General features: G+C 38.0%; 4 protein-coding genes, 1 non-coding gene and 1 pseudogene across 5 annotated transcripts; 3 read left to right on the plus strand and 3 right to left on the minus strand.

Moving 5' to 3' along the window:
• Positions 1 to 3,771: 3,771 nt before the first annotated feature.
• LOC127130562 (uncharacterized protein C26H5.04-like) lies at positions 3,772 to 66,763 on the minus strand. Its single transcript, XM_051059548.1, has 2 exons — positions 65,677 to 66,763; positions 3,772 to 4,494 (listed from the first exon to the last, which is right to left on the minus strand). Exons 1-2 carry the CDS (start codon positions 66,016 to 66,018, stop codon positions 3,772 to 3,774), a joined length of 1,065 nt encoding a protein of 354 aa, XP_050915505.1. The 5' UTR covers positions 66,019 to 66,763.
• On the minus strand, positions 10,608 to 10,714 carry LOC127133651 (small nucleolar RNA R71). Its single transcript, XR_007807603.1, has one exon. It is a non-coding gene; the product is annotated as a small nucleolar RNA R71 (small nucleolar RNA).
• Positions 66,764 to 66,825: 62 nt separating the features above from the next.
• LOC127130563 (cation-chloride cotransporter 1-like) lies at positions 66,826 to 69,078 on the minus strand (annotated as a pseudogene).
• A 26,686-nt stretch (positions 69,079 to 95,764) lies between these two features.
• Positions 95,765 to 96,385, plus strand: LOC127130564 (uncharacterized). Its single transcript, XM_051059549.1, has one exon. It carries the CDS (start codon positions 95,765 to 95,767, stop codon positions 96,383 to 96,385), a length of 621 nt encoding a protein of 206 aa, XP_050915506.1.
• Positions 96,386 to 123,931: 27,546 nt separating this feature from the next.
• Positions 123,932 to 127,185, plus strand: LOC127126480 (protein NRT1/ PTR FAMILY 3.1). Its single transcript, XM_051055410.1, has 3 exons — positions 123,932 to 124,190; positions 125,271 to 126,048; positions 126,158 to 127,185. The coding sequence occupies exons 1-3, from the start codon at positions 124,079 to 124,081 to the stop codon at positions 127,098 to 127,100; spliced, it is 1,833 nt and encodes a 610-aa protein (XP_050911367.1). The 5' UTR covers positions 123,932 to 124,078; the 3' UTR covers positions 127,101 to 127,185.
• An 11,193-nt stretch (positions 127,186 to 138,378) lies between these two features.
• Positions 138,379 to 142,949, plus strand: LOC127129103 (protein NRT1/ PTR FAMILY 3.1). The gene is made up of 3 exons (XM_051058402.1): positions 138,379 to 138,472; positions 141,124 to 141,901; positions 142,040 to 142,949. Exons 1-3 carry the CDS (start codon positions 138,379 to 138,381, stop codon positions 142,947 to 142,949), a joined length of 1,782 nt encoding a protein of 593 aa, XP_050914359.1.
• The last annotated feature ends 1,230 nt before the right edge of the window (positions 142,950 to 144,179 follow it).

A 144,179-nucleotide genomic window follows, 5' to 3' on the forward strand; every position in this document is an offset into this window, starting at 1 on the left:
AACCGGTTAACACTGTTGCGTTTTGCCAGAAAGTGTGTTTTGTCCTGCGTTAACCGGTTAACCCAGGGCGTTAACCGGTTAACACTGTTGGAAATCAGAAAAATTGGTATTTTAATGTTGTGAACATAATTGGTGATTGGCCTATTATCGTTAATTTTGATGAATAATTTTGTTGGGTTATGTTATGAAGTGTTGATACAAATATGTTGATAAGTTGTGTTAAAGTTGTTGAAAATACTGAGTTGTAGGCTTGATGAGCCAAAGTTGATTATAAGTTGATTTTGTTGAAAATACTGAGTTGTAGGCTTGATGAGCCAAAGTTGATTATAAGTTGATTATGTTGAAAACCTTGTTGTGTTGCTATTATTATTATGTTGTCGGAATTGTAAAGTCGTGTATGCCATGTACATTCATATGCATTAAGTCGGGGCTTTGCTCACACCACGTTGGCCTGGATTGGCAAATTTTAAGTTGAAAGTTGAAGGCTTACGCCTTGATGGAGCTTTGCTCACACCACGTTGGCCTGGATTGGCAAATTTTAAGTTGAAAGTTGAAGGCTTATGCCTTGATGCCCAATAAAATGGCAATGATTTTAAGTTGGGAGTTTTACTCCGATTGGTACCACATGCATGACGAGTCGAGTCTCATTTGAGTTGCATTTTATGTTGTTATTGAGTTGCATTTTATGTTGCCATTGAGTTGCATTTTACGTTGTTATTGAGTATGATATTTGAGTTGATGTGCCGTTACCGAATGCATGATATGATTAGGGTGATTAACGTGTAAATTTACTTAGCATTACATGATGATTTATAATGCTTATTATATCGATTGAGGAACTCACCCTTACAACTATTTTTCAGGTAACGAGCAGTGAGTGAGTAGAAGCTAGTGCTTGGAGTCTAGTGTGGTCTCCTTAGTGGGTCATGCTCTGATAGATGTAACATCGGGACGGGATGTTTTAACTTGTTGAATAATTTTATGTGTAATGTATTACATATGTTGAATGATTTCTATCCGCTGCGTATTTTGCAAGAAGTGTTTATGTTGAATTAAATAATGAGCATGACTGATTTTTATGGTGAAATGTGTGAAGTGTTGTGTGACACCCTTGTTGCATAATTACTCTGATATATATTTGTTGTTGTTATTAAATATTTGGGGTATTTTAGAAGGGTGTTACAAGCGAGATATCCATCTCGAATCCTAGTCTCAGGAGTGCGTGGTATCCACCACGTTCCATTTCCATCTTATTTGCAAAATTATTTAATAAGGATTAAGTGTTTTTGAATTTGATTGAGAAAGGGTTTGAAGAAACCGCATTGACAATTTTAGACGATGGCGAGAGCTAAGATAGGCGAGGCATCCGCCTCGAATCTTAATCTCAGGAGTGCGTGGTATACACCATGTTCCATTTCCATCTTTATTGAAAGGTGTTTGGATAGGAATTAAGTATTTTGAGTTTTTGTTGTGAAAATAACTTGACACTAGATCAAGCATTGATGGACGTTTAAGAGAAATATTTGAATGAGTGTTTAAGAGAAAACAAAGTAGATAAATTTGGATGATGGCGAGAGCTAGGGTAGGCGAGACATCCATCTCGAACCCTAGTCTCAGGAGTGCGTGGTATACACCACGTTCCATTTCCATCTTTATTGAAAAGGTCTTGAATATGAATTAATATTTTTTGAGTTTTTATTATGAAAAATGGCTTGACGTTGGATCAAGCATTTGATGAAGGTTTGGGAGAAATGGATTTGATTTTTTTATTGAGAAAATACTCGACATTGGATCGAGTCTTATTTTTGATCTTTTGGAAATAGTTGATTTTATTCTTGTGTTAGTAGCTAACTAAACAGTCAAACCAATAAAGAAATGAAAAGCAGTAAAATTATTACACATCGGGGGACTGGGGGTACATTTTGTCAAATGGGGATTCAAAGTACGGGAATAATTAAATCGGGCCCAAACAACAAATAATGCAATGTATGAGTGTAAGTGCAAGAGAATTGGCTCATTGTAAGAAGGCCCAAGAGTAAGCCATGTGAAGAAAACAACAAATACAAAATTATATTTACAAGACACTCAAAAATTTAATTGAAGGAAACAACATCGGGACGTGCACGGATAAAAATCGGGATGCGAGGATGCGAATCAAAGTCGCATAACGCATTGACGTGCAAGGCAGATGGAGATTTAAAAAAAAACAAGAAATCTAGATAATGTGCTCAAAGCCGGTTTGCACATATTAACAACAATCGAAATGTCATATGTGATTAATCAAAACGCAGCGAAATACCATCAATGTATCGATAAAAATAATCATGGATGAACAACATGGGCATTGTTGAAACCATAAATTAAAATCGATGTTTAACAAATAAAAATAAAATAACAGCGAAAGAAATAAAAGCTAAAGTTGAAAAGTGAGAATAAAATAAAACAAAATGATTAATAATAAAATAGATCCGAAATCAATCAAAGATTAAAAATTGAATAAAGTGAAAAAAAAACTAAAACCAAAGTGAAGCACAAGGGTATTGAACTCAAGACCAAAGGCTTGCCAAAGCATCCCTTTACCAACTCCACCAGACAAGCATCCTTGTCGTATGATCTCAAGCACTAATAGATAAGATAAAAAAACGGACCAAACCTTTTAAATAAAATACAAAGTTGAAAAAACAGTAGCAGAACAAGTTCATCTTTAACGCACATAGATTCTGTTTCTTTCCATTTTGAACATCAAAGATTTAACGGCAAGATAACATCACAAACAAACAGGCAGCGGTATTGCTAAATCAAACATGGAGTTCAAATCGGAACAACAATCATGGTTCCCTCAGAAGGATGTAAAGCATAATCGAAACATAAAAATAAAGCTCGGAAAGGAAGCTAACTGGTTGCGGCGAGCTCGATCGATGGATGTGAGTAAGCGTTTCGCCTGAACCGGTTTTGATCTTCTTGTCCGCTTTTCACCACCAAGAAAAACTATGGCTTTATTTTCTCCTTGCCGTCGGATCCTCTTTCTCTTAGTGAACAGTAACGGTGCTTTATGTTTTTCAGAATTCTCCCTTCCTTTTGGGTGAACAGTGGCGGCTATCCAAAACTTAGGTTTTTTCGTGAATAGTGATTGCTTTTTATATATGACTTCTCTCCTCTCTGCTGTGTTGATGTGTTTCCTCAGAGTAGTGGGAAGTGTCTGTACTGGGAGAGGTTTTGAATTTTTTCCTTATTCCAGCTTGTGGTCCCTCTCCCAATTCCTCTTCATTTCGAAAACTTCACCATTGGTAAGAAAACTTTCACCACTGTAACTCACTTAGCTGAAAAGTTTGTTTTAGAATTAACTGATTTTGCGTATTTGTATTGCAACAGCTTCGGCGTGGATCATATAACAGTTTGATAGGATTCAACGAATGGACTAAAATGCAATGCAATGCTTGTTTTCCCTGTGGAATATTGACCGAGAAGCATGACCATTGGCTTAGCATCAAAATTATTGTTGGTCAATAAGGGAGATACAAAATCATTGAATCGATCAGTAGCCTCCAACGGTTTTAGCCGCTCCACATACAACTTCTTCAAGCCATCAATTATTGATGTCACTGCATTGAGGGGTAACTTCTTCGCAGGTTTTGAAGCAACCGGTGGAAAGGGCTGAAGTCGCAATATTGCAAATGCCAAAAGGAAAATAATTGCAGACGTCAGATTGATGGCTGCAGAATAACCAATATCGGCCACGGTCGCCATTTTTCTCTCCCTTTAAAGCACCCTTTAACGGTTTGTTTCTTGCAGGAGAAATTCACGGTGATGAACTAGAATGCTATGGACTACGCTCATGTCAATCAGCGCATTCTTTCCACATACAAGGTTCTTATCAGTTTCCTTGCTCGGGTCTTCTGGAAATCGTTTAACTGAATTTGAATCAATTGAACAAAATATCTGGATTTGCCATGGTTCAGGATCCTCGTCATTTAAAGCAGCAAATACTGCACTCAAGAAAGAGTGAGATCCACTTTCTTCTTCTGGAAAGAGAAACTGCATTATGGCTTCTTTATGAAACTCATTTCCACTTGCAATATTGCTGACTGCGTATATCCCATGTATAATGATTTCAACTCTTGAGGATTTTTTTAATTGCCTTCCAACAGCATCCAGTATGATACCATTTTCAGCAAAAGCAAATTCAACACAATCCATACATCCATCAACAAAATTGCGAACAAGGGCCAAAGCTTGGTGTTGAACAGAAGGCTCGGGATCACAGATAAGGCTAGCTACTGAAGAAGCAGTCAACTCCATAAAAATTGCTTCCTTGCACATCTTATCAGCGAGAAATATCACGTTCCGCAAGGACCACACAACATTCAACCTTAAAGACGAATCCATAGGCTTTGTCAAATGGACAAGCTCTTTAATGCCACCGCATTGTATGAATGTTGACTTATTTGGTGTAAAGTCCACTACTATGTTGCTAATAGCAACAAGGGCTGCAACCTGGACAGAAGTGCAAAGATCAGAGAGAAGTCGTGCTAATGGAATGACAATCCTTTCATTCATGAAATAACCTGCACTCAAATTCTTGATTGAGCGTGAGACAGTTTTTTTTAAGCAAATGCAAGCTGCAGTCCGCACATTGGCTTCATCATGGGTTAAGGCATTAATTAGTAGATTTAAGACCTGCAATGACATAAACCTCGCCCTGCAGCATTCCAGTTTTGAGCAAAGATCGGCCAGTGCTAGAAATATCCCTTCAAGACGTTTGGGATGTAGATCACAATTTTGCAAGTGATTGTAGAATTTGTCTATAGCATTTGCTTCAAATGCTAACTTCTGCATATCTTCCTTTCCAGCAACTAAACTCGAAAAAGCAAAGGAAGCCTCTTCTCCAACTTGACCAGAATCGTCAAGGAGCTCAAGCAAAATATATATCAATTTGGTTTTGATTGCTATGTATTGCAGAACGCACGATGAAGAATTCTTTATACAGATTAGGCACAAGCAGGCCAGCAACCTTGTCCGAGAGTGTCGATCCTTGGTTAATTCAATTACAGAACGCAACGCTCTTCCATTTTGAAGTTTCGAAAACTTAGCGACAACTCCTGGATTCTTTTTAAGAATTGTAGCTATGGACTCTAAGCTAGCATCTCGTGTTGATTGGGATAATTGTCTGCCGTTCATGGAGGTTGCATGACAACTTTCGAAGACTCCGAGAAGGAGAGCGAATACGATTACGTTCGTAAGGCATCTGGATCCGTCGTGGTTGCAGATGACATGAATGAGGCTGCTATGTATGAACTGATGTGTAGCGGTCGAGAAAATCTTAATAGTGAAATCATCCGTTTGGAAGGAGATTCTGCCGCTATCCAAGTTTATGAGGAAACTGTTAGGTTGATGATTAATGATCAGGTGGTACGTGCACCCAAGCCTCTGTCTGTGGAGTCGGGACCTGGAATATTGGGAAATATTTTGGGTGGAATTCAGGGGCCTTTGAAAACTATTGATGCATCAGGTGTTTGCATTATATTTTGACTATCTGTCCTTGTTTCCAGACTGTGATTGATGAAAGAATTGGAGGATGACAGTTTGGTTCTAAGGAAACACATGCCTTCCGGATTGCGTCTAACTCATAGAGTAAAACTTGATAAAAATGTCCTTCACTTACATCATCCTTGTAAAGTATGATTCGCAGGGGCTTTAGTTGTGTTTGATGCAAGGCTATGATAGTCGCATGATTCTTCTGTTGTCACTACGGTTATGTCGTTTTCGGGCGTGACAATGCATAGCTTCAAGTTCAAGGATGTTAAGTTCTGGAAAATTGGATACACAACAGTAAGGCCAAAAGGATCCACTTCCAAAATCCTGACAAACTCGTTATTGACCTGCACCTTCTCTCTCTGCTCTTGCCTTCATCTTGGTTAAATAATCAACAATTCTTTGATTAGCACTGGTAAATGCATCTAATGATTCATCTTACGGAGTTCCACTATCCACTTGTACATCCCATTTCATTGTAATGACAAAGACTTCTGCTTGCATCCGAAGATCGTAAAGGAATTTTTTAACATCAGCTTTCAGCCCCTCTGCATCTGCTTCCTCTTCTGCAATACAGAAAACCTGAATCTTACAACTCTCAAAGCTCTCCTTTGTAAGAAGCAATTGAGAGAGAAGTAGCATGAGACCACCATCTCTTACAATCCAATACAAGTCAATTGTACCATATTGCTTCTGGTACACATTTGGCCATTCATCGAGACCCTTTACTATAACTACTGCCTTGTTTGCAACAATGCAGTCATTAATTATACCAACAAAGGTGGCGGGGATATCTGTTAAGTTCTCCCTGCGCCAGATTTCTGGATAACGCATCACCACGATGTCCGGCTTGAGGTTTCCAAGGCCCATTGTCTGAACGATGCCTCAAAAACCTACAGACATGTTAGGAGCTACGACAATCTCGGCCACACCTTCACAATTCTTGTACTCTATGTAGGTACTAAGTTGTTTACAAGCTATCTTGGCATCTTCCGCACATTCATGGTAATCCCCGTCTAGTATGGAGACAAATATAGTCATTCCTCGACCTTTTTCTTCATACAGTTAGCGAAGTCAGCAAGTTTGGGATGACAGGGAACATTTTCGGGCAGTTTTCCCCAAGGCCAACAAAACACTAGTGGAATTGGATACCAATTCTTTGGGTGCACTTGATTTGCTCCTAGAGACCGAAGGCTACGAAGTGCAAGTTGGAAATAAGTGCTTTTGAAACCGTCTCCCCAGTCTCCAGCCTTTCCTTTGATGCTCACGTACCATGAAGACCCAGATTTTGATCCTGAAAAATGAAAATGCTATGATATGATATGCATGGGCGAAAGATTCTTTATTTCTGAATTTATCTTGTTATGGACATGGTGAATCCTTAACAGGAGATGCCACTGGACAGACCAATCTGTGGGGAATGCTGATGGTCCACAGGGAGACAGACAAATGGTAAAAACCAACTCGCTGGGGAAAACAATCCTGCTGGAGAATCAGACACACACTAAAGTGAAATTCGATGAACGACACTTAGAATACAAGAGATTTCGGTAGTAAGTTCATACATGACTTACTAAACCCGAACAAGAAAAATTTCTACAACAGGTTCATACATGACCTGATAACACTGAAACAATCATAGAGAAAGATTCTTCAGAACAGGTTCATACATGACCTGGTAATACTGGAATGAAAGCTCAACAGCAGGTTCATACATGACCTGACAATGCTTGGGAATATCAAGAAGTTCTGACAGCAGGTTCAGACATGACCTAACAAACTCAGAAAAATTCAAAAAGAGTACATCAACAGGTTCATACATGACCTGATGACAAACTTGAACATTTTGAGAAAATTTCCACAACAAGTTCATACATGACTTGACGACACTGGAATAATCAAAGGGAAAGCAACAGGTTCATACGTGACCTGATAATACTGGAATAATCAAAGAAAAAGATTCTTCCAAAACAGGTTCAGACATGACCTGGTAATACTGGAATAAAGGCTGAACAACAGGTTCATACATGACCTGACAAAATCGGAACATTCAAAGAATTTCCTGACAGCAGGTTTAGACATGACCTAACAAACTCAGAAAATTCCAAAAGAATATATCAACAGGTTCATACATGACCTGATGACAAACTTGAACATTTTGAGAAAATTTCCACAACAAGTTCATACATGACTTGACGACACTGGAATAATCAAAGGGAAAGCAACAGGTTCATACGTGACCTGATAATACTGGAATAATCAAAGAAAAAGATTCTTCCAAAACAGGTTCAGACATGACCTGGTAATATTGGAATAAAGGCTCAACAGCAACGGGTTCATACATGACCTGACAATGCTGGGGAATACCAAGAACGATTCTGACAGCAAGTTCAAACATGACTTGACAAACTCAGAAAAATTCAAAAAGAGTGTAGCAACAGGTTCATACATGACCTGATGACCAACTTGAACACTTTGAGAAAATTTCAACAACAAGTTCATACATGACTTGACGACACTGGAATACTCAAAGATAAAGATTCTTCAAAAACAGATTCAGACATGACCTGGTAATACTGGAATAAAGGCTCAACAGTAACGGGTTCATACATGACCTAACAATGCTGGAACATTCAAAGAATATTCAACAACAGGTCCATACATGACCTGATGATAACATGAAATAATATCACATTTTTGGACTCGATTTAATTAAATTATATTATTATTTGTTTCGATTTATTTTATATCAATCGATATTACTTGGTATTTTCCTTCTATTCATCTCAGGTAACGTTATTTGAAGCATACGTGAAAAAGAAAGAAAAGGAGGTGCAAAAAGATGATGAGAAGCAATACCACTAAAGCCCAGCCCACAATCTACAAGGGAGAAGCGCTGAGAGGCTGTGACGAGCGCCACACATGGTGTGACGAGCGTCACGCCCTGCTACTTTGTGTGACGAGCGCCACACATGGTGTGACGAGCGTCACACCCCACTCCTATATTTTTGGCTTTTGACGCGCAACAGAGGCACGTTGAGCCTATTCTTCCGCTTGACTCGTTGAAACGTGAAGGTTACTTACTGAAGGAAATTGTGGGAAACGGTTACAAAAGGGATTGATATAAATAGAACCAGAAATCCAACCCTGGGGATCCCCTGCTTTTTTTCTTTCTGTCGTGCAAGCATTTACATTGACAGTACTAATTTTCTACAACTTTCTATTTTATTAGCAACTTTTATTTCCTTTTCTTTTCCAGTCAAGCTTTCAAGCATTCAATTAATTTTTCACACAATAGTTTCTACACCGGAAACTATTGTGTAACTTTTACTGGATCTAACCTTACGTTAGGTCAGAGTATTTTATTCCTTCGTTTCTATTTTTTCTGCCCGATTGAAGATTGCAAGAACAAATCCAACCGGTCTGTGGTGGAGTGTTCAAGCATCGAAGCTAGGAATATTCAAGATTTCTATTAATTTTACAGGTTCTTTAATTTTATTGTTTTAATTTATATATGCTCCGCTCTGCTATTTATTTATACTGTCTGTCTGATATGGTTGTATGTAAGCATAATTATTGTTTAGGCTTGTTTAGCATGTCTGGCTAAATAAACTTAGATATCGGTATGTAAAGTAAGCGGAATAAAGGAATCAAAACTAAGTTGGTTTAATTTTGTTTAAAAATATAATCACTCTTTTTATGGTCTCAATTTACAGAATTAATATCAAAGTTTTTGTACGAGAGTAAAAGACATAAAGAAGCTAAAATCAATAGAACGACAGTTTGAGTTTTTAACTGGACAGTGTAAATTGGACATTAATTTTAAATCAGGGCGAAAGCAATTTTTAGAGTTAATTAAATTCTAATCATTTTCAAAAAGTATTTTTAAAGGTTAAATGTGAGAGAGTTAAGCATTTAAGTTTAATTATATAATCTAAATCAACAGAGCGAGAGTTTGAGACAAGGGTGTTTAAATGGTTAGTGTTTTCTTAAAAAGAGTTTCTACAGATTTTATTGTTTTCAAAAAGTGATTTTGGACTTAACTAATTAGTGACAGCGCACGTTAATATAAAGTCATAGTTTATTCAACAGAGCGAGAGTTTGAGAAAAGACTTTTAATCAATAGTGTCTACTGAAAAGATTTATTTTAAAACTAAGAAACTAACGAAGATTTGATTCCCTAATTACGACGAACTACATACCGATATCCGCTTATTTGATATTTAATCTAGATCTTATTTTAGTTATACTTTCCTCCCCCCTAATTATCAAAGTATCATCCGCCTTAGCTTTACGAAGTAACCTTAGAAAAACGGTATATCGATTCATAAGTCCCTGTGGGATCGATATCTTTTAAAACTACGCGATAAGACTGTGCACTTGCAGTTAGTACCCCAATAGACTCATAAAGTCGCGATCAAGTTTTTGGCGCCGTTGCCGGGGACTTTTATTTAGTCGATATCGTAACTCTTCTGTTACGCTGTAGAGACTAAGGCAATTTTTATTTTTCCTTTTGTCTTTCGTTGATTTGTATGCCACACACTCGCTCACAAGGCGAACCGTACTACTTATGAATCAACAACGTTGAACGATATCTCCGAGTCTTACGACGAATTCGAGAGTATCGTGCTGCAAACAATCTCCCTCCAATCGAAATTCCCGATCTCAAAAATCTTCTTCCTTCGCCGATACCCGAGATGGCAGAACCAGCTCGTGCTCTTCGAGATTACGCCGCTCCATCGCAAGATGAGCCGCATTCGAGTATTGCTCCACCCACAATCGAAGCAAACAATTTCGAACTTAAACCTTCGCTGTTACAAGCAGTACAACAAAATCAATTCTCTGGAAATCCTACCGAGGATCCAAACCTTCATTTATCCGTATTTGTCCAATACGCCGATACTGTTAAAGCCAATGGTGTCACTTCAGAGGCAATTCGACTTCGTCTTTTTCCGTTCTCGTTAAGAGATAAAGCTAGAAGATGGCTTCAGTCTCTTCCTTCCAACTCAGTCACCACATGGAACGAGTTGAAGAAAGTCTTTCTTGCCCGATATTTTCCTCCAAGCAAAACAGCTATGTTGAGAGCCTAAATAAATGGATTTAAACAGAAAGATAATGAGTCTCTTTTCGAAGCATGGGAAATATACAAAGACATGATGAGACTTTGTCCACACCATGGTCTTGAGGACTGGTTAGTAATTCATACCTTCTATAATGGTCTCTTGTACAACACAAGGTTAACAATCGACGCCGCCGCAGGTGGTGCGCTTATGGATAAACCTTATGCCGATGCTTATCAACTTATTGAAAGCATGGCCCAAAACCATTATCAGTGGGGAAGCGACCGAACAATGGTAGAAAAACCTCAAACGAAAAGTGGCATGTACGAGATAAGTAGCCTTGATCATGTTAATGCAAAAGTAGATGCTCTTGCCCAGAAAATTGAAAATCTAAATGTATCACCTCCAGCCACCGTGGTTGCCGTAACTCAAAATTGCGAAGTCTGTGGAATCCAAGGCCACACTCCTACAGATTGTCAACTCCTAACAGGAATCCAAGCAGAGCAAGTGAACTATGCTCAAGGAAATCCCTACTCGCATACCTATAACTCAAACTGGAAGAACCATCCTAATTTTTCGTATAAGAGTAATAATGCTTTATACGCACCAGGACAAGCTCCCAGTCAAGCCCCAGCTATACCTCCCGGATATCAAAAGCCGACCCCATCTACACCTAACAATAATGTTCCTAGGAAATCCAACTTGGAAATCATGATGGAGAACTTCATAGCTTCTCAACAGCAAACCAATAAAGATTTCTTAAACCAGAATGTACACACTAGCGAACAAATTAAACAACTAGCAAGTAAAGTAGATGCCCTGGCTACCCATAATAAAATGCTGGAAACGCAAATATCACAAGTAGCTCAACAACAAGCGCCTACTGCTGCCCCTACTGGTACATTTCCTGGACAGCCCCAACCTAACCCGAAAAGCCACGCTCATGCAATTATATTAAGAAGTGGAACAGAGGTAGAAGGACCATCTGATCCAAGGATTGAAAACTAAAACTCTAAAAAGTCAACTGAGGAAGAGAATAAACCTAAGGAAAAGGATGAGAGTAATAAGGAAACCGTAGAAAAGAAAGAACCTTATGTACCCCCACCGCCTTATAAACCACCTATCCCTTATCCTCAAAGGCTTATTAAGACCAAAGATGCGGGCCAATTTAAAAAATTCGTTGACCTACTGAAACAATTAAACGTCACCATTCCTTTTACAGAAGCTATTACACAGATGCCCTCATATGCTAAGTTCTTAAAAGAAATTCTTTCTAATAAAAGGAAACTTGAAGATAGCGAAATCGTTACACTCACTGCTGAGTGCAGCGCTATAATCCAGAATATGCCTCCTAAACTTAAAGATCCTGGTAGTTTCTCTATACCCTGTCACATAGGAAAATTCGTCATAGACAAAGCCCTATGCGATTTAGGAGCCGGTATCGGTGTTATGCCTTTATCCATATGCAAGAAACTGGAAATGGGAGAATTAAGACCAACTAAAATGTATGTGCAATTAGCAGATCGTTCCGTTAGATATCCTGTAGGAATTCTTGAAAACGTTCCCGTGCGCATAGGTCAATTCTACATTCCCACCGATTTTATAATTATGAACATAAGAGAAGATGAAGTTACCCCCATTATATTGGGAAGATCATTCTTAGCAACAGCCGGTGCTATCATAGACGTAAAGCGAGGACGACTCACTTTCGAAGTAGGAGAAGAGAAAATTGAGTTCATTCTTTCCCAATTTTTGAAAGCACCTGCAATAGATGACACATGTTACTTCATGGATATCATCGACGAATGCATAAAAGAAACAGAATTAGAAAATGACAAATTGCCTGACTATCGTGTAGAAGACAGACTGAACCATTGTTTAGCAATAACACCGGATCCTACGCAATGTCTTAAGAAACCAAACCTCGACCTGAAAACACTTCCCAAAAATCTGAGATATGAATTCCTAGACTCGGAACTTGAACGACCAGTGATAGTAAATGCAGACCTAGGAAAACTCGAAACCGAAAAACTCCTACATATCTTAAGAAAATATCCAACCGCACTAGGATACAAAATCACCGATCTTAAAGGGATAAGCCCTTCTATTTGTATGCATCGCATCATGCTAGAAGAAGACTGTAAAACTTCTAGGGAACATCAGAGGAGACTAAACCCGATCCTGAGCGAGGTAGTGAAGAAGGAAGTAACGAAGTTATTAGAGGCAGGTATCATATATCCTATATCCGATAGCAAATGGGTTAGCCCTGTACACGTAGTACCGAAGAAAGGAGGTATAACCGTTATCAAAAATGAAAAAGGAGAAACTATAACCAAACGAATCGAATCGGGATGGAGAATGTGCATTGATTATAGGAAACTAAACAAAGCAACCCGAAAAGATCATTTTCCTTTACCATTCATGGACCAGATGTTAGAACGATTAGCAAAACATTCTCATTTCTGCTATCTGGACGGCTACTCAGGCTTCTTTCAAATACCAATACATCCTGATGACCAAGAAAAGACAATGTTCACATGTCCTTTTGGTACCTTCGCTTACCGACGAATGCCGTTTGGCTTCTGTAATGCTCCTGCAACCTTTCAAAGGTGCATGATGGCAATATTCGCCGATTTTCTCGAAAACATCATGGAAGTCTTTATGGATGACTTTTCCGTATGCGGGCAAAGTTTCGAAGAATGTCTTGAAAACCTAGAAAGAGTTCTAGAACGATGTGTAAAAGTAAACCTAGTACTTAATTGGGAAAAATGTCACTTTATGGTACAAGAGGGAATTGTTTTAGGACACATCATATCAAATAGAGGAATTGAAGTAGACAAAGCCAAAATAGAAGTAATCGAAAACCTTCAACCTCCGAAAACTGTGAGAGAAGTACGAAGCTTCCTAGGACATGCCGGTTTTTACCGACGATTTATTAAAGATTTCTCTAAAATAACTAAACCTTTAACCGGACTATTAATGAAAGATGCTGAATTCATATTCGACAGTAAATGCTTAGAAGCGTTTCAAACACTTAAACATGCATTGATCTCCGCGCCCATAATGCAGACTCCGGATTGGAATGAACCATTCGAAATAATGTGTGACGCAAGTGACTACGCCGTAGGCGCTGTTTTAGGACAACGAAAGGATAAAAAACTTCACGTCATATATTATGCAAGTAGAACTCTAGACGAAGCACATATGAATTACGCCACGACCGAGAAAGAACTTTTAGCAGTAGCGTTTGCACTAGATAAATTTCGTTCTTACTTGGTCGGAGCTAAAATAATCATTTACACTGACCACACTGCCATTAAGTACCTCTTAACAAAAAAGGACGCTAAACCTAGACTCCTAAGGTGGATCTTGTTGTTACAAGAATTCGATTTGGAAATCAAAGATAAAAGAGGAACTGAAAACGTAGTAGCAGATCACCTTTCTAGACTTGAAAATTTGGAACCGGAAAGAACTTCGATAAATGATGACTTCTCGTACGATAAACTTATAGCTAATTTGGGAGAAAATAGAGCTGATGAACGGGTAGAGACCACCTTGGTTGTATGTGTTACACCATGGTACGCCGATTTTGTCAATTATTTAGCCGCCGGAATAGTTCCACTTAATTTATCCTACCAACAAAAGAAACGATTCTTCCATGACTTGAAACATTATTACTGGGACGACCCTTTACTTTTCAAAAGAGGCCCCGATGGTATTTTCCGTCGGTGTATACCTGAAGAAGAGATAGAAAATATAATCCGACATTGTCACTCCGCTCCTTATGGTGGACACGCAAGTACATCCAAGACCTGCTCTAAAATCCTACAAGCCGGTCTTTATTGGCCAAACATATGGAGGGATGTGCATGCTGCTGTCAAGAAATGTGATAGATGTCAACGCACAGGAAACATATCTAGACGTGATGAAATGCCACAAAAGGGCATTTTGGAAGTAGAGATTTTCGACGTGTGGGGAATAGATTTCATGGGACCTTTTCCACCTTCTTTCGGTAACAAGTACATACTCGTAGCGGTTGACTACGTATCAAAATGGATTGAAGCTATAGCTTCTCCAACAAACGACACACGAGTAGTAACTAAACTCTTTAAGAATATAATTTTCCCAAGATTTGGTGTCCCAAGAATAGTCGTCAGTGATGGTGGATCGCATTTCATATCTAAGATACTCGAAAAACTACTATTTAAGTATGGTGTAAGACATTGAGTAGCGACACCTTACCATCCTCAAACCAGTGGACAAGTGGAAGTGTCTAACAGAGAAATCAAACAGATATTAGAAAAAACAGTCGCCACCTCAAGGAAAGACTGGTCATCAAAATTACCCGAGGCTTTATGGGCATATCGAACCGCCTACAAAACTCCCATAGGAACAACCCCATTTAAGCTTATTTATGGTAAACCTTGCCACCTTCCAGTAGAGTTAGAACATAAGGCCTATTGGGCTATTAAAAATTTAAATTTAAACTATAAGGTCGCCGGTGAAAAGCGAATCCTTGATATAAATGAATTAGAGGAACTTAGACTAGACGCATACGAAAATGCCAGAATCTACAAGGAAAGAACGAAAAAATGGCATGATAAGCGCGTATCAAGGAAAACTTTCAAACAAGGCGACGTAGTCCTTTTGTTCAACTCTAGGCTTAAGTTATTCCCAGGAAAACTACGCTCTAGATGGTTAGGCCCTTTCCAAGTTACTAATGTTTTCCCTAGTGGAGCTGTGGAAATTAAAGGAAAATCTATGGAAGCATTTATCGTAAACGGGCAGCGTCTGAAACATTATCACTGTGATGAAAACAATGAAGACTCGCAAGCCCTGCACTTAGACGTATTGTCTCCTAAATCTATAGATTAACATTTACTAGTTTTATGTCGAGCTTGCGACATTAAACAAAGCGCTTCGTGGGAGACAACCCACAATTTTCTATTTTAGTTTCTATTGTTATACTATCTTTTCTTTGACTTTTCTTTTTGATTTTATTTAGTATTCATTCTTCATTTATTTTTTAAAACTTTTCTTCTTTTCTTCTTTCGGCATCTGGCCAAACCCTGACTAAATTCTTGTTTTTCTTTTCTTTAGTTAACACTAACCTGATGGGACAAATTGATCGTATGGGTACCAAATTCAGAGGGAAAGCTCAGAAACAAAAATTCGAAGAGCTAGCAGAGAGAGAGATGCACCCAAGTTTCTATGCTGATGATTGGGCAATGACTGCCCTTGGACTAAGAGAGAGTGTCATGTATATGCTGAGTCAAATAGGGTGGGAAACCACACCTATTCGAAGATAATTTGTTACTTACCGGAGGCTAACTCTAGAATTCCTTAGCTCCCTGATCTACTTACCCAGCCATGGAAAAGGAATAAGCAGAGGTTTCATCTAGTTCAGGATGTTCAATATGGAGTATCAATTTAACATTCAAGACTTTACTAACCTTTTAGGGTTCCCTACCTCCTTTGATACATTCACCATGAGCCAAGAAGACCTTTTTGAATATAGAGAGCTTGAACATTTTTGGGGAAGTTTGACGGGTAATGACGACCCTGAGGAACATGAGTTTCTTTCTGGAAACATTCATAACCCAACATTTCGTTATTTCCACAAGATCCTAGCACATACTCTTTTTGGGAAGAAATCAAACAATACCACGGTATCACGTGATGAACTCTTCATAATATTTTGTGCTTCCCAAAACCGTCCAGTGAATGGTGCCACCTATATGTTGGCGAGTTTTGACCGCCTTATTCAAGCTGACCGTGCACCGATCCTAATAGGAGGACTGATAACCATGATTTCTAATGCTATTGGATTGCGTCAACCCATGCTTGACTTGAGCCCTTTTTGTGGCATTGCGCCTATGAGTATACCTTTCCTCTTCAACACTATGTTTATAGGAAACCTTGGGCCTGAAGAGTTTGAGCTAATAATCAACAACCAAGTTCTTTGCCTATTCACCTTGCCTAGTCCGATGACTAGTGTTCATAACCAAAACAATTGGCTCTACAACTTGAATGGAATACCCTCCCCTGTTAGATCTATCGAATCCATCCAAGACTATGAGATTTGTGACGACCCAACAACAGCAAAGTCAATGCAAAGTAATTATTCTTCCTCCATTGCGTCTTCGAAATGGATACAAAGGTAAACGCTACCTCCTTCTTATTTCACCATATCCGCACCCTATGTGCTAGAGGCCACCAACCTTTTGTGATTGGTGGATTAATCACCACCATAGCACTTGGTTTGAATCTAGGGGACCGACTTCAAAATTTACAATCTCTACCACCCCTATTTATGGATATAAGCTATTGTCGCTCCAGTCGCTTAATCAAAAATAGGGTAGGCGGAAGGTATTACCTTATGGTGAATAACCAAGAAGTCCCAAGCGTTGTTCTGCCCAACATTGCCCTTACAGATGTCACCAATCCAAATCGCTTCATCTACGATCTGACTGCTCCCGAATCTACCGAGCCTACACAAGCAAACCCGCCCCAGGACGAGTTTGAGGAAATGGAACAAGGTGATCAAGGTCCCGAACAACAATCAACCCCGCTCAACCCTTCCGATAATGCAACTGGTCCATCCTCACGACGTCGTCGAAGAAGAAGGCCAGCAACCAATGATGACATCATGGATGCTATTGATGTTATGCAGGCGTAGAATCTCGAAGTGATGCAAATGATGCGCCAGATGCAACAACAACAGGAAGCGAGGAATGTAATAACCGACCAGCGGTTCACTGACTTGCTCAGCAGGTTTGATGACTTGGAAGTACGTCAAAGATCACCGGGTCCAAGAACAAGAGGCGGAAGGCAGCCTTGACTTTGGCTTCCCTTTTCTTTTTTCTAGTTCTTTTGTTTTCTTTGAAACATTGGGGACAATGTTTCATTTAAGTGTGTGGGGGGGGGGGGGGGGGAAACGTTGTTTCAGTTATGATTATTTCTCTTTCAACATTCATCTTTCAAGTATGTATCTCCCTTTCCATTGTTATTTCCCTTTCTTATATAAAAAAAAATTATATAATATATATTTATTATAAGTTGAGTCCCTAGTGTGAAATTTTTTTATTATCTATTCCCCTCAATTTTCTTGAGCCATAACAAAAATTTAACACAATCAATGAGTATATAGGTTGCTGATTTTATCAAACTTGAGTAAAATTAAGACGAAAATTATTATCGCCCCAACACTCTAAAAACCTCAACATGTTAGATCAGGCTAAGTACCTATTATACCAATCCCTTGAACTTTTAGTTTTATAGTAACCCCGAGTAGTTTATACGAGAAGTCGGCACCATCTTAATAGCAAGCTACGTGGGGAGCCGATGAATATAAGTGAATGAATCCCAAGATAATTTATTAGAAAAAAAAATCAGGTAATGCACTAATTAAGTTAGGTGATCCTTACCCGATCATTTAATCCAAAGGTTGCAGACCCCACAAAAACATTGTATGAACGATCCATTACGAGTTGGTTCAGTGGTGTCTGGTGCTGAACGTGGTAGGGCAGACTACGGTCCGATCCCCCGCAATTTGCAATGGACTAAATAACAAAGTTACCCAACTTATGTACCAGAACTTCAATCTAAAAAGGGAATCAGAATCGCTAACCGGTTACTCCACTATGTGCGTGAAAAGATAAAGGGCTTAATGTGATTTCGCTAGAATGAAAACGAGTGAAATAAGAGTAAAAGAACTAGGATAGCTATAATAGCGTGACTCGATCTGGTTTGCATAAGGTGGGGTTGTCTGAGGTTGTAACAGTAGTTGTTGATGTTGAGATTAAGCTCAGGTTATTTCTAAACGATATTTACTTGCAACCTATTACGACTTGATGTGCGTTTGGAAATTTCATCTGGCTAATATTTTAAACTGATTTCTACATTGTATCTTGCATGAGGACAAGCAAAGGTCTAAGTATGGGGGAGTTTGATAACTTGAAATAATATCACATTTTTGGACTCGATTTAATTAAATTATATTATTATTTGTTTCGATTTATTTTATATCAATCGATATTACTTGGTATTTTCCTTCTATTCATCTCAGGTAACGTTATTTGAAGCATACGTGAAAAAGAAAGAAAAGGAGGTGCAAAAAGATGATGAGAAGCAATACCACTAAAGCCCAGCCCACAATCTACAAGGGAGAAGCGCTGAGAGGCTGTGACGAGCGCCACACATGGTGTGACGAGCGTCACGCCCTGCTACTTTGTGTGACGAGCGCCACACATGGTGTGACGAGCGTCACACCCCACTCCTATATTTTTGGCTTTTGACGCACAACAGAGGCACGTTGAGCCTATTCTTCCGCTTGACTCGTTGAAACGTGAAGGTTACTTACTGAAGGAAATTGTGGGAAACGATTACAAAAGGGATTGATATAAATAGAACCAGAAATCCAACCCTGGGGATCCCCTGCTTTTTTTCTTTCTGTCGTGCAAGCATTTACATTGACAGTACTAATTTTCTACAACTTTCTATTTTATTAGCAACTTTTATTTCCTTTTCTTTTCCAGTCAAGCTTTCAAGCATTCAATTAATTTTTCACACAATAGTTTCTACACCGGAAACTATTGTGTAACTTTTACTGGATCTAACCTTACGTTAGGTCAGAGTATTTTATTCCTTCGTTTCTATTTTTTCTGCCCGATTGAAGATTGCAAGAACAAATCCAACCGGTCTGTGGTGGAGTGTTCAAGCATCGAAGCTAGGAATATTCAAGATTTCTATTAATTTTACAGGTTCTTTAATTTTATTGTTTTAATTTATATATGCTCCGCTCTGCTATTTATTTATACTGTCTGTCTGATATGGTTGTATGTAAGCATAATTATTGTTTAGGCTTGTTTAGCATGTCTGGCTAAATAAACTTAGATATCGGTATGTAAAGTAAGCGGAATAAAGGAATCAAAACTAAGTTGGTTTAATTTTGTTTAAAAATATAATCACTCTTTTTATGGTCTCAATTTACAGAATTAATATCAAAGTTTTTGTACGAGAGTAAAAGACATAAAGAAGCTAAAATCAATAGAACGACAGTTTGAGCTTTTAACTGGACAGTGTAAATTGGACATTAATTTTAAATCAGGGCGAAATCAATTTTTAGAGTTAATTAAATTCTAATCATTTTCAGAAAGTATTTTTAAAGGTTAAATGTGAGGACGAGAGTTAAGCATTTTTAATTATATAATCTAAATCAACAGAGCGAGAGTTTGAGACAAGGGTGTTTAAATGGTTAGTGTTTTCTTAAAAAGAGTTTCTACAGATTTTATTGTTTTCAAAAAGTGATTTTGGACTTAACTAATTAGTGACAACGCACGTTAATATAAAGTCATAGTTTATTCAACAGAGCGAGAGTTTGAGAAAAGACTTTTAATCAATAGTGTCTACTGAAAATATTTATTTTAAAACTAAGAAACTAACGAAGATTTGATTCCCTAATTACGACGAACTACATACCGATATCCGCTTATTTGATATTTAATATAGATCTTATTTTAGTTATACTTTCCTCCCCCCTAATTATCAAAGTATCATCCGCCTTAGCTTTACGAAGTAACCTTAGAAAAATGGTATATCGATTCATAAGTCCCTGTGGGATCGATATCTTTTAAAACTATGCGATAAGACTGTGCACTTGCAGTTAGTACCCCAATAGACTCATAAAGTCGCGATCACCTGACAACACTTGACTATTCAAAGAATTTTCAACAACAGGTTCATACATGACCTGACAAAACAGGAACATTCAAAGAATTTTCAACAACAGGTTCATACATGACCTGACAACACTTGGGAAAAATCAAAAGGAGTTTTATCAATAGGTTCATACATGACCTGAGAATATTGGAAAACATACAAAGCAAGTTTCATCAATAGGTTCATACATGACCTGACACTTTCAAATACATCTGATGGTTCTGGAGATTTCTCACAAGAAATTCATCCAATCACAGATTTTGGAGATTCCTAACAGGGAATTTATGCAAAACAAAGATAAGCGGGAGTCTTCTTATAAGTAGATCATCCACACAAAAAGGCTACGATGATTCTTTACAGAGTAATCAAACACAAAAAAACCTCCAAGCTTCTGGGAACTCCTCAAGATGGTGAGTCATACATGACTTTCACGGAACCATCAGGAAAGACAAGGTATTCAAACTCTCTGTACGTGCCAACAACAATTGGACTTTGACCGTAAGCAATGGATTACAACCAGATTCTAACGGATAGATGCCAACAACAACTAGACTTGACGAAAGTCAATAGTAAACAATTATCGGCTGGACTTGAAATGATGTTGGCGACAACCAAACTTCAGATATCAATCACAAATGTATTTACAAACAGACTGACAGTGATGCCAACGACAATTGGGTTTAAAATAAATGCTGGTTACAACCAGACCTTAAAGGATACCAGTTACAACTGGATTTGGTCAAAGACACTGGTGACAACCAGACTTAACAGACGATGCCAGTAACAAACTGGTCTTAGAGGTCAAGGGATACAATCAACAACGAGACCTGAGATTATGAAAATGAGCGCGAAGCAATTCGGGCTATGCATGATTTGGATTTTGCTTATATGCATGATGTATGAATGATCATGACATGCAAATGCTGACAATATACAGACTGGAAATTAGGGAAAGCTTTATGGAGGTACTGAATCTTCAACACCAATAACTCAACCGAAGGAGTGAGTAAATGCATAAAAGGAGGATCTATCAAGCTGAACAGTTACAACTGGCCCAATAATCCTTCTAGAGAATGATAAATTTGTGCTCTCTGGAGATAGACATTGATCATCCAAAGGGGAGTCTTACAACTTGAGACTTGCGGGGAAAGACGAAAGATTTCCTTTTAATATTTCCACATGTCAAAGCAAAATTGTGTTTCTCAATATGTTGAAAAATTCTTTTTGAGTTCAAAATTCATTATTAACAAATAAATGACATTTTGTATAACAAAGAAAATCAGAGAAAAATGATAGAATTTGATAGGCAAACTTGTATTTATTCAAGAAAGGTAGCACACAAATGGCGTAGCTCCATGGAATGTTACAAGTTTGAAAATGGCAATAGGGAAAAGTTTACATTGAATCGCAATGACTACTACTATCCCTAATAACAATGACTCCACAAAACCTTGATTCTGAAGGGAGTAACTAGATTGATCTTCCATTTTTAGCTCTTCTATGTTGATTAGTGACGAACCGATGCAGTCTATGCCTTTTGTCCCTAATTTTTGCCTGGATCGCCCTCTCGGGTTTTCAATCCACCGGAGCGCTCTTTTTTGGCTAAGTCGCCCTTTCAGGTTTTCAACTTAGCGAGCTACCATTTTTTTTATCCCTAACTTTTTCCTGGACCGCCCTTTCGGGTTTTCAGTCCACCGGGATTTGTTAGGCATAGTATCTTTTGACTGCATCAGAGTTCACAGGGTGAATGAGCTCTTCGCCATCCATAGTTGTGAGAAATAGAGCACCTCCAGAGTATGCTCTCTTTACAACGTATGGGCCTTCATAGTTGGGAGTCCACTTCCCACGTGAATCTTTGTGTACTGGCAAGATCTTCTTGAGCACGAGATCTCCTTCCTTGAACTCTCGAGGACGGACCTTTTTGTCAAACGCTTTCTTGATTCGTTGCTGGTACAATTGTCCATGGCACAGAGCGGTCATACGCTTCTCATCAATGAGGTTAAGTTGATCATAGTTGTTTTGGATCCATTCAGCTTCGTTCAGCTTGGCTTCCATCAATATTCTCGTTGAAGGTATCTCCACTTCGACTGGGAGAACTGTGTCCATCCCATACACTAAGGAGAATGGGGTTGCCCCTGTTGAAGTGCGGACTGAGGTCCGGTATCCATGCAAAGCAAAGGGTAGCATCTCGTGCCAATCCTTATAAGTTTTCACCATCTTTTGCAGGATCTTCTTGATATTTTTGTTGGCAGCTTCAACAGCATCATTCATCTTTGGACGATATGGAGAAGAATTATGGTGGTCAATCTTGAAACTTTCACATAATTCTGTCACTGTCTTATTGTTCAAGTTTGAACCATTGTCAGTGATGATCTTGCTTGGGATTCCATAGCGATAGATAATCTCCTTCTTGATAAAGCGACCAACCACATGTCTCGTCATATTGGTGTAGGAAGCAGCCTCTACCCATTTAGTAAAGTAATCGATGGCAACCAGGATGAAGCGGTGACCGTTGGAAGCTTTAGGCTCTATAGCACCAATCATGTCGATGCCCCACATTGAGAAAGGCCAAGGCGACGTCAAAACATTCAAAAGTGCTGGCGGTATATGCACCTTATCAGCATAAATTTGGAATTTATGACATTTTCTTGCATAGCTGAAACAATCGGACTCCATGGTCAACCAATAATAACCAGCTCTCAAAATCTTCTTGGCCATGGCATGTCCATTAGCGTGGGTTCCAAAAGATCCTTCATGAATCTCCTTGATCAACATGTCTGCTTCGTGTCTATCCACGCATCTGAGAAGAACCATGTCATGGTTTCTCTTGTAAAGCACATCATTGCTCAAAAAGAATTTGGATGATAACCTCCTCAGAGTTTTCTTATCCAACAATGTAGCATCTTTTGGATACTCTTGACTTAGAAGATATCGCTTGATGTCATGAAACCATGGTTTACCATCAGTTTCTTCTTCAATCAGCTGACAGTAGGCAGGCTCATCTCTTCGCTCGATTCGAATAAGTGGAGCTTCATTATGGAATCTGACTTGGTACATTGATGCTAATGTTGCCAAAGCGTCAGCCACTTGATTCTCTACTCTTGGGATGTGGTGGAAGGTGATATCGTCGAAGTATTCTATCATCTTCACAACATGAGCGCGATACGGGATCAGCTTCGCATCGCGAGTTTCCCATTCTCCTTTGACTTGATAGATCACTAAGGCTGAATCTCCATACACCTCAAGGATCTTGATTCGGAGATCAATTGCGGCTTCAAGACCAAGGATACAAGCTTCATATTCGGCGACATTATTCGTACAATCAAAGCATAACCTTGCTGTGAAAGGGGTAAAGCCACCATTTGGTTTCATCAAAACAGCTCCCAAATCATGACCACTGTGTCGCATCCGCGAAAAATAACAGGCGGGCTAAAACAAAACAAACAGAGCCGCCACCGTGCGTTATTTATCCCAAAGAGGGAAAGGAAACTCTCGAAGTAAACCTGGAAAAGACATGGTCTCGTGACCAAAGAGAGATGGGATCGGGAGTCGGTTATACGAAGGGAAGGTATTAGCACCCCTACGCATCCGTCGTACTCGACGGGATCCACGCTCAAAAGAATAGAAGAAAGGTTGCTAAAACTGCTCACCAACATCACATACACACACTGGAAACAACACAGGTGGGATAAGAGGGGAAAGGGCTCGCTAGGATATCGCATCCTATGCCTACGTATCTCATCTGGAATGAGAATCAGAGCTACCGTAGTTCGGCTCACGCACGCCAAACAAAACACACACAGGAAACCGACTGCCAATCGCTGGGCTTACGTCAGACTCCACACAAAACGGCAAACATGGAAACCGAATGCCAATCGCTGGACTTACATCAGACTCTGAACCAACAAACACACACAGGAAACCAAATGCCACTTGCTGGACTTATATCGGACTCCAAGCACACAACAATAGGATACGGAATGCCAATCGCTGGGCTTACATCCATCTCCTAACACACACAAGAAAGGATAACCAACAACAAGTTAATAGGGAGTCTGGAACTCGAGCCTAATAACTGTCAAGCAAACACACACAAAAGAAAAAGGGTGCCCGGAGAGATCTCGTACGACCTCCTGCCTACGTACCTCATCTGGTATGAGGATCAGGGCAACGTAGTTCCCCTTAACAGGGGAGAAACTTTCTCCTAACCAGAGACTGGGAAATGACAAACTAGAAGGGAGACTGACTCGAGCCTAATAGTTATCATGTAATCCACCATGGTCCTAGGTTGAGGTTTCTATCTAACTTGCACAGGCAGCAAGCTATCCTAAACAGGCAAAGCAAAGCAAACATACACATAATTAGCACACACTATACACAAACAAAGTGGGCTCACACAAGGTTAGGCTGTGAAACACAAGCCAACTGGAATCGGGTGTAGTTAGCTCTTAACCCTAACATTGAGAGTTAGAGTGAAGCAGACGAAATGGGAAGTGAGGGTAAGACCTCACAGCTCTTATCCCTGGCCTGGGAGAGCTTCAGACAAATGAAAGTGGGAGTTCAGAAAGTTGGAACTCTTCTCCACATATGACTGACACAAAAAAGATCTTGGGTTAATATCCACAATGCATCAACACAAGGTGTGTGAGCAAAGTGGATGACACACGGAATAGCAGGAGATGGATTGCACATCTCTTTTATCTGCCAATTGCCTTATAGAGGTCTTTCCCTGCTTGGCACAAATGTAAACAAACACAAGCATTGCCTCTTAAGGAGGGCTTCAGACAGGTGCCTGCCCAAGTAACAGGACAGGTCTTCCAGACTACATAAAGTCAGAAATATTATACCTATATGGTTAAGCAACCAAGCAAAAGCAAGTTTAAATTGAACTTAAGCAACTTATGTACCTGTTGAAAACATCAGACAAATCAGTTAAACTGTACAGACAAACAGACAACATGAATATCAACAGTCAAACCCAATGAGCAAAGGCATAAGCCGACAAGTCAAACTCAAATGAGTTAACAACCCTACAAAACACACAAGGTTAGTAGTCAAAAGTAAACACCAAAGACTCAAGTGATAGAGCATCAACAACTATGGAACTTGAGTGCTCAACCTGAAATCAAAGCTCAAACATGAGAAGCAAACCACTAGGTCAAAGCCTAGGGTCAAGGATGGAGAAAAAATTCAAAACAGAACATGAAAATTGACATGAATCCACTTCAATCAATTAAGAACACAATCCAAAAGGTCTCATCTCAATATCAATCACCAAATCCATTTCATGATCAATTGAAGTTCAAGGCAATTTTAAAGCTCAAAAGTGACCAACCAGAATGAAAAATCTCAATTAAATCCAGAAATGATTCCAAAAATTCCAAGAAAATTCATGCTCATTCTCAACATCCAGAACATGCATCACAGAAAAAATCAGGACATTTGGAGATCAATTGGCATGGCAAACACATCACATAAGCTGAACAATCAAAAGTGTGACACAAACTGTCACACCATGCAAACACAAGCATAAAACAGCAATGGAGCATGGAAAAAATGTCAAACCAAAGCCAAAATGTCCAGCAAAGTGTCTAGAATTAGCATGCAAAATTTCACATTCATTGGATAAGAAACAAGCATTTCACAAGGAGATAAGCAAGGCAAGGTCAAATAAGCATACATGATCACATAACCTAGCACCAAATAAAATCCAGCCACGCAAAAATTTGGAAATTATGATGATAAAAAACTAGATGGAACAAGGAACAAATAGCAAAAAACCAGGTATTTTTTGGATCAATTTTCAATTTAATATGAATTTTTGAAGTTCGGAAAACAACATTAAAATAAAATGGACAATGCATATGGAAATTGGAGGGAAAGATTAAATGGATTTAAGTTTGAAAATATGCTGCAGGTGATACGTGTATGGCGCACAGTGATACGCGTATGGCGCGCCTGGTGCACAGTGACACACGTATGGCGCACAGTGATACGCGTATGGCGCACAGTGATACGCGTATGGCCAGTGGTGGTTTCCACCATCTTCTTCGCGAAGACGGCGGAGCTACAGTGCATGCGTTCAGAAAATTTCCAGAATTTCGCCAAAAAATTATATCAACAGAAAGCTCTTCCAATGGAGATTACAGATCAATTAACATCTAATCCTAATTCATCAAGATCAAAGAGAAACGAGCAAAAACATTTTGACATGTCAAACTTTAATCAAGCATAACTCATTCATTTCTCATCCATTTCACACGAATTTTATATCAGATTAATCAGCGTGAAAAGCTCTACCTAAACATGGCAATGGATTGAAGAATTAAGAGATTCGAGTTTTTACCTCTTGAAGAGCAGAACAATAAAACCAGCGATTCAAGCTCCTAAAGTGTCCAAATGCACACCTATATTGATGACTTGAAGCTTTATGACGAAATTGGAGCTCGTAATGGCTTAGATCTTGATTAATTTTCCACTTCCATCTTCATGAATTTGCTTGGAGTGTGCTTGATTTTTGCTCGAATTCAATGATCCAATGCTTGATTCTTCATCCACTACACTCAATAAACCAGAATATGGAAGAAAAATGCTATGCTATGTGGAGAATTTTCAAGTTTTGATTGAGAGAAAATTTTGGAGGGAAAAAGTTTCAAGATCCAAAAATGGTGAAAGAGTGATTAACCTCTTGAAATTCTGTTATAATTTACTATTTATATGCCATGTTAATTACCATGCTAATCCTAATTTGTAATGGTTAATTAGGATTAGTGATAATTGGAATGAAATGCAAAAATGAAAAAAGATGTATCATGGCCATGCACCACGTGAATAGTAGCATGCAAATGCTCACATTCACTTAAAACCAACTCATAAACATAATGCAAGTAGACTTTCACTCATGCAATGCACCAAATTTGAATTTCTCCATTTCCCTCCAAAATGCACTTGAATTAGCACATGATCACATGATAAAATTTCATGCAATGCCATGAATGATTTGGAAAATATATGTCAAAATAAGAACAATGCAAAAGGAGCCATCCAATTTGGAGCTTTGGTGAAGAAGTTATGCCCCTTTGAAGTTCAATGTTCACTTGGCCAAGTTTTGATCATATCTCCTTAACCACACATGAGAAATTGATGATCTTGGACTTTTTGGAAATGGGAGAGAAATATCTATAACTTTCATGTTCAACAAAATTTCATTTGAAGCTTTCTTGATGATGTAATCTTGAGTTGAAAACCTTTCCATTTTTGGAAATTTTGAATTAGAGGTCACTTTCTATTTTTGGAAAGTTTTGTCATGACTTTATTTTCTTCAATGTTGATGTTTGAAATGTCAAATGAGACTTGTTTGAACATGAATGAAGTATTTCCACTCACTTCCCACCTCCAAATCCAACAGTTGACTTATGGTTGACTTCTGTTGACTTTCTAGGGTTTCAGATGCTTTGGTCATGCACAGATGAATTTGAGCCTCAACCTCTTGATGAAATGGCTCCAAAATGAAACCCTAGCTTATACAAGCTCAATAAACTCACATGATGATCCCCATCTCAATGAAGACCTCATCTCCTTGAAAAACCCTGATTGGCATAATACAACTGATTAGGGTTGACCAGAGGTCAAAACCCTAATCCCAAGGAAGCTTGTCAGGAACAATGAACCTCTTGGTGATGATAAGACCATGATGATGGTGATGTACCACTTCAACCAAGATGATGATCAATCTCCTTGAGGAACCAAGAAACCCCAATTGAAGCACAAACCCTCAGATGGCTAGTGATCAATTCATGAGACCCTCAGGCTTGAATCTTTTAACCTCTCTATCTTCTGATAAAGACCTAGGAGGATGACTTGCTCAATGTTTCCACATGATATGCAAATATGCAATGACTAATGACCTACAAGATGAAATGCAATATGCTAAGCTAGTCCCAAGAGAGGAGGGCAAATTTTGAGGTGTTACAACTGCCCCTATTCAATCCACTGTGAACCTGTCGATATGAATAGCCTCGGCTTTCAGATGATCAGGGTGAAGAGTGATTGAATACCAAGAACAGACGAACAATTTGCACTCTGATGGGAAATAATTAACCATGCCTGTCAGAATCGGCAAAGAAGCAATCTCAAAAGAAACATTCGTCTGGTACGGAGAAAGTCGGCCTGAATACTGAAACAGAAGGTCGACCTGGATACCAAAATAAATGGTAACACAAGAATAACCATGGCCCGAACACCACCTATCCGCTGGGGATTATTACTACTTTTTTTACTTTCTCTTGAACCCCGAAACTTTCTGATGATTTCCTCCTTTTCGTTTTCTTGAACCCCAAACAAATATTTTCTTTTGCGCGAATGATCCCGGATCACCGCAGTTGAACCCCGACACTTCATAGTAGTCTTGTTTGCCAAATAATGAACCCCACTCTCCATTTTGAACCCCAGTCGCCTGACGATAGCTCGCGATCGCCATTGTGAACCCCGTTCTCCAGAAAACACCCCGTGTCTCCCTTTCTCCATTTGGACCCCGTTTTCCAGAAAATGCCGCAACACTTCCTTTCTCCATTTGGACCCCTTTCTCCAGAAAATGCCTCAACACTTCCTTTTCTCCATTTGAACCCCGCTCTCCAGAAACTTGTGATAATTCCGCTGGCAACGTCGGAAATAACACCAAAACACCACTCTGATGGCGACATATCAGAGGACACTCGACCAGACATTGACTGATGACTGGGAAGAAACTCAACGTTTACTGACATCGAACAAGGATGTTTACTGACACCAAAGAAAACTCGACCAGACATTTACCAATGACTGGGAGGGAACGCGACGTTTACCGACATCGAACAATGATGTTTACTGACACCAAAGAAAACTCGACCAGACATTGACCAATGACTGGGAAGGAACGCGACGTTTACTGACATCGAACAATGATGTTTACTGACACCAAAGAAAACTCGACCAGACATTGACAAATGATTGGGAGGGAACGCGACGTTTACTGACATCGAACAATGATGTTTACTGACACCAAAGAAAACTCGACCAGACATTGACAAATGACTGGGAGGGAACGCGACGTTTACTGACATCGAACAATGATGTTTAATGACACCAAAGACAACTCGACCAGACATTGACAAATGACTGGGAGGGAACGCGACGTTTACTGACATCGACACGACACTTATCGGTATCGCAGGGATGACATCTACATATGTCAAAACTAGGCAGACGCTTGCCGGGAACTAACTGGGGAATGCTATTGATCCAAAATCACGATGTTGAACTCCTCAGAGTAACACATTCCAACTTCCATCTCGCCCGACAGAAATCTTCCTCCAATATCGCACTACCGGGGAATACCGTTGACCCAACGTCACAATGCCAAACTCCTCAGAGTAACACCTTCCAACTTCCATCTCGCACGACAGAAATCTTCCTCCAATATCGCACTACTGGGGGGACATGGTTGACCCAACGTCACGATGCTGAACTCCTTGGAGTATCATCTTCACTGACCGGCAAAACCCATTCTCGGATGGTAACCACGGCTTGGGGTTAACTTATGCTTGCAATGCTGAGGTTGATCTTCCAACCAGCGAAACCATTTCTCAAAAGGTAACCGCGGCTTGAGTAACATCTTCACCCACTGGCGAAACTAAATCTCAGACGGTAACCACGGCTTGAGACTAGCCTATGCTTGCAATGATGATGCATGACTTTTTCAGCGTAATGCTCCATAATCATGGAAATGCTACGCAATTTATTATGCAATATGCTATGATCTCTTAAATGATGCATGCATAAAAAGTATCCCCCTCAAGGGACTCTTCTGGGGAGCTCGAGGCACTCTGCTGAGGAACTCGACAACACTCCAATCTCCACCCTGCTGGGGAATAGCACTGCTGCTGGGAAAAGGACCACCTTTACCAAGGATGACCTCCACTGAAACCCGATCCACTTGGGGATTTCGCTGGGGAAGAAACCACCAACGCACTCTATGGGGATAACAACGGTCTCTAACTTGCTGGGGATACAACAATCCCGACTCTACTTGGAGAAACCAATACCAATAGATACCTCCACTGGGAAATAGCAACCTTCAGGCCTGGCTGCTGAGGAAACACCGATCTAAAACCTGCTGGGGAAATAACCATCCCGAACCTGCTAGGGAAGACACAGACCTCGAATCTGCTAAGGAGGTAACAATCCCAACTCTGCTTGGGGAATCCAGGAAGTTCTGGCACTGAACACCCGTCGACTCGTCGAACCATGGTATTCAACATCCAAATCCGGTGTCAGCTTTCCAATTTTGAGAACTCCCAGACTCGTCTGGACTTTTCTGATTCATCACCTTGTATTCCCGACCGCTCCGTATTCTACGAAGAGCAAACTCCTGGGATTCATACAGACTTTCCAATCTTAGACTTTGAAGAGTCTTCTTGATTAATATCCAGGATCGTCGTACGTTCTTTCCATCGTCTTTTCACCATTTCTCCATCCATTCGTCCCTGATTGGACTCCACGGGGATCCTTTGTCAAAAGGTTTCCACATCACAACCTGCAAGTGAGCGAAAATACCTAACAGTACCTGCAAACGAGATCGTTAGATAAAAACGTGCCCCAGGCGTGTCAAGATTCAACACTTGGGTCACTCAACCTTCCGAATAAGATTTCAAATTTTCAATCTTATAAACATGCATTGGAAGGGACCTGTATGTCTTAAAATGCAAAGATTCTTTATCAAAACAATGGGATGTTTTTGCAATCAAAGCGGTAATGAAAACAAAAACAAAATTATTTGACTGAATATGCATTATATTGATTGAAAAAGTGTGGCTTAAATTGAGCAATACAAAGGAAGCAACTCCTGAAAAGAGGTAATTGCGCCCAAAAGGAAAATCTATCATAATGGCAATGTGAAACCGCGATCTCATCGAGTTTCAACTCGGTTACACCCCATATGTCCCCAGACTCTCCATGCTTTCTGCCTTCTGAAAAAGACGCTTCCGACTGCTCCCTACCGGGCATTATCCATGTCATATCCAAATTACAAACAGTCATGCCAGACGCAGTTGTTCGTTTCAATCCCTCTTTTGCCTGGACCGCCCTTTCGGGTTTTCAGTCCACCGGGATACCCTTTTTTGCCCAAGCCGCCTTTTCAGGTTTTCGACTTGCCGGGTGTACATTTTTCTTTTCTATCCCTAATTTTTGCCCGAACCTTTTCATCATTTTTTTTCGGTTCGCCGGGATGCCCATTTTTGCCTGGACTATTTTATTCTTTTCGTCCAGCGGGTCTCTTATACGAAGTATTTTTTAACTGCGTCTGCATTCACAAGGGATGGAAAATCTTCGCCATCCATGGTCGTCAGCAACAAGGCTCCGCCAGAGAAAACCTTCTTGACCACGAATGAACCTTCATAATTGGGTGTCCACTTGCCCCTACGATCGTTTTGAGGAGGAAGGATCCTTTTCAGCACCATATCACCTACATGGTACGCACGAGGTCGCACTTTTCGGTCAAAAGCACGCTTCACCCGCTGCTGGTATAACTGCCCATGACAGATGGCCGCCAGCCTCTTTTCCTCAATCAGGCTCAACTCTTCATACCGAGTCCTTACCCATTCAGCCTCTTGCAACTTCACGTCCATCAGGACTCTCCAAGAAGGAATTTGAACCTCAACCGGTAGCACGGCTTCCATCCCATACACCAACGAGAAAGGCGTTGCCCCAGTAGACGTACGCACCGAAGATCAGTACCCAGGATACCAACTTCGTACTTAGCCACATTGTTGGTGCATTCAAATGTTAGCCGGGCAACAAAAGGAATGTTGGATCCTTTCGGCGTAACCAAAGCAACACCAACTCATCTACCATCCACATGGACGACCCCATCAGACATCAGAATCCGTTTGGATTCAGGGTCAGGCCCCTCCTCCGGGATCGGTTCCTCACAATCCTTCGATTTGAGAACCTCGATGTCCTCATCAGGGAACTCAAACTTCATCGGTTGATAATCCTCAATGGGTTGCTGGGCGAAGTTCTCAGACAGTACACTCCCTTTTATTGCTTTCTGAAAGGTGCACTAAATATCGAAATCAGTCAAAATCATCTACCCTCTCGCAACTCGTCCGGTCAATGCTGGCTTCTCAATATTGGCTTCCCAAATACATACCTGATCGGATCCATCTTGGAAATCCACAAAGTGGTATGAACCAGCATATACTGTCTCGGTCGGCGAGCAGCCTATGCCAAAGTACAACAAGTTTTCTCGAGCAGTGAATATTTTGTTTCACAGTCGGTAAACTTTTTGCTAAGGTAAATTGCATGCTCTTTTCGACCAGACTCGTCATGCTTCCCCAGTACACACCTCATAGACCCCCTCGAGGGCTGTCAAGTATAGGGTTTATGGTCTCTCTCCATAGGGAGGCAACAGAATCGGAGGCTCCTGCAAATATTCTTTTATTTTTTCAAATGCCGCTTGGCAATCATTATTCCACTTGACCGTTTGATCTTTTCTCAATAATTTGAATATAGGTTCGCACGTGGCTGTTAGATGAGATATGAACCGTGAAATGTAGTTCAATCTACCTAAGAAACCACGAACCTCCTTCTCCGTTCTCGGTTCAGGCATTTCTCTTATTGCTTTTACTTTAGCAGGATCAACCTCGATTCCTTTTTCACTTACAATGAACCCCAGCAATTTACCGGACCGCACTCCGAAAGTGCACTTATTCGGATTCAACCTCAGTCTGAACTGTCTCAGCCGGTCGAACAACTTGGCCAGATCTACCAAATGCCCCTCTTCTGTTTGGGACTTTGCTATCATGTCATCAACATAGCATTCGATTCCACGATGAATCATATCATGAAACAAAGTCACTCTGATACGAGGCACCGGCGTTCTGCTTCACTAGAGGGCAATCTTCTCTTAATGGCAGCTTATGTACCTCGATATCGGTATCCGACCCTGGCATATCCTGACATGACCAGGCGAAGGTATCCACATGCTCTTTCAACAGGGCTACCATTCTGCTCTCGATTCGCCTCTGAAGCGGCCCCAATTTTCATTTCCTTTCTGACCTCGACGGTGCCTGGAATAACAATCTTGAACCGCTCCTCGTGCGGCTGAATCACCTTCTCCTCTTATTTCAACAACCTGGATAATTCCAGCAGATCACAATCTTCTTCGCCTTCTTCTTCGGCATGATAGATCGGATTGTCGAAGTCATATGAGGGTGTAACCAAATTGTTATCAATGAGATCCGGAGAATTACTTTTCGAAGTCGGAACGAGACAAATCAAAAAGGGGAAAAAATGAAAACAAACATTTCCATTTTTATTTATTTTAAAACTGCAAAAATAAATGAAAAACAGGGAACACCGCTTTTAATGTGAAAAACATCCATTTATTAATGATGCAAAATGTTGCACAATGAAACATGAGGTGGCCCTTACAATGGACCATTACGTTTCGGGCAAAACGTATGGCTTTCATGCAAACAGAATTGAAAAACAAAAATATTACTCTTCAGGATGAGTGACAGTGATGATCTTTTTAGGCCTTCCAGTTCTGGACTTCCATCCCTGGTACGCACGGTTTTATCCAACCATCAAACTCGTAGTCACTGTCAGTCTCTTCACCTATCGCACAAGCGTGATCTGAATCTTCAGCAATTGCACCCACCAACGCCTGACCATGCGCCGACATGGGATTAGCATTAACATTCGGTGATGGTGCAAAATTGATGGCCTTGGAGTCTACCAGATCCTGGACAACATGCTTAAAAGCTCTACAACCCTCAATGTTATGCCCTGGTGTACCAGAATGGAATTCACACTCGGCGTTCTCATCATAGTTAGGAGGCCTCTGATCTGATCTTAACAGAACCATCGTCCTTGGCTGAACCAACCCAAGATCCATCAACGTCTTAAACATAACAACATATGTCACGGGTGGCTTATCGAACTGACGATCAATCCCTTTTCCCCTCACTTGGTACCCGGCTCTCTGTGCTCTCTGTTGAGGTGGCTGATGTTGTTGTCGTACTGACTGATTACCAGCAGGGGTGGTTACCGCAGCAGTGTGCTGGTAGTAACGATCCCTACCGTGTCCTCTCTGGGCATACACAGCACTCGATTCACCCTCATTCTTGCGCTGACCATTCCCAAATGGCTTCTTTACTCCAGACGACGGAACATTTCCCTGTATTTTCCCCATTCTCAGCCAACTTTCAATTCTCTCACCAGCCACTACAATGTCTGCAAAGCCAGTGACGGGACAACCCACCATCCTTTCAGCAAAAACCCCCTACAGGGTACCCATGAACAGATCAGACATCTCCCGATCCACCAGCGGAAGTTGAACTCTGGCAGCCAACTCCCTCCATCTCTGTGCGTATTCTTTAAACCCTTCACTAGGCTTCTGAGACATACCCTGCAGTTGAGTACGGCTAGGAGCCATGTCAGCATTGAACTGGTACTTTTTAAAGAATGCATCTCCGAGATCCTGCCAACTCTTGATATCCGAAGACTTCAACTTGGTATACCATTCAAGAGACCCCCCAGACAGACTGTCTTGGAAGAAGTACATCCAGAGCTTCTGATCTGTTGTATAGGTAGAAATTTTCCGGACAAAGGCCTGGAGATGAGTTTCCGGGCAAGAACTCCCATTATATTTATCAAACGCAGGCGCTTTGAACTTTTGTGGGATCACAATCCCCTCTACCAGCCCCATGTTCGACATATTGATAACCCCCGGAGTAGCATGGCTTTCCAGAGCCCTGATCTTTTCTGCCAGCACCTGAATTTCCTTGTTTGGCGGTTGGACACCGTATTGACCAAACAGCTCATTATGCATGGAGAATTGATCAGCTTCTCTGTCTTCCTCCCTATCATCCTCAGCCCCAAAGAACGGAGGAAACATACTGTCCTTCATATTATTACCTATCTGACCGGGTCCACCACCTGTGGCAGCGCCAAAACCGCCGGCATTATTATTCACTACACCCACAGTTGTTCTCTTTCCACCATCTCTAGAGCCACCAAGCCCCTGGTTAGAGACACCATCCAGGTTGACACCACTGTTGGCAGTTGAAGCCCACTCGAGCTTCTCTACTTTATCAGCCAGTGCCTTCTGCCCGACTGCAAACCCTTGCATGATGTTAATCAACTCATTCATCTTCTCTTTCAGCTCGAGAACATCTGTGTTAGGTAGATCCATCAGTCTGGGTGTATTGCGTCTGGTGAAGTATCTGTGTGGACGTGTTGAATGCAAAGGTACAACTCTACGAGCACGAGCAATGATTCCTAAGTAAACCCAAACATGTTAGAAACTGACACCTGCAAAACAGAAGACAGGTTATTATGACTCACGCATGAATGCAATGTTTATCCATATGAGGAACACTCTTTCCTTCGGTTCTGGCTTCATCGAAACAGATAAAAAATTTAACAATAGCATTCTGACATCAGGATGTCTCTCAACCAGAATCTCAATCGAGAATGTACCCTGAGTATGGATAGACATGAGTTAGATGCCGATGAATGCAAAATATGGATGATGCTGATGCGTGAATGCAATACACTGTGCCATCCTCCAAGTCATCTGAACATTTACTGCACTGAGTTACAACCTCTGAATTGATCACAACCATCTGAAGTACTGAGCAACCATAATTACAACTCTGGGTTCCGAAATAAACGGAACTGGAGAATACACCATCATCATCACCACCAGAGATTCTCTGAACAGATAACCATAAGACCCTCTGAACCAGCCCGGGGAATCCTGAAATAAACGGATCCCCACTGATAAATAACACGGACAGAACTCCGGCGTCTCTGAAATAAATGTCCATAAATCCGACTTATAAATAGGACTCTGATCAACGGCTGAACCAATAGTCACCATCAAAGTCACCATCAAAACATGCATCTGTACGAATCAACCCTCCCCTCACAGGTGAATTCTAATCAGGTTATCCTAAGGCGGATAATAGTCTCGACAATCGGGCAAAGATACTCAACGGGTTTGCCCTTTCGGGTGTGCCGTTGTAGCTCTCTTAAGATCATCTAAACCAAAGATCCGGGAAAGAACGGTCACCGAAGTCAATAGCTCAAAAGAGGTAACTAGACTAAAGTGGAATACTCCACAATGGAAAAGCTCTCTCAGATGAACCTCGTCCGGCTTGTGGTATGTCACGTCGCAATAACATGCCCAACCAGCATGTGAGGAACGTGAGACCACACTAATCCTAGGTGTATACTCGGGCCTGGGTTTTAGCCCCACTCAGAACACCCACCCCAAATCATAGGAACCACCTGTACAGAGGACAGCAACATGATAGTATGATGCATGCAAATATTTATGCAAATATATACACAGCAAAATAATCATAAATGCAATAAATAGCAGCACAAGCAACCTAAACTACCCTAGAGAACGCTAGGAGAGACTCGCTTAGGGAAGATGGACCAGCCAGAGGTAACTTCTCTAGTTCCCCAACAGAGTCGCCAGCTGTCGCATCCGCGAAAAACAACCGGCGGGCTAAAACAAAACAAACAGAGTCGCCACCATGCGTTATTTTTCCAATAGAGGGAAAGGAAACGCTCGAAGTAAACCTGGAAAAGACATGGTCTCGCGACCAAAGAGAGATGGGATCGGGAGTCGGTTATGCGAAGGGAAGGTATTAGCACCCCTACGCATCCGTCGTACTCGACGGGATCCACGCTCAAAAGAATAGAAGAAAGGTTGCTAAAACTGCTCACCAACATCACATACACACACTGGAAACAACACAGGTGGGATAAGAGGGGAAAGGGCTCGCTAGGATATCGCATCCTATGCCTACGTATCTCATCTGGAATGAGAATCAGAGCTACCGTAGTTCGGCTCACGCACGCCAAACAAAACACACACAGGAAACCGACTGCCAATCGCTGGGCTTACGTCAGACTCCACACAAAACGGCAAACATGGAAACCGAATGCCAATCGCTGGACTTACATCAGACTCCGAACCAACAAACACACACAGGAAACCAAATGCCACTTGCTGGACTTATATCGGACTCCAAGCACACAACAATAGGATACGGAATGCCAATCGCTGGGCTTACATCCATCTCCTAACACACACAAGAAAGGATAACCAACAACAAGTTAATAGGGAGTCTGGAACTCGAGCCTAATAACTGTCAAGCAAACACACACAAAAGAAAAAGGGTGCCCGGAGAGATCTCGTACGACCTCCTGCCTACGTACCTCATCTGGTATGAGGACCAGGGCAACGTAGTTCCCCTTAACAGGGGAGAAACTTTCTCCTAACCAGAGACTGGGAAATGACAAACTAGAAGGGAGACTGACTCGAGCCTAATAGTTATCATGTAATCCACCATGGTCCTAGGTTGAGGTTTCTATCTAACTTGCACAGGCAGCAAGCTATCCTAAACAGGCAAAGCAAAGCAAACATACACATAATTAGCACACACTATACACAAACAAAGTGGGCTCACACAAGGTTAGGCTGTGAAACACAAGCCAACTGGAATCGGGTGTAGTTAGCTCTTAACCCTAACATTGAGAGTTAGGGTGAAGCAGACGAAATGGGAAGTGAGGGTAAGACCTCACAGCTCTTATCCCTGGCCTGGGAGAGCTTCAGACAAATGAAAGTGGGAGTTCAGAAAGTTGGAACTCTTCTCCACATATGACTGACACAAAAAAGATCTTGGGTTAATATCCACAATGCATCAACACAAGGTGTGTGAGCAAAGTGGATGACACACGGAATAGCAGGAGATGGATTGCACATCTCTTTTATCTGCCAATTGCCTTATAGAGGTCTTTCCCTGCTTGGCACAAATGTAAACAAACACAAGCATTGCCTCTTAAGGAGGGCTTCAGACAGGTGCCTGCCCAAGTAACAGGACAGGTCTTCCAGACTACATGAAGTCAGAAATATTATACCTATATGGTTAAGCAACCAAGCAAAAGCAAGTTCAAATTGAACTTAAGCAACTTATGTAGCTGTTGAAAACATCAGACAAATCAGTTAAACTGTACAGACAAACAGACAACATGAATATCAATAGTCAAACCCAATGAGCAAAGGCATAAGCCGACAAGTCAAACTCAAATGAGTTAACAACCCTACAAAACACACAAGGTTAGTAGTCAAAAGTAAACACCAAAGACTCAAGTGATAGAGCATCAACAACTATGGAACTTGAGTGCTCAACCTGAAATCAAAGCTCAAACATGAGAAGCAAACCACTAGGTCAAAGCCTAGGGTCAAGGATGGAGAAAAAATTCAAAATAGAACATGAAAATTGACATGAATCCACTTCAATCAATTAAGAACACAATCCAAAAGGTCTTATCTCAATATCAATCACCAAATCCATTTCATGATCAATTGAAGTTCGATGCAATTTTAAAGCTCAAAAGTGACCAACCAGAATGAAAAATCTCAATTAAATCCAGAAATGATTCCAAAAATTCCAAGAAAATTCATGCTCATTCTCAACATCCAGAACATGCATCACAGAAAAAGTCATGACATTTGGAGATCAATTGGCATGGCAAACACATCACATAAGCTGAACAATCAAAAGTGTGACACAAACTGTCACACCATGCAAACACAAGCATAAAACAGCAATGGAGCATGGAAAAAATGTCAAACCAAAGCCAAAATGTCCAGCAAAGTGTCTAGAATTAGCATGCAAAATTTCACATTCATTGGATAAGAAACAAGCTATTCACAAGGAGATAAGCAAGGCAAGGTCAAATAAGCATACATGATCACATAACCTAGCACCAAATAAAATCCAGCCATGCAAAAATTTGGAAATTATGATGATAAAAAACTAGATGGAACAAGGAACAAATAGCAAAAAACCAGGTATTTTTTGGATCAATTTTCAATTTAATATGAATTTTTGAAGTTCGGAAAACAACATTAAAATAAAATGGACAATGCATATGGAAATTGGAGGGAAAGATTAAATGGATTTAAGTTTGAAAATATGCTGCAGGTGATACGCGTATGGCGCACAGTGATACACGTATGGCGCGCCTGGTGCCCAGTGATACGCGTATGGCACACAGTGATACGCGTATGGCGCACAGTGATACGCGTATGGCCAGTGGTGGTTTCCACCATCTTCTTCGCGAAGACGGCGGAGCTACAGTGCATGCGTTCAGAAAATTTCCAGAATTTCGCCAAAAAATTATATCAACAGAAAGCTCTTCCAATGGAGATTACAGATCAATTAACATCTAATCCTAATTCATCAAGATCAAAGAGAAACGAGCAAAAACATTTTGACATGTCAAACTTTAATCAAGCATAACTCATTCATTTCTCATCCATTTCACACGAATTTTATATCAGATTAATCAGCGTGAAAAGCTCTACCTAAACATGGCAATGGATTGAAGAATTAAGAGATTCGAGTTTTTATCTCTTGAAGAGCAGAACAATAAAACCAGCGATTCAAGCTCCTAAAGTGTCCAAATCCACTCCTATATTGATGACTTGAAGCTTTATGACGAAATTGGAGCTCGTAATGGCTTAGATCTTGATTAATTTTCCACTTCCATCTTCATGAATTTGCTTGGAGTGTGCTTGATTTTTGCTCGAATTCAATGATCCAATGCTTGATTCTTCATCCACTACACTCAATAAACCAGAATATGGAAGAAAAATGCTATGCTATGTGGAGAATTTTCAAGTTTTGATTGAGAGAAAATTTTGGAGGGAAAAAGTTTCAAGATCCAAAAATGGTGAAAGAGTAATTAACCTCTTGAAATTCTGTTATAATTTACTATTTATATGCCATGTTAATTACCATGCTAATCCTAATTTGTAATGGTTAATTAGGATTAGTGATAATTGGAATGAAATGCAAAAATGAAAAAAGATGTATCATGGCCATGCACCACGTGAATAGTAGCATGCAAATGCTCACATTCACTTAAAACCAACTCATAAACATAATGCAAGTGGACTTTCACTCATGCAATGCACCAAATTTGAATTTCTCCATTTCCCTCCAAAATGCACTTGAATTAGCACATGATCACATGATAAAATTTCATGCAATGCCATGAATGATTTGGAAAATATATGTCAAAATAAGAACAATGCAAAAGGAGCCATCCAATTTGGAGCTTTGGTGAAGAAGTTATGCCCCTATGAAGTTCAATGTTCACTTGGCCAAGTTTTGATCATATCTCCTTAACCACACATGAGAAATTGATTATCTTGGACTTTTTGGAAATGGGAGAGAACGATCTACAACTTTCATGTTCAACAAAATTTCATTTGAAGCTTTCTTGATGATGTAATCTTGAGTTGAAAACCTTTCCATTTTTGGCAATTTTGAATTAGAGGTCACTTCTATTTTTGGAAAGTTTTGTCATGACTTTATTTTCTTCAATGTTGATGTTTGAAATGTCAAATGAGACTTGTTTGAACATGAATGAAGTATTTCCAGTCACTTCCCACCTCCAAATCCAACAGTTGACTTGTGGTTGACTTCTGTTGACTTTCTAGGGTTTCAGATGCTTTGGTCATGCACAGATGAATTTGAGCCTCAACCTCTTGATGAAATGGCTCCAAAATGAAACCCTAGCTTATACAAGCTCAATAAACTCACATGATGATCCCCATCTCAATGAAGACCTCATCTCCTTGAAAAACCCTGATTGGCATAATACAACTGATTAGGGTTGACCAGAGGTCAAAACCCTAATCCCAAGGAAGCTTGTCAGGAACAATGAACCTCTTGGTGATGATAAGACCATGATGATGGTGATGTACCACTTCAACCAAGATGATGATCAATCTCCTTGAGGAACCAAGAAACCCCAATTGAAGCACAAACCCTCAGATGGCTAGTGATCAATTCATGAGACCCTCAGGCTTGATCTTTTAACCTCTCTATCTTCTGATAAAGACCTAGGAGGATGACTTGCTCAATCTTTCCACATGATATGCAAATATGCAATGACTAATGACCTACAAGATGAAATGCAATATGCTAAGCTAGTCCCAAGAGAGGAGGGCAAATTTTGAGGTGTTACAGCTGCCCCTATTCAATCCACTGTGAACCTGTCGATATGAATAGCCTCGGCTTTCAGATGATCAGGGTGAAGAGTGATTGAATACCAAGAACAGACGAACAATTTGCACTCTGATGGGAAATAATTAACCATGCCTGTCAGAATCGGCAAAGAAGCAATCTCAAAAGAAACATTCGTCTGGTACGGAGAAAGTCGGCCTGAATACTGAAACAGAAGGTCGACCTGGATACCAAAATAAATGGTAACACAAGAATAACCATGGCCCGAACACCACCTATCCGCTGGGGATTATTACTACTTTTTTTACTTTCTCTTGAACCCCGAAACTTTCTGATGATTTCCTCCTTTTCGTTTTCTTGAACCCCGAACAAATATTTTCTTTTGCGCGAATGATCCCGGATCACCGCAGTTGAACCCCGACACTTCATAGTAGTCTTGTTTGCCAAATAATGAACCCCACTCTCCATTTTGAACCCCAGTCGCCTGACGATAGCTCGCGATCGCCATTGTGAACCCCGTTCTCCAGAAAACACCCCGTGTCTCCCTTTCTCCATTTGGACCCCGTTTTCCAGAAAATGCCGCAACACTTCCTTTCTCCATTTGGACCCCTTTCTCCAGAAAATGCCTCAACACTTCCTTTTCTCCATTTGAACCCCGCTCTCCAGAAACTTGTGATAATTCCGCTGGCAACGTCGGAAATAACACCAAAACACCACTCTGATGGCGACATATCAGAGGACACTCGACCAGACATTGACTGATGACTGGGAAGAAACTCGACGTTTACTGACATCGAACAAGGATGTTTACTGACACCAAAGAAAACTCGACCAGACATTTACCAATGACTGGGAGGGAACGCGACGTTTACCGACATCGAACAATGATGTTTACTGACACCAAAGAAAACTCGACCAGACATTGACCAATGACTGGGAAGGAACGCGACGTTTACTGACATCGAACAATGATGTTTACTGACACCAAAGAAAACTCGACCAGACATTGACAAATGATTGGGAGGGAACGCGACGTTTACTGACATCGAACAATGATGTTTACTGACACCAAAGAAAACTCGACCAGACATTGACAAATGACTGGGAGGGAACGCGACGTTTACTGACATCGACACGACACTTATCGGTATCGCAGGGATGACATCTACATATGTCAAAACTAGGCAGACGCTTGCTGGGAACTAACTGGGGAATGCTATTGATCCAAAATCACGATGTTGAACTCCTCAGAGTAACACATTCCAACTTCCATCTCGCCCGACAGAAATCTTCCTCCAATATCGCACTACCGGGGAATACCGTTGACCCAACGTCACGATGCCAAACTCCTCAGAGTAACACCTTCCAACTTCCATCTCGCACAACAGAAATCTTCCTCCAATATCGCACTACTGGGGGGACATGGTTGACCCAACGTCACGATGCTGAACTCCTTGGAGTATCATCTTCACTGACCGGCAAAACCCATTCTCGGATGGTAACCACCGCTTGGGGTTAACTTATGCTTGCAATGCTGAGGTTGATCTTCCAACCAGCGAAACCATTTCTCAAAAGGTAACCGCGGCTTGAGTAACATCTTCACCCACTGGCGAAACTAAATCTCAGACGGTAACCACGGCTTGAGACTAGCCTATGCTTGCAATGATGATGCATGACTTTTTCAGCGTAATGCTCCATAATCATGGAAATGCTACGCAATTTATTATGCAATATGCTATGATCTCTTAAATGATGCATGCATAAAAAGTATCCCCCTCAAGGGACTCTTCTGGGGAGCTCGAGGCACTCTGCTGAGGAACTCGACAACACTCCAATCTCCACCCTGCTGGGGAATAGCACTGCTGCTGGGAAAAGGACCACCTTTACCAAGGATGACCTCCACTGAAACCCGATCCACTTGGGGATTTCGCTGGGGAAGAAACCACCAACGCACTCTATGGGGATAACAACAGTCTCTAACTTGCTGGGGATACAACAATCCCGACTCTACTTGGAGAAACCAATACCAATAGATACCTCCACTGGGAAATAGCAACCTTCAGGCCTGGCTGCTGAGGAAACACCGATCTAAAACCTGCTGGGGAAATAACCATCCCGAACCTGCTAGGGAAGACACAGACCTCGAATCTGCTGAGGAGGTAACAATCCCAACTCTGCTTGGGGAATCCAGGAAGTTCTGGCACTGAACACCCGTCGACTCGTCGAACCATGGTATTCAACATCCAAATCCGGTGTCAGCTTTCCAATTTTGAGAACTCCCAGACTCGTCTGGACTTTTCTGATTCATCACCTTGTATTCCCGACCGCTCCGTATTCTACGAAGAGCAAACTCCTGGGATTCATACAGACTTTCCAATCTTAGACTTTGAAGAGTCTTCTTGATTAATATCCAGGATCGTCGTACGTTCTTTCCGTCGTCTTTTCACCATTTCTCCATCCATTCGTCCCTGATTGGACTCCACGGGGATCCTTTGTCAAAAGGTTTCCACATCACAACCTGCAAGTGAGCGAAAATACCTAACAGTACCTGCAAACGAGATCGTTAGATAAAAACGTGCCCCAGGCGTGTCAAGATTCAACACTTGGGTCACTCAACCTTCCGAATAAGATTTCAAATTTTCAATCTTATAAACATGCATTGGAAGGGACCTGTATGTCTTAAAATGCAAAGATTCTTTATCAAAACAATGGGATGTTTTTGCAATCAAAGCGGTAACGAAAACAAAAACAAAATTATTTGACTGAATATGCATTATATTGATTGAAAAAGTGTGGCTCAAATTGAGCAATACAAAGGAAGCAACTCCTGAAAAGAGGTAATTGCGCCCAAAAGGAAAATCTATCATAATGGCAATGTGAAACCGCGATCTCATCGAGTTTCAACTCGGTTACACCCCATATGTCCCCAGACTCTCCGTGCTTTCTGCCTTCTGAAAAAGACGCTTCCGACTGCTCCCTACCGGGCATTATCCATGTCATATCCAAATTACAAACGGTCATGCCAGACGCAGTTGTTCGTTTCAATCCCTCTTTTTCCTGGACCGCCCTTTCGGGTTTTCAGTCCACCGGGATACCCTTTTTTGCCCAAGCCGCCTTTTCAGGTTTTCGACTTGCCGGGTGTACATTTTTCTTTTCTATCCCTAATTTTTGCCCGAACCTTTTCATCATTTTTTTTCGGTTCGCCGGGATGCCCATTTTTGCCTGGACTATTTTATTCTTTTCGTCCAGCGGGTCTCTTATACGAAGTATTTTTTAACTGTGTCCGCATTCACAGGGGATGGAAAATCTTCGTCATCCATGGTCGTCAGCAACAAGGCTCCGCCAGAGAAAACCTTCTTGACCATGAATGAACCTTCATAATTGGGTGTCCACTTGCCCCTACGATCGTTTTGAGGAGGAAGGATCCTTTTCAGCACCATATCACCTACATGGTACGCACGAGGTCGCACTTTTCGGTCAAAAGCACGCTTCACCCGCTGCTGGTATAACTGCCCATGACAGATGGCCGCCAGCCTCTTTTCCTCAATCAGGCTCAACTCTTCATACCGAGTCCTTACCCATTCAGCCTCTTGCAACTTCACGTCCATCAGGACTCTCCAAGAAGGAATTTGAACCTCAACCGGTAGCACGGCTTCCATCCCATACACCAACGAGAAAGGCGTTGCCCCAGTAGACGTACGCACCGAAGATCAGTACCCAGGATACCAACTTCGTACTTAGCCACATTGTTGGTGCATTCAAATGTTAGTCGGGCAACAAAAGGAATGTTGGATCCTTTCGGCGTAACCAAAGCAACACCAACTCATCTACCATCCACATGGACGACCCCATCAGACATCAGAATCCGTTTGGATTCAGGGTCAGGCCCCTCCTCCGGGATCGGTTCCTCACAATCCTTCGATTTGAGAACCTCGATGTCCTCATCAGGGAACTCAAACTTCATCGGTTGATAATCCTCAATGGGTTGCTGGGCGAAGTTCTCAGACAGTACACTCCCCTTTATTGCTTTCTGAAAGGTGCACTAAATATCGAAATCAGTCAAAATCATCTACCCTCTCGCAACTCGTCCGGTCAATGCTGGCTTCTCAATATTGGCTTCCCAAATACATACCTGATCGGATCCATCTTGGAAATCCACAAAGTGGTATGAACCAGTATATACTGTCTCGGTCGGCGAGCAGCCTATGCCAAAGTACAGCAAGTTTTCTCGAGCAGTGAATATTTTGTTTCACAGTCGGTAAACTTTTTGCTAAGGTAAATTGCATGCTCTTTTCGACCAGACTCGTCATGCTTCCCCAGTACACACCTCATAGACCCCTCGAGGGCTGTCAAGTATAGGGTTTATGGTCTCTCTCCATAGGGAGGCAACAGAATCGGAGGCTCCTGCAAATATTCTTTTATTTTTTCAAATGCCGCTTGGCAATCATTATTCCACCTGACCGTTTGATCTTTTCTCAATAATTTGAATATAGGTTCGCACGTGGCTGTTAGATGAGATATGAACCGTGAAATGTAGTTCAATCTACCTAAGAAACCACGAACCTCCTTCTCCGTTCTCGGTTCAGGCATTTCTCTTATTGCTTTTACTTTAGCAGGATCAACCTCAATTCCTTTTTCACTTACAATGAACCCCAGCAATTTACCGGACCGCACTCCGAAAGTGCACTTATTCGGATTCAACCTCAGTCTGAACTGTCTCAGCCGGTCGAACAACTTGGTCAGATCTACCAAATGCCCCTCTTCTGTTTGGGACTTTGCTATCATGTCATCAACATAGCATTCGATTCCACGATGAATCATATCATGAAACAAAGTCACTCTGATACGAGGCACCGGCGTTTTGCTTCACTAGAGGGCAGTCTTCTCTTAATGGCAGCTTGTGTACCTCGATATCGGTATCCGACCCTGGCATATCCTGACATGACCAGGCGAAGGTATCCACATGCTATTTCAACAGGGCTACCATTCTGCTCTCGATTCGCCTCTGAAGCGGCCCTAATTTTCATTTCCTTTCTGACCTCGACGGTGCCTGGAATAACAATCTTGAACCGCTCCTCGTGCGGCTGAATCACCTTCTCCTCTTATTTCAACAACCTGGATAATTCCAGCAGATCACAATCTTCTTCGCCTTCTTCTTCGGCATGATAGATCGGATTGTCGAAGTCATATGAGGGTGTAACCAAATTGTTATCAATGAGATCCGGAGAATTACTTTTCGAAGTCGGAACGAGACAAATCAAAAAGGGGAAAAAATGAAAACAAACATTGCCATTTTTATTTATTTTAAAACTGCAAAAATAAATGAAAAACAGGGAACACCGCTTTTAATGTGAAAAACATCCATTTATTAATGATGCAAAATGTTGCACAATGAAACATGAGGTGGCCCTTACAATGGACCATTACGTTTCGGGCAAAACGTATGGCTTTCATGCAAACAGAATTGAAAAACAGAAATATTACTCTTCAGGATGAGTGACAGTGATGATCTTTTTAGGCCTTCCAGTTCTGGACTTCCATCCCTGGTACGCACGGTTTTATCCAACCATCAAACTCGTAGTCACTGTCAGTCTCTTCACCTATCGCACAAGCGTGATCTGAATCTTCAGCAATTGCACCCACCAACGCCTGACCATGCGCCGGCATGGGATTAGCATTAACATTCGGTGATGGTGCAAAATTGATGGCCTTGGAGTCTACCAGATCCTGGACAACATGCTTAAAAGCTCTACAGCCCTCAATGTTATGCCCTGGTGTACCAGAATGGAATTCACACTCGGTGTTCTCATCATAGTTAGGAGGCCTCTGATCTGATCTTAACGGAACCATCGTCCTTGGCTGAACCAACCCAAGATCCATCAACTTCTTAAACAGAACAACATATGTCACGGGCGGCTTATCGAACTGACGATCAATCCCTTTTCCCCTCACTTGGTACTCGGCTCTCTGTGCTCTCTGTTGAGGTGGCTGATGTTGCTGTCGTACTGACTGATTACCAGCAGGGGTGGTTACCGCAGCAGTGTGCTGGTAGTAACGATCCCTACCGTGTCCTCTCTGGGCATACACAGCACTCGATTCACCCTCATTCTTGCGCTGACCATTCCCAAATGGCTTCTTTACTCCAGACGACGGAACATTTCCCTGTATTTTCCCCATTCTAAGCCAACTTTCAATTCTCTCACCAGCCACTACAATGTCTGCAAAGCCAGTGACGGGACAACCCACCATCCTTTCAGCAAAAAACCCCTGCAGGGTACCCATGAACAGATCAGACATCTCCCGATCCACCAGCGGAAGTTGAACTCTGGCAGCCAACTCCCTCCATCTCTGTGCGTATTCTTTAAACCCTTCACTAGGCTTCTGAGACATACCCTGCAGTTGAGTACGGCTAGGAGCCATGTCAGCATTGAACTGGTACTTTTTAAAGAATGCATCTCCGAGATCCTGCCAACTCTTGATATCCGAAGACTTCAACTTGGTATACCATTCAAGAGACCCCCCAGACAGACTGTCTTGGAAGAAGTACATCCAGAGCTTCTGATCTGTTGTATAGGCAGAAATTTTCCGGACAAAGGCCTAGAGATGAGTTTCCGGGCAAGAACTCCCATTATATTTATCAAACGCAGGCGCTTTGAACTTTTGTGGGATCACAATCCCCTCTACCAGCCCCATGTTCGACATATTGACAACCCCCGGAGTAGCATGGCTTTCCAGAGCCCTGATCTTTTCTGCCAGCACCTGAATTTCCTTGTTTGGCGGTTGGACACCGTATTGACCAAACGGCTCATTATGCATGGAGAATTGATCAGCTTCTCTGTCTTCCTCCCTATCATCCTCAGCCCCAAAGAACGGAGGAAACAGACTGTCCTTCATATTATTACCCATCTGACCGGGTCCACCACCTGTTGCAGCGCCAAAACCGCCAGCATTATTATTCACTACACCCACAGTTGTTCTCTTTCCACCATCTCTAGAGCCACCAAGCCCCTGGTTAGAGACACCATCCAGGTTGACACCACTGTTGGCAGTTGAAGCCCGCTCGAGCTTCTCTACTTTATCAGCCAGTGCCTTCTGCCCGACTGCAAACCCTTGCATGATGTTAATCAACTCATTCATCTTCTCTTTCAGCTCGAGAACATCTGTGTTAGGTAGATCCATCAGTCTGGGTGTATTGCGTCTGGTGAAGTATCTGTGTGGACGTGTTGAATGCAAAGGTACAACTCTACGAGCACGAGCAATGATTCCTAAGTAAACCCAAACATGTTAGAAACTGACACCTGCAAAACAGAAGACAGGTTATTATGACTCACGCATGAATGCAATGTTTATCCATATGAGGAACACTCTTTCCTTCGGTTCTGGCTTCATCGAAACAGATAAAAAATTTAACAATAGCATTCTGACATCAGGATGTCTCTCAACCAGAATCTCAATCGAGAATGTACCCTGAGTATGGATAGACATGAGTTAGATGCCGATGAATGCAAAATGTGGATGATGCTGATGCGTGAATGCAATACATTGTGCCATCCTCCAAGTCATCTGAACATTTACTGCACTGAGTTACAACCTCTGAATTGATCACAACCATCTGAAGTACTGAGCAACCATAATTACAACTCTGGGTTCCGAAATAAACGGAACTGGAGAATACACCATCATCATCACCACCAGAGATTCTCTGAACAGATAACCATAAGACCCTCTGAACCAGCCCGGGGAATCCTGAAATAAACGGATCCCCACTGATAAATAACACGGACAGAACTCCGGCGTCTCTGAAATAAATGTCCATAAATCCGACTTATAAATAGGACTCTGATCAACGGCTGAACCAATAGTCACCATCAAAGTCACCATCAAAACATGCATCTGTACGAATCAACCCTCCCCTCACAGGTGAATTCTAATCAGGTTATCCTAAGGCGGATAATAGTCTCGACAATCGGGCAAAGATACTCAACGGGTTTGCCCTTTCGGGTGTGCCGTTGTAGCTCTCTTAAGATCATCTAAACCAAAGATCCGGGAAAGAACGATCACCGAAGTCAATAGCTCAAAAGAGGTAACTAGACTAAAGTGGAATACTCCACAATGGAAAAGCTCTCTCAGATGAACCTCGTCCGGCTTGTGGTATGTCACGTCGCAATAACATGCCCAACCAGCATGTGAGGAACGTGAGACCACACTAATCCTAGGTGTATACTCGGGCCTGGGTTTTAGCCCCACTCAGAACACCCACCCCAAATCATAGGAACCACCTGTACAGAGGACAGCAACATGATAGTATGATGCATGCAAATATTTATGCAAATATATACACAGCAAAATAATCATAAATGCAATAAATAGCAGCACAAGCAACCTAAACTACCCTAGAGAATGCTAGGAGAGACTCGCTTAGGGAAGATGGACCAGCCAGAGGTCAACTTCTCTAGTTCCCCAACAGAGTCACCAGCTGTCGCATCCGCGAAAAACAACCGGCGGGCTAAAACAAAACAAACAGAGCCGCCACCATGCGTTATTTTTCCCAAAGAGGGAAAGGAAACGCTCGAAGTAAACCTGGAAAAGACATGGTCTCGCGACCAAAGAGAGATGGGATCGGGAGTCGGTTATGCGAAGGGAAGGTATTAGCACCCCTACGCATCCGTCGTACTCGACGGGATCCACGCTCAAAAGAATAGAAGAAAGGTTGCTAAAACTGCTCACCAACATCACACACACACACACTGGAAACAACACAGGTGGGATAAGAGGGGAAAGGGCTCGCTAGGATATCGCATCCTATGCCTACGTATCTCATCTGGAATGAGAATCAGAGCTACCGTAGTTCGGCTCACGCACGCCAAACAAAACACACACAGGAAACCGACTGCCAATCGCTGGGCTTACGTCAGACTCCACACAAAACGGCAAACATGGAAACCGAATGCCAATCGCTGGACTTACATCAGACTCCGAACCAACAAACACACACAGGAAACCAAATGCCACTTGCTGGACTTATATCGGACTCCAAGCACACAACAATAGGATACGGAATGCCAATCGCTGGGCTTACATCCATCTCCTAACACACACAAGAAAGGATAACCAACAACAAGTTAATAGGGAGTCTGGAACTCGAGCCTAATAACTGTCAAGCAAACACACACAAAAGAAAAAGGGTGCCCGGAGAGATCTCGTACGACCTCCTGCCTACGTACCTCATCTGGTATGAGGATCAGGGCAACGTAGTTCCCCTTAACAGGGGAGAAACTTTCTCCTAACCAGAGACTGGGAAATGACAAACTAGAAGGGAGACTGACTCGAGCCTAATAGTTATCATGTAATCCACCATGGTCCTAGGTTGAGGTTTCTATCTAACTTGCACAGGCAGCAAGCTATCCTAAACAGGCAAAGCAAAGCAAACATACACATAATTAGCACACACTATACACAAACAAAGTGGGCTCACACAAGGTTAGGCTGTGAAACACAAGCCAACTGGAATCGGGTGTAGTTAGCTCTTAACCCTAACATTGAGAGTTAGGGTGAAGCAGACGAAATGGGAAGTGAGGGTAAGACCTCACAGCTCTTATCCCTGGCCTGGGAGAGCTTCAGACAAATGAAAGTGGGAGTTCAGAAAGTTGGAACTCTTCTCCACATATGACTGACACAAAAAAGATCTTGGGTTAATATCCACAATGCATCAACACAAGGTGTGTGAGCAAAGTGGATGACACACGGAATAGCAGGAGATGGATTGCACATCTCTTTTATCTGCCAATTGCCTTATAGAGGTCTTTCCCTGCTTGGCACAAATGTAAACAAACACAAGCATTGCCTCTTAAGGAGGGCTTCAGACAGGTGCCTGCCCAAGTAACAGGACAGGTCTTCCAGACTACATGAAGTCAGAAATATTATACCTATATGGTTAAGCAACCAAGCAAAATCAAATTCAAATTGAACTTAAGCAACTTATGTACCTGTTGAAAACATCAGACAAATCAGTTAAACTGTACAGACAAACAGACAACATGAATATCAACAGTCAAACCCAATGAGCAAAGGCATAAGCCGACAAGTCAAACTCAAATGAGTTAACAACCCTACAAAACACACAAGGTTAGTAGTCAAAAGTAAACACCAAATACTCAAGTGATAGAGCATCAACAACTATGGAACTTGAGTGCTCAACCTGAAATCAAAGCTCAAACATGAGAAGCAAACCACTAGGTCAAAGCCTAGGGTCAAGGATGGAGAAAAAATTCAAAACAGAACATGAAAATTGACATGAATCCACTTCAATCAATTAAGAACACAATCCAAAAGGTCTCATCTCAATATCAATCACCAAATCCATTTCATGATCAATTGAAGTTCGAGGCAATTTTAAAGCTCAAAAGTGACCAACCAGAATGAAAAATCTCAATTAAATCCAGAAATGATTCCAAAAATTCCAAGAAAATTCATGCTCATTCTAAACATCCAGAACATGCATCACACAAAAAATCAGGACATTTGGAGATCAATTGGCATGGCAAACACATCACATAAGCTGAACAATCAAAAGTGTGACACAAACTGTCACACCATGCAAACACAAGCATAAAACAGCAATGGAGCATGGAAAAAATGTCAAACCAAAGCCAAAATGTCCAGCAAAGTGTCTAGAATTAGCATGCAAAATTTCACATTCATTGGATAAGAAACAAGCATTTCACAAGGAGATAAGCAAGGCAAGGTCAAATAAGCATACATGATCACATAACCTAGCACCAAATAAAATCCAGCCACGCAAAAATTTGGAAATTATGATGATAAAAAACTAGATGAAACAAGGAACAAATAGCAAAAAACCAAGTATTTTTTGGATCAATTTTCAATTTAATATGAATTTTTGAAGTTCGGAAAACAACATTAAAATAAAATGGACAATGCATATGGAAATTGGAGGGAAAGATTAAATGGATTTAAGTTTGAAAATATGTTGCAGGTGATACGCGTATGGCGCACAGTGATACGCGTATGGTGCACAGTGATACGCGTATGGCGCACAGTGATACGCGTATGGCCAGTGGTGGTTTCCACCATCTTCTTCGCGAAGACGGCGGAGCTACAGTGCATGCGTTCAGAAAATATCCAGAATTTCGCCAAAAAATTATATCAACAGAAAGCTCTTCCAATGGAGATTACAGATCAATTAACATCTAATCCTAATTCATCAAGATCAAAGAGAAACGAGCAAAAACATTTTGACATATCAAACTTTAATCAAGCATAACTCATTCATTTCTCATCCATTTCACACGAATTTTATATCAGATTAATCAGCGTGAAAAGCTCTACCTAAACATGGCAATGGATTGAAGAATTAAGAGATTCGAGTTTTTACCTCTTGAAGAGCAGAACAATAAAACCAGCGATTCAAGCTCCTAAAGTGTCCAAATCCACTCCTATATTGATGACTTGAAGCTTTATGACGAAATTGGAGCTCGTAATGGCTTAGATCTTGATTAATTTTCCACTTCCATCTTCATGAATTTGCTTGGAGTGTGCGTGATTTTTGCTCGAATTCAATGATCCAATGCTTGATTCTTCATCCACTACACTCAATAAACCAGAATATGGAAGAAAAATGCTATGCTATGTGGAGAATTTTCAAGTTTTGATTGAGAGAAAATTTTGGAGGGAAAAAGTTTCAAGATCCAAAAATGGTGAAAGAGTGATTAACCTCTTGAAATTCTGTTATAATTTACTATTTATATGCCATGTTAATTACCATGCTAATCCTAATTTGTAATGGTTAATTAGGATTAGTGATAATTGGAATGAAATGCAAAAATGAAAAAAGATGTATCATGGCCATGGACCACGTGAATAGTAGCATGCAAATGCTCACATTCACTTAAAACCAACTCATAAACATAATGCAAGTGGACTTTCACTCATGCAATGCACCAAATTTGAATTTCTCCATTTCCCTCCAAAATGCACTTGAATTAGCACATGATCACATGATAAAATTTCATGCAATGCCATGAATGATTTGGAAAATATATGTCAAAATAAGAACAATGCAAAAGGAGCCATCCAATTTGGAGCTTTGGTGAAGAAGTTATGCCCCTTTGAAGTTCAATGTTCACTTGGCCAAGTTTTGATCATATCTCCTTAACCACACATGAGAAATTGATGATCTTGGACTTTTTGGAAATGGGAGAGAAAGATCTATAACTTTCATGTTCAATAAAATTTCATTTGAAGCTTTCTTGATGATGTAATCTTGAGTTGAAAACCTTTCCATTTTTGGCAATTTTGAATTAGAGGTCACTTTCTATTTTTGGAAAGTTTTGTCATGACTTTATTTTCTTCAATGTTGATGTTTGAAATGTCAAATGAGACTTGTTTGAACATGAATGAAGTATTTCCACTCACTTCCCACCTCCAAATCCAACAGTTGACTTGTGGTTGACTTCTGTTGACTTTCTAGGGTTTCAGATGCTTTGGTCATGCACAGATGAATTTGAGCCTCAACCTCTTGATGAAATGGCTCCAAAATGAAACCCTAGCTTATACAAGCTCAATAAACTCACATGATGATCCCCATCTCAATGAAGACCTCATCTCCTTGAAAAACCCTGATTGGCATAATACAACTGATTAGGGTTGACCAGAGGTCAAAACCCTAATCCCAAGGAAGCTTGTCAGGAACAATGAACCTCTTGGTGATGATAAGACCATGATGATGGTGATGTACCACTTCAACCAAGATGATGATCAATCTCCTTGAGGAACCAAGAAACCCCAATTGAAGCACAAACCCTCAGATGGCTAGTGATCAATTCATGAGACCCTCAGGCTTGAATCTTTTAACCTCTCTATCTTCTGATAAAGACCTAGGAGGATGACTTGCTCAATGTTTCCACATGATATGCAAATATGCAATGACTAATGACCTACAAGATGAAATGCAATATGCTAAGCTAGTCCCAAGAGAGGAGGGCAAATTTTGAGGTGTTACACACTGTAATTGGAAGAACCATCGAACGCAAGCTTCCATCGAGATCCTGGTTCCGGTCCTTCATCTGGGCCTGCGGTCTCACAATCTTTTATCAACATTATATCCTCATCAGGGAAATCAAACTTCAATGGCTGATAGTCTTCAACTGGTTGATGAGCAAGATACTCTGCTAACACACTTCCCTTGATTGCCTTCTGGGTTACGTACTGGATGTCGTATTCTGACAAGAGCATCTGCCAACGGGCAAGTCTTCCAGTCAAGGCAGGTTTCTCAAAGATGTACTTTATTGGATCCATTTTTGAGATCAACAAAGTAGTATGGCAAATCATGTACTGCCTCAAACGACGAGCGGCCCATGCTAGCGCGCAACAAGTTTTCTCCAAAAGCGAATATCGACTTTCACAATCGGTAAACTTTTTACTCAGATAGTAAATAGCATGTTCTTTCCGACCAGTTTTGTCATGTTGCCCCAGCACGCATCCCATTGACCCTTCAAGCACAGCCATATACATGATTAACGGCTTTCTTGGGACACGTGGAATTAAAATAGGAGGCTCTTGCAAGTATTGTCTACCAGAGTATCCATAAAGGAGAATACAGCAAAACTTGGAGTGTTGTCTACCAGAGTATCAATATGTGGTAGAGGGAAATCGTCCTTTGGACTAGCTTTGTTCAGATCCCTATAGTCAACACACATCCTCACCTTTCCATCCTTTTTGGGCACAGGTACAATATTAGCTACCCATTGTGGGTACTTCGCCACTGCGAGAAAACCAGCGTCAAATTGTCGTTTGACTTCTTCACGAATCTTCAGAGCCATATCTGGTCTTGTTCTTCGGAGTTTTTGTTTTACTTGCGGGCAATCCGGCTGAAGCGGCAGCTTGTGCTCAACGATGTCGGTGTCTAGACCTGGCATATCCTGGTATGACCATGCAAATACATCCACATATTCTTGAAGCAGCTTAACCAATCTCTCTTTGATGCTTGCTTCAAGCGTGGTACCGATTTTGACTTCTTTCTTCTCTTCCTCTGTGCCAAGGTTGATTGTTTCCACCGGTTCTTCATGTGGCTGAAGGGCTTTGGACTCGTGCTCGAGCAGCCTTGCCAATTCGTCGGGGATGTAACAATCTTCTTAACCCTCTTCTTCGGCTTGGTAGATAGGGGAGTCAAAGTTATGGGAGGTAGTAAAGTCATTGGATTCAACGGGGTTATCATTTATTCTGCATGTTTGAATGATTGATTTCTTTTAGAAAAGTAAAAATAAAAGATGCATAAATGAAAAGTTTTTTGTTTTTGAAAAGATTGCCATTTTCTTAAGAGAAAGCAAGATAAATGAAAAAGAATTTAACAAAATGTCTTTCATTCATTGATAATGATTATTTGAAAATGAAAAAAGGGCCCTACAACATGATCCATTAGCCTTGGGCAGAGCTAAGGATTTGAAAGGAAAAAATACAACAGTTATTACTTTGACAAAGGAAAAATTTCGGGGATCTCAACCGCCTTCCAGTTGTTCAAAGCTGTCTCACACCGGTAAACCAAACATGGCTCATCTTCACTTTCGATGTTATCTTCAATTGCATTGACCTGATCTCCATGGATAAATCATGTGCTGAGGAATACTTCCTGGATGCTTCGGGTGTTGTCCTTTGCAGGGACTCGGGATCCTTTCGCAGCGGAAGGCACATATCCCAGACCAAAGCGATCATGCTTCTCACGAATATCAATAAGTTGACCCCAACCTTCGGGGTTTCCTCCCTCAATGCTAGACTTTGCGCTCTTCAGAGAAGCGAAAGATGAACAAGCTTTCCCAACAGGGTCCTTCATCTCCACAAAAGTGGCATTGGCTATTTCAAGAGCTTGGAAAGAAGTTTCCAAAGCGTCCTCATCAGCCTCAATATATCCGAAGGATGAAAGGTGACTGACCACAAAGTCCTCCTCCCCAGAGATGATAATCAATTGATTGTCCACCACAAACTTCATCTTTTGGTGTAAAGTGGAGGTGACTGCCCCTGCAGCATGAATCCAGGGACGCCCCAATAAGCAGCTATATACTGGATTTATATCCATGACTTGGAAATTAATCGGGAATACATGAGGGCCAATCAATATAGGCAATTCAACCTCTCCAATCACGATTCTCTTGGAACCATCAAAAGCTTTCACTACCAAGGCACTAGGCTTCATAGCTGGTCCTTGATAAGATAACTTAGCGAGTGTTCTTTTTGGCATCACATTCAGAGAAGATCTGGTATCAACCAAAACTCTTGCCAAAGCATCATCTTTTCATTTTACCGAGATATGGAGAGCACGATTGTGATTTTGTCCATCCTCAGGTAATTCCTCTCCACTAAAACTCAAAGTATTACAAGCTGTGATGTTCGCAACTACTCCATCAAATTGGTCAACTGTTATGCTTTGTGTTACATGAGCTTGAGCAAGCACCTTCAGCAAAGCTTCCCTATGGGCTTGGGAGTTCAATAACACAGATAGAATAGAGATTTTAGATGGTGTCTGATGCAACTGGTCCACAACCTTGTAGTCACTTCTCTTGATTAACTTCAAGAATTCAACAGCATCTTCGGATTGGACCACTTCGGGTTCTTTAGTGGGAGCTGCAACTGTTGATTCCTTGGCCGGCCCTTGAGGAGTCACATTGAATTCAGGCGTATAGATTCGACCACTACGGGTCATTATGCTCATTCCTGCAATATTGGTGACATCCTCACTCGCATCTTCTGTAACTTCAGCATCTGCACTTAGTTCAACTACCTTATCCACATCGGTAATCTCATATTTCCAAGGCACATCCTTGGTGCTCTTGTAGGGAAAAGGAGTGGGCATACATATTTCCACAGGCAATGGCTTACTATTCACTGGAACCACTCCACCACTATAATATGGGATTTCAACTGGTTCAGGTAAATTGAAACAAGGTTCAATTACCAACACATCTTCGTTCTTCACAACACTGGATATTTGAAGCACTCCTTTATCCATCAAATCTTGAATGTTGTCTCGTACCACCTGACATCCCTTTGGGTATGTAGCACACTCTTCACAATTTTCATGATTAACATTAATCATGCCAGCTTCCACCAATCGGGCATGGAATGCTGCCAAAGGAGTCTTTACATCATCCGCCTCATCAATCATAACACCAACAGAAACATCCTCAATGGCATTTACCGCAGGATTTCCATGGGGAGGAAGAGGATTGTTCTTCACATTCGGTCCCATGTCCTTAAAAGACAAGATCTTGCTCTCAATCAGTTCACGAACCCTATGCTTTAGAGCGTAACAACCCTCTAGGTCATGCCCGGGGGCACCTTCATGGAAAGGACAATGTGCATTAGGGTTGTACCATGGAGGAAGACGGTCAGGTGGAGGTCCCATAGGTCTGGGAACCACCAACCCCTTCTGCAATAGGGAGGGATACAACTCAGTGTACGACATTGGAATTGGATTGAAGGTCGCCCTCTCCCCTTGCCTCCTATTTTGGTTTTGAGCATTTTGCCTTGGCGCTTGAGCTCTCGGCTGTTGATAAACAGGAGCTGTTGGTGCTTGTTGATAAGCTGGAGGAGCCGCAGCACGTTGTTGAACTGGAGCTGGTCGATAAGCTGGAGGCGCTTGATAAGCCTGAGCAGGTTGTTGATTGAATGCAGGCGTCACAGCAGCCACATATGGTTGTGGAGCATATTGGACTGGATACATGGGTTGCTGATAGGGAATTGGTTGTTGAACATACTGCTGAGGTGGATATTATTGTGGTCTCCTTCTTGGAGGAGCTCTTCCTTGGCCAACGGTCACAACATTTGTTTCCCCTTCCTTCTTCCTAGGAAACCCTCCATAGAACTTCTTTTGATTGGCATTTGAAGTTCTAGCTACAACCGCTAATTTGCCATTCCTTACACCATATTCAACGCGAGTTCCTATAGCAACAAGCTCGGAGAATCCCAAAGAAGCACTTCCAACCATCTTCTCGTAGAATTGGGGTTGGACAGTGTCGATAAACAGTTCGGCCAATTCCTTTTCAGCCAGAGGTGGTTCAACTTGAGAAGCTAGCTCCCTCCATCTTTGAGCGTATTCCTTGAAGGACTCCTTGTCATGCTGGAACATACTCTGCAACTGTCTTCTGTCAGGCGCCATGTCCATATTATATTTGTAATGTTTTATGAACGCGTCCGACAGATCTAGGAAACACCTGATCCTATTCTGATCCAGACTCAAATACCACTTGGAAGGAGTCCCACTTAAGCTGTCTTGAAAACAGTGGATCATCAGCTTGTCGTCCTCCACGTGTGCAGCCATTTTTCGATAATACATGATGAGATGGCTCTTTGGACAAGTATGCCCCTTGTATTTGTCGAAGTCTGGAGTTTTGAATTTGGCTGGAATCACCAACCCGGATACCAGGCACATTTCTTTGGTAGCAGATCCAAAGACATGGTCTCCTTCTAGATCTCGGAACTTCTTCTCAAGGAGCTGCATGTTCTCCTTTACTTCTATGAAATCCTCAAACCTTACTTCGTCACTAGCAACTGTAGAGTCGACAGTCTGATACATATGGTTTTGATCTTCATAATGAGGAATATGCCTAGCATAGGCAGCTGGTGGAACCACAATATGGATGATTGGACGTGCGTCAGTGTAAACCGATAATGGCACGACTTGTTGGACAGATTGCCCCATTTCGTGCACCACCTCCGCTTGGGGGACGAAGTCATAAGGTAGCCCATACGGAGGAAGGGTTGAGGGTAACGTCCTCTGAGGTGGGACTTCCACTGCTGGGCCCGTGGTCTCTAAAATTACAGTCGCTTGTGGAATCTCAAACCTGAAGGTCAAAGCTTGCAGCATCTCTCGCATCTGGGACATGCCTCCCTTGATCTCGTCCAGCTCAGCTCTAACTTGGGCGCTCTCTTGTTCTTGTTCAGCCATTCTCTGTCTTGCTCAGGCGCGAGTATTATACTGTTGTTGAAAATTCAGCGTGAAACTAGAGGAAGAAAGGGCGGGGTGAGACTTTTTTTTTTGAAAATGTATGAATGCATGTATGGATGCATCTTGTTTGCAAAACTCTTGGTTAGTTTCAGTTATTCATTTCATAAATTCCACAATACTTGTTCGCAAATATTTAAAGTAATAAGGAAATGAAACACAATAAAAATGAATCTCAAAAGCGATTTTTCATTAATCTCATATCAAAGTTCAAATACAAACAACGTGCTCATGGCTTATGGGCTTTCCGAACCGTAGCGAGGTCGGTAGTCAACCCTTCTAGCATTGCTTTACAAAACTTAATGAAATTAAAGACTTGATGCGGGATGTTCTCTGGACACATGCACCAATCAGCTTCTTGCAGCTTCTCAGGTAGCTCTCGCATGATGGAACTCGCAAATCCGGACAGCCTCAGAAATCTGCCCTTCCACTTAGTGTAAAGCCCTTGGAGATCTTGAATGATGCGCAAGTCTTCAGCCTTGGTCATCTCTATGTCCCTATAGAGGTTTCTCCAATATCTGCACTCACCTAGAAACACCATATAGGCAGCATCCTGATCCCCACCTTCAAGTGCCTGGATTCTAGCATCGGCTCACTCCAAATGATATTTCAGCCGTGTGCAAACTCTTTCTGACTCTTCAGTCTTCAGCTTCTCGCGTTCCAGAGTATCCTTGTATTTCTGAATGGTATTCTCCAGTTCACGAGTGCGAATCTCGGAAATCAGCTGTGCTTCCCTTTTCATTTCAAGGGTCGGTTCCAGAGTCTTGTTGAGTTTTTGAATCCGGAGTAAAGCTCTATCCAACTCTTGCTCCTTTGACTTGAATACAGATTTAGTACTGTAGAGCGCTTGTCCAAACTTTTCTCTCCTTGCTTCAGACTCCCTAGCTCTTTTGTTGGAGGTTTCAAGCTCTTTGTCTTTCTTTTGTTAACCGTATTTCAAGTTCACATTCTCTATCGAGACTCGGCCGAGCTTAATTCTCAAATTAACATTTTCCAACTCCAACTCCTTGATACGGGCATTGAGCTTCTCTACATCTTCAGGTAATATGGGTTCTGGCTCAGGAACCAATGGATAGATAGAAGGATCAAATGGAAAAGGGAGTTTAATCATCTGAACCCTCTCTCTAACCCAACAAGTGTAAGGCTCTTGAGCGATGACATTTCTCTTACCCAACTCCTTACCCTTTCTAATGACTGCTTGCCAAGACCTCTTGATCTTCCTCACCATGGGATGATCTGCTTTAGCACTATGTAAGATAAAAGGCTCTAAAGCTTCAGTTTTTGGAGGGCCATTCATAGGGTACCCATGTTGCCTCAGAGATAACATGGGGTTATAGTTGATGCAACCCTTGGTTCTTATCAATGGCATATTGGGGAAGTCTCCAATGCTGACAATCACATTCTCGGTTTCCCAATCCCTGATATACCATTTAACATGAATGGAGGTGAGGGAAGCTAACTTCTGGGAAGGCTTGAGTTCCCTTGAGACAAAAGGACCTTCTTCGGGCATATGGGATCTAAACCAGGCATGCAACAACTGCGCACAACATAAGATGATTCCTCTCTTCTTCTCATGACGATCGTGGAGAGTGTAGTAGAGATCTGCCAAGAGGAACGGTACAGGGTTACTAGAGAGGAAAATTCTCACCGCCAGGTGATCCACAAAATGGTCAATATTTGGGAAGAGAACTATCCCATATACCAACACAGCTAACACAGCATAGAAGGCTTCCCAATTCCCTTCTTTTTCCATCTTCTTAGCTTGATCTTCCAAGAACTTCCTAGAAAAACCATTGAAAGGTCCTTTCACATCCCAATTGTCCACGACTTCAAAAACTTTCAGACCCAAAGCTAAAGCTATCCTCTTGGGAGGAATATCTTCATCGAACTTAGGAAATGGATTATGATCCTTCAAATTCCGGCCTATGATCCTCTCAAATTCTTCCATGGTAGGAGCCAATTGGAAGTCAGAAAACGTGAAACAATGTAGAGGTGGATCATAGAACTGAGCAATAGTCACTGCGGTCATCATGTCCATCTTCTCATTTAGGATGTCCAGAATTCTTCCATAGTTTTGCACAAAGCTGTTGAGTTTCATTGGTGTTACTTTGGCACTCAACTTCTGCAGGCTGGTAAGGTCCACGTTCTTGTATTTGAACTGAAAATTGCCTCTTCTCTCAGGATTCATCTTGCTAACAAGTCTTGGATTCCTGAGATAATGCGAAACAAACTAAGAGTTTTGCTTTTTATGCGTATGCAATGAATGGATGGATGCAATGTTTTTTTTTGGATAGGTTCAAAGGTCCGAGGTACGGATAAATTTGATTGCTTTCCAAAACAGGGGTTCTCACCGGGTATGATCTAGGGCTTTGTTACAAAGGATCCCCAGAGTCATTGATTCACAAGAATGTTTGACGCTTACGGGAAATACTTTCCGGTCGTCAACTCCATCAAGGGAATCTATTCTGGGTGAGGTTCTCGTACCGACTCTTACGAAGTATTCACCTCGGTAGTCCGCACTACGCAACCATCGACTCGGTTCTAGACAGGGTACTCAGAGTCATGGATTCAAAAGACTGTTTGACGCTTACGGAAAATACTCTCTGGTCGTCAACTCCATCTAGAGAGTCTATTCTGAGCGAGGTTCTCGTATCGATTCTTACGAAGTATTCACCTCAGGAATCCACACTATGCAACCATCATTTCTAGTTGGCCAAAGGTTCAATGTTCTAAAGGTTCTTAGAGTCATGGACCCCTTTGAAACATTGAAGCTTACGAGGTATACACCTCGGGTGACAATATTTGCAAAAGGATCTACTCTAAGTGAGGTTCTCGTACCGACTCTTACGAAGTATTCACCTCGGGAGTCCGTACTACTCAACCATCGTCCTATCTTATGTTTTTTCACTCTAGACTCGGGTGTAGAGTCTTCCCCACATGGTTTGCAATCAAATACCCATATACCAACAATCACAATAGAACCAATATACAACAGATATATCAATATAATGATAAAGATAATAAAAAAAGCAATAAATAAGGAAAAGCCACACAATTAAACAAACAAAGGCACACAAACGTCCTAACTAGGTTTGACTCACTTAGGAATTGGGTATGGTCCCCAGCAGAGTCGCCATCTGTCGTACCTCAATTTAAAAAATGGGAATACGACCTAGCGAAACGCAATCGCACGCTCGCAATGATGGACTCAACAGAGTCGCCACCGAATTTTATTTATTCCTAAAAAGGAAAGGGGAAATATCGATAAAACCCAAGAAAAAAACGACAATGATTATTGGTCGTCGCAACCAAATCAGGGTTCGGGAGTCGATTACGCGAGGGGAAGGTATTAGCACCCCTCACGTCCGTTGTACTCAACGGGAACCATTAGGTCAGTTGTGTGCGTTAATGTTAGTTTGAAATGTTAGGCTTTTCAAGTTATTAAGTGGGAAAGAATAGAAGAGAGGAGAATATTTTTGGATTTTTGACAAAGGACTAAACCTAAGTTTTTTATTAGTGGGCCTGACAAGATTTACAAATCCTGCTCCTACGTATCTCAATAGAGAAATCAAGGCTTACGTAGTTCTGGGTAGAAAAATGTTTGTTTGTTGGTCGATTTTAGCGAAAGCTACTTTGTGTCAAATCGACGAAAACATTGTTGGACTACCAAAAACAGGTGGAAAAACATTGCCTTGCATTGTTTTGAAACAAAGTACCTTTCGTTTGAGAAAAGGTTTAAGAGACAATCGCACGGCGGCGAGAAAAGAAATTGATTGGTTTGATGTGTTTTGAATAATGGCGAGAACTTGGATGAGCGAGATATCCATCTCGAATCCTAGTCTCAGGAGTGCGTGGTATCTACCACGTTCCATTTCCATCTTATTTGCAAAAGTATTTAATAAGGATTAAGTGTTTTTGAATTTGATTGAGAAAGGGTTTGAAGAAACCGCATTGACAATTTTAGACAATGGCGAGAGCTAAGATAGGCGAGGCATCCGCCTCGAATCTTAATCTCAGGAGTGCGTGGTATACACCACGTTCCATTTCCATCTTTATTGAAAGGTGTTTGGATAGGAATTAAGTATTTTGAGTTTTTGTTGTGAAAATGACTTGACACTAGATCAAGCATTGATGGACGTTTAAGAGAAATATTTGAATGAGTGTTTGAGAGAAAACAAAGTAGATAAATTTGGATGATGGCGAGAGCTAGGGTAGGCGAGACATCCATCTCGAACCCTAGTCTCAGGAGTGCGTGGTATACACCACGTTCCATTTCCATCTTTATTGAAAAGGTCTTGAATATGAATTAATATTTTTTGAGTTTTTATTATGAAAAATGACTTGACGTTGGATCAAGCATTTGATGAAGGTTTGAAAGAAATGGAATAAGATGGGAGGGAGAAATGGATTTGATTTGTTTATTGAGAAAATACTCGATATTGGATCGAGTCTTATTTTTGATCTTTTGGAAATGGTTGATTTTATTCTTGTGTTAGTAGCTAACTAAACAGTCAAACCAATAAAGAAATGAAAAGCAGTAAAATTATTACACATCGGGGGAGTGGGGGTACATTTTGTCAAATGGGGATTCAAAGTACGGGAATAATTAAATCGGGCCCAAACAACAAATAATGCAATGTATGAGTGTAAGTGCAAGAGAACTGGCTCATTGTAAGAAGGCCCAAGAGTAAGCCATGTGAAGAAAACAACAAATACAAAATTATATTTACAAGACACTCAAAAATTGAATTGAAGGAAACAACATCGGGACGTGCACGGATAAAAATCGGGATGCGAGGATGCGAATCAAAGTCGCATAACGCAGTAACGTGCAAGGCAGATGGAGATTTAAAAAAAACAAACAAGAAATCTAGATAATGTGCTCAAAGCCGGTTTGCACATATTAACAACAATCGAAATGTCATATGTGATTAATCAAAACGCAGCGAAATACCATCAATGTATCGATAAAAATAATCATGGATAAACAACATGGGCATTGTTGAATCCATAAATTAAAATCGATGTTTAACAAATAAAAATAAAATAACGGCGAAAGAAATAAAAGCTAAAGTTGAAAAGTGAGAATAAAATAAAACAAAATGATTAATAATAAAATAGATCCTAAATCAATCAAAGATTAAAAATTGAATAAAGTGAAAAAAACTAAAACCAAAGTGAAGCACAAGGGTATCAAACCTGAGACCAAAGGCTTGCCAAAGCATCCTTTTACCAACTCCACCAGACAAGCATCCTTGTCATATGATCTCAAGCACTAATACATAAGATAAAAAAACGGACCAAACCTTTTAAATAAAATACAAAGTTGAAAAAACAGTACCAGAACAAGTTCATCTTTAACGCACATAGATTCTGTTTCTTTCCATTTTGAACATCAAAGATTTAACGGCAAGATAACATCACAAACAAACAGGCAGCGGTATTGCTAAATCAAACATGGAGTTCAAATCGGAACAACAACCATGGTTCCCTCAGAAGGATGTAAAGCGTAATCGAAACATAAAAATAAAGTTCGGAAAGGAAGCTAACCGGTTGCGGCGAGCTCGACCGATGAATGTGAGTAAGCGTTTCGCCTGAACCGGTTTTGATCTTCTTGTCCGCTTTTCACCACCAAGAAAAAATATGGCTTTCTTTTCTCCTTGCCGTCGGCTCCTCTTTCTCTTAGTGAACAGTAACAGTGCTTTATGTTTTTCAGAATTCTCCCTTCCTTGTGGGTGAACAGTGGCGGCTATCCAAAACTTAAGGTTTTTCGTGAATAGTGATTGCTTTTTATATATGACTCCTCTCCTCTCTGCTGTGTTGCTGTGTTTCCTCAGAGTAGTGGGAAGTGTCTGTACTGGGAGAGGTTTTGAATTTTGTCCTTATTCCAGCTTGTGGTCCCTCTCCCAATTCCTCTTCATTTCGAAAACTTCACCATTGGTAAGAAAACTTTCACCACTGTAACTCACTTAGCTGAAAAGTTTGTTTTAGAATTAGCTGAAGGCTCGGGATCACAGATAAGGCTAGCTACTGAAGAAGCAGTCAACTCCACAAAAATTGCTTCCTTGCACATCTTATCAGCGAGAAATATCACGTTCCGCAAGGACCACACAGCATTCAACCTTAAAGACGAATCCATAGACTTTGTCAAATGGACAAGCTCTTTAATGCCACCGCATTGTATGAATGTTGACTTATTTGATGTAAAGTCCACTACTATGTTGCTAATAGCAACAAGGGTTGCAACCTGGACAGAAGTGCAAAGATCAGAGAGAAGCCGTGCTAATGGAATGACAATCCTTTCATTCATGAAATAACCTGCACTCAAATTCTTGATTGAGCGTGAGACAGTTTTTTTTAAGCAAATGCAAGTTGCAGTCCGCACATTGGCTTCATCATGGGTTAAGGCATTAATTAGTAGATTTAAGACCTGCAATGACATAAACCTCGCCCTGCAGCATTCCAGTTTTGAGCAAAGATCGGCCAGTGCTAGAAATATCCCTTCAAGACGTTTGGGATGTAGATCACAATTTTGCAAGTGATTGTAGAATTTGTTTATAGCATTTGCTTTAAATGCTAACTTCTGCATATCTTCCTTTCCAACAACTAAACTTGAAAAAGCAAAGGAAGCCTCTTCTCCAACTTGACCAGAATCATCAAGGAGCTCAAGCAAAATATATATCAATTTGGTTTTGATTGCTATATCTTACAGAACGCGCGACGAAGAATTCTTTATACAGATTAGGCACAAGCAGGCCAGCAACCTTGTCCGAGAGTGTCAATCCTTGGTTAATTCAATTACAGAATGCAACGCTCTTCCATTTTGAAGTTCCGCAAACTTAGCGACAGCTCCTGGATTCTTTTTAAGAATTGTAGCTATGGACTCTAAGCTAGCATCTCGTGTTGATTGGGATAATTGTCTGCCGTTCATGGAGGTTGCATGACAACTTTCGAAGACTCCGAGAAGGAGAGCGAATACGGTTACGTTCGAAAGGCATCTGGATCCGTCGTGGTTGCAGATGACATGAATGAGGCTGCTATGTACGAACTGGTGCGTAGCGGTCGAGAAAATCTTAATAGTGAAATCATCCGTTTGGAAGGAGATTCTGCCGCTATCCAAGTTTATGAGGAAACTGTTGGGTTGATGATTAATGATCCGGTGGTACGTGCACCCAAGCCTCTGTCTGTGGAGTCGGGACCTGGAATATTGGGAAATATTTTGGGTGGAATTCAGGGGCCTTTGAAAACTATTGATGCATCAGGTGTTTGCAATATATTTTGACTATCTGTCCTTGTTTCCAGACTTTGATTGATGGAAGAACTGGAGGATGACAGTTTGGTTCTAAGGAAACACATGCCTTCCGGATTGCGTCCAACTCATAGAGTAAAACTTGATAAAAATGTCTTTCACTTACATCATCCCTGTAAAGTATGATTCGCAGGGGCTTTGGTTGTGTTTGATGCAAGGCTATGATAGTCGCATGATTCTTCTGCTCTCACTACGGTTATGTCGTTTTCGGGCGTGACAGTGCATAGCTTCAAGTTCAAGGATGTTAAGTTCTGGCAAATTAGATACACAACAGTAAGGCCAAAAGGATCCACTTCCAAAATCCTGACAAACTCGTTATTGACCTGCACCTTCTCTCTCTGCTCTTGCCTTCATCTCGGTTAAATAATCAACAATTCTTTGATTAGCACTGGTAAATGCATCTAATGATTCATCTTGCGGAGTTCCACTATCCACTTGTACATCCCATTTCATTATAATGACAAAGACTTCTGCTTGCATCCGAAGATCGTAAAGGAATTTTTTAACATCAGCTTTCAGCCCCTCTGCATCTGCTTCCTCTTCTGCAATACAGAAAACCTGAATCTTACAACTCTCAAAGCTCTCCTTGGTAAGAAGCAATTGAGAGAGAAGTAGCATGAGACCACCATCTCTTACAATCCAATACAAGTCAATTGTACCATATTGCTTCTGGTACACATTTGGCCATTCATCGAGACCCTTTACTATAACTACTGCCTGGTTTGCAACAATGCACTCATTAATTATACCAACAAAGGTGGCAGGGATATCTGTTAAGTTCTCCCTGCGCCAGATTTCTGGATAACGCATCACCACGATGTTCGGCTTGAGGTTTCCAAGGCCCATTGTCTGAACGATGCCTCGAAAACCTACAGACATGTTAGGAGCTACAACAATCTCGGCCACACCTTCACAATTCTTGTACTCAATGTAGGTACTAAGATGTTTACAAGCTGTCTTGGCATCTTCCGCACATTCATGGTAATCCCCGTCTAGTATGGAGACAAATATAGTCATTCCTCGACCTTTTCTTCATACAGTTAGCGAAGTCAGCAAGTTTGGGATGACAGGGAACATTTTTGGGCAGTTTTCCCCAAGGCCGACAAAACACTAGTGGAATTGGATACCAATTCTTTGGGTGCACTTGGTTTGCTCCTAGAGACCGAAGGCTACGAAGTGCAAGTTGGAAATAAGCGCTTTTGAAACCGTCTCCCCAGTCTCCAGCCTTTCCTTTGATGCTCACGTGCTTATATATAAGACTTGCAAGGGCCAAAGAAACCACAGTGAATGACCAAGAGATTAGGAACATGATCACTACACAAAGTAATGCTCCTAGAAGTGACAAACTCCAATGATGAAATTTCCACCGAGGACGCCAACTAGGAGCATCTAGTAGATCGAGAAGGAAGCAGGACAAGTTAACACCCGAATAACACAGAAGGAAAAACATGGTCACAGTATGAGTGATAAGATCCAGATTCCCAATGATGACACACCCAATACATAGGAAAGCAGTAAAAAGGGTAGCAACATGTGGCTCGCTACCATCTGCAACTTTAAAGTAGTTTAGAATAGGTAAAATATCATCATTGGCAATAGCTGCAAGCAGACGTGCTGAGTTATTGTATCTGACACAATGGACGGGAAACTCTGAGCAGCCAATGGCGACACTGCATTTTCAACTGTTAGCCATCTGTCACTATCCAAGTGCTTGATAAAGTGATCTGACATTAGTACCCCTTCATCAACAAGGAACTTAATGTCACACAATTTGGCAGGCCCATTTTCTACACCTCCGTAGTCAAGGTAAAACCATTTTCCTGATGACAAATCTGTCACCACAGGGACATGAGGAGGGGTGTCACAAATGTCTATATCTTCTTCCATTGAAAGCAACTCATCAGAAGGTGGTTGTGGCTCTAGGTGTGGAGATTCTTTTAGATCAATAGTGGGACTACAAGACTTCTGTTCCTCAACGGGTTGACTATCACTAATATCTTTCTCACTTGACTTGTCCTTCTTTCGCACGTTTCTTTCACCTCGAGATTCTGTAACTGAAAAACTCGACTCTCTTTGAATGTTTTTATCTTCATCACTCTTACAACTATTTGGGGAGTTCTGCTTGCAACTTGTTTCATCATGAACATCTTTTCTAGTTTGATCAAGGTGGGATCCTTCTACTAAATTTGGAGTACAGTCCCTGTGATCATGATGCCGAGCTTGATCTTCTAGCAACTGCTCGACGCGTGCTGGACTTCTCAACTTATGACTGTGTTGTCGCTGTGGTGACAGCCGCAATATCATCAAACATGTCGGCAATTCTATTTGCTGTTGACCCATGTATTCGTCCTTGAATTTGAAACAGGTTTGACATGCTGACCTGAAGTAGTCCAAATGCGACTTTTGCATTGCGTTGTACTAATCTCTTGGCAAGAAAAGCCGGCTCTGAATTCTTTGATTGATCTGTTAATTACTGTTTAGAATACCATCGTTATCATAAACCAGTTTGGATTTTCATATATGTTGATGAAGCGAGTATGATATGAAAGTAGCTCTTCTCCTCCAATACCATCCACACCAAAATATGTTTAATGAATCACACCAAAACTTGTTTGATGAATCACAGTAAAACTTGTTTGATGAATCACAGTTCCATCTTCAGTAAATAAATTCAACTGTCCAATTGAAGTGAGCACTACCAGCATTTGATCATCTAACCATGCCATCCCTATAGCCGCACCGTCGAGAGACCATTCTCCATATACTTTTAATTCTGTTTTGACCAATCTTGCAACCTGACCTTTCCGCTCCCAAACAATTGCAAGCAACAAAAATCTTTCAACAGCTTCTGCCGACACATTTTCAGCAGAACTACATGTTTGTGGCATGTGCTTCCATGCAGTATATGGCATAGAACTCTCCCGGATTCCATTTGGCCTAGCATAGACTTCCAATGAAGGATTGAGCCGTACCACCAGAGCAGTTTAATGGGTGGAAAATATAACTCCTTTCTATGTATCCCAAAGTCTAACATAACCATCACCATAACTGGCTAAAAGAAGATCTCCTTGTTGATTGAAAAACATGGACGTCACTGGAGTGTGTGATCGATCACCTTGTATACCAAGCATCAACATCTTTCCGTCTGTATTATCCGCGTGATGAATGGAATATTTACTAGGCAACTAAAACAATGAGCCTTTTTGTCATTACAACTGCAATGAAATTAGTATGAACCACCAAGACTTGAGCAGAACCATGACCATGCCTGAGTGTGTGATGAAATGTTTTTATTTTTATTTTTATTATAAGTTATTCATATACCATGATTATGATTGAATGAATGAACGAAGTAATCGGACTATGAATGAGTATGTGGAAATTCTTGAATATGAATGAAAAAATTTCCAATGTAATGAAGAAATATGAATGAAAATTTTGAATATGAAATGTAGAATCCTGAATGTGAAATGGAGAATATAAATGTGAATGAAGAAATATATATGGAATTTCTTTGAATTATGAATGAATGAGAAAATGAATATGCATGATGACCCAAAATAAAATATTTTGCACTTGACACATAATTTATTTGAAAGAAAAGTGAGAACTGGTAATGTGACAAATGAAAGATGAATAATCACCTTGATGAAATTGGGACAAAAGATGAAACATGAGGTTCATTTGATCCTAACAAGTGAAAGAGGTTTCAAATCTCGCATGACTAAAGAGATTAATCATCTTATACCAAAATAAAGAAACAAGAACCCAAAGGACCAACATGGACTGGTCGTGGTAGCAAGTCCAATAAACGTTTTTTTTGGATAGTATCATGACCAGATGGAATGGTCATGAAGAAAGAATGCAAACGAGTGATTGATGGGGAAAAAATTTCAGGGCCAAAATCGGGGTATGACACCTTTAGCCCTTGAGTTAGTATAGTATTCCTTTTATCAAGCTATTGATAGATGGACTTAGGGTTTTAATAACTTTCATTGTTACAAACCTATTGTAAGTTGATCATTTGATCATCTTCAATACTTTACATCAGTGATAAGTTACCCCTTGATGCGCCATATTTTGAATCTTTTGACCTAAGGATAAATAATCCTCAAGTGTTGGACTTGTACACACTACTAACCATGCATTACGCTACTAACTTTGATTACCACTAACCATTGTTATTATCATTGTTACTTTGTTATTTACCTTTATGTTATTACCTTGTAATTTACATTCAAGTATTCATCATCATCATATTCATTATATAAACTCAACATGCATGTTTATTTATTTTTCTTTACTTTATTGTCATCAAACATTTTAAAACAACAAAAACATGATAAAATGATAAGACCAAGAAGGATTCATCCCACTTGTAATCAACTTGGACTTAGAGGATCTCATTTGGGACCTTTGCTTGGAGAACCTTACCCTTTCCATATCTTGTGACACTTTGTATTTGACTTTGGATTTCATATGTTACTTACATACTTGTTATGAGAATGGCATCATGGCACTACCCTTGGGAGACATGTTTGTAGGACCATTATCCTTTGTTTAGCTTAGGTCACTTTTGCACACACAAGACTTTCTCTTGGACTATCTTACAATGAGACCATTTACTTTCTTGTTTGGTTACTTTGTATAGTTTATCCATTACCCAATTTCATAATCAAATAAACAAACCTTTGATTCAATGTCAACAGACATTTTCATAATCAAATTCAAAATACAATAAAGTTACGATTAGTATTGTGTGCCACGAGCCTTAAGTGGTGGAGAATGAGTAATAATGGAGCTTTCCTATCCTTGCTATGATTATTTTTAACACAAGATGCTTGGCTTGTTTGTCTAGAATTTTCACCTTCACCCATAGACTTTAGTGCAATCTAATCACAAACACTTTTTTTCATAAACCCTTATTCAAGGTAAAAACAACACAATCCATCAAACCTTACTTTTGTGCATTAGGGCACCATCCCTAAAACCATTTTCTCAAAGGTAAAATTACTCCGAACTATGGAGCTCTGATTCCTCATCACCCGGTGAGTGATACGTAGGCACAAGGACTATAATCCTTGGCGAGCACAATAATAATAAAAAAACCCAAAACCCAATTCTTTCAAATTCTTTAGAAAATAAACAAGATAAAACCCCGCGTATGCACACAATCTAAATGGTTTCCATGGAGTACCATGGATGCGAGGGGCGCTAATACATTCCCCTTACGTAACCGACTTCCGAACCCGAGTCTCAGTTACGAGACTGATTCCTTATCTTATTGCACTTCCTGTGTGCATTCTTTTCCCCGAGGGTTTTATCGAATATTTTCCTTCTCCTCTCCCATAGAGGAAATCCAATAAAATTCAGTGGCGACTCTTCTGTTTTCTTTTTAACAGTCATTTCCAAGTTTAGTTATCGTGCGAAATATTGGTAGCGACAACGATTACTCATCTAAAAATTATTAACACGACCTTAATAGAGAAAATAAAAAATTAATCACGAATTTTGAATACCACTATTCACCCCCCCTCCCCCCAAATCTTGTGCTTGAAGTCACTTGTTCAACATTATGTCTACTAAAGACATAGATATTATCTAGGGTTGATCTGTAACTGACAACCATGTCCTTTTTGCGAATGATTCACGTACTTTGTTCACGGATGGGTCCCTTGATTATATTGTGAAGGGAGCGAGATGAGCTGAGGGAGAGGTGTGAAGCTCTTGACCGGAAAAATTCTGATGCCGATAAGGAATTGGATGAGCTTTGGGTGAATGCTAATGCTCTTAGATCTTTGTATAAATAGGTGGACTGGCATGGTCGAGCGTCTATTTTGGCTACTCTGATAGAGAAGTTAAATGCCTCCTTTTTTATGGGGAGAAACACTATAAGAAGGTTTATGGAGATACGGCTGAGGTAGATTGTGGAAATCATAGGAATCAGAAGTTGATTCCCATAGACAGCATCATTGTTCCATTGCGGAACGAGAAATGATGATGCTTGAGGAAACTACAGGGAAGCGAAGCTTCTGCTGCACTACATCGATGTGACATCTTGGATCAAAGGTTGCAATCATGATGTTTCTTGAACCAGAGGTATCAGTTTTGATATGGTGTCGTTAACTGGTATTTGCTATGTATGATACAGTGAACCTAAGGGGGGTACCTACATGGTTAGCACTCCAACACCCAATTCAGTTTAGGGTTCAATATAGTGGTAGTGATAGTGAAGATTAATGATTGTGTACCTGAGAATCCTTTACAAAGGTATTTATACCCTGGACCTAACGGAGTAGGCTAAATAATGGCCTCGTGATATTAGGCCACTGGTCGATGCAGAGTAGTGGGTCTTGGGTCTTTGGCTGGCACAAAACACTTACCCTAATGAGGATTGATATAGATGGGCTATATAATGGCCTCTACATGCTTACCTTTCCTTTCATTTTTATTAACAACACTCCTAAAACTAATAATAATAATGTTAGGAATAATTCTATCAATTGTATTCACACTGTTAATAACTATAACCTATGGAAAAATCGCCTAGGTCACCATTCTCATGACATAATTACTCAAATCAATAAAGCTTCCCCATTACATCCTACTTCTAAACCTTTTTATATTTGTGATAATGCTAAGAAAAAGGCTACATTTTCTTAACAAAACATACTTATTTATCTTGTTTTGATTTAGTTTACATGGACATTTAAGTTTCCATTTAAACCCATCCATGTTAGTCCATAAATACTTCCTAACAATTGTTGATGATCACAATAGATTTTGTGGATTTTTTTTAATGAAACTTAAATATGAAACATCCACTTTAACTCAGCCTTTTACTTAAAATGTTAAAACCCAATTTCATCATATTGTCAAGACAATTAGATATGATAATGACCCATAATTTATAATAAAATTATTTTACCTAAAATATAGGATCCAATAACAGATTTCTTATCTTGACATACCCCAACAAAAAGGTATTGTAGAAAGAAAGCATCAAAGCATTTTAAGTGTTACTTGTGCTATTATTTTCAATCTCATTTACCTAAAAAAATTGGGCGGATGCCCTTTCTCATGATGATTTTCTTATCAATAGACTTCATTCTAAGTTTCTGAAATTGCAAACTCCTTTTACCATCCAACATAACTCCTTACCTGACTACTCTACCATTAAGATCTTTAGGTGTTTAGTTTTTGCATCCAAACTTAATCATAATAGAGTCAAGCTAGACCTTAGATCTTTTACATGTTTCTATTTAGGTGACAAAAATGGTGTAAAGGGGAACATCTTATATGACTTAAAAAACAAGGTTAATTTTCTTTCTATGGATACCATTATTTTACAAACTTATTTCCCCTTCCCCATCACAGACCACGATACTAATCACACACCTTCTCATACCCTAAACAACATCATTGACCTTAGTTTAGACTATCTTGAATATATTCAATATCATCCTTCTAACATACCACAACTATTCATATTGTCACTTCCGTTCCCATGCCAACAATAATCTCAACACCAAATAATCCAACTATAACTTCTACTCACACATCCAATCATAACCCCTCCACCATTACTCCCACTCATATGGCCATTAGTACAACCTTTCCCATTCCCCAACCAATAAGAAAATCTAGCAGGATATCCAAATCCCCCACATACCTCCAGGATATTTATTGTGCCTTCATTCAAGGTTCAACTATTGGTCATTCCCTCAATTTAGGTATCATTTCATATCCTCTTTCAAAATATATTTCTTATAATAGTTTATCTTCTACTAACAAAACTTTTAACTAAAATTTATCTTTTGTCACTGAACTTAACTCTTACTTTGCTGCCATAATTGACCCCAATTGAAAAAAGACTATAGAATTAGAATTAAAGGCCCTCATTGACAATAACGCTTGTGAACTTACTTCCTTTCCCCCTAATAAGAAGGATATATGTTATAAGTGGATATTTAAGTTAAAATTACTTGCTAATGGCACCATAGAAATGTACAAGGCTTGTTTAGCGACCAAAGACTTTACTCAAACAGAAGACCTAGATTATCGTGAGACTTTTAGTCCAATTGTCAAAATGACAACTATAAGAACCCTTTTATTCATTGCCTTTTCCCAAGGATGGTATTTACATCAATTGGGTACAAACACCATCTTCCTTCATCGGGACCTGGATGGAGAGGTTGATATGAAAAGTCATCCTGAGCTTATTACCTCCCCCAAAAATATTGTTTACAAACTTTATAAATCTATTTATGGCCTTAAGTAGACCAGTAGACAATGGAATTATAAGCATACTGCTACCATTCTTAACTAAGGCTTCACCCGATACAATTTTTACTATTCCCTATTTACAAAGAAAAATAACTTATACTTTAATGATATTCTAGTATACATGGATGATCTTATACTTGTAGGCACTAGCTTATGTGACATCAATATCATAAACTATGTCTAGGACAGTAAATTGAGCTTCAAGATCCGGGAAACCTAAAATATTTCCTTGGTTTGAAAATTGCAAGGTCTTATCAAGGAATCTCTTTATGTTAGAGAAAATATTATTTGGATCTATTTAGAGAAAATTGCCAAGTCTGCCTCTACTCCAATGGATCCCACTATCAACTTACACATCGATCCAACCGAATTTCTAGTAGTGATCTACATTTTAAACGATTGATATGTAAGTTAATTTATTTAACACATTCTAGACCTGATATATGTTATTGTGTGTGCAAACTGAGCCAATTTCTATCCAAGCCTACAACTACCCACTTCCAAGCAGCACTACGTATTGTCGGATACTTCAAGAATTCACCTATAATTGGACTCCTTTATATTTTTGTGCCTACATTATGAAGTTTGTGGCAGTTGTGGCAATGACGTCTACAACTTAACAAAAATGAATAAATCATGAAAGTTTCTTTAACAATTTTAAAGTTTTGCTATGTATAACCAGAACTACATAATAAATCTTCTAAATTCACTTTCTGCTTAAACCTCTATAAATTGGACACTGGGCGATCAAGTCTCAACCGTGTTAGGATAGGACCACTACCATAGACAACAGCCAAGACTCGTAAACAAATTAGTTCATAGGTGGCAGATTTATCAAATCTTGCTTGTCTGTGCAAAGGTCGAAAATGGGTGGATACATCAATACATCAACAATCCGCATGCCACAACACAACAGTCTTTTTTTATTATGGTCCCTAGTATGGTTAAGGGTAACGATGTTCTATATTCAATGCATGAATGATTCCATTTTAGTCACGTCAAGGTGAAATGTCCTACAACTTGGTCCTTCAGATGTTGACCACTGTAATGATTCATGGTCCATATCTATGTATGCAAAAGTCTTTCACAACTCTACAACCAATTCAGTGATTCATGAATACAGTGTATTAGAGTAGTAATTTAACCAAACGCTGTTGATGCATATGACTCTTCACGAGTTCAAATCATAATTTTATATATAAAAAATGTAGCTGCAAGCAATGTGTCACGAACGTGATTGATTATGTAGAAAACAATGCAAAATTGTTGCCTTGCTTCCTGTGGGGCTGTGATACACTACTAGTGTCATTATATGGAAAGATTGGATTTGAATTCAAACTTGTTAATGTCAACAAAATCATAGCAACAGCATGTTATCGACATTGACACCCGTATTAATTCCAATTCACTTCGCGTAAGCGGCGACGTCATCATTATTAACTTTTTTTTGTTGTTGAAGTTAGTCATCATAATTATCGAAAATGCTTTAAAATAAAATTGGAGATGAATTTTTGATATTACACATTTTTAAAATATTAATATTAATTTTTTGTTAAATATATTTTATTTAAGTGATGGAGGGATGGGAGGGAGTCATGACATCCTTTATTTTTATATTGTCGAGCAGTAAATCTTACTTTTTTCACATAAGACTTAGAGTACCACTTCCAATTCCATTATTATTATTATTATTATTTGAAAAGATGTTCTTACATGGATTAATTGAAATCGATCTTTAAAAATTAAATCGGAAATCGAATTGGTGAAACATACGGTTTCAAATTCAATCGAGCAAAAATCTACGGTCGAACCGTTTATTAAACTAATTATAAAAATAAATTTCATAAATATGTGACACATAATCATAGGTTCACAACTTAATAAAATAAATATTTTAAAAATTAATACAGCAATATCGATAATACATATAATAATATAATATAATTCTACACTTCATTTTAACATTCATTTAAAAATAATTTGATCAAATTAAAGAATTACAATAAACTAAGTTAAACTAATTCATATCAAAATTAAAATAATAAAAATATAATAACTAAAATAGAGTTCAAATAATTAAAAATATCTAAATTAAATCAGATAAATTACAGAAAATAAATAATATAATATACTTCATTAAACAATTTTTTTTTTTAATTGAACTACGACAAATAAATTTTAATTGACAACAACAAACAATATTGACTTGAACGATAATCAATATTGAGTTGGATATCGTGATTATGTTTGAAAGAGACGGTGTGATGATAATGGAGTGTGGTTGAAAGAAAAACTATAATGAAATGGCAAAACTTAGAAGTTTGTATGGTTTTAAAAAATATAGTTTTTTTTTTTTTTGTGATTGAGAATGTATGATAAGTTTTGATATTGACATATTAAAATTTATAAAAAAAAAATTAAATGGTCAATTTGATGAATTTTTTTAAACCAGACGGTTTTACAAAACTGCCTCCGTTTCTTTGGTTCAAATGATTTTGAACGATCCAATCTGATTTTTCCGATTTTACTTTAGTTTTGACCTACTAACGGTTTTGAAAGGCTGAGTCAACCGTATTCATCTCCGGTTCTCGATCCAATCGATTGAACTGACCGATTCAGTTCTATTTTTAAAACATAAATTGAAACATATATTATTCACCACATCAGTTAGAGAATGATATGACATGATACCCTAATGATATGATTATGCAATCATAAATTCACTAACATTATTACATGATCATTGTATTGACATGATTTTAGGATAATGAATACTTAATCATTACTCTATATACTTTTAATCCAAACATCAACCATGATTTCTGCTACGATGAGAATGAGTTTTTGATCCAAATGCCATGAAGTTGAAATAGAAATTCCAAAATATCATCTTTTTGAAAAAAAAATCTCAAAATGTCAATTTTCGTCTTTTAAAGGCTTTTTTAATATTAATTTTACATATTCCATCTAGGACGGCGGACACGTCAGAGATTCAGTTGGGATCCACCATCTCAGATGGAGGATCCCTTTTTTTCATTTTTATTTTTTTAATTTATTTTTAATTAATTAAAATTATTTTTTTATTATATAAATTAATTAAAAATTAATATTTAATATAATTTTTTTTATTTTTTTTATTTTAAAAAAATTAAATATAATACATAATAAAAAAATATAATAAATAAACAAACAATATTTTTTAAAAATATTTTTTATATTTTTATAATAAATATAATAAAATATATTTAAATTAAAACATAAAGAAACAATATTTATTATATTTTTTAATATAAAAAATTAAAGTAAAATTATATTAAATATTAATTTTTAATTAATTTATATATTAAAGAATTAATTTTAATTAATTTAAAATAACTCAGAAAATTAAAAACGAAAAAAAAGAAAAAGAAAAAATGGGGCCTTCATCTAAGATGTCGGACCCTAACTGAGTCTATGACGCTTCCTCCATCCCAGATAGACTGTGTAAAAATAATATTAAAAAATTCCACTAAAAGATAAAAAAAAAAAGTGGTATTTTGAGAAAAAAAATTTAAGAGTTGGCAATTTGGGATTTCTATTTCAACTTGTGGCATTTGGGTAAAAAATTCCACATTAATTAAGTTAGACCTACGACCTAACCTTCATATATTTAAGTTAGACTGGACTTTTTTCCAAGTAGAAAAAATCTAAATTTCTTTATAAACCTATTTAATTAAAAAAATATTAAATTATAGACCATAAAAAATTAAGCCTATCAAATCGATCTATTTAAATAAATATAAATAACTTTATTATTATTATTGTATTATATTTTTTATTTTAAATTAAAAAATAAAAATAAAGCTTAGTTATCTTTAAGAACTTGTGAAACAAGCTGAAAAACCTTATGAACAGTGTCATAAGTTCTCTCAAACAAACAGTATTACAAAACTTATGCTACTAGGTAAACTCGAACAAATCAATATAAACAAACATTTAATCTCATTGATCTTTTAATTTGTTAGTCTATTTAAACATTAGTCAAAATGTTTTTTTTACAAATGTTCAAATGAAACAAGCATTTAAGTAGGCTAATAAGTCAATCATGCCTTCAAAAAGGCATGTCTCATGCCTAAAAATAAGTCTATAATAGGCTACAAACCAGACTTAGACTTTGAATTTCTTAGCAGACCAGATTCAGACTTATCAACACCTATATATGCTCAGCTTATTCCCACCCCTATATGCTGCCAAAACAATCCAAAAAGATGACTTTCCATGCATGTATCTATCAAGCTGGTGTTTACTGTGGAAATTGGTAAACAACCGATGGTCCTCCCTAGGCTTTAAAATGAAGGGTTACTTGCAGGATCGACCAGTTGATCCTGGGACATGTGCTAGTGCAAGTGAGGCTTGTCCAAACTTCGACAGAATGACTTTGTGAGGAACGACTCCTAACAAAGTGTCGAACAAGCGTAGGGTTTTTCCACACGAACGGTTTTAGACAATGTTATCGCCTATAGGTGACTCGTGACCGACAGCGCTACAACATTCAAAAGAGGTATATGACGAACACACTTTTGGTGAACTCTATTATCGTAATAGAATTAGTGTCGACAGCGTAAACGATAACGTAAAATGATAACTCAAAAGTAAAAGAAATTAAGATAAAATGTTCAACGGGAACAATTGAAAAGTAAGGAAGTTGCATTGAAATAAATGTGGTGATTCACGTACATAGCACTCTCAGAAAAAACTCTTGCTTCCTCGCGCTGGGAATAAGAAGTTTTCTTACAAGTGATTTCGTAGTACAAAGTGAACACCCTTAAGCCCCTTGTGGGATACTCCTACTTATACTAAACTAGAGGAAACTACTCATAAGCTAAACTCCTAGAAACTAGCAGATGTTATGTCACACGATCTGCACAACCGATGCACGCATGTCTTGCTAACTGCTCCACATTATGGCGCTCTTATTCCTTTTGGAACTGCTCTTTATTTTGAATTTCAAATTTCTCCCGCCTGGACGTTAGGGCGAAGCTGTCTTCTGCTCATTTGACTATAATTCTTTAAGTCCCAAACCTTGCGTCGGTCAATAGAATGACATGTCGACGAGGCCAACTTTCTCCGTCGGCTTCGTCCTTTGGTTTGTTTTTTTCTTCTTGCTTGCTTCCAACATCTCTTTATCCTTTGGTAGGGTATGACCCCCACATTCGCAGGACTCTTTCATTAATTGTGCTTTCAGCATACCTTAGAAATATTTCGTGGTAACAAAATGCCCCCCAGAGATGCCATTTTCGACTGTCGACGTTGATGAGATGTTGGCATCTCTGAAACTGTCGATTTACCCCTTACTATTTCCATTTCTACTTAGTGGGACCTCTGTTTACCCCACGTGGGTGACGTCATACAATCATGATAGACGTTTCTTTTTCTCCTCGAGCCGCACAAAATCAAGTCTACGTCATTTCACGTCTTCATGACTGAACGTGTTTGCCTTTTCGCTTGCCTTCTCCCCTCCACGTGTCCGTAGGCGTGGGAACATGGGTATACGTGTCGGCCATGGAAGTTTAACCGCTCCCTCTTCTTTGCTCAGGGTTTAAGGGCTATAAAACCCTCATTCTTTCTTCTTCTTCTCTTTTTTGCTCTTCTTGATTCAGCATCCACTTGTCTTCTGCCTTTTTTGTGAAAACTCTTCTACTCCACAACAAAGAAACCTTTTGTTCTTTCCATGGCAAGCTCTAACAAACCTTCTGCTCATCACGCCACTTCTGCAGGCCCTTTGACCGACGAGGAACATGTGGCTTTCTTGACCCTTTGGCTGTCCTGCTTTGTTTTCTGCTCAAGGTCTATGCAGGTAGCCAAGCATTTTGCTCTCCTGGAAACCCAATTGCACCAAGAGCGTGATGTTGCCTTGGGCCAACTGATATTAGCCTCTCTCTACGAGTCTCTATTCGAGGTTGCCTGCCAGATTAGACTCTTCGACCCTGAGAACTCCAGAAAGAAGAACGTATTGATCCATGGCCCTTTTTGGTTTCTACAATTGTGGCTCAATGCCACTTTCTCCAAAGACGTAGCCCCCTATGGAATGAGGAGGATTACGTGTCCCCCAGATGAACGACATCTTATCTGGAAACGGTTGATCCCCTTGACCCCCATCGACAAGAATTTCCCAGACCTTCAAGTGTTTCGACTCATCTTCAACATCATGTTGACTCGTGTCGATTTCCTACCCTCTATGGCCCCTTTTAGCCGTCGAATTGAGGGTCCTGAATGGCTCACCAGACCTTTCCCTCTGGCTGACGGGGGACATATGATTGAATCCTTCCTCATTTGGAGGCGTTTTTTGGTCCCTCGCTTCTTGTCGGCGGAGACTGCCAGCAGCAATCCTGGCCTAGTGGCTTACCAGCCTAACCTTGTGGCCAGGAAATTTGGCCTTTGCCAGTTTGTTCCCAAGTCTCTGTTCTCCTCTCAGGAACTACTCGCCAATATCCTCTGCGGTCAACCTTGGAGTGAGGTCGAAGAGGAACTTGAAAACATTTGGACAAACCGACCACGTCTTCCTTCTCTTCCTTTTCGACCAGCCTACTACTGTACCAAAGAATTCCATGATTGGTGGCAGTCATATTTTACCCTTTATGTTGGCGATCCTGATGCCAAACTATCTGAATTAACCGAGGCTTTTGTTTGTTTGCAGGCGAAATCGACCAAATGTAAGGCTCTTCATGTCAAACAAATTCGTGCTTTCCAGAATTACTTCCAAGTTGTGTATCGACCAGATAATCTTCGTGGGACCATCTAGGAGGCTGCGGTCGAACTAAAAGCGAAAGTAACTGACCAACTTTCGAAACTCAAAATCCCTGGTTACGTGAAAGACAAATATCTTTACGCCCTTCACTTCAGAAAACTCAAATTCCCTCCTCTGCCATCTAGTCCGTTGGCTTTGGCCTTTGGTCATTTGGTTCCGGTGTGGTTCTATTGTCCCATCTCGTACATACAGAACACCTCTAAAAAGAGAAAAGCCGACAGAGTGGTCCCAACGAAGTATTATCTGCCTGAATACTCAGGGCCGCTTCATATTGATCCTCAATATGTTAGCGTGTTTGAAACCACGCAAGCTGGTAATGCTTTTCTGGAAATTTTAACACTCCCTCCTAACTGGACTTCGTCGCTCACTTGCGTTTCTTTTATTTATTTGCAGCGCTCCCTCTAAATCCTGCAGGTTTTGTATTTGCTGACCAACCTACTCCTTCGATACAAAAGGCTCAGGTTCGACTCTGGCTGAATTACTATTTCCTTTGACCCTTACTTTTATTATTAGCCACCTTTTCCCTTCTTGCAGGTTGTCCCTGAGCAATCTTCTGACGATGATGGGCGCCCTATTGCTCAAGTCTTGAGGAAACCCAGTTCTTCTGTATGCCCCTCTCTGAAGCATTTGTATTCGCTCTTGTCTTCTAAAGAGGAACAATACGTGGTTGCTAATGTTTCACTTATGTGCAGGGTCAACCACGTTCGACAAAACCTACTGTCTCTTCTGCCTCCAAAAAATCCAAAAAACACAAGCGCTCTGCTCCCGCGGGCTCTGAGGTATTTCTTGTCGGCATGTCTGCTCTTTTGGCTAGACTATTTGCTTATAACCTCTCTTCGTGTCTCCAGCACACCTCCCAACATAAATCCAAAAGCCACCATGGCCACAAGAGGAAGAAACATGACTCTCCTTCCAAGAGTGGAGAAAATAAAAAGAAGAGGCACCATACGATGCCTCCTTCAGAGGTACCTGTCGAAGATGCCGACACCCCTGTGGTCGACACTTCCACCCTTGGTACGGTCCCTGCTCCAGCCGTGGGAGCTTCACCGTCGGTTGGTCTCTCCCTTGCTACTGCCTTGGGGAACACAAATCAGGATGCAGTCTCCCCTGCATCGACACAGGTATTTGCCCATTTTCCTATTTATTTCTTTGGATTTTTGTTGTGTTTCTCTTACACATTTTTCTTTCTGCAGGTTGATGCTTCTACTGAGCTGACTCAACCTGTCGCTGACTACACTCCCGCGTCGCCGGTTTCTTCTCCAGCTCGCCCGTTTCATTCAGTCGACACCGCTGGTGAGTCCACTGAATTTCCTCTCCAGATTAGCGACAGTGACTCTGACTCGGTCACTAGTCCTACGACGCATCTGGACTCCAGTTCGACAAGTTCTGACTCGAGTCTCTCTTCAGCTTCCTTGCAGGATCCACGGGAGCCAGTCGGTGTCGACACCCACAAACAACAATCCTTTCAGGCTACTCCTTTGTCAACTGCTTCTCCCCTCCTCAAGTTACTTCTCCGTCAGCATCTTCTCCTTCGACCTTCCCGGGGCTGACGATCAAGCCTTCTACTTTAGAAGCAATTTCCAGGCTTCGTAATCTGGTGAAATCGCGTGATGTCTCCTCAGACTCTGATCAACTCCATTCTGGCAAAGTGGGCCCTGAGGCGAAGAAGGCTAAAGCTCTCATGGAAAAAATCCGTGTTCACGCCTTAAATCCTGACCTTCCTTTCGTGCTCATGCATGAACCTGCTGTCGGTCCAGAGATTCTGAGTGCACTTGCCCAGCTAAAGGATCACCAACTCTCTGATTATGCCAAACGTGCAATGGCGGCTCTAGAACAAATCTTGGGGACTATGTTGCGCCATATTGACAATGTTCGGGACACTGAGCGCCAGATTGCTGATATTGAGGCCTCTATGAAGGAGAAATGGGAGTTGGTGATGCATGCCGACGCGGAAGTTACCAGTATGTTGGGGGCTATGGAGGAGCGGCAGAAGGAATTGACTTCCAAACAAGCAAGGGCCACTGAACTACGTCAACAAATCGATGCCCTTCGGCGTCAAATTGCCACTTTGGATATTGAGTTGGAATCAATTGTTAAGGAGGAGTCCCGTTTTGTCGATGAAGTGTTAAAACCTACTCAGGCCACTATGGAACAAACTACCAGTGATGCCTTAGCGGTCGGTGAAGAACTCATGGTCGTCGAAGGGAAGCTTGAGGAGCTTAAAGCCTACGCCGACACCTTGGAGCCTGCGTCTTTGCACTATAATTTTGAACTTAAATCCTTCCAATCCATGTTCGGCCATATTTGACCGATTTTATTGATTGTACCAATTTTTGTAATGTTTAAACAATGGCTTCTTGCCACATTAATGTTATCTTTCTTACCTTTAGCATTGTATACTTATTTTTTGTGCCTTTGTAGCTGGTATCTAACATAGTTATCTCCAACCTTATTCTTTCGACAGTTATTTTAGTCTGCCAAAATTTTGACCTCTTGAAGGAGAGGTCTATATTTTTTCAAATACTTTCCGTTCACTCTTAAAATCCGCCTGTCTGGTGCCAACTCTTCGACCTCATAGGCGTTGTTAGAAAAGGCCTGCAAAACCTTAAATGGTCCTTCCCAATTTGGGGACCACTTACCCAAAACTCTATCATTTCTGTCCATAGGCAGGATTACCCTCCAAACCAGATCGTCGACAGCAAACACTTTCCCTTTCACCCTTTTATTGTAGGCTTGGGCGACTTTCTCTTTCTGTCTTTATAGAGAGTCCAATTCTAACATTCTTTCTTCGTCTACGTCGACTAATTCTTCTGTCATCATACTCCAGTAATCTTCAGAAGGTATTTCATACTGCCTTTGGGTTCTGACCGCCTGGACCTGAATTTCTACTGGCAGCACTGCGTCATGCCCATACGCCAGTCGAAATGGGGTTGTTCCAGTTGCTTCTTTTGGTGACGTTCGACATGCCCACAAAGCTTGGTCTAACGTCTTATGCCAATTTCTTGGCTTCTTTCCTATGTGTTTCTTTATTAGACTGATGATCACCTTATTAGCAGCTTCGACTTGACCATTCGCCTGTGCGTAATAGGGGGTAGATGTCAGTAACTTGATTCCCATTTCTTTTGCAAATTCTTGCACTTTTCGACCAGTGAAAACTGACCCCTGGTCGGTTGTGATAGTTTCTGGGATTCCAAATCTGCAAATGATGTAACTCTGGACAAAGTCTATCACAGCTTCTTGGTCCACATTTGTTAATGCTACGGCTTCGACCCATTTTGTGAAATAGTCGATACCGATTAACACATACCTTTGTTTTTTCGACGAGGCTGGATTTATTTCTCCTATCATGTCCAAAGCCCATCCTCGAAATGCCCAGGGCTTCACAATTGTGTGTAGCTTGCTTGCAGGCACATGCTGTATGCCCCCATGCAATTGGCATTCTTGACAGCCTTTAGCAAATTCAATGCAATCTTTCAACATTGAAGGCCAATAAACTCCTGAACGTATCAAGAGCCACTTCATCTTCACACCTGCTTGATGTGCCCTACACGCCCCGCTATGTATGCTCGACACAGCCACGTATGCCTCACTTTCCCCTAGGCATTTTAATAAAACTCCTTCGACTGTCTTTTTGAATAATTCATCATTTACCAAGACGTAGTTAAGGGCCCTATACTTTATCTTTCGATTTGTCGACCCCACGGGATTACGTAAGTAATCGACTAGCGGTTTACGCCAATCACTCCCTCTCTCGTCGTCGACAGCCATAATTTCAAAATGATTTTTATCTACTGCCCCCAACTTCACGATCGCCAAATTTGACGGTGACAACACTGTCACTCGTACTTTCTCTCTTACTTGGGTCTCTTTGTCCTGGTCTTTCGACGTTTTATACCCTGAAGCCTCCTGCGCCAAATCGTTTGCTCTTTGGTTTTCTTGTCGTGGTATGCGTTGGAGATTGACTTGCTCAAACCTCTTGAGTAGTTTGATTGTGACCACGAAGTACATGATCAGATTTTCTTTAACACACCTATACTCTTTCGATGCTTGTTTAATTACTAACTCCGAATCTCCCATAATTTCGACATTCCTTGCCCCCAATTCTAGCAGTAGTTCAAGTCCGGTGATCAGTGACTCATACTCTGCTTCATTATTGGTGCATATCCCTTCGATTTTGTATTTGAACTCTGCTGGAATTCCATCTGGAGAAATTATGACTCCTCCTATCCCAGATCCATGCTTATGTCTTGACCCATCGAAGTATAACCTCCATGGTGCTAAATCTACGTAATTCTGCGCCATTTCGACCATTGAATGGTCGACAAGAAAGTCTGCTACTACCTGCCCTTTCATCGCTTTCAAGGGTACGTATGTCAGGGAGTATTTTGTTAACGCTAAAGCCCATTTTCCAATTCGACTATGCAAAATTGGTTTAGATAACATGTGTTTAATAATACCAAAGTGGGAAGATACGTACACATCAACATGCTTGATATATTGCTTTAATTTCGTACAAGAGAAATACAGGCATAGACATAGTTTTTCTATATCACTATACCTAGTTTCAGGATCATTAAGCACTCGACTAAGGTAATACACAGGTCTTTCGATGCATTTTTCATCCTCTTGGACTAACATACTTCCTATAGTCGATTCTGACGCTGCAATATACAGTCTCATTGGCCTATGCCTAACATGAGGAGCCAATACTGGAGGTCTAGTCAAATACTCTTTGATTTTGTCGAAATCCTCTTGGTGTGCATCCTGCCATTTGAAATTTTCGTTCTTCAGTCGAAGTAGTGGGGAGAACGCTTTTGTTTTACCACTTAGATTTGATATGAATCTTCTTAGAAAATTTATTTTTCCCAAAAAAGATTGCAGCTCCTTTTTGGTCGACGGCGGCTTAACGTTCATAATGGCTTTTTTTTTGCTTTGGTTTACTTCAATACCCTTTTTATGCACCACAAAACCAAGGAAGTCGCCCGCCTGCACACAAAAAGCGCATTTTAATGGATTCATTTTCAATCCACATTTCCTCATCCTCAGAAAGGCTTTTCGAAGATGTTCGACGTGAGTATGTTGACCACTGGATTTTATCACAATGTCATCAATGTAGACTTGCATGAAATCTTCAATGAAATCATGGAACATTGAGTTCATTACCCTCTGGTATGTTGCTCCGGCATTTTTCAGACCGAACGGCATGATAACCCACTCATATGTCCCTAAGGCTCCTGGACATCGAAACGCCGTCTTCGGCACGTCTTCTTCTGCAATAAAAATATGGTTATATCCAGCGTAACCATCTAACATGCTTAAATATTCAAAACCAGCGGTCGAATCGACCAGCATCTCAGCCACGGGCATGGCATATTCATCTTTTGGGGTGGCAACATTTAGATCCCTAAAATCAATGCATACTCTTAAAGACCCATTTTTCTTTATGACTGGCACAATATTGGCCAACCATTCGACATACCTTGCAGTTTGAATAAACTTGCTTTTCAGGAGTCTTTCTACGTCTGTTTTTATCTTTGCCATGATCTCTGGGGAGAAACGCCTAGGTGTCTGCTTCACTGGCTTTCTTACAGCTTTTATGGGCAGCTTTAACTCGACCAAATCTCTACTTAAACCAGGCATTTCATTATAATCCCAAGCAAAACAATCTCTAAATTCTTTAAGTATGGATATTACCTCAGACTTTAGTTCGTTGTCGATGTTGGCGCTTATATATGTTGGCCTTTTCTCGCCATTTTCGCCAAGGTCGACTTCTTCCAAGGGGTCTTTTGGTCGGATTTTCTCTGGTGTCCTTGGGTATTTTTCGAACCCTAGAGGTTCACTGTCGAAAATGCAGTCCAGACGCTGCATGTCGACGTTCCTTTTGGCCAAAGTTGGTTTGCCTGGGGGTTTTGGCCCAATAGCCATATTCCCCCATTTATTCAACATACAAGCTTCAGCAGCCATGTTTTCTTCAGCCTCTAAGGCCGACTTTATTTTGTTCTCGGCAACGTATGCCGAAATCTTTCTTAGAGCTTCTAACTCAAACATCACCATTGACGTCGCTCCAGCCTGTCGGGTGGATACCTGTGTATGGTGGATCATCTAGGCGTTCCACATCCCAAATGAAGCCGTGAGTCTCATGTAGAGTTAGAGAGACGAAAGTTTCACTTAAATTAGCATATACATCCTCAGCTAGGAAGCAAGGAGAGATGTTGGCCAGCTTTCTTTCAAACTCCTTCTTGCCGACATTATTCACATCGGCCATAAAATATCCTTGATCAGCCTCGATATTTTCGGCCACCCCATCCTCTCTCCAAATCACCAGCCTTTGGTGTGCTGAAGATGGTACAGCTCCGATGCCATGTAGCCACTCTCTGCCAGTAGCAAGTTGTAACTTGGCTTAGCGTCTATCACCATGAACAGTGTCGGTCTGGTCACTGAATCCACTGTGATATTCACCATAATCACTCCCATGGTGCTTTTCGTCTTTCCTCCATAGTCTGACAAGACCACATTATTAGACTTGATGTCGGTATCATATTTGCCAATCTTCCTCAGAATATGGTGTGGCATGATGTTGGCCGTGGCACCACAATCGACCAAAATTTTGTTGACAGTTACGCCTTCCACTTTTGCCCTGATCAGCAGTGGTTTCAAATGGTTTTTCATGTTCATTATTGGTCTTTCGAACACTGCCTCTTGGCTTTCAGCAGAACCATCGTTCAACACAAAATAGCATCTTGGTTGGTGCAAAGCCATTTCTTCAGCGTCAGCATTGTCCACCGACCCTTCGACTTCAGTCACACACTTGTATTCTTGTGGTAGGATTAACACCATGTTGACCAGGATGTTGAGGCTTGCTTCAAACTCTGAATTGAAGTCATCAGTCACTTCATCAGAACATTTTCCAGCTGGTCGACGGACGTACTCTCTTATCCGTTCCTTCGCCGTTGTGTCGACTTTCACAACAATTTTCTTCCCAGTATTCACCTCACTGGTCATGCCTCTTGCAACGTCTCTTTCGTCCTGTTTACGCCTCTGGAAACGTCTCCATTGAGTCCTCGACATGGGGTTTTTTCCCAAATAGTTTTCAGAGATATGAGTCCTCTTTTCGGACTTAAATTCACGCCTGTAGTTCACTGCTAGACCTCCTCTATCATCAACAGCAACCCCTTGTGGGGTGTCTTGCCTTTCTTGAGGCTTGATCCAAGTACCTCTAGGAGCACTTGCCGACGACACAAAGCTTTTAGGCCTTGTTGGGTTATTTCCCACAACCCTTTTTGATCCTCTGTCATTCTGGTAACCCCTGGTTGGCACATTCCTTTTGCTTTTACCCAGTTGCAGCTTCTCGAAATTCTCTACTGCTACTTTGTCGGTGACAGCACCACACCTAGGGCACAGACACACCTGTGAACCCTTGTTCTTGCAGCGATACAGAAAATCCACCAAGTCCTCATCATCCCTTGGGTAAACTTCAGCTATATCGACATCTGGGCTTCCCCAGTTTGCTCCAGCATGTTGGCCTCATCATATTCGCTGATCTCGACCATGTTGATCTCGACTGGCTCCACGAACAGGGCTTCCTCCTGGTGAAGAGGATTAGCGTCGATCTTTATTCTGCGGCTAGCAAATTTCAGCCTGCCTTCCTGAATCGCTTTCTGAACCAAATCCCTGAAAAGGTAACAATTAGAGGTGTTATGACCAAGATAGTTATGATATTTACAAAACCCTCTTTTCTGTCTTTGTTCCAACGGTGGTATTTTAGTACCAGGAGGTACCACCATCTGCCCATCTTTGACCAATAAGTCAAAAATTTCCTCACATTTCGACACGTCGAAAGTATAAGTTTTCGAAGGGAATTTTGGGTTGTTTTCGACAGGATTCTTTCCTTGCGCAGGCAGCAATGATCGACACTCATAGGCGGACCCTGGCTTTAGTTCAGCCACGTCGATTTCTAATTTGGTCGATGAAGCATAATCGGCCTCACGTATTGGGTCTGTCGCGCCGTATTCGACAAACGCCGCCTTTTCGTTCTTAGACTTATTGTGCCTAACTTTTTCTAGCCTTAGTCGTTCTAAATGTCAGACTCTGTTAGCCAATTGTGACATACTTTTCACAAAAGTTGGATCTATCTTCTTCCTAATGGAATAATCTAAACCTCCTGCGGCCATTTGAACTAGTTCATGTTCTGGCACTTGCGTAAAGCACCTAGCTTTTAAGGACCTAAAATGATTTAGATAATCATCTATACTTTCAGCAAACCTTCTCTTAATACTAGACAATTCTGCCAAACTAATTTTGGAGTGTCCTTCGTAAAACTGTTCATGGAACTTCTTTTCTAATTTAGCCCATGAGTCGATTGAACTTGGGGCCGATGAAGTAAACCATGTGAAGGCAGCCTTGGTCAGAGAGGAGGGGAAGTTTTTTACTCTTAAACATTCATTATAAGCTAAATCCCCTGACTCTGTTAAGTATCTGGCGACGTGCTCTATTGTCGATTCACCAGACTATCCCCCAAATTTAGTGTACTTAGGCACTTTCATCCCCCTAGGCGCCTCAGCTTGGAGAATAAGTTCAGCTAACGGGGAAGTGTATAATGGCCGTTGTAATGTAGCACACATGCCATTTCTAGCCATAATCCTTTCGACAATAGTTGTCAAATTATTTTCCACTGTCAGGTCTTCTTGTCGATGTTGGTCGACAATTTGATCAGCGTCTTGGTGTCGGTTAACCATTACCATCTGGTTACGTCCCGCAACTCCTGATTCGACGCCTTGGTGTTGAAGGGGTCTAATGATTTGTCCTTCGTGGACTGTCTCCTCCTTCGCTGCCCCTATCTCTATCTGCACAGGAACAGTCGGTCTAATCGTTGGCGTCATCTGTCAGGCCGGTGCCCCCAGAAAATTGCACAAGCGTGTCAATTGGTTCGCCACCTGCCTATTCATTTCAGCAAATTCTTGGATTAGTGGATTAAAGATTGTGCCCATCTGGTTGGTCAACATGTTAACCAATTCATGGTTACTATCGTCCATTTGCTGTCTCAACACCGCTACTGAAGTGTTCGACAATGGCATGGTTCTGTTCTGAGTAGTGTTCCTTATGTTTCCCCCTTGTGCTGATCCTTGTAAGGGAGGATTTGTATCTGAAAATAGTGTTGCACTGGATGTCGACTGATATCCTGGCATTAAGGAATACGACATTCCATAAAGCGGATATATGGTGCCAAAGCGAGGCACATAAGGTCTGAACGTCGTTATCGTGGATCCTGAACCCCCGGTGGAGGCTGGGGAATTGATGTCCCAACCGCACCCGTAGTCGACATGGTTAGGGTTGCACTTGTCATCGGTGGCAAAGTGGCAACCTGTGAGACTATTGTTTCCGTATTGGATAAAGTTCCTCGTGGAACTTCATCAGTGTTAGTTTCTGACATTTTCACACTACTTCGTGACTTACTATATAGCTTGCCACTTCTAAGTTTAATGCAATTTCACAACTGCTCTAGCACAGTCCCAATGGGCGTGCCATTTTGTTTACTGTGGAAATTAGTAAACAACCGATGGTCCTCCCTAGGCTTTAAAACGAAGGGTTACTTGCAGGATCGACCAGTTGATCCTGGGACATGTGCTAGTGCAAGTGAGGCTTGTCCAAACTTTGACAGAATGACTTTGTGAGGAACGACTCCTAACAAAATGTCGAACACACGTAGGGTTTTTCCACACGAACGGTTTTAGACAATGTTATCACCTATAGGTGACTCGTGACCGACAGCGCTACAACATTCAAAAGGGGTATACGACGAACACGCTTTTGGTGAACTCTATTATCGTAATAGAATCAGTGTCGACAGCGTAAACAACAACGTAAAATGATAACTCAAAAGTAAAAGAAATTAAGATAAAATGTTTAACGGGAACAATTGAAAAGTAAGGAAGTTGCATTGAAATAAATATGGTGATTCACGTACATAACACTCTCAGAAAAAACTCTTGCTTCCTCGCGCTGGGAATGGGAAGTTTTCTTACAAGTGATTTCGTAGTACAAAGTGAACACCCTTAAGCCCCTTGTGGGATACTCCTATTTATACTAAACTAGAGGAAACTACTCATAAGCTAAACTCCTAGAAACTAGCAGATGTTATGTCACACGATCTGCATAACCGCTGCACCCATATCTTGCTAACTGCTCCATATTATGACACTCTTATTCCTTTTGGAACTGCTCTTTATTTTGAATTTCAAATTTCTCCCGCCTGGACGTTAGGGCGAAGCTGTCTTCTGCTCATTTGACTATAATTCTTTAAGTCCCAAACCTTGCGTCGGTCGACAGAATGACCTGTCGACGAGGCCAACTTTCCCCGTCGGCTTCGTCCTTTGGTTTGTTTTTTTCTTCTTGCTTGCTTCTAACATCTCTTTATCCTTTGGTAGGGTATGACCCCCACATTCACAGGACTCTTTCATTAATTGTGCTTTCAGCATGCCTTAGAAACATTCGTGGTAACAGTTGGACATAGATGATTATCCACGATAAAAATCACTTGTGTTGTCTATAATCAGAGGTGTCATGCTTGATGGCTATATATTATGAAATACATAATGCTCTAGTGAATTCATCACCACTACAGTCTCAAACTCACAAAAAAGTCAGACATTGAGTTTGAAGATTGACAAGCATGTGATCAAAGACTTCATGGTTGGCAGATGAACTCAATGACTACAGTCATAACAACGCAATTATTGCATTGTGAAACTTCCAATCATCTTTGGGAAGAAGCTCGAAGTCTAGGTGGTACTCACACAAGGTCATGGATCACATATCTCAAATATGAGTTTGATAGTATTAGGAAAAGAGAAACTAAATTGGAAGATTAGTTGATCAAGATGCATAATCTTGATGATAGGCTCAAACTTATAGACAATATAGTCTTAAATTCTGACCTAATCATTCAAACTCTCAACTTGACAACTTCAAGAGTGAGCTAATCATTCAAATTCTCAATGGTTTCGATGCTTAGTGTAACACCCCAATTTTTAGTTATTATTATTAGTATTATTATAAAACACCAATTTTTAGTTATTATTATTAGTAGTATTTTATTATTTAAAAAATGGATGTTAATAATATTAGTAATTATATAATTATATGAGTTATAACAATAATAATAATAATAATATTATTATTATTATTATTAGTATTAGTATTATTATTATTACTATTATTATTATTATTATTATTATTATTATTATTATTAGAAAAGAAAATAAAGAGTCGGAGTTAGTGAGAGTTAGTGGGGAGAAAGGAAAATAGAAAGGTTAGAAGGGGAGTAAAGAGAGAATGGGAAGGGACAAAAATGAAAAGAACGAGAAAAATTGAGGAAACAAGAGAAAAATGGAAAAGTGAGAAGAATAGGAGAAAAATTGTTATCGTGAGACTGTTTGAGAAAGTGAGAAAAACTTTAAACTTAAGGTATGGGAGATTGTTTTATAAAGGCGTATATTGACTTGTAACTTAATGGGGTTGACCTTGAACCCCAATATTGATTTTGTCCCTATGGGATTATCCATGGGGTTGCCTTAAACCATATGGCAAAGAATGTGAATGATTGACTGCTTATGAATATGTTGTGTGTATATGATTGGGTTGTCGTTGATGTGTTGACTTGTTAAATCTTGAATTTGCAATTTTCTTTGCATCTGAAACTAGTTTCTTTGTTTCATGCTCTAAACTAATGAACCATGTTAATTCATTTGACAATGGGAATATATTTAATTAGTGTTGATGAGTTCGGTAATAAGTATTGTACCCTAATAGTTTATACAAGTCAAAATAGGTAAAAGTGATTGAAAATGTCAGGAACTATAAAAAATCCCAAAGAAAACTCAGAAAAATCACTGAAAACATAGAAGGGGAATTTGGGGTCTGGACAATTCTATGGGCCATAAGAGCTGTTACGTGTGGTCGTAGCAACCTTCCTATTTTTGTACCAAAGGTGTGAATATGGGAAAAACGGTGCCTAAAAGCTATTATGTACCGTAATAGCTATCACAGGTGGCCGTAATAGCTATTATGGTTGGCCGTAATAGGCCTCTATTTTTGTAACAGGCGTGTCGTCAAATTTCAGTCTAGTGTTGGTCGTCTTGTTTCACGCGTAACTTGAGTTTCATAAATCTGTTTGAGGTGCGTTCAGTTGTGTTGGAAAGATAGCATGATAATCTTTATTGTGATAAAGGTTAATGATATTATTGCATCAATATTATTATGGTAAATTACTAATGATTGAGATGAATCAATATGAAACCCTTATGTGGCAATGACGAAAATGCGTTATGAGGAAATTATTATGAAGCCTTTATAAGGAAATGATGAAAATGTGTTTCGAGGAAATTATTATGAAGCCCTTATGTGGAGAAATGTGTTTCAAAGAGGAATGAGGTTCAGTAGGATTATTGTTTATGGTTTGTTCATGCATCATACTAGTGTGATAGTAGGTTTGAGTTTAGAGGATAGTTGTAGTACAAATGCAACTCACCTTCACTCCTAGGAATTAAAGGTATACGAACGTCTAGGAGAGTATTGTAATATTGACGTAGCTCATATGTACTCCTAAACTATAGAACTCGGGAGAGTGTTGTAGTGCGAATGTAGCTCGCATGTACTCCTAGACATTTAGGTCTATTAACGTCTAGAGAGAGTGGTATGGTATGAATCATGGCCCACGTGTACTTTCACGAATATACTATGAGTTCATAGTTTGTATCACATGCATACAAAATATATATTAGCGAGCATTACATAGCATTCATGTGCATTGATGTATGATTGGATGAATTAACGCAGTAATCGTTATGTTGTAATTATGATTGTGAATGGGTATGTTGTACTATATTGTTGTCTTTATACCATTTATATTTGTAAAATGTATTATTACCCTTTTGATTTCATGTTTGTATAATGTATCTCCGTATAGGACACCCTCAGAATGAGACAGAGAAGTATTGATTCGTGAGGCAATCCAGTGAAGATGGTGTAGAAGGCCATCTTAGTATTAGTTATGTTGTGCAACTGACATATGTTAGTTAGCTAGGGATTGAGTCTAAATAAAGTTATGATACAGTGAAATCAGTGATGAGGTTTAAAGTTTATAGAATATTATATTTTATTATGAAAAACTAATGTTTTATCTTGAATCACGAACATGTTACCCAAGTATGGGGGTTTTATAATTATGTTATGAGTTATGAGTAATATGTGATAGCTTGTGTTTTATTTACTGTTTATTATATAAATTATTCTGCAATTTATATGCATATTAAAAAAATAATGATTTGGGGTTTAGGGTGTCACATAGTTGGTATTAGAGCATGTCTGTCCATCAGGCATTGTGTGTTATGAGTTTGTTATGTCCTTGTGTACTACACATGTGTTAAAAATGTTAGTGATGTTTACCCTTGAGTGTTATTTGCTTCATTGTTCACAACCAATTTACGTTTTCAATCTGGTTAATGCAGAAAGAAATGGATGTTGGTAGAAATGATTGTGCAAAGCTGAAGCATTAGAGAAAATGGCTAATGTGGTGTCTCAGGCTACTCAAGCATTTCACTATGCTCAAAATGGTGGAGCTAATGAATTTTGTGGGCTGGAAAAATTTTAGAAGAATAAACCTCATACGTTTATGGGAAGATATGATACGGACGGTGCTCAACTTTGGATTTACGAGAATGAGAATTATTTCCAAGTCATGGCTTGTACTGATGAATAAAAGGTGTCTTTTGGAACACATATGTTGAACACTGGTGGGATAATGCTCGCTAGAGACTGGAAGCTGCAGGCACTACTATTACTTCGACGAATTTCAAGCAGGAATTTTTGGAGAAGTATTTTCCTGAAGATGTCTGTAACCGTAAGGAGGTAGAATTTCAGGAGCTAAAACAGAGAAATACAATTGTGGTTGAGTATATGGTTAAATTTGAAGAATTATCTAGGTTTTGTCTGCATTACAATGGGGCTGATCCTGAAGGTTCCAAGTGTGTGAAATTTAAAAGTGGATTACATCCTGAGATCAAACAATTCATTGGCTATCCGGAAATCCTCCAATTTTTGGTGTTGATGAACAAGTGCGACATTTATGATGAGGATAGTAGAGCAAGGTACACTCACTATAAGAGTTGGAGTACTCATAAAGACAATATATTTGTTTTTCAGAACCATGGTAAACCTTATATGAATCTGAGCAGACAACAGAGTAGTTACCGTAATCGGGGGTCCATAATTGGAAGTGGACGAAGCAATAATGTTAGTAATGAGAACAAGAGTAACTGGAGCGCTGGGAATAGTGAGGGAGGCCCATTGACTCCTAAACAATGTGGAAAGTATGGTAAAATATGTCATCAGATTTTTGAGTGTAAGGATACAACTCCAACTTATTCCAACAGTGACAAGCAAGGTCATATAAGTAGATTTTGTAAGAATCTAAAGAAGGAAAAAGCAATGATAAGAATTCTAGAGAAAACTAATCGAGAGCCAATGGAAGAGTATTTGTTCTTAGTTGTGTTGAAGGCTAGGCATCATACAATTTGATTCAAGATATGTGTTTCATAAATGATATTTATTTAACTGTTATCATCGACACTTGTGTGACACATTTATTTATATCACATGATTGTGTCAAAAAGTAGAATCTAAAATGTCTCTTATGAAATACAATATGGTCTTTGAAACACCAACCAGTGGTTTGGTGGTCACTTCAGTTGCTTATTTTGGTTGTCCCGTGTCTATCTATGGTAAATTTTTTGCAGTCAATTTAATTTGTTTACCCTTGGGTCAACTAGATGATATTCTGGAATGAATTGGTTATCTTCTAACCATGTTCACATCAATTGTGCAAATACAACTATTTGTTTATTGAGCTAATAGAGGATAAGGATTCGAGAATCATTACCTCCAACCAAGTGGAAGTATCTTTGAGAGAGGATACTCAAGTGTACATGTTGTTAGCTTTCCTAAAAGTAGAGAGTAAAGCTTTAGTTAAGGATCTGCTAATTGTATTAGATTTTCTGGTAGTATTTTCGAAGGACGTCTATAGTTTGCCACTTGAGCGTGAATTTGAGTTTTCTATAGATTTAGTACCTGGTACTATACATATATCAATGGCACCATATAGAATGTCTGTAGTGGATTTTAGTGAGCTCAAGAAGTAGTTAGGGAACTTTTAGAGAAACAGTTTATAAGACCTAGTGTATCATCGTGGGGTGCGCCTATGTTTTTAGTTACGAAAAAAGATAGGATCATGAGATTATGTATGGATTACTGACAGTTGAATAAGGTTACTACTAAGAATCGGTATCCTCTTCCTAGAATTGATGACCTTATGGATAAATTGGTGGGAGCTTATATGTTCAGTAAGATTGATTTGAGGTCGGGTTACCATCATATTTGGGAGAAGTATAAGGATATTCCTAAGATGGAGTTCAAGACTCATTATGGTAATTATGAGTATTCTGTTATGCCTTTCGGTGTGACCAATGCGCCATGAGTGTTCATAGAGTATATGAATAATATTTCCAGTCCTTATTCGGATTAGTTCGTAGTATTGTTTATAGACGATATATTAGTATACTCAAAGTCAGAATAAGAACATGTAAAACATTTTATAGACGATATATTAGTATACTCAAAGTCAGAATAAGAACATGTAAAACATTTGAGAATAGTTTTGCAAACTTAGAAGGATAAGAAATTATATGCTAAATTGTCGAAATGTGAGTTTTGGTTGAAAGAAATCAGTTTTCTTGGACATGTATTTTTAATGGTGGAATAGTAGTGGTTTCGTCTAAGATAGATGTCTTGTTGCAGTGGGAAACACTTAAGTCGGTGATGGATATCTGAAGTTTTCTAGGATTAGCCGGTTATTACATGAGATTTGAAGTCTTCAGCGATCACAAGAGCGTAAAGTGTCTGTTTGACTAGAAGGAGTTGAATATGAGGCATAGGAGATGACTTGAATTTTCAAAAGATTATGATTTTGATTTGACTTACCATTCTGGTAGAAATAATATGGTAGTATATGCTTTGAGTAGGAAGTCGATTCATATGCCAACTCTAATGGTTAAGGAGATGGAATCGATCAAACAATTTAGAGATTTAAGTTTGGTGTGTGAGCTGACACCATTTTTGCAGGTGTTTTTAGCGAATAATCACAAGTTTGAAAGTCTTTAAGATTAACTCAAAAAATCTCGGGAACGGTTTTGTGTGAAAAATGTTATTGTGATGTACATGTAAGACATAACTATAAATGTCTAATTGCAGATAATGCGTAAATAGACTTTAAAGAAAATGACGTTTAAATTGAAGTAAAAGGAACTTGAAATAAACAACATTAAATGAAATGTAGTAAATGATAAGAAAAATAACAATGTTTCAATTAAGGAAACATAAAAGTACAAAGAAAAGAGGGACACAGACTCACATAATTCCTCACAAATTGTTTCACTGTTTGGCTTGGGTACTCCAGTTCTATAGAGAATGTAGGTGAAAACTTGCGAACCTTTTACTACAACATATGAGTATACTATAAATACTAACTAGGAATAATTATCTTCGATAGTTTCACTCTGCAAAACTTTGCACGTCATTCGAATGCATGTAATTCGTGACTCCATGCCTTGCCACATTGTTAAAGCTTTGAAACTACTGAAGCCATTACCCCACGTTCTCTAACTACTTAGAGGCTAGTAACTTCTTACTCGTCGAAGGCAGTAAATGAGCGCATATAACCCTTCTTCTTTGATTTCCTCGATCTTATAAGTATCCAAAGTCGGTCGGAGAGTCTTCTCTCGACACGGTGTCGAATAACCTCTTAGGTATACTCTTGAGACTCTTTCAACTCATTTCTCAAGATATATCCTTGATATTTCCCTAACTAACATCTCAAGATGTCAGTCGAGACCATCTAGTCGATGTGTCATCATTGTCGACCTACGCTTATCACTTGTTACACTTAGTATTTCAACAAATGTAGTTTTGACTTGATTTTCTTGTTAGATAGAAAATCCCAGGTCAATAGATTCCCCAAAAAAAAAGGCCACTTTCGATTATGATCGAATTGGAATAAATGTGAAGTTTTTGAAACTATTTGACATTGTTCACCTTATACACGTCACATCAATTAAACGTCAACAATTAATTATTATTGTATCCATCATGACCACTTTACGCCAAAATCTCACGTCACAGACGTGCGTGCACAGTTATGATGATTACCTCCTATTTCCTAGGAGGTTTAAATAAAATGGAACCATTAAAAGTTGCTCTAAATTCCATTTCATCTTTCTGATGGCCTTTATAGCGCCATTTGTCGACTCAGGCGCCACATGGCTGGAATCTTTTGGGGAGAAACTGGATTATTTTCCTTATGGATATATAACGTGTTTTCCAAAACACTTTTAACTTTATTTCCTTCCCTATGTAACTCATACACAGAAAGAACGAAACCCTAGATTTATTTTCTTCTTCCTTAATATTTTTACTCAAAACCCATACCTTTCAATGGGGCTTCCAGAACAACACCATGCAGGTTTCGCAGCTGAAATTGACCTTCCTTTGTTTATCAATGATCACACTTACATGCCTAAACCACCTATAGAAGAAGAAAGAAGAAAAATATGGTACCACTCTATATTCATACCTTACATTCTTGCTGGTAAGATGCATGCGTTTATTGGTCCTTTAACCAAATATATAAAGAAACCTCAACTTCTTGAAGACTTCTTCCCCATATATCACGGGCATGAACTATTAGTGTTCATTTATGAACCCTTCAAATTTAACATTTTCAAGAACTATGTCTTTTGTTCCTCTTCTCCCACTGCACTCGGGAATTTGAAGAATGGTGGGCGCAACATTGGGCCCTTATGCCTGACCATACGCTGATAGCACAGCATTTAGTTGATGCATTTTCTTTCTTGAGAGAAAGTGGTACGTTTGTCGAATAATTCTCAAACATTTTATATTATTACTTTAGAACTTTAGGCTAACACATTTTGTTTGCCCCCTTGCAGGTATTCCCAAAAATCCAAAAGCTTTGACTGGTGGCTCTCAAGGAACCAGTACTTCTAGGGCTCTAAGGGTAAATACTAACCCCTTTAAATAATCCCCTTTATTTTTCGTCAACACTTGAAACCCAAACTTACTTGCTTAGGGACATAGAGGAAATAAAGCCTCTACCTCTAGAAGACCATCCAGACCAAGAGACTTAGATGATAGCGGCCACAATTCTTATCATGACGAAGTCTTGGTTTGTACCATCACTTTCATCTATTTTATACCAAGATATACTTTTTACTCATTTTGTCCAACTTCGTTAGTCTCCCCGAAAAGAGAGTAAGTTCGACATCAGTGTTGGCGAAGAAAATGCTCTTATTCCTCCTAATCAACAATATATGATGGTGTTCATACTACTGAGACCAGCATTGTTCCCCCTAACATGAACACAAACCTATGTGAGGCCTTTATCGGGAAAAAGAGAACAAGACTTGAGGCTGTAACAATCCTTTAGGAGGAGGATACTGAAGAAAGTGAATTTCCACTTATGCACAAAAAGAAAAGGAGTGGAACCACCTTTGGGCAACCTCAACAAGCAATTGAGACATCTACTCCTCATCCTCGACCTGAAACTGAATAAGTAACTTTACCTTTTCTCTTTAATTTCTTTATGTTGGGCAATGTTAATTTAATTTGTTTTGGAAGACTATCAACACTACCTTAGAAAGCCATTATCCATAACCAATGGATTCAAGCAATACCATTGAAGACTCGAGCCTCAAATCTACTACTCCATCATACCATTATAAACCCACTAATCTTTTTGATAACCTTCAAAGTGACGCTGGAAATGGTGGTGTTATCGACAAAAAAGAACCAGTTGGCGGTAAAATTTTGGAATTCAGTATGGTGAATAATACCAACCCAACCACTCAATCTCCTGTTGTTAGAAAAAATTGAATCCCAACTATCTCTACTCCCAAAAGTCAATAAGCCAGGGTTATGCTAGCAGAGTCTCTTATGAGAACCAGTACTCCACAAAGAACGTCTGTGGGTGCTCATGTAGAGAATACTCCCAACGTTGTTGGGCCTGGTCTCATGCAACCATTTGGAGAATCTCCTTCTCATAAAGGTTTTCAAGAGCACACTCATTCCTCTCTAACTCCAGGATCTCGTTCTGTCGACATCAGTGACATACTGAGATTGCACAAGATTCCATCTAGTATCATTTTAGATAGAGATCCTAGATTTATGTCACCAAATTTGGAAGGTTTATATAAATTTATAGGAGCCAAGTTGAAGTTGAATTCTGCTTATTATCCGTATACACAAAGAACTATCTAGTATTTGGAAGATCTTTTAAGAGCTTGTGTTTGGGAGTAGGGAGGTAGTTAGGATAATTATTTACCACATATTGAGTTTACCTATAACAACAATTTCCATTATAGTATTGGAATGACACCATTTGAAAGGTTGTATGGTAGAATATGTAGGACACGTGTGTGTTGGTATGGATCTTGTGAAAGTGTTATGTTAGGGCCTGAAGTAGTTTAATAAACTATGGAAAAGGTCAATATGATTCAGGAAAAGATGATAATATCATAGAGTAGGAAGCAAAGTTAGCATGATAAGAGAAGAAAACCCTCTTGAATTTTAGGAATGAGATCATGTGTTCTTGAGAGTCGCTCTAGTGATTGGGATCGGTCGGGCACTAAAGTTGCGAAAGCTAACACCTCGTTTCATCGATCTTTATCAGATCCTTTAAAGAGTTAGCAACGTCGCCTATTAGATCGCCTTACCTCTGTCTCTTTCAAATCTTCATAATTTCTTCCATGTTTCCCAACTACATAAATATATTTGTGATATGTCACATGTGATTCACTCGAATGATGTGCAAATAAGAGATTACCTAAATTATGAAACATCACATTTGTGAATTGAAGATCGGAAGGTTAGACACTTGAGAGAAAAAGAAATTCATTTGGTTAAGGTTGTTTAGGGAGGAACGATGGACGAAAGTGTGACCTGGGAGCTAGAGAGTCAGATGAAGGAGTCTTATCCAGACTTGTTCATTCTATATAAATTTTTAGGATAAAAATTATGTAATTGGGGAAGAGTTGTAACACCCAAATTTTTAATTATTATTATTAGTATTATTTTAGTATTATTTTTAATATTTTGATAGTATTTTATTATTTCAAAAAATGGGTGTTTATAAATGTTAGTAATTATATAATGATATTGGTATTATTATTATTATTATTATTATTATTATTATTATTATTATTAGAAAAGAAAATAAATAGTCGAAGTTAGTGAAGAGAGAGGAAAGTTAGAATGGTTAAATGGGGAATAAAGAGAGAATGGGAAAGGACAAAAAAGAAAAGAAAGAGAAAAATTTAGAGAGAAAAAGGGAAAAGTAAGAAAAAGAGGTGAAAAACTATCATCGTGAGACCGTTCGAGAAAGTGAGAAAAGCTCTAAACTCAAGGTAAGGGGGTGAGATTTTTTTACAAAGGGGGTATATTGGCTTGTAAGGTATTGGGGTTGACCTTGAACCCCAGTACTGATGTCCCTTTGGGATCATCCCATAATATGGGGTTGCCTTAAACCCTAGGGTAAAGAATTTGAATGATTGACTGATTATGAAATATTTTGTTTATAAGATTGGGTTGTAGTTGACGTGTTGATTTACTTGTTAAATTTGAATTTTGGATTTCCTCTGCATTTGAATTCAGTTTCTTCGTTTCGTGCTCTAAACTAATGAACGATGTTAATTGATTTGACAATGGGAGTACATTTAGTTAGTGTTGAGAAGTTTGGGAATAAGTATTGTGTATCTTAATAGTGTTATAAGTTAAAGCATGTAAAAGTGAGTGAAATGTCAGGAACTATAGAAAATCCCAAAGAAAACTCAGAAAAATCATAGAAACGCAGAAGGGGAAATATGGGTATGGGCTAGAGCCATCAAAATGGGCTTACCCATATGAGTCGGCCTGCTAAGCCTAAAAAATATTAGGGATTGAGCCTTAAAATTAGAATCCATATGTTTGAGTGTGTTTTTAGCCCGACCCTATAAAGTTTGCTACCCATTAGAACGAGCCCGTATGGGCTGCGGGTAACCCGTTATGCATGCATAACTATAAATTTTGATTTATATTAATATTTATATTGTCTCACTCCAAAACAACACATTAATTTTTTTACCTCACTAAAGTTTATCTCTTTTAAATATTATATATTAATATAATCAAATTAATATTTAATTGTTTTGCGTTTTATTACACAATTTTCTCATATTCTATTAGTTTCTCGTATGTTAAATATTTGAGTATTATTTTATACAATTTTGACATGTATTATATCAAAAACATATTAAAGTATTTATAAAATTTAATATAGTACTTAAAAATATAGTATATTTAAAATAGTATAATTTTTTTTATTGTATTTATAATAAATATTATGAGGTTTTTATTTTAATTTTTGTATAAAAAATAATATAAAAAAGCCTATTCAGAGCCAGGTAGCCTGAAGCCCGTATAAATCTAGGGCCAGGTAGTAATATCTGAGCCCATATTACAATAGAGATTTTTTTGGCCCGACCTTAAAATCTCCAAGGCTTGTCAAGGTCGACCCGTTTAGGGTTGGGTAGACCATTTTGACATCGCTAGTTTGGGAACTGCTACGGGTTGTAATATCTATTACGAGTGGCTGTAAGAGGCCTCTGTTTTTTGTACCAAGTGAGTCGTTGAATCTCAGTACAGTGTTGGTCGTCTTGTTTCACATGTAACTTAATTTTCGTAAGTCCGTTTCAGGTGCGTTTAGTTGTATTGAAAAGCTAACATGATAACACTTCTTATGATAAAGGTTAATGATACTATTGCATCAGTATGAATGTGGTAATTTATTAATGAGTGAGATGAATCAATATGAATCCCTTATGTGGCAATGACAAATATGTATTATAAGGAAATTATTATGAAGCCCTTATGTGTCAATGATGGAAATATGTTATGAGAAAATTATTATGAATCCATTATGTGGAAGTGTATAGTAATATGTTCTAAAGAGGAAGGATCTTTGAGAGGATTATTATCTATTTTTTGTTCATGCAACATAATATCATGGGAATAGGTTTGAGTTTATGGGAGTGTTATAGTACGGATGTAGCTCACATGTACTCCTAGGAATTTCAGGTTATGAACATCTAGGAGAGTGTTGTAGTACTGATGTATCTCCCATGCACTCCTAAACTATGGAACTCGGGAGAGTGTCGTGGTGCAAATGTAGCCTACATGTGCTTCTAGGAATTCAGGTCTATTAACTTCTAGAGAGAGTGTTGTGGTAAAAAGTGTGACCCACATGTACTTCCATGAATATACTATAAGTTTAGTGTTTGATACCACATGCATACAGAGTAGAGATTATCGTACATTACATAGTATTCATGTGTATTGATGTATGACTGGATAAATTAGAGTTAATCATTATGTTGTGGTGATGATTGTGAATGCTTATGTTGTAATATCTTACTGCCTTTATACCATTCATCTTTGTAAAATGTATTCTCTCTCCTTTGCTTTCATGTTTGTATGGTGTATCTTTGTACACGATACCCTTAGAATATGACAGAGGAGTAGTTACTTTGTGAGGCGATCCAATGAATATGGTGTAGAAGGCCATCTTAGTCTTATTTTGTGTTGTGTAGCTGTCATATGTTAGTCAACTAGGGATTGAGTCTAAATAAAGTTCTGATACAATGACATTATGGAGGAGGTTGGAATTTTATTGAATATTATGTTTTATTATGAAGAACTAATGTTTTATCTTGAATCATGAGCATGTTACCCAAGTATGGAGATGTGCTAATTACATTATAAGTTATAAATAATGTGTGAACCCTATGTTTTATTTACTATTTATTATATAAATTATTTCTCAATTTATATAAATATCAGAATAAAAATTTAATTAAAAAATAAAAAATTGGGGTTTAGCGTGTCACACTTAGTACAACCCTAAAGTTGTCAAGTTTTTAAATAAAACTACATTCATTTGGGTTGATCTACAAGCTCAATCGCTAACCTTTGATAATAAGATTGAGCAACTTAATAACCTCACCAACCTAACGATCAATCTAAAATCCAATTTGTCCTACAAGACTGACAACATGTCCTTCAAGTAGCAACTAGAGATGCTCTAACTTATAAGGTTGGAGGGGATGAGGATGAGGAATAATTAAAAACTATAAACTAACATGCCAGGTTTTCACCAAGATTGGGCACACGAAAATGCACTTCTAATATAGGTTTGACAAAATCCACTCTAACTCAATAGATAATGATAAGCAAGGAATCTACAATGCCCTCTTAGCTTCTCATAACTCAGCTCAAGATTATGGTTGGTATTTTTATAGTGGTGCAAGCAACCTTGTGTCACACCAAACCTGACAAATCTCGAGAGTTGAATGAACATCATGGTAAGAAATTTTTAGTTGTTACAAATGGTGAGAAACTAAAAACTGTTGGAATTAGTTCCTCAAAAAATAAATACACGCAATTTACATAATGTTTTGAATGTCTCTAGTATCACCAAAAATCTATTGAGTGTGTCTAAACTAGCTGCTGATAATAATGTTCTTGCTGAATTTGATGCAAATTCTTGTTTTGTTAAGGACAAATGTAAGGAAATCCTAAAAGGAATACATAAGAGTGGTATATATCAACTCTCAAACACTAAAAAGTGCACTAGTTTGTTTTTGTATGTATTAAAGAAAATCGGCATAGGAGTCTTGGTCATCCTAATAATAAGCTTTTAGAAAAAGTGATAACACTGAAATTTACCGTATTTTCGACTCCGATTTCACATGCATTCTAGTTGTTTTATTATCATTTTGTTGTGTTATTGCTATGTTTTTCTTTGTTTTCAGATTTTTACTTTAATCGGAGCCCCGATCGAGAAAAGGAGCGAAAAAGAGCCAAAAACCCTAAAATTCAGCATTTTGTTCTTGTGGCCTACCCCATGGCTGGCGCCATAGACCCTGCCATGACGTGTCCAAGCTCAACTTCCCTCAACTTCTACGTTCCCCACTACTTCTACTAAGGCGCCTTATTTTGTGCTTGTGGCGGGCGCCATGGCCTTGTGGCGGGCGCCACAAGAGGAAAGTTTTTCCCTCCCATTTTCAAGTTGAAGGGCATCCAAATCATTTCCATCTTTTTACTTGCTTATAAATAGAAACTCAAATTCAATTTTACAATCATCCAAACTTAGAGCAGAGGCAAACTCAGGAGCAACTTTGTTTCACTTAGGCATATATTCAATATTTTATAGTGATAATCGCTTCGCATTGGAGTGTTACCACAATTGTGTAATCAAGTCTGTGATAGAGTCTGTAATCGAGTTTGGAGCACTTTGGAAGAAAGTTAATCCTGCCGCCATTTTCATTTCCGCTTTGCAATTTATTCAACCCTCCGATTGGAGCAGGTTTTTATTACTTGTCTTTATCTTATTTATTTTCTCGCACTCGCTTTACTTTTATTTATTTCCTCGCACTCGCTTTACTTTTATTTATTTCCTCGCACTCGCTTTACTTTTATTTATTTCCTCGCACTCGCTTTCTTTTATTTATTTCCTCGCACTCGCTTTACTTTTATTTATTTCCACGCACTCGCTTTACTTTATTTATTTCCTCGCACTCGCTTTACTTTATTTACTTTCCGCACTCGCTTTAAATTATTTATTTTCCGCACTCGCACTACTTTTATTTATTTTAATGCACTTTTACTTTACCATGTCTAACTAAATCTATAAGGTTAGAATGTAAGAATCGTAATTGAACCAATAATCCGTACAATTGTTCGTAGAAGCACTTAAGGGCTATTTTAACTTTCAAATTAAGTTTTCCCGCACTTCAATTCCGTTGGGTAAGATCGAAAGCCGTCCAACGTCTATTTAAACTTAATTGTTTTTAACTATTTCAAAAACAGAGAAAGCGCTTTGTTTAGTTCATTAGGAGATTTTAACATTAAGAAGAAAAGAGATTTTAAAACTATTTTCGGACGCGTTTATAAGTTTAGAGTCTGGTTCGTAAGAACCTCTTTTGGTAAAGAAATCCAGGTTATAATACTTTTCAACTTAGTCAAGATACTATATTTCTTAAAAATAGGTTTACTACTCTAACGCAATGCACGCCTTTTTATAAGTGACAATAAGAGGGTTTGATTAAGGAGTACAACTCGGTTCTGAATACGCGAAAGCGACAGTTCCTGTTAAATTAGTTCTTTTCAAAGTAGAAAACACTGCCCATAAGTAGTTCTATTAGCAAGTACTTAGATTATTAATTAATTACGTGAATTACATTCGACCCTGTCTTTATTAATTATATCTTTATTTCAATACTTTACTTTTCATTGCACACTCCAAAAAACACCTATTTCGATTGCCTTTGATAAACACCATAACAATAGATAACGATAGATTGACACTTGGTCTCTGTGGATTCGACAATCTTTTATATTACTCTGACGCGTTCGTATACTTACGAAAACACCGCGTCAAAAAGTTTTACAAAGTTGTAATGTAAAAGTTTCACATATTGATACCTTTAATTTTTATGAGGCTGGTAAATATGGCAAGATAATTCTTTTACCTTTTGAAACCTCTTCTAGTTATACTCATGAAATCCTTGAGTTGGTTAACACTGGTGAATGTGGTACTACAATAATAATTTCCTCCTCTGGTTTCAAATATTATGTTCATTTTATTGATAATTTCATTAGGTTTACATAAATTTATCCTTTAAAACAAAACTTGAAGAAAACAATTGCCTTTATTCAATTCAAAACCATGGTAGAAAATCAATTCAACAAAAGAATTAGAATAATTCAATGTGATTGTTTTGGTGAACATAAAGTAGTTCAAAAACATGACATTGAAGAAGAAATGAAAATCATGATATCTTTTATATATACATCCCACCAAAATGACATGGGTGAGAGAAATCACAAACACATTGTTGAATTTGGATTTCCACTATTGGCACAAGAGAAATGCCATTAAGTTATTTGTGGGAAGTTTTCCCTATTGCAGTCTATCTCATTAATAGGCTTCTTTCACTAGCCACACAAAAATAATCTCTTACCCACTAATATATAAAAAGGAACCTTATTACACCACTTTAAAATAATTTTGATGTGCGTGTTTTCCTTGTCTCAAGCCCTATAATAAACACAAGCTACAATTCCACACAACTAGATGTGTGTTCTTGGGTATAGTAATGCTCACAAAGGGTACAAATGAGTGAACTCTCATGTAATAATCTTAATATTAAGACATGTATTCTTCAATAAAGATAATTTCCCCTTTCATGATGGGTTCCTGAATATAACATCCCCTCTAAATACGCTAAATAAAAACTCATCCATTTTTCCCTAGCACGATGCAGGTATTTCAGTTAGAGAAAAAGTTTTTCCCACTGGCAACAACTCAATTTCTAAACAAGAGTTAGTTGAGAACACTAGAAATGAAAAAAATAAATTAACCAAATCAAGACATTAACATTGAACCAATTCATAATCATGTCATTGAACCTGATACAACCATATAAAATGTTGAGTCAGGCCCAAGTAGAAAAGTTGTTGAGATTCCACAAGAATACAAACTATGAGCAAATGTGGAACCCACAAGCCAAAACTACCATACATTGGCCTAGATGAAATTTTCACAGAAGAAATGGAACCAAAAAGTAAAAATATATGGATCTATGTGCTTGCATGTATAATGGCTACAACAATCAGATGGCATAAATGGTTCTGATGGTAATAATACTATGAGGTGAAGTCTTCCACTGAAGTGGTGATCAAGTTAATATGCTTGGGATATCATGATGTCCAAATCGATCTCATAAGCGCAACACCTAATGTAAATACACATTTGGTAGAATCCCTGATGATCTTCATTCAAGCAATCTCTCTAATGATGATGTCTATTAAGAATCCTTATCAAGCCTCATCCTATAGAAGAAGACAAGTCCCAAATAAAGTGATGAATCTTTGATGTATCTAGCAATGGAACTTGAGGTTTTAAAGGATAGCTAGTGTAAAACTCTAGTTTATATGTAAGAAGGTTCGTAAGCATAACATGTGAAAAGGTCACATCTATAGTGGAAAATCTCAAGAAGAAATTCTAAGGGAGAATAATATACAAGTGGTTAGGTCAAACCTTTATAAGTCTCCGGTGCAATTTTCTTATCCCTTATCTATTTTTATTTCTGTTATTTTCTTAATTCCCTTGTGCTTAAATTTGTTTTCTACTCTGATTTTTTTCTCTTAACTTATTCCGCTACTTAAGATTTATTTGATTTACAAAGTTGTTTTAAACAATCGGTCTTACCAAATATTTTTTAGTTGTATATCATTTTTCAATTCAACACAATTCACCCACCCCTTATTGGATTTGAAGTCACTTGTCCAAAAAAATAAGCTCTGAGTAGTTTAGTGCTCAGTTTCTTTAATTTCATAATTGTTAATATTTTCAATTATCATCATTTCTGCTTTATTTATCATCATTTTAACAGTAAAAGTATGTGATTTATCTGCAGTTTTTGTACGGTCTGAGTAGTTTAGTGATCAGTTTCTTTAATTTGGTAATTGTCAATGTTTTCAATTATTCATGGTATTTTTGATCATTTGAGGAAGATTTTCATGTGTTTTATAGGTTGGGAGAAAAAGAGAAAAGCGATCAGGTCAAAGTCTAAGCCAAAACAAAAAAGTTGAAGCCTAAGGAGTAAAAATCAAAACACATATGCCTATACACGTATGACAGGGCCAATACGTGTATACAGATGCTCAGAAACCAAGATATGTTGCCTCTTACGTGTATTAGACCAAGTGGAAGCATCCTATGCTAATACGTCTACGAAGAACCCTATTCGTGTATCACTTGGAAGTAGACCAAGAAGAAGGATGCTTACGCGTATCAGAAGAACCAAAGTAAAATAACCAATATGCTAAATACACGTATAAGGTAAGGGAAATGAAGCCATACGAGTATGAAGGGACCAATACGCATATGGGAGCCCATAAGTGAAAAATAGCCCAATTTAAGATTATTAAACACCATAAAGTGATTTTTGACGATGACACTTGATTTTTGATAGTAAAGTATGAATTAAAGGTAGAAGAACGCAGTAGAGCAAGGTGAAGCATCATCTTCAAGGGATATTTGCCATTGAAGACTCTTCATCTTCCCTCTTTGTGTAATATTTGTCAATTTCTAGATGTTTATTGCTATTTCTATGAGTATCTAAGCCCTCCAATGCTAGGGATGGGTCCCTTCCCTTGAATTTGTTAATTTTTCCTGAATTGAACATTGTAGTGACTGATATCTAGTTTTCTATTTAATTTGCTTCTATATGAGTTTAGTGTTTTTTATTTTGATCAAATTGGGAATTGATGTATGGTTATCTGTGAGGAAGGACTTTCCACAGTAGCGCTTTATTGAAGAATTTTGTATTACATATCACCTAGGACTAGGGATACCGTATAAAAACTGATATGTTCTTGATAAGAAAAGGCTTAATTTCATCTTTAATTCACTATGGATATAGGAGTTATTTTGAATGATTAAAGGTTTATTTACTAAGGACATAGAATAGACACCCTTGAGAACTAGTAATCGGTAGAAATAAAGTAAGTTATATACAAAGTCGATTTAGGATTGTTAACGAATTAATAATCAAACCCTAACTCCTATCATTCTTTTCTCTATTATTTCCAACTCTATTACATTGCTTTAAATTACTGTTATTTACTCTTTATTTACTCTTTTGAAACAAAACCCCAGTCAAAACTCCCAATGACTTTTGTTTAACTGAAGTGAAACTCGAACCCTATATCATCATGCAATCCTTGCGATCAATATTTTGGGATCTACCGATTATTAGACCACGATGGAAATAGGCCATGCTTAAAGAGTTTTAAGCACTCATGAATAATCAACTCGGACACTAGTTCCATATTAGGATAAAGAAAGAATCATTGACTCCAAATGGGTATTTAAGACCAAGTAAAAGACAAATGGAACAATTGAAAAAAGAAAACAAAAGACTATATACAAAGGGATTCCAACTGTTTGATTATACTATGGAGAAACTTTTAGTCATGTTGTCAAGGCAAGCACAATCCTGATTGTACACTCAATTTCATAACATCTCAAATGGGAAGTCAAGAAACATAACATAAATAATGTTTCTCTTAATGTCTATCTCAATAAAATTGTGTTCATGAAGCAACTATAAGGATTTGTGGGTTCAAGAAATACTAATCATGTCTACAAGTTGAATAAGGTAATATATGGATTCTAAAAGTAGCCAATATCCTGTTTTGATAGTCTCTAGGATACCTTTCAGAGCCCGGGGTTCCAAAAAAAAAATGAATCATCATTCTTTACTCTAAAAGGTATTGAAAAATCCTAATTTCTTGGAGGTTTTCATCAAGCAACTCAATATACTGTGTTCTCACTAAAGTATCATGGCCACTTACATTACTTGTGATGCATAGAAGTTCACAGAGATGTAAGTAATATGCATCTAAAGAAATCAAAGTTCATAAAAAAATTATTGAGAAAATTCAAAATGGAAAGTGCATCACCTTGTCTGACTCATGTGTCGAATGGAAGGCAAGTTACAATTGTAGGGGAGAAATTATAGGATCCAATCAGGTTCAAACAAGGCATGTGGGCATTGCAGTACTTGTTAAACATAAGAGATGGCATTGCTTTTTCTATCAACAAACTTAGCCAATTCACGAGCTCCCCTACTCTTGATCATTAGCAAAGTATAAAGAGAATTTTGAGGTACCTACAAGGCACCACACATTATTATATGCATATAAAAACCTCCATTGATCTAGACCTAAAAGGGTTTTTAAGATACAAACTAGGCCACAAGTAGGGATGACCGCAAATCAATGGTAGAATAATGTGTCTTTCTTGGAGATACACTTGTTTATTGGGCCTCAAGAAAGCAAAATGTAGTCTTTAAATCTAACATAGAGTAAAAACATATAACATTTGCCAATGTAGCTGAAATAATAGCTTGGACTCGGTCACCCTTGATGAGTTAAAACTCCCATTACTAAGGAAACCAACATTATGGTATGATAACTTTGTTGGAAAAAATTTGTTTCTACATCTACAATCCTTATGTTTTGATGATAATAAATAATGAAGAACAATTTTACTTTAATAGTTTGTTGAGTGTGCAGAATTTGAACAAACCAGATGTTGGATAAAGCAAACTCTGAAAAAGCCATATATTGAAAAAAGATGGACATCATCAGAATTTGGACTATAGATAGAGAGACTATGGACTCTAAATATAGAAAATCTGGACCCTGGACACCATCATATTCTGAACCAAGGTTAGAATATGAAAAAGAGCTAAATTGATAGTCAACTCTAGATATCCCAGTCAACGCTTATGGATTAAACAATCCATAATTACTTTGATAAATTCAAGCCTCATATTCACTAGACTCTAAATTCTATCTTCAAGGATATAAAATTTGATCAAGCTTCAAAACATCTCATATACGAAATTAATGATTTAGAGAAAATGACTGAATGAATATTCTAGAAGATAGTGCAATTATAGCGGCGAAATCAAAAGGGCAGATACACTGATATTCTCAAGGACTGTACTACCAACGATATCAAAGATTTTCTCTCCAATATCCTTGATTTACGGATCAACCTCGTACCACTATTATAGTTATGGAATTGAAGAAGTTTCAAATTCTATCCTCCAATAATATTATTCATCATCAATATAAAGAGGACAAAGGAATTGTGAAGATAGAACGATTAAGATACGAAAAACTTCATTGACGAAACATATATATAAATGCTGAAAGAATGTAAATATAGAAAATCAATATCGATAAAGAGAAAATAGAAAGAAACACTTAGCACTCTATTTCATATATTCTTAAGTGTAAAGTCTATTTATCACTTTGTGTATTTGCTTATTTAGAAGCAATATTGTAAACACAAACCTTGTATTTAACTATTGTTAAATTCCTTGAAGGACTAGGTTTTTGTTTGTAGCCTCAAGAAGTCCTTGATGAGTATTTCTGAATTCAAGGATCTTGGGAAAAGAGGAAATGTCCATCTGGACTTCAAACTGGTAGCCTCTTAGGTGGAAGTCAAACTTTTGGATTCCCATTTTTACGGAGAGATCTTCCTTATAGGTGGTGTGATAGTGTTTTTTAGCTTGTTTAAATTGGCCACTGGCATGACCATAATATTATCTTTTCCCTTCAAGTTCTTCTATCAGGACTGCTCCCCAATAATGATCACTAACATCGGTCTACAGAACTCTTTTACCATTCCCAGAGATTTTCAGGGCATATGGAGTTTATGCGATCTTCTTCAAAGCTTTTATTGCTTAAGTTTGCTTTGTTTCCCATGGGGGGGGGGGGGGTTCTTCAGCATTTGGGATAAAGTACTCATGTATCTCACTAGTCTTGGCAGGAAAGCCCTGATATAATCAATTATACCAAGAAATTACTAAATTTGCTTAACTGTGAGATTTTCATCAAGAAAGTTTAACAGTTCTTGGGAAATATGAGGTCGGGATTAATATTTCACTTGGGAGAAATACATACCTAAGAAATCAATCTTTGTTTGGCCTAATTGACTTTTCTTTTCAAAGAGCAGCATTCTATGTTGTTAGGCTATTTGAAGGAATTGACCCAATAATTGTTTATGGATTTTTTCATCTTTTGAAAACAACAACACATCATCAATATAGATGAGGATACTGTTGAGAATGGGCTCAAAAATTCTAGTCATGGCCTTTTGAAAAAGTGATAGAGTTACCTTAAACCGAAATGGTAACATAGTCCATTGGTATTGGGTGTTAGGAATGTTGAACGCTGTTTTGTAACGATCCTTAGGGTCAATACCCAATTGCCAAAATCCTGACTTTAGATTAAACTTAGAATAGCTCTGGGCATCTTTGATGAAAACATTTAAGGATGAGGCCTTTGGAATGGGAAATTTATCGTCTTTGAGAAAATGATTTAGAGGTTTGTAATCAATTACTAGCCTATTTTTTCCTCTCAACTTATCAGATCTCTTCTTCATATAAAATGCTTGGCAAGGCCACTCTGATTTGGTGGGTTCTATCAGACCTTGTTTGAGAAGTTGTTGCATTCTTCCCTAGCTAATGTATAATCTGATGGACTCATTCCTGGATGAGTGGTCTTGGTTGGATTAACATCTTCATTGAGCTTAAAAGGAAGGTGGACAAAAAGAGTCTTTATTTTTCCATAGGGGTTTTGGATGGAAAAAAATTTCATGGTTGTCTGCACAAAGTTTGAGTAAGTTGGACTTGATTTCTTCATAGCCAACATGGATTTTAGATAGTGAATGTAGTTTCAATATTCCAGAATAAGGCTTGAAATCTCTTTTGAATTTGATTCCTGTGGGGAGAACTTGAAGTCTACTTGTTGCTGAATAGACATCCATTCCTACTACAATATCTTTGTTTGGAAGATTATTGCCAATGACCCTAGTCCAAACGATGCAGTCTGGGAAGAATTTGATTCCTATCTTCTCCTTAGTCACTAAATCTGTCTTAAAAACTTTCCCATCTACTGCTACAAAGTAGGCAACATGGGTCAACCAAGATTCTGCTGGGAAAATGCTAGGATTCATCATTGTAATCTGGGCCCCAGTGTCCATATAAGCTATAACTTTCTTCAAACGGGAAAACTTTGTTGCTAGGACATGAAATTCAACACAAGGGAGAAGTGGAGTAGGAAGAGAAATTCCTATCTCTTTGAAGGAGTAAACTGGGAGATATCTGTCATCTTCTAACTCTGAAAATGATGCTTCATTAGACGAAGAGTCTTGAAGGGCAAAAATTGTTTCTTCATCCGCATAGATTTGTTCATAATACAAAGATTCTAAGTCTCCTTCTAGAGGATGAAGAGAGTTAATAAGTTTTGCGGCTTTATAGGTATTATTAGGACATTCTTTAGAGAAATGTCCCCTTTTTCCACAAATAAAGCATCTCTGATTTTCCCCTTTCCTCTGAAAGGTTTTCTTCTAAAGAACTTCATAGACTTCTTTTTCTTTCCCTTTAAGGTCTTATGGGATTTGGTGTATTTTTGTTGGTGATGCTTCTTTTTTGTTTTACAACTACACCTTTTGTATTTACACTTAATCTTCGGGTAGGGCTTTCTACATGCACGAGTGAATTTTGAATTTTGTTCTATAACTTTCAAAAATTGGTGATGAAAACTGCAAACCTTTTTAAGTGCTTCTAACGTCACCTGGTGAATATGGCCAATACTCATAGTTTTTATATCCTTTTGAGTTGCAGCTAACATCCTATGAATTTATGGATGGAGTTCTTGTGGCAGCGAGGATACATAGGTATTCTTGAGACTAGGGTCATTATATCCATTGAGAACATAATACCTATGTGTCATCCTATGATAATGTTTGTCGAGGTCCTTTGTTTTGAGGGAACAACACTTCATCTCAAAGAATTATTTTCAGTTTTTCCTATCAAATATCTCCATATCACAAATAAATTCACGGTGAAGCATGCCAAGAATATTAGTTATAGTTTCTAGACGATGTAACTCATCTTGTTTGAAAGTTCCAAGATTGTGATACCATTCTTTCATCGTGCTTGTCATTCTACAGCAAAATTCTTCAATAATCGTATAGCTATCTGCACTTGTTTTCATCATCTGAGTGTCAAGCCAAGCTGCAAATTCAAGTAGTCTCTTTCTCCAGCGGCTAGGTGGTATATCATCAAAAGTCAACCAAGGACCGCCATTTGGTTTAGTCCTTTAAGGGACTAAAGTTTCTTCAGGGGATTCTTCCTCCAAAAAGGATTCTTCCTCTTTTACATTTGCTATGAAGATTCTTAGGAGATAATGGTCTTTAGATTCTGATTTTGATGAAAAAGATCTGGGTGTTTCACCAGTAGATGTTTCTTAATCAAAGTTGTTGTCACCATTTGCAGAGGACTCATCTCCCTTTTATACTGATGATTCAACAATGGAGTAATTTTTTCGGGGAGATTCATAATTTCTAGTGATCGCCATGGCTCGAAAACCTTTATCCAGAGCTTCTTCTTACTTTTGTATTTTTGGAGGAGGTGTTTCAGGGACATCCTGAGAGTCTGAGGATGAAGCGCTGAAACATGCAACTTTCCCTTTTGTCTTGGAGGTTAAGGTAGTGGCAGTTCTAGCAAATTTTGGTATGTAAGTCGTAGGTATGTATTTGACCTGATCTGGTGGTGATGAAACATAGGTAGGTTAGTAAGGAGAAGGCCTTTCTGGTCGTTTGAAATATGTAGGAAAAACAGGAGGGTCAAAGAAAGAGTTTTCAACATGCTTGAGATTTCTTTCATGAGAGGCTCTTAAGAAATCATCTATCTCTTTTACTTGGCCTTGTAGACTTATGATTTCTCTTTCCTTTTGGTCAAAAGTTTTACCAAAATTTCTCCCTTCTAACATCTGCCGTAATTCACGATCCAGCTGAGATACTTGGGCTTTTAAGCTTCTATAATATTTTTGCATTTTTTAGGATAAAACCTTGAGATACTCATCTGTTTTGTCTATTTTCTCAGCAATCTTATGCACCTTTTTATCAATATTTTGGAGAATCTCATTTTGAGAAACCATGTTTTCAGATTGCCAATTTAGAACTTCTTCAGCTTGAGTTAAAGGTTTAAGTTTTCCATTGGGCTGGACTTCACTAGGATGAATGAAAGGTTTGGATGTTCTATCTGTGATTGGATCCATCTTTCTTTCCAAAGCAGGAAATTATCGGTCGTAATATGGAGTTGTGGTTGAGTACATAAAGAAAGGAATTGGCTGGACAAAAGCTGGAGGATGTAGTGATTTACAATGGTCTTTCAGTGACCATGTAACAAGAGTTAGATCATCAGGTGGCAACAATCCTTCTTTCCTGAGAAATTTAAGTCCTTCCTCGTAGATAGGGAAGGGTTTATTTTTTTCCATGGATTCCTACCCATGGACCATTGTCTGGATCAAATCTCATTTGAGGAGGAGGAGATGGTCTATACCTTCCCTTTTTCTTTGTTTTGGAAAGAATGATATCTCGGTCAATATCATCGTCGTACATCCAACAATCACAATCTGGGTCACATCTTGTTGGATTGACATACCAAATGAAGTGGCCATCTATTTTATCAGTGTATATGGGTTTTCCCTCTGTTATAACAGCATAAACAGGACATCAACCTTCTTTGAGAACTGGTTGGATCATCATTGTCTGGAAGATCAGAGACATTGAGCTCAACCCTTCGACTGACTTCTTGAAAATCGTCATGACCGTCTTGCCAATGGATCTTCTAAAAGTAAATTCTTTGGATTGGATAGGTCTTTTGTCAACATAGAGTCTTTCGTAGTTGGTTACCCATTCAAGTGGAATTAGCTGAATTAACTTTTCCCTTGTGATCCTTCTCGGAATCTGAACTATAGAGGATATGTCTTCTTCTTAGTTGGTGACAACCAATAGTGAATCAAAAGAGCAACTTGAGAGAGGCAGATCTATCAAGTGATTATGTAAGTAGTATATTATCTGGTGATAGAGGGTAGCTGACATGGCTTCTGGTACTTGGTCATATCCAGTGATTTGGACCTGTACTTTTAGTTTTATGGATAAAGTATTATCATTAAAACTTACGTTATAGTTTGGGAAAATGGTAAGGACAACACTTCCTGCATGAAGTGTGGTTAGAACAGTTCCTATCACATCTATTTCATAATGGAGGTAGCTTGATTCTAGTAGATCTATTTTGCAAAAGACATGTTGGTTCTTCCTTCCATTAAGAGAAAATATGAGCCTGACAACCCCAAAGTGTAAGACTGTATACCCTTTAGTCTTCCAGTGGTTTATGAGATACTGGGGAATTTCCAGATCTACGTACTGCTCCTGGTTCGTAGCTCTTAGGCTACATTGGTCTAGTCTAGATGACTGGACATATTCTTTCATGTGAGGGTGGTTTGTAGAGATAAGATTTCAGATGAGTTTGGTAACACTTCTTTGTCTTTTGAAGATATTGTACGGACTTAATATAGGAGGTATTGTTTCAGAAATTTGAGCATCTTCTGAAACATGATAATACTCAATAAGGTTTTTTATTTTATGAGAATTTGTCTTTTTTAAAACAACATATACTCAACAAAACACGAAAACAAAAATGAGCTGAATCGTTATCGAAAGCAAAATAACAGCATGTTAAACTTGCCAAACAAACTCACAAACTTTTCCTTGACACTTTCTCGCAGTGGCTTTGATAAAGATGGGTCTGAAGGAGATGCATGTTGAATGTGATTGTGAACGTTTTTGATGCATTTTTGCGATGAAGGAAGGGGTGCTGCGAAGGTGGTTGTCGGTGAGAAGCTCGATGTTGTTGGCTACGGAGCAGAGCTGGTTACGCGAAGAAGATTGAGGTGGTCGGTAATGGTGTTGATTGGTGGTTCTGAAGCGCACTATCGATGAAGGGAGTTTTCAAGGGTTGTTTTGATGGAGGTGTTTGGAATGTTTGTTATTGTTGGTCCTTAGAGTTGGATTGATGTGAGGTGATGAATGTTGTTTTGGGAGAATGGAAGGTCGAGATTGTGGTTGAGTGGTGGTGGTTAATGGTGATGAATCGGTGATGTATCTGACCTGAGTGGAAGTGAGGTTGGGGTGGCTGTGAGTTCTGCGAAACAGAGAGATGAGGGGTGATTTAATGGTGGTGTTTGAAATTGGAGGTGGTCGGTGGTGATGTGGCCGGTAGAGTAGAGAAAGGAAATGACAGAGGGAGCTCGTATTAATGGCGTTGTTTACATGTGGAAGAAGATGTTAATTTTTTTGTTTTTTTTCTTTCGTTTTTTATTGTTTGAGTCAAAGAGGATGGAGAGATAATTTGAAAGGAAGAAGAGATATTTTCGAAGAAAATGATCTTCTTCTTTTCACTTTTTTTTCCTTCTAAATTTTGAAATTGGTACGACTACCTATCCTTCCATTGTCCTGAAGTATTCACTTTTATACCTCAACCTAAGGTTTTTAGCTTTAATTAAAAATTTAATTCTACTCTTGAACTTTAATATGTGACTAATTGGGTCTCAAATACAAATAAATAGATCACAAAATTTAACACCTTACATTTTAATAAAAACAAATAAAAAACTCATTTATTTTATCATTTATCTCATTTATTTTGATTAAAAAAATGAACAAAAGAAATTTAATCGAATAAAACATGAACGCGCAAACATGCCAAAAAAACAAATAAATGCACTAAAATAATCTACGCGCAATATAGTTTAGTTAAACAGACAATCGTATAACAAATTTTGCAGTTAAAAATACCTTGATAAAAAGGCTCAAACTGATTAAAATACAAAGGCGCGTGGATGCAAACAAATTAAATGAGTGTGCCAAACTAACCTACGCGTAACGTAGTTTAGTAAAATAGGCAGTTATTGGTCCGAAATTAAAATCTTCCACCCGCTAATTTTACGCGCGATTGAAAATTGCTTCAACCAATTTTTCTGCAAAATTGAAATTTTATTCTGGTTGACTTTTTCGAATAATATTTAAAAAAATGCATGTCATGATATATAGATGATGTGAATATCATGATGAATGAGTAAAATAACAAAAAGGATAAAATTTAGAATAAGACATAAATAACTAAAATTATTTTCAAATTTAGACAATAAAAAAATAGTTAAGGGTATATAACTTGGTTATAAAATCTATTTACATGAAAATAGATGATGTTAGATGATGCACAATGAAGTCGAATTTTAAGACCATTTTACTTTGTGGAATTTCCAACACAATTATCATAGTATTTATTGGACTAGAACTATATCTAGGTTCATACTTCAAATCATACCATGCAACATTACTATAATAAAGCTTTCCTATTAACTTAAAAATATTACTTGACATTAATTAGCATCAGTATATGCTTCAAACATAATGAGTTAATCCATATTAAATATATCATTTTACATAATTATCCTTTTCCAATCTCATAAGACTAGTAATAACACTTAAGTGATCAAGTTATGCTCTATTAATTAGAGTTTAAACAACGTCTTAAGATGAGTTAAACATGCAACAATATACTAAAAGGTAGAAGGAATATTTATTACGGTTTCAGTGTAAGCATAGGGATTAAGGATGACAGGGTTGGGAGTTCTCTATATGTGTTTTCAATCCTTATTAATATTTATGAAATTGAATTTTTATGTTTATTCATCAATTATCATTTGTAATAATTTTATATGATTGGCCATTATTGAATCGATTTTAGGTTTACTTCCCTAACAAAAATAGGTAGGTTTAGGAAAAAAAATAGAAATGATGTCCATGTTGCTATTTTTTTTAATAAAAGTATAGCGAATTAACAAACATCTTATAATTATTAGACTTTCATGCTTAAATTAATAAGTGATCACTTAGTAAACTAGAGCTCATTGTTATGGAAAAAAAGGATCTTATGTTGGTATTTTTAAAGATTACAAAGGATCTTTTATGGGTGTTTTTGCTCATCAAATTGGTTTTTATAATCGTTAAGTGTTGAATTGATAGTTAACATATCTTTATTGAAATTTCGACCTTTTGTCTCAAATGATCCCATTCTTAAAATCAATTCCTAAATATACAAAGTGATAAATTTATTTGGTAGAATTATTTACCTAATTGTATTATGAGGAAAGTTTTAGGAACATGGGTAAATTTTCACTTTTTATATTTCATTAGCTTAGGAACATGGGTAAATTTTCACTTTTTATATTTCATTAGTTTTATCTAACTTTGTATCTTGGTATTTATTGCACTCCTTTTTTTTCACTGAGACTCATCTAACTTTTGATTTTTCTAACTTATAACAAAATTTAATACGATTTTTAATTAGATAGTTGTCAATATTTTGTATTTTTCCGTAGGTTTTGGTCCAACTGTCATTTCATTTATTTCAATTTAAACTTATATGTGTGCGAGTGTATGTTTGTGTGCGTGTGATGTGGTCAATTGTGAATAATTAGAGTGTTGTGTGTGTTAAGATGTCCTTCTCTTTTGTAATGTTTTTGCACTAGATGATTTTATAAAAAAAAAAGTAAATTTATTTACAATTTTGATAATCTTAGTTTTCTTTTGTTCATATATTTGATCCCTTCATTTTAAAATCACGTCTCCATTATATATTATTTAAAACAGTTGAATTTCTGATTATATACATCAAAATTGAGAGAATAATATTTTTGATAATTATTACTACGAAATACACATTTCATCATGATTTGGAGACAGATTCCACCACAGATGGTGACTCGTAATAAAGAAGGATGTGGTTGTATGTGCCCTCTTTACCACCATGGACTACTATTCGTAATAAAAAAATAAAAGCGTGTAACCTACCACTACGGATGTATAAAACAACCATCGTCTTGATTTTTGTAGATTTCAAAATATTTCACCACGATTCTAGATTATAACAGTGGTGACATATAATTTGCATATAATTTTATTTCACCAACTGTTCACTAAACATATAATTTTTTCTCTTTGACAATTAAAATTTGTTTCAATGATTCTAATTCTTCTACTAACATTTCCTTCATAACATCAGCAGTAACACAAACATTTACAACATACCTCAGCAAAAAACATCAACAATACAACATTCACAATAAATTATCTTAAATAACAACATATCTTAACAACAATATGCAACTTTTAACAACAAAAACAAAATCATCAACAACATAATTTTTTTTATCAACAACATACCTTGACAATAACATACAACTTTTATTAATAACAAGATATCTTAACAAAAACATATAACTTTCATCGACAATAACATAGTTTAAAACAACATAAAACTTTTATCATTAACATATAACTTTTATCAACAACAACATACCTTAACAACAACATACAAATTTTATCAACAACAACATACCTTAACAACAATATACAAATTTTATCAACAACAACACACTTTTACAACAACATACAATTTTTTTTAACAAACACAAAATCATCAACAACATGCCTTAAGCAACATACAACATAGGTTAACAAAAACATTAACATATCCAAACATAAAAAATCAAATATATCACAACTCATAACATAAAAAGTGAAAACGTCTCACGTACTTGAAATGTGAAGAGGAAGTGAAAGAAATGAATTTTGTGTAACATTTTTCCTTTATCCATAAGAGTTGAAGAAGATATGTTGCAGTTTTGTGAAGAAATGATATTCCACGATTCATGGAGATTAGGATAAGGCGTGAGAGAAATTACAATTTTGTTTTCTGTTATAGACTATGGTTTAAAGTATTTTAATATATATATATATATATATATATATATATATATATATATATATATATATATATATATATATATATATATATATATATATATATATATATATATATATATATTATCAATCAATCAATTGTCATAAGAAAGAGTTCATTTTTGTATAAAAAAGTTCGTCAATTATTATTAATTAAAAAAATAATTAATTTTGCTAATCGCGTTGATTAATAATTGGTTTCGATTTCCATACCCTATATGTTATAATTTTTTTGCCTTAACGTTTGCGGACTTCCATTCGTTCATTTATTAACATTGTTATTCTCATCACACTCTTTTTTTAATGTTAGCGCACACATTGTCTTTCTCTCTTACTCACTGTTTTATAGTTTTTCTCTCAAGTCTCTTTAATCCTTTATTTTATTAAGTTGTTTCCCCCAAATATCAAGTTATATCTTGTGTTACGTCAGTATTTAGAAATGGTGTTGTTTATCTTGAATTATTGAATTTGTTAAGTTTATTTATTTGCTTGCAACCATGCGTTTAATTCAATTCTTTCGATCATCATTTTTATTTTTTATTTTATTTGTTAATTTAATTCTTTAAAATTTAAAATTTTAAAATATTTGTCATGTTTTCAATTTGTCATATTTTGAAACAATGATAAATATGTAAACAATGATGAAAATGCAAATAGAGAAGAAGTTTCCTGCTAATGAACAAAATAACATTCACTCTTCTAGCCATAATGAAAACGAAAATAGAACATCTACAATTAAAAATATATATGGTCTTAGTCAATGAAACAATATCGATATAAGTTTGCTAAATTCGTTAGTAGAAAAAGATTTGGTTAAAGTTATCAATATAGATTTTTCTAAAGATGAATCATCGAAACATTGTTCCTCCTCACTTTATATTCAAAAAATGCATAATGGAGAAAACTAAGAAAGATGATGACAAATTTACTCTCAAGACCTAGATAAAGCATTTTGTTTTTGTTGCAAGTTGTTTAACAATATTTATACTTCAGATAAATTAACTAATGTTTATAAATCTTTATACAACAGATAAAATCCTATCTAAGATCAATAATGTTACAATAAAGATTAACTGAGTTGACATTATTATTTATTGAATTTTTTTACAAGAAATTGACTATGATAATTTAATAAACAATTTCGCTACTTAAAAAACCAAAAAAATAAAATTTATTTAAATTATTTATATAAAAATATTAATTTTACAAAAGGCCCAATTCTTAAAGTTCACTTTTAGACATCAATATTTGTCGAGAAAACTCTGTACCACAACTACTAGTATAGCCCATAGTGATTTTTTTTAATAACATAAAGTATGGGTGCTAGTTGATTGAGAATCCAAAATGATAACATCTTACTACACATGTATTTTATAGTAATGAACAACTATTGATTTAATACCAAAAGATATAATATTAGTTAAATAGTGATATATCGACTCAATTCTAGAATTACATCAACTAAATATTAATCTCTAATATCAAATTGAATATTAAGATATAATATAAAAAATATTATAAGATATTTATATTTTAATAAAAAAACTTCATAAAGAAAAAGCACATTTTTTATTTAAAAAAATCACACTCGTTAAAAAGTAAATAGTAGTATATAACTTAATGATAGAGACTTGTAAGATTATAAAATAAGATTCTCAGACGGGTGAAAATCAGTCCATCTGAGTCTATATATAGAGTGGTGACTGTATGATATATAGGTATAGCTAGTTATTTAAGGCTATACTATTGGTTAAGTTGAGAGGTATATATAAGAAGCACTCGCATAATACGCAATACATGATCAAAGAGAAATGGAGATAGAAAAGGGAATTAAGGATGGTATGGAAATGGTGGAGAAAGAAGACAGCAAGAAGATGAACCACCGTCGACGTGGAGGAATCCGAACGCTACCTTTCATTTTTGGTAAGCTTCACTTTCCCACTGTTTCCATAATCCTCACTCCTCTTATGTTTTTTATGTTCATAGCTTTGAAAAACCACATAAACTAATAGACTTAATAAAATAAAATCAATTTTTTTGATTTTATTTATCTTCATATTTGTATGACTTGATTGTTTTGTGAAATGGTTACCAATTTTTATTCCTTTTCATTTTCAGTCTCATAAACAAAATTGGAACCGTCTATGTAAAATGAAAAACAACACTGTATTTTAAATTCTTCAAAGTTAAATTGTGTCTAAATAAAATCTTGTAATATGTTAGTTCAAGTTAAACTATTACTAAATAAAATTCATAATTATTTTGTTATGATTTTTGATTAAGTTACCCAAAAACTCCATAAACTTATCATTGTTTATTAATTAGATGAGTCTATCTGGAAAAAAAATTGTTCTAATAAAAATTTGAATTAGATTTCTTCTAAACAATTCATTCTAATCTAATTTATTAACTATATGTGTCTAGTTATTTAATTATTCAACTTATCATTGTTTTTTTTAATGAAAATCTTATCATTGTTAATAACACTAAATATATTATATTTAAAGAAATTGGTTGATGAGATTTATACTGAAGGATAACTTTTTAAATTAAACCTTATAACTAAATAAAAAAATAAAATAAAAGGAAGTAAAGACTCAACAGTCTCCACGTGCAAATATTCTGTAACTTTTGTCCATATCTCTCTCTCAGAAATAATATATCCAGTATATAAAGCTTTAGCTTTCGTCACCCAAAATCTAAATTCAATGATTATATCCACACAAAAATAATAGTGGCTCCGTATACTGCCAAGTCGAAATTGAGAAAAAATAAATAAATAAATAAAACATCAAGTCCTGCCATATCCTGAATGATTATCACTTACACTTTTTAAAAAAAGAGGAGAATTGAGAAAACTATTTTTTAAATGATGTCGAGGGTTCTAATCTGCTTAACAAAAAATAATTATTAATTAACAAGTTTAATTCTAATGAACTATGAAAACTGTGTTGTTATACATGAATATTTTACAAGTGATATTGACTGTGTCTATACATGCAGCAAATGAAGCTTGTGATAGGTTCGCAAGTGCTGGATTTCATAGTAACTTAATAAGTTACTTAACGCAAGAACTGAACATGCCATTGGTAGAAGCTTCAAACACACTCACAAATTTTGGTGGAACATCTAGCTTCACTCCTCTCCTTGGTGCTCTCCTAGCAGATTCCTTCATTGGACGCTTTTGGACCATTACCATTGGATGCCTCATTTACGAACTCGGATTGATTAGCATCACTATATCGACTACACTACCCTATTTTCGTCCTCCACCATGTCCTACACAACTCAACTGCCAAGAACCTACATCTTTACAGTTATCACCACTTTATATCTCTCTCCTTCTCACATCTCTTGGATCAGGTGGCATTAGGCCTTGTGTTGTTCCCTTTTCGGCGGATCAAGTCGACATGACGAAAGATGGTGTTGCCTCTAGGAAGTGGAACCTCTTCAACTGGTACTTTATCATCATGGGTTTTGCTTCTCTGAGTGCTTTGACCATTGTGGTTTATATTCAAGATAACATGGGTTGGAGTTTGGGACTTGGCATTCCCACCATTGCTATGCTGATTTCGATTATTTTGTTTGTGTTGGGCTTGCCGTTTTATAAGAATGTGAAACCGGAAGGTAGTCCTTTAGTCCGTTTGGCGCAAGTGATCGCCGCTGCTGTCAAGAAAAGGAACGAGATATTGCCCGATGATCCTAAGCTTTTATATCGAAATAGGGAACTTGATGCTGCTATTTCTTTAGAAGGAGATCTTTTACACTCAAATCAATATAAGTAAGTCCGGATACATTGAATAACTAACGTGCCTGAACAATATATAGATCAGATACAGTATCTATACGATGAATCTAAAATGTAAATTTTTTCTATGATATATATGCAGATGGTTGGACAAGGCTGCAATTATCACAGATGTTGATGCCAAAGATTCAAATGCACCACCAAACCTTTGGAATTTAGCAACTGTTCATAGAGTTGAGGAGTTAAAATCCATTATTAGAATGCTTCCAATATGGGCTTCAGGGATTCTACTCATAACTTCCTCATCACATTTAGGTAGTTTCGTCATTCAACAAGCTCGTTCAATGGATCGCCACCTCGGTCCGTCATTCCAAATTGCACCAGCCAATATGTCAATTTTCAGTGTCTTAACAATGATGACAGGAGTTATTCTATACGAACGCCTTTTCGTCCCGTTTGCACGTAGGTTCACAAAGAATCCGGCTGGAATAACTTGTTTACAAAGAATGGGAGTAGGGTTTGTGATTAATATTATAGCCACTATAGTTTCAGCACTAGTGGAAATAAAAAGAAAAAATGTTGCTGCAGAATACAACTTATTGGATAATCCAAAAGCGATTATTCCGATAAGTGTGTTTTGGTTAGTACCTCAGTATTGTCTACATGGAGTGGCTGAAGTTTTCATGTCTGTTGGACATTTGGAGTTTCTGTTTGATCAATCACCGGAAAGTATGAGAAGTAGTGCTACTGCTTTGTACTGCATAACTACAGCCGTTGGTAATTATATGGGCACATTGTTGGTATCATTGGTTCATAAGTATACTGGTAAAGAGAGGAATTGGCTTCCTGATAGAAACCTTAATAGAGGAAGATTGGATTATTATTATTTTCTTATTAGTGGGATTCAAGTTATAAATCTCATTTATTACATAATATGTGCTTGGTTTTACACTTATAAGCCCTTGGGTGAAGTTTGTGAAAGAGACAAGGAAGAGTATTTGGAGCAAGAGAGTACAAATATATCAGTTGATAACTTAAAAGATGGTAAGGATGAGGATAAAAGAGGGTTTACAAAAGATGAATGAAATTATGGTGTGGTTGATATTATAATGTTCAACTTCTATGTAAGTTCTATATTTAAGAAATGACAATGATGTGTATTTTTATTTATCCTCTATCCTCTACCTAAATTGTTTGCATTGGCAACTAGAGATGTATAGAAAAGTTATTTTCTATCTAAATATCTTCTTTTTTTTAATAAAGGATAAGTTTTCTTCCAACATTCATGTGCAGGGTATAAATTGATATATTGATAAGTACAAAATTTACTTGTTTTATATTGATATTTATTGACTTAAAATACAAGTAATCACATGAAACAACCCCAATCTATTATGAAAAGATAATAAAATATTTGTGTGAGTTTTTTAAATATATTATTCCTAAGCACATGTGAAAATGGTCCAAAAAATCCTAAAGTATCAGGCAAAAGAGCATAGAAGCTCGCTAGGCGAGATAGAGGCACGTCTAGCGAAACAAACAATCACCTCTCCAAGCCAATCAAGATTTCGTTCAACCAAGTACATGAAAACATAGGCAGGGATGTCCTCACTAGGAAAGGAAGATAGTCGTTGGGCGAGGTAAGGTAGAACAAAAGAATTCAAACTTTTCTTCAAGGCCAAGTTACTTCTTGGTGAAGCATAGAGAATCTCGCTAGGTGAGTTTGACAATCTTACCTAGCGAAGCAAGGAGGTTTGAGACACTCCTTGCAAACTATGTAACTTTAAGAGGAAGGAAGATAGGCTTGTTAGGCGCAAAATAGGGCCTCGCATAAAGAAGCACTATGGAACATGTCCACTTGGATGAGCTGGCAAATAACTTGTAGGGTAAAAAGACAAGGTTGTTAGGTGAGTTAAAGGTCTCACTAATCGAGATTAGAGCTACCCGCCTTTATAAATAATAGTAGAATAAGATTTGAAAGGGAGCATAGACTTTGTTAGAGTATTGGTGTTTCATTCACATAGAAACATATAAAGAAAAATAAGGGAGAAAGAGAAAAACGAAGATGGAAGGCGAAGTGTTGTCAGAGAAATCGACATAGATGATATTCGACTTATTTCTTCTAGGTTATCATTATCCAGCTCTTTTGACTAAGTGTAGATAATTTCTCTTTTATTTGGGTTATATTTATTTGTCTGAATTATGCTTCAAAATTAATGATTATCTTCTTGTTTAATGCTTGTTTTAGAGTAGCTAACTAGAACATGTTTTCATGATTTTAGAATGATATCGATAGATACTTTTCATCATTATATCTAAGATTTTCATCTTCAAGAAGAAAATCTTAGATATAGATTTAGATCGAGCATCCAGATATATTATCGAATCTTAATGTTATTGTATTAGTTAATAGGCTAATAGATCGTCTATTAGGTAACACGATTGATTTCACAATGTAGACTTAAAAATAAACAATAAGTGCATAGCGGTAAGTCATAGTATTAATTGTTGATTAGAAATTCATATTTCTAATCACGATAGTACATGTATACAAAACAGTGAAATCTAACCCAAGCAAGCTTTCTCATCTGTCAAAACTTAAATCTTATTTACCTTTATTTCAGTATTAAGTTCTTAACATAAACATTCTTTTACAACATTCCCTTAATATCATAAGAACTATTGAATGAATTTTAAAATCGCATCAATATTTATATAAACAATAATCAAAATAAATACTAACTTTTGTTCTACAACTAAAATGACATCGTTGTCAAGGACTGAAGTTTAGATTTTACAAAGCATTGCGATAGTTTTTATCGTTGTAAGTAATATGTTCATAATCGTTTATTTTTGTGTGTACTTTTTTTTATTTTTCGATTAACCTACTAAATTTTTTTGGATAGTTTTATTAAAAGTTATTTATGTGAGGTAAAATTCATGAATATCAACTTTTGTTTGATCCCAAGATTTAAATAACCACATACAGAAACAACAACAAAACCAGAAAGCAGAAAGAAAAAAAACTAGCCAAGCTAAGAGATCAAACAACAACTTTTATTTCAACATCTTCAATCAAAGCAGAAGAATGAAAGATATTGGAAACAACAACAACAATGCCAACAATCAAACGGTAAATAACAATGTTGGAAACAATGCAAACCATAACACTAATAATGGTGGTGGATTATGTTGAACAAGTGACTTCAAGCAATAGATTGGGGGGGGGGGGGGGGGGGGGTGAAATTTGGTATTCAAAATTCGCGATTACTTTTATATTTGTTTCAATGATTAAGCCTAGAGTCATGTTACTAGATTCTTGAGAGTAAGCAACAGCGGAAATAAAACATCAAATAACGTAAAATAAATAGAGTAGTGGTTAGAGAGATTGCACCATAAAGTTATCCAAGTTTGGTCGAATTTTGGCCTAGTCCTGTCCCCAAGAGGGTTTTTTGAGATTTTGACTATAAACTTTTGAGCTTTTATAGGTTATGCCCATGACGCTTACTACAACATGATCTTGATATTTTCACAGGCTTATTCCTACCAATGATGACTTTTACCCCCAGACTATGCTAACAAACCATTTAGAGATTTAGGCTTATCTCAGTAACCAAAAGTTGAATTGTTTTTGGCAAAGCTCAATAAACCAAAACAAAGATTTTAAGAATCGTTTATCTCATGAACAAAACTCAATCTTCTCAAGAATGTTGGCCCATCAAAAATTAAACTAACAACACAACCACTTATACAAAATTCTTCGTCACAGTCAAAGTTTCACTTATAAGCACTAAGGCAATTTCAAGTGAAAGAAATATTTTCTAGAGAGAGAGAGAAATAAATTAGAGAGATAAATTTTAAAGAAAATGTAAATCGTTGGAAAGTGCCGTGAAATGAAGAGGATGCGAGCCTCCTTTATATAGGAGTTGAAAAAACCAAAAACGGAAATTATCCTTGGGCAAATTGATGAGCCAATCAATTAGTATAAAACTCCAATCAATTGGCCAACCCATTTTTAATCAATTATCATGCACAAATAGGAAATATTGGATATAGAGTCATATCAAGTATTTAACATAATGTCCTAGTTGCTTGGTTAATAGATTTGTCCATTTCCAATCGATTGGTTTAATGCTCCAATCGATTGGTTGATTCATAATAGTTTTGACATCGATTGGCACAAGTTACCAATCGATTGGTTAGTTCAAAAATTGCTTGGAAAACTTTTTAATCACTTGGATTGGCTTAGAAAATAGTTTTCAAGATAAAAAAAAACATTTAAAAAAGATGTTTTTAGGTGTTTGTGTGTGTGAGTTGTCTTAGTACTTTAAACTTACTTCCTTACTTTTATAAAACTTGGGCCACTCAGATAGACAAACAGACATGACCAGGTGAACTTTCATGTTTTATCTAAGGCTTCAAGATTCTTTTCTAGATTTATTATGATAATATAAACACTTTAATCTTGAGTCTCCTTTTGTTGATGAGGCATGCGATATTTCTATGCTTTAATCATCATTATCAAGGTTAAAAGCTATTGCCAGCGAATTTAATCATCGTTGTCGTCATCAAAATTTCATATGGGTTTTTTGTATCTTCATCTTCAAATTTATTTCTGCAAGCACATAGATCCACATTGTCCCTCTTTTTGTTGATGATAATGCATCTCTCATAAAGGTGGTCAAATAAATAACAAATATATGTTTTGAGTGACTAAACTCCCCCTCAAATAAGTAAAGAGTATATTCTACTCCCCATGAGAGTATACTTCTTCCCTTTTGTCAAAATAAAAAAGGTAAATAAAACCATCAATGCTAGAAGTAAAGATGTAAACATAAACACATAAATTAACATAGGCACATATATGATGTGTATGCCATGTTAGTCCATGCATTATTTGTTTAATATTCATAACTTGGTTCTTATGAAATATAGTTTCCTTTAGGAAGGGGTTTAATACAAATATCTGCAAGTTGATTAGATGAAGTTACAAATTCAAGTACTCATTCCCCCTTTTCAAAATGGACTCTAATAAAGGGTGCCTAACTTCAATATGTTTAGCCTGGAAGTGAAATATCGGGTTTTTTGTGATGTTCATGGCGCTAGTGTTATCACATCTTATTGAGACAACTCTAAGATTTACGTTGTAGTCATTGAGCTTCTGTTTTATCCAAATAAGTTGAGCATAACAGCTACCTGTAGCAACGTATTCTGCCTCAGGTATGGATAGCGCGACACTTTCTTGTTTCTTGCTAATCCATGAGATAAGTGAGTTGTAAAGTAAGTGACAAGTACCGCTAGTACTTTTCCTATCTAATATGCATCCAGCAAAATTGGAATCGGAGTATCCAACTAACTCATAATTCGCTCCCTTGGGGTACCATAAACCCATGTGTTATGTTCTAGAGAGATATCTCATAATGCGTTTGACTAAACTGAGATGTGATTCTTTCGAGAATGCTTGAAAATATGCACACATATATATTACAAACATTATATGAGGACAAGATGCAGTTAGTCAGAGAAGAGAGCATATCATACCTTCATACTTGCTTTCTTCAACTGGTTTTACATCTTCTTCTTTGTCAAGGTTGCATGAGGTTGACATCGGTGTTGCTATTACTTTCGACTTCTCCATATCAAATCTTTTTAGAAAACTTTTTACAGTATTTAGCTTGATTTATGGATCTTCCCTTTTTAGTTTGATGAATTTGGAGTCTTGTAAAGTATTTTAGCTCTCCTGTCATGGACATTTCAAATTCGTTCTGCATGATTTTAGAAAATTTCTTGCACAAGGATTCGTTAGTAGCACCGAAGATAATATCATCTACATATATTTGAACTAATAGAATGTCATGCTCAGTGTTCTTGATGAAAAGAGTTTTATCAACTTGTCCTCTTTAAAACTCGTTTTCAAGAAATAATTTACTTAGACAGTCATACCATACTTTATGAGTTTGTTCCAGTCCATATAGTGAATTCTTGAGCTTCAAAACATGTATGGAAAATCTAGGTTGATAAAACCTAGAGGTTGATAAAAAATATCTCCTCCTAGATGTAACCATTTAGAAAATGACTTTTTAGATCCAATTGAAATATTTTGAAATTCATGATGCAAGAGAAAGTTAATCATATTCTTATGGATTCTAATCTAGCTACATGAGCATAAGGTTCATCAAAATCTATTCCTTCATATTGATTGTATTCTTTTGCAATGAGTCTAGATTTATTGCTTAAAACATTTCCATCTTCATCCAACTTGTTACGAAAGACCCATCAGGTACTAATTACTAGATTAGTTAAAGCTTTGGAAACTATTTCCCAAATGTTGTTTCGTTCAAATTGATTTAATTCCTCTTACATAGTAATAGAACAATGTTCGTCGATTATAGCTTTGTCGATTCCATTTAGTTCAATTTGTGAAACAAAATCCACAACGTTACATGCCTTATTGAGGGACCGTCAAGTAGTGACTCCCTGGGATATATCTCCAATGACATTCTGGATGGGATGGTCCTTTGTCTGTTTCCATTCCCTCGGGAGATCTGGATGGTATGGAGGACTTTCTGGGATTTAACCTTGACCCATGTCTTCCTTACTGACTTGATTTTCATTTTTCCCTTGGTCTGGTTCGTGAGTATCCTCAAGACTTCTCTTTTCCAAAATAACAACACAGTTAACAACTTCTACTTCTATAGGTTTAAGGTTAAATTCATCAAAGGTAACATGAACCGATTCTTTGATTGTCGCAGTTCTTCTGTTATAAATTCTAAAAGATTTTCTTTAAGTGGAATATCCTATGAGTACGCCTTCATTAGGTTTTGCATTGAATTTTCTAAGGTTATCTTTCTCGTTGTTAAAGATAAAGCATTTACAACCAAAGACGTGTAAATGAGAGATATTTGACTTTGTTCCTCTATATAGTTCATAGAGAATATCTTTAGAATTGGTCTTATCAAGACATTATTCATAATATAGAAAACTATATTTACAACATAAACCCAAAAATATTTAGGAAGATTGGTCTCATTGAGCATCGTCCTTCCAGGCTCTACTCGAGATATATTTTTTCTCTTTACTACCCTGTTTTTTTGGGGAGTTCGTGGAGTGAAAAAGCTATATCGAATACCATTCTCGTTACAAAATAAAATCGGATTCCTCATTTTGGAATTCTCCACCATGGTCACTTCCTATAGATGTAATGCGTCATAGATCAACCATATTCATCTTGGACCGGCCACCTTGAGATAGCTCGTTCAGAGTCAACGCCTCTTGACTGACTAAAAATTATGTTTCCAGAATCATCTCCTTATCGTAGGACTATCATGTATCTTGCTACATGAGATTTATGCCTCATACACATCCAACCGTCCTTAGTATTACACGCGTGAAAGATAGCGAGACTGTTATTTCTTTCCCCCATATCCCTATATATAGGGAATGGCCCCGAATCAGGTGACAAGTTTCAAATACAATATGAATACTTTATACTCTTTCACATACTGACTTGAGCGTGATATTTATAATCTTGTAGGTACACCCTCATATATGATGCATCGAAAGCTTTAATCCATTGTAGCTTACACATCTCTCTCTTCATTTCTAGTTGCAACACATAAGAATGGTGCTATCTGTGGGAACACCATTTAATTCCTGCATTTTCTATGATTATCTATCTGTGTGTTCAGTTGTTCGATGGGAGGTTTTTTCAACCTCTGAATGGAGATCTAGAAAATCGAGCACAACGCTTTATGGCGTTCGATCAATTTGAACACTACTTTGATTACAACTCAGTTATTCTTTGGATTTTCTGTATTTTGTGTCTCTGATCTCTTTGATCAATGGAAATGACTAGATCTAGAGCTAATAGTTCTGCTGCCGCATGTGAAGCCGCTATAGGTGTTGTTGGTGTAGCACAAACAACTATTAATCAACGAAACACGACTCATCCCCTGCTGGTGAAATGAATATCAACATTGAGGTTCCTCCGCAGATTGGAGTTCCAACTCCTCTTCTTGTTGATCAAGTTGAGATATTGCACTATTCAAGAATTCTTGAAGCAAACCTAGGCGCTCAAGGTGCAAATGAGTTACTCAATGGCATTTACAAAATCGTTCAGCAATTGAACTCAAAGGCGGTGGAGGAAAGGTTCCTTCATTTAGAAGAAATCCTCCACCATGCTCAACACCGATCAAACACGGTTCTAGAGGCCATGTTTAGAAAAACCATCCCATTAGTATAGAGTCAGTTACTGCAAGGGGAAGCAAAGTACAGAAGTCGAAAGACCGTTTAAAATGTGGAAAACACAATTCTACTCCCCGGAGCCCAGACCAAGACCGAGGAAGTCATACTTCATCTCTAGATCGCGGTGAACACCAGCAGACCATGGTGTAGCCTAAGCATCCCTTATGTACCTGAATCTTATAAAGTAAGATCCCAAAGTAAATGCAAAATCCTCCCAGGTTAGGAAAACACGACGGAAAATAAGACCTCTATGAGCACGTCCAACTCGTCAATGGCCGACTCAACTATCACAATAATGGCGAAGCTTCCAAACGCAAGCTACTAGCATTAACACTGGTCAGACCATCTAGACTCTGGTTCAATGGCTCCCTAATGGTTGCATTGAATCATGAACAAAGTTTTGTGATCCACTCAACGCTCACTATACTTCCTGAAAGAGGCAACCAATTATTGTAGCTTCCTTGAGCAACATCGTGAAAGGAGCGAAAGAAATCCTAAGGCCATACATATATCGATTCACTCTTGTTGTGGTAGAAGTATAGGGAACCGAGGAAGCCCTCAAATGTTAGATCTTCGAAAATGGTCTCCTCCGTCACTATCCTTTTTGCACCAAGCTAGGAAAGAAGAAGGTACATACGACTCAGGAGATGTTGAATCTGGATCATCCGTACATAATGTTGGAAGATAAGATGAATACTCGCTTCAAAGACCTGGCTCGACCACCAACACACGTTCCAACGACCCATCTGGGAAGGAATCTCATTGGCGGAAAGAAGATGTTGATAAGGGAATATACGGTCGATACGACACATACACACGTTTAAGTACTTCCCGGTATAAGATTTATCGGAAGAGCGCTAACATAGAGTTCTATAAAGCAGGAATACGACCTCTTTTACCTGTCTGAGAGTCTGACCAGATAGATAAATCAAAGTACTTCCACATCCACAGAGGACACAACCATAATACGGACAACTGCATCCACCTTAAGAATGAAGCACAAAATTAAGAAGGGATGACTGTACGAGTATGTTAATGGCGGAAAACTAGACCGAGAGGAATCTCTAAAAACCAAGTCTCCTACAAAGGTTTTTAAATCCTAATACCATATGAAGGCTCATATCTTCAAGCAATTAATGGTACGACCACTCGTCCCTATATATATATATATATATATATATATATATATATATATATATATATATATATATATATATATATATATATATATATATATATATATATATATATATATATATATATATATATATATATATATATATATATATATATATATATATATATATATATATATATATATATATATATGAGAGAGAGAAAAGAGACCTCTGATCGATAAACACTCGATTTCTAGTCATCCCGTGCGAGATCCTCTACAATTACATTATGGGTAGGCCCATGATCCAATTATTCATTATAAATGAAACTACATGAAGTCTAAAATGTTTGTTCCTTTGTGATTATATACAAGAATGATGAAACCAGGTGACAACCGACGCAGTTGATGTCCAAGATACAGATTTCAGGGGAGATATCAGAGGCGCTTTGTACGTCTGTCTATAATAATAAATTCCCTTAGGAGTGAAATCAGAGACATTTACATGTCCGACTACAGTAATCAACTTCCCCTAGCGCCGAGCACACTTAAAGATTTCAGGGAAGCTGTCGGAGACGCTATGTAAGTTTGACTATATCAATCAATTCCTCTAGAGGTGTTGTCGATGATGCTTTGGACGTCCAAATACAATAATTAATTCCCCCTAGTCAAATAATATACGCATTTCTATGTAGTTGCCCCCCCTTGAATCTATCCCATCCAAGGGACGTGAGAGGTGGATCCCGAAGACGTCCACCTCGATATGAGTTATACCTTGGGGCAGGGACGAGGATCCTCTACCCTTCGTCGAGGAGTGATCCTCTGTGATGCATAGCGCATTTTAAAGCATATACACCTCTAGACAGTCTCATGCCATAATATTACAAGCGCGACTCAGAGCATAGTCGTGTCTAGTCGGTCTCATACCATATTATTACAAACGTGACTTAAAGCATTATCACATATGGTTGATCTCGTGCCACATTATTTTAAATGTGACTCAAAGCATAATCACATCTATCTAGTCCCATATCATACGATTATAAACATGATCTAACACACGACTATATCAAGCTAGAACAACATATAACCAATAAAGTGTGTATATCTTAATGCAACATGCTCACAAATAAAGCAACCAAACATGACCTCATGAAGTATTTGAGGATATTTACAATTTAAGCAAAACATTATTTAACACCTTTCGTGGCAGGTAAACTTTATGAATTACAAGGATAAAATCAAACGTTGACGCTCTTTCGGCTCGCTAACATCATGGTAAAATAAATAATTGCACCTTATACAACTAATAAGACGAACATTGCTGAAACAACAAAAAGAATAGTTACATACAAATATTTTCCCATGTCTTAACATTTTTCATTTATAACACAAAAATAAAGCTGGAATACAGGGGCCTAGTCAAGATCAAAGATGAACCTCCCATCTTGGAGTATCTAATACGGACGAATCTGTTCCCACGAAATAATCAGTGGACGGTGATAATACTTCACATGTTATAGCACATTCTCAAAAGATTATGTAACGACCCAAGGCCCGAAGAAAATAATTCTTTAAATCTTTGAGACAGAAAAGCATTTTGATTATGCAGGAACTCCAACTCTTTCTAGGAAGAATCAAGAGCCTCGATCTTCCTCTCCATTATCCTCGCTAGGTGCATCACCTGACCTCCCGCGGTGCCAGGGAAATTGAACGGAGCCATAACCTCGGGAAGTGGATCCCTCATCGGTAAAGGAAGATTTAACAATTATAAGTCACGAGGGTCTAGTTTTCTCCCTACACACTGAGGCATCTTAGGACACTCTACCATATCTCTATTTATTTTGGTTGTCAATCATTTTTCCTAAAGTAAAATAATAAAATGCATATCATAATCAACGAAGCATAAAAAATGTATTACCAAACCAAAATTCGGATTTTGTTATCTCGACTAAGGTTCCAAATTTCAAAATCCACACTGCATGGAATCAGAAAACAGAGCATGCAACAAAACTTAAGTTCAAAAGTTCAAAATTACTAACCAAATCTAATCATGACAAAACAAAAACAACATTTTTATTGCATGTAATGTAGTGTACTATAACTAACCTATTTAAAAAATGCATGCATCACATATTTAAAAATTAAGGAAATGATAAACCTATAAAATATGAGAGATTGAATAATTTTGGCTTGAATGTAGTCGATTAGAACTTAACAAATGTGTTAAACTTGAATGTATTCGAGTAGAAGTTCTAAAAGAGATTTAAATGAACACGCCTGAAGGTTAATTTGAATTTTAAAAACTTGACTTTTTTAAAATTTTATTTTTCCTTGATTATGTGATATTGGAATTCTGATTCAAAAATAATTTTAAAATTTCATCATGGTTTGTGAAAAAAAACCTTTTAAAGAAAAAGATGACTTTGTGTTGGATCACAATTTTATCACTTCTTTTCTGTTTTTATAATTAAAACTATTTTGATTTTCTTTTATTTTTTCGTTATAGTTTTTCAATTTACACCGCTAATTTTTATTTTTATTTAGAATTTCCTTATTTGTGTTCTAAGAAAATATATAAAAATCGTTTTAAGTCGAAATTAGCTGCTGAAAGTATAACAATGTTAGATCTTTTTAAAAGAGAAATTTTAGTCTATCATAATGATCTTTTCAACGCAGAGAAGATATACTAAATTCACTCTAGACAAACATTTAAAAAGAAAATCCAAATTTAGATACAATCTCACCACCCCTTGAAACCTTGTGACTTTATCATGTCTCTCCAAGTCAGCCAAATGGTTAATTTTCAAAAACATCCTCAGATGATAAAATAAAAAAGAGACACCTAGCTCTTTCCCACTATGAATGATCCTCAAGGCATACAATTATTAAATTAAATTCTTAAACAAATGAAAATTTATCAATCCATCTCTCATTGTCTATATACATTAATGTTTCCATGATTGAGGGGAAATGGAGATAGAGAAGGGAATAAGAGAAGTATGGAAATGGTAGAAAAAGAAGTGGAGATGGAAGATAACAAGAAAATGAACAACCATCAAAGAGGAGGGATCCGAACATTACCTTTCATTTTTGGTGAGCTAACTCACTTTTTGTTTAAATTAATTCCTTGATTTTAAATATTATCTATAGTTTTATTTATAAAAAATAAATAACTAATACACCAATATCAATGGTTCCTTAACTATCCTTTTTATGTTTTTTTTCAATAAAAAATAATAATATCAACTATTCATTTTCCTCAAATTAAATAAATTAATGATCATTGTATTTAATTTTCTAAACTCCTTTGAGTTTTAAGTTGCATGGATTGGATTTATCAATGTTCATTTTCCTTTTGGATATGTCAAAAGCTTTAAAAGCGATGACAACCAATTGATGTGCAATTTCAATTGCATGAATAACAACCTTAGGTTTTTCCGTAAGAGAATAAGTGATGCTCAATTTTGAGGCAAAACAACAAGCTAAATAAGTCAAATTACATTTAAAGATATTTGTTGTCTAGGAAAGTGTTAGTCTTATGCATCATCAACATAGTCGTATATTTACTTAATAGGCTGTGCTGGAAGGACAATTAATGAAATGGGACATCAAACTTAACGCATTTGTACTTTAATACATATCTTAGAGGGTGATTATGGGTCTCATATTGACGAATTTCTTGACACGACACCTTTGTATTGGGTGCAAATTTGATAGTTGAGTCGGTTATCACCATTGCGATGAAGTTTTGGATATGTTTGATGTATCCATAACTCAAAAAGAAATTAAGATTGACGTAATCATTATTATTTCAGAGAGAAAGATTTGGAGGGTCTTATGTCAGCTAAATTTTAAGTTCTCCAATAATCAAGTCACATATCAAGTGAAAGTGTTAAGAGAACGATAAGAAAGGGTTTACAAGATAAGGAATTCCAAAACAGTTGGGAATCATTTTACTGTATATCGGCTTACTTAGGGTCAGGATGCGGTATTACCCTTGTAAACCACTTTAGTCTCACAGAGTCACCAAGAAATCCAGCTTAGTGTATATTAATATCCACAAGTTATACTAATGGAGCCTGACTCCATAAACAATGTATATAAAATAGAAAAACTACCACGCGGGAGTGTGTTAGGAATAAATAAAAAAACTATATTTATAGTTCAAAAGGGTGATAGCCACAAAGACGGGCTACCTTGCCAAATGACAAACTAGAAAATATAGAGAAAAATATGTAAAGGAATTTCTAGAGGCAACTGCATCCTAATGTTAAATGAAGGTCACAGTGTTCGCATCCTTTTTCATCCCTTAGAAAACCTTGAGGAATTGACCTTGGAAGCACGATTCATAGTGTGGTGTCTACGACAACATTACTAGTAAGGAAATATGGTGAAATGGGTATTAGGAGGTCGACATCATATTGAATGAAGGTTAAAAGACAAACCATCATGATCAAGATTGGTATGAGGGGAGATAAAAAAAATTGACTCAGTCGTTCATAAACATTTATAGGAGAAAAACCTCAAAAACAAAATAACATAATTTGATAAGAGAAAGAAACTAAGAAGTCAGAGGCACCATTGGGTGAAGTAAGTTGATAAGATAAAGGAAGAACTCAATAGTTTACAGGGATTTGTAGCAGTTAAGTTTCTCCTCCACAACATAATGATGATATTGTCCACACGCACCATATCACTTGTTATGTTGCACCATCTCACATCTTGAGGCTAATCGATGAGGCAACACAATGCAAAATTTGATTACACAGAAAAATAAATAAAATGTCAGCCAAGATTGACAGATAGAATATTTTAGAATTAGCCAATGATTCTCAAATCGTGACAGAATCAGATAAATACAAAGTAATGTAATCTTTCTCAAATCTACTAAGATTTAGTATGATTGTCAAAACTTTAGATTTAATAAAAAACACAACAAAGATGGATAATTGGGATATATGACAATCTTCCTTATTTATAGCGTCTTTAACTAAAAAAAAAGCGAAAATGATGCACCTATGGATGGGATTAACGGACATGCCAAGGAACAAGAAGCAACCATCAAAAGTAGGGTCATGCCAAGGAACAAGAAGCAACCATCAAAAGTAGGGTCATGCCAAGGAACAAGAAGCAACCATCAAAAGTAGGGTGACTTGTAACACGCACAAGGAGGGAAGAAACGTACACTACTGCGTAAATAGTTGAAGGAGACGACATTTTTTGTAATTCATAGTGTTATGAGCAGAAGGATAGTTTCCTCTGTAAATATCATGCTCTTTGAATTTCAAATGACATTCAAACAATCAATCACGCTATTTATCAATTTTACCCTATTTATCTCTATTTTGATAATTTTTACATTTATTAAACTAGTAGTTCAACTTCTAAAAATTGCAATTAACGCTCCTTGGGGTAGTTAAAAAACGGATATATTTCCTATAATCTCTTGAAATTAACCAATTGCGACTAACTTTGACAATAACTATTAAGTAAAAAAACCTTACTCAAACACTCAAGCCACTTTTCATTTAAAAAATTTAGGAGCAACCAAATTTCCAAGTCGAATTAGCACAAACAAGAGGGGCCCAAACTCTTATAGTAATCAACAAGTTTATCATGAGACACGAACCTTAAGAAGATCTCCTATTGAGAGTTAGAGAAAAAACATTTCCACATGACTTTTATGTGCTTCCATTATTAATGCTCCATCAAACTTTTACATATAATTGACAATGTATATGCAGGAAATGAAATCTGTGATAGATTTGCAAGTGCTGGCTTTCACAGTAATTTGATAAGTTACCTAACCCAAGAGTTGAACATGCCATTAGTATCAGCTTCAAATACACTCACAAATTTTGGTGGAATGTCTAGCTTCACCCCTCTCATTGGTGCTCTATTTGCAGACTCCTTTGTTGGAAGGTTTTGGACCATTACTATCGGTTGCCTCATTTACGAACTCGGATTGATCAGTATTACTATATCGACTATTCTACCATATTTTCGCCCCGAACCTTGTCCAACACAAGTGAATTGCCAAGAAGCCACATTCTCACAACTATCAACACTTTATATCTCTCTCCTTCTCACATCTCTTGGATCAGGTGGCATTAGACCTTGTGTTGTTCCTTTTTCAGCAGACCAATTCAACATGACAAAAAATGGTGTGGCATCTAGAAATTGGAGCCTATTTAACTGGTACTTTTTCTTCATGGAGTTAGCTTCTCTTAGTGCTTTGACAATTGTAGTTTATGTTCAAGATAATATGGGTTGGGGTTGGGGCCTTGGCATTCCCACCATTGTTATGATGATATCAATAATCTCATTTGTGTTGGGATCACCATTGTATAAGACTGTGAAACCGAAAGGAAGCCCTTTGGTTCGTCTCGCGCAAGTAATTGTGGCCGCCGTAAAGAAGAGGAATGAGAAATTACCTAATGACCTCAAACTTCTATATCAAAATAAGGAACTTGATGCTGGAATTTCTTCGGAAGGAACTCTTTTACACTCTGATCAATATAAGTAAGTCAAATATGGTTCCGGTGTCCTATCTTTTTGATATTATTGGTGTCAGAGTGTCTGTGTTGTGTAGTGTCTTGGTATCTGTGTCGGAGTGTGTCAGTGCTTTATAGTACGTAACTGCTCTAGATATATATGTAGGTGGTTGGACAAGGCTGCAATTGTCATAGAGAAAGATACAAAAGATTCAAATGTATTATCACCAAACCTTTGGAATCTAGTCACTGTCCATAGAGTTGAGGAGCTAAAATCCATCATTAGAATGCTTCCAATTTGGGCTTCAGGAATTTTGCTCATAGCTTCTTCATCACATATACATAGTTTTATGATTCAGCAAGCGCGTTCAATGGACCGTCGTCTCTCTCACTCGTTCCAAATTTCACCAGCGCATATGTCAATTTTCAGTGTGCTAACCATGATGACAGGAGTTATTCTATACGACCGTCTTTTCGTCCCGTTTGCCCGCAGATTCACAAAGAATCCAGTTGGAATCACATGTTTGCAAAGAATGGGTGTAGGCTTTGTGATCAATATTATAGCTACTATAGTTTCAGCACTAGTGGAAATAAAAAGAAAAAAGGTTGCTGCAGAATACAACTTATTGGATGATCCAAAAGCGACTATTCCAATAAGTGTGTTTTGGTTAGTACCTCAATATTGTCTACATGGAGTGGCTGGAGTTTTCATATTTGTTGGACATTTGGAGTTTCTGTTTGATCAATCGCCTGAAAGTATGAGAAGTAGTGCTACTGCTTTGTATTGCATAACTACAGCTATTGGTAGCTATTTGGGCACATTATTGGTATCATTAGTCCATAAGTATACTGATAAAGAGAAGAATTGGCTTCCTGATAGAAACCTTAATAGAGGAAGATTGGATTATTATTATTTTTTTGTTAGTGGGATTCAAGTTTTAAATCTCATTTATTACGTAATATGTACTTGGTTTTACACTTACAAGTCCTTAGATGAAGTTTGTGAAAGAAACAAGGAAGAAGATCTAGATGAAGGTGATGCAAATATATCAGTTGAGAATTTAAAAGATGGTTAAGAGAAAGATAAGAAAGGGTTTACAAGAGATGAATGAAATTATGGTGTGGTTGATACTAGTTGGTATTAGTAAGCATATTAAGTTGAACTCAAATGAATGTTCACCTCCTATACAAATTTGTGTTTAAGAAATGGAATTAAGTTTCTTATTAATTTTTTCACATACTTCTATCATCACTTGACATTAAAGAGACGCTTTGTTTATGTATTTAAGTTACCAAAGCTCTCTCTTATGGTGGTTTTGCGAAACATTTTGGCACTTGTAGTGCTTTTGTGGCGGAATTGTGAGGAGTGATGGAAAGTTTGAAGTAATAGAGTTGAATATAGATTTGGTAGTAGTCATTTAGGTTTTGTTTAGATATTTAAAAACGAACAGAGCAAAGCATAATGAAATAGAATGAAGCGAAATGGTGCGAAGCGGAATATATATTAATAAATATGTAATTATATGTGTTAAGTATGACGTAAGATTCGACATAGTCAAATTCAAATGTATTTGATAGAGTAGTTGAATATAGTTTTAGTCGAACCATATAATTGTCGAATGAGTTAACCTCAGTAGAGTTAAAACTTAGCGTTTGTTAGTTGAATTAGTTAGAGATTATTTGTTGTGTAAGTAATCTCATTTATAAATAAGGAGGTATCCTACTTTGTATATAGTTGTATAAGGGAATTTCAGTTAGAATAAATGTATAGAGGAACTCTGTAGAATTTGATCCATCTTATTTCCTCTCTCTCTCTCAAAACCCTAATTTCTCTTTTCTTCCTCAACTCGCTTTCACAAATTTTATTCTTCTCAGATCGTTATGCACGAGAATCATCTTGCAAACAAGGAGTGGTTGAACCACTCGAGTGAAGAGTGAGGAACGAGAAGAACAATCAATCAGAAATACTGATTCTCGTTAAATCAAGATTGATTCGGATTATCTCTAAGAATGGAGATAATTTCCAACATCTGGTATCTAGAGCACTGACTATGATTCTGGGAAGCATAACGCAATGACTTCTCATCCGAACGAGCACTTTCCAGCAAATCTACCAATCTTGAATGGTAAGAATTATGAGAATTAGTGTAAGCAGATGAAGGTTATTTTCTATTATCAAGATATTTGAGATCTTGTGAAGAATGGAGTGACACAAATTGGAGAAGATGCTACAGATGAACAAAAGGTTGCACATAAATATTTGAAGAAGAAAAATTATAAAGTTCTCTTTATAATCCATCAATGAG

Source organism: Lathyrus oleraceus, chromosome 3 (genome assembly GCF_024323335.1).
Source record: "Lathyrus oleraceus cultivar Zhongwan6 chromosome 3, CAAS_Psat_ZW6_1.0, whole genome shotgun sequence".
NCBI classification, from domain to species: domain Eukaryota; kingdom Viridiplantae; phylum Streptophyta; class Magnoliopsida; order Fabales; family Fabaceae; genus Lathyrus; species Lathyrus oleraceus.

Bases quoted from the DNA above. Each gene is read 5' to 3' on its own strand.
- LOC127129103 (XM_051058402.1), top strand. From the start codon at position 138,379: ATGGAAATGGTAGAAAAAGAAGTGGAGATGGAAGATAACAAGAAAATG. The intron at 138,473-141,123 runs GTGAGCTAACTC...ATGTATATGCAG, and splicing joins AACATTACCTTTCATTTTTG to GAAATGAAATCTGTGATAGA. The intron at 141,902-142,039 runs GTAAGTCAAATA...ATATATATGTAG, and splicing joins TTACACTCTGATCAATATAA to GTGGTTGGACAAGGCTGCAA.
- LOC127126480 (XM_051055410.1), top strand. From the start codon at position 124,079: ATGGAGATAGAAAAGGGAATTAAGGATGGTATGGAAATGGTGGAGAAA. The intron at 124,191-125,270 runs GTAAGCTTCACT...CTATACATGCAG, and splicing joins AACGCTACCTTTCATTTTTG to CAAATGAAGCTTGTGATAGG. The intron at 126,049-126,157 runs GTAAGTCCGGAT...ATATATATGCAG, and splicing joins TTACACTCAAATCAATATAA to ATGGTTGGACAAGGCTGCAA.
- LOC127130562 (XM_051059548.1), bottom strand. From the start codon at position 66,018: ATGCAGAAGTTAGCATTTAAAGCAAATGCTATAAACAAATTCTACAAT. The intron at 4,495-65,676 runs GTTGCAACCCTT...ACTTCTGTCCAG, and splicing joins ATCTTTGCACTTCTGTCCAG to GTTGCAGCCCTTGTTGCTAT.
- LOC127130564 (XM_051059549.1), top strand. From the start codon at position 95,765: ATGGTTAAATTTGAAGAATTATCTAGGTTTTGTCTGCATTACAATGGG.